Source organism: Bactrocera tryoni, chromosome 1, assembly GCF_016617805.1.
Source record: "Bactrocera tryoni isolate S06 chromosome 1, CSIRO_BtryS06_freeze2, whole genome shotgun sequence".
Classification (NCBI taxonomy): domain Eukaryota; kingdom Metazoa; phylum Arthropoda; class Insecta; order Diptera; family Tephritidae; genus Bactrocera; species Bactrocera tryoni.
This window is the reverse complement of record NC_052499.1, coordinates 52,069,491-52,213,669: the sequence shown is the minus strand read 5'-3', so window position 1 is coordinate 52,213,669 and position 144,179 is coordinate 52,069,491. Positions and strand designations below refer to the sequence as shown.

The 144,179-nt window shown below is 37.3% G+C and overlaps 9 protein-coding genes across 13 annotated transcripts; 6 read left to right on the top strand and 3 right to left on the bottom strand.

The window, feature by feature from the left end:
- The first annotated feature begins 6,252 nt into the window (after positions 1 to 6,252).
- Positions 6,253 to 7,011, top strand: LOC120772064 (jerky protein homolog-like). Its single transcript, XM_040100489.1, has 2 exons — positions 6,253 to 6,576; positions 6,619 to 7,011. The coding sequence occupies exons 1-2, from the start codon at positions 6,253 to 6,255 to the stop codon at positions 7,009 to 7,011; spliced, it is 717 nt and encodes a 238-aa protein (XP_039956423.1).
- Positions 7,012 to 78,309: 71,298 nt separating this feature from the next.
- On the top strand, positions 78,310 to 78,982 carry LOC120766636 (28S ribosomal protein S18c, mitochondrial). The gene is made up of 2 exons (XM_040092254.1): positions 78,310 to 78,430; positions 78,485 to 78,982. The coding sequence occupies exons 1-2, from the start codon at positions 78,397 to 78,399 to the stop codon at positions 78,874 to 78,876; spliced, it is 426 nt and encodes a 141-aa protein (XP_039948188.1). The 5' UTR covers positions 78,310 to 78,396; the 3' UTR covers positions 78,877 to 78,982.
- A 1,002-nt stretch (positions 78,983 to 79,984) lies between these two features.
- On the top strand, positions 79,985 to 82,215 carry LOC120779257 (RING finger protein 37). Its single transcript, XM_040111500.1, has 2 exons — positions 79,985 to 81,027; positions 81,089 to 82,215. Exons 1-2 carry the CDS (start codon positions 80,320 to 80,322, stop codon positions 81,884 to 81,886), a joined length of 1,506 nt encoding a protein of 501 aa, XP_039967434.1. The 5' UTR covers positions 79,985 to 80,319; the 3' UTR covers positions 81,887 to 82,215.
- Positions 82,216 to 82,679: 464 nt separating this feature from the next.
- LOC120779274 (methylated-DNA--protein-cysteine methyltransferase) lies at positions 82,680 to 83,460 on the bottom strand. Its single transcript, XM_040111502.1, has one exon. It carries the CDS (start codon positions 83,387 to 83,389, stop codon positions 82,817 to 82,819), a length of 573 nt encoding a protein of 190 aa, XP_039967436.1. The 5' UTR covers positions 83,390 to 83,460; the 3' UTR covers positions 82,680 to 82,816.
- A 343-nt stretch (positions 83,461 to 83,803) lies between these two features.
- On the top strand, positions 83,804 to 84,511 carry LOC120766723 (RING finger protein nenya-like). The gene is given in 1 exon segment (XM_040092370.1): positions 83,804 to 84,511. A coding segment is annotated over 1 exon segment (708 nt).
- Positions 84,512 to 85,113: 602 nt separating this feature from the next.
- Positions 85,114 to 88,408, top strand: LOC120778819 (sphingomyelin phosphodiesterase-like). Its single transcript, XM_040110828.1, has 6 exons — positions 85,114 to 85,406; positions 86,086 to 86,980; positions 87,044 to 87,581; positions 87,654 to 87,836; positions 87,911 to 88,060; positions 88,123 to 88,408. Exons 1-6 carry the CDS (start codon positions 85,298 to 85,300, stop codon positions 88,306 to 88,308), a joined length of 2,061 nt encoding a protein of 686 aa, XP_039966762.1. The 5' UTR covers positions 85,114 to 85,297; the 3' UTR covers positions 88,309 to 88,408.
- Positions 88,409 to 93,280: 4,872 nt separating this feature from the next.
- Positions 93,281 to 96,831, top strand: LOC120766696 (sphingomyelin phosphodiesterase 1). The gene is made up of 6 exons (XM_040092344.1): positions 93,281 to 93,445; positions 94,456 to 95,365; positions 95,428 to 95,965; positions 96,028 to 96,207; positions 96,272 to 96,421; positions 96,552 to 96,831. Exons 1-6 carry the CDS (start codon positions 93,334 to 93,336, stop codon positions 96,738 to 96,740), a joined length of 2,079 nt encoding a protein of 692 aa, XP_039948278.1. The 5' UTR covers positions 93,281 to 93,333; the 3' UTR covers positions 96,741 to 96,831.
- A 2,623-nt stretch (positions 96,832 to 99,454) lies between these two features.
- Positions 99,455 to 137,667, bottom strand: LOC120766647 (corticotropin-releasing factor-binding protein). Of its 5 annotated transcripts, none has more exons than XM_040092275.1 (10): positions 137,491 to 137,667; positions 137,021 to 137,258; positions 136,764 to 136,956; positions 108,164 to 108,236; positions 101,131 to 101,345; positions 100,839 to 100,945; positions 100,617 to 100,735; positions 100,336 to 100,496; positions 100,167 to 100,269; positions 99,455 to 100,080 (listed from the first exon to the last, which is right to left on the bottom strand). In XM_040092275.1, exons 3-10 carry the CDS (start codon positions 136,812 to 136,814, stop codon positions 99,941 to 99,943), a joined length of 969 nt encoding a protein of 322 aa, XP_039948209.1. In that variant the 5' UTR covers positions 136,815 to 136,956; positions 137,021 to 137,258; positions 137,491 to 137,667; the 3' UTR covers positions 99,455 to 99,940. The 5 variants fall into 5 exon arrangements, with proteins under 5 accessions (XP_039948209.1, XP_039948205.1, XP_039948207.1 ...); XM_040092271.1 differs by having other exon boundaries at positions 137,042 to 137,258; XM_040092273.1 differs by having other exon boundaries at positions 137,042 to 137,198.
- A 1,483-nt stretch (positions 137,668 to 139,150) lies between these two features.
- LOC120766905 lies at positions 139,151 to 140,422 on the bottom strand. Its single transcript, XM_040092655.1, has 5 exons — positions 140,192 to 140,422; positions 139,985 to 140,130; positions 139,745 to 139,908; positions 139,469 to 139,680; positions 139,151 to 139,333 (listed from the first exon to the last, which is right to left on the bottom strand). Exons 1-5 carry the CDS (start codon positions 140,420 to 140,422, stop codon positions 139,151 to 139,153), a joined length of 936 nt encoding a protein of 311 aa, XP_039948589.1.
- Positions 140,423 to 144,179: the final 3,757 nt, after the last annotated feature.

Below are 144,179 nucleotides of genomic sequence, written 5' to 3'. Positions count from 1 at the left end.
AGCTTTTCACGTCTCATAGCACCTTCTTTGGTAGAAATATCAATTAGTTTGCATTTATCAATTGTTACCGTAATGGTACTCGCTCTCGGCGCGACTCGTGCACCTTTCGGTTGCACAGCCATTTGTGGTTATAATTAAAATCAGATTTATAGAATTAATGCTTGCAGGAATAAGGGTAACATATGAGACCAAGAGCAAGTACCGCTCTAGTCCGTCACGAAATTTGTGGTCGGGAATATATTAATGCAAAACATGTATGTCCCAAATACTCGACGCAAGAATCCTCTGATGTAAATGGGAAGAATTTCAGTTAGAAATGAATTCAGTAACTTATGTTTGCATTTACAAATCACTGACCTGATTGACTGCGGCTTGACCACATCTGACGACTGGCCATAATGGCTTCCAACGGCAGTCGGTTATCACAAATTGCAATTAGTGGCAATACAATTTAAGAGAAAGCTGTGTATATACAAGAATAAGGGGGTTGTCAGTTGACGCTTACCGCGTTGTAACAAGTGACTCTGACCATTCCAGTTGACAACAGTAGGGTGTAATAACCAGTAGAGGGAAGAAGTGAAGTTGGCTGAGGTTGTACACATCAGAATACGAGTAGCAACCAAAAAAAGTCCAAACAGAGCGCGATACAATTTCAGTACCAAGCTGAGTACAAAAAATTCTATAACAGCATCAAAGGGGTCTTTGCCGGTCTTCAAGCCGCTCTCTTCTCTTGCTGAACATCACCAACGGATTTTGGCGGCGATAAGGAAAACAAATTTCCGATGAGAAAATGATAGAAAAGCCATTACGGCGGATTCGTTCCGTTTACAACTAAGTTTGTAACACCCAGAAGGAAACGTCGGAGTCCTTAAAAAATACATATAAGTATATAAATGAATATATACATATGTAGGGTGATCAATTTCGAGGTTCCCCTACTTAAAAAAAAAAAAAACACAGAAACTTCACATTTAATGGGGAATGTTTATTATAATTCGAAAGAACATTCTTTTGCATTAATTTTAATATTTTTGAGATACTCTCTTTCAAATATTGACCGCGGCTACGTCTCAGATGATGCATTCGTTGAGTCAATTTTCTATGACCCGTTCGAGCATGTCGACTGGTAAGTGACGAATGACACCAGTGATGTTCTGTTCTAAGGCCTGAATAAACGCGGGTTTGTCCGCAAATACTTTAGACTTTTCGTCTTGTTGGAAACAAATGTCGCCGAGATCACGAACTTTAATTGCAGGCATCAAATAGTCGGTTATCATCGCGCCATTGACGGTAACGTTCTCACCGACATCATTTTTGAAGAAATATGACCCGATGATTCCACCGGTCCACAAACCACACTAAACCGTTGTTTTTTCTGGATAAAATGGCAGCTCTTGAATGCTCTTCGTCCCAAATGCGGCAATTTTACTTCTTTACACACCCATTGAGCCTCTAATGACCCTCATCGCCAAACATTTGGTTCGAAAACGACGGATCTTCTTGAAATATTTTAAGAGCCCATAGAGCGTAGTGATGTCGCTTGGAAAGCCGAGCTACTTCAGTTATTACACAAGCTCTATTTTGTACGCTTTCAATTTAAGATCTCGACGAAAAATGCGCCAAGTCGTTCCATACGTCAGTTACAGCGAATGGCGAATTCCGAGTTACTGCGAATGGCGGGGAAGTGATTCTCCACAGTCTTCGTGTACACCCTCAGCTACGGCTACTGTATTTCCTTCACAGCATGCTGGACGTGGTCTATTCGGTCGAATATTATCCATTATTGAATTCTGGGTCTTGAGATGGGGGATGGTGTTGCGAGTAGTAAGCTTAGTAGGCCGATTATGTTGACCATAAGTTGAGCGCACAAAACACATTCTTCACAGAAAGTGAATTTTCATAATAAAGATTGATGATTTGTAAACGCTGTTCAGCCGTAAATCTTTCCATGATGAATGGCTAAACAACACTGAGAAAACAACAATTACAGCTTAACACGACTGACTCATAATCTGTCAAAAAAAGTCTGTTGAAAGAAGTACCTCTACTTGGATCACCCGTTATATAAATTATCAGAATGATGAACTGAGTCGATTGGGGCATGGTCATCTGTCTGCTTACATATTTGCGAATTAGTCGAATTATTAGAGACGAAAATCTTTTTCTTTTTCTCTCAAAGAAGCTGCTAATTTGTCGGAACCCCCGATATCGAACAACTAAATCACATAGCTGCCATGCAAACTGATATTTTAAAGTCAAGACGAGAAACCGTTATAATATTTGGTATGTATTATTAACTAAGGCAACAGTACAATCTCCGAAGAACGCTTTTTTGATCAGACTACTGTAGCATATAGCTGTCATACAAACTGGTCGATCGAAATCGAGTTAAAGACCCTTTTATACTTTATGCTATAAGAAATGCACCTTTGAAAGGTATTATAGCGTCGGTGCAGCCGAACTTAACGTTCTTTTCTTGATTTAGTGAAAGTTTGAAAGAAAACCTCATTAGTTCGTGACGTCATAAACGACACTTAGACTTACTATTTAAGTTTGACAGTTGGTTTCGTTTGTGACATATTTTGTCACTATAATGCTTGTACTATTACATAACTTTTTTTCGATGTAGAATTGAATATTAAAAATTTTCGCCACTAAAGAAATGATTTTAAAGTCCGTAAGGCTTTTAAAGTTCAACGGCCCCATTAGCCAATTCACTTTCATACGCCAAATCTAAAATTTTATGTAATAAGCAATTTTAAGCCAAATTAAACGCAATTAGAATCTATTTTACCAAAATGCAGCGCCAGTGAAACGTACATTTACGACTATTGCTGCGGTTACCCCAAAGATGTTGGCTAATGACGCGCATTGATGGCTAAGATATGCATTCCCGCAGTTGCAAGAAATTCGACTAATCGACGAGCACTTCAACTACAAGAAACTCAAAGCAGGAAAAAGTAAGAAAAAAACACATTTAATAGGTCGGAGATTGCTATAAAAGAATGTTCTGCAGGACATTAACGCCACTGAAATAGAAAAAAATCTCCGAGCAACCGCGGAGAGCGACAACAATTGTTGCTTTCATCGATTATTTAGCCAAATCCGACGGTTTAGTGGCGATTAAACGGTGCCCTGCGTGGAACAAGCAAGACATGGCCACTGGTTAGAGTAATGGGAGTTTGTAGCCAGCTGGCTTAGCGCCACGCATGCAAACACATCTCAGCTCGAGTGGTCGCCTGCCACACTGGCTTTTGGAGTTTTGCGTGCCCTGCCGTTTGGCTGTGTTCCTGCAGCCATACTGGAGAAGAGATGAAGTCAACAAGCACTTAAACGCCCACACACTTCGTGCAACGCATTCTGGCAGCGGTGGGAAAGAGTTGTGCAATTTACGGTTAATGCTAATTTCATTTTCGCCAAATTGGCTGCAGCTGAAGCCGGAACAAACGGTTTTCCTGCTGTTTTTGCCGCTTCTGCACTTTTTGTTCGACACGCGGCCCCGTTTGTGTTGCAACAATGTAGCAAAGTAATTTTTGCCGCCATTACCTCCGCTGCGCTGCAATTCCAGGTTTTTTTCCTGGCTGACTGTTGGTCTGGACTGGTGGTTTATGGCCTCCGCAACGAGTCTTGCTTGCAGACAACGGCTGCTTTGCATAGCCGTTTGAGTGAATCGGAAAGGACGCGTATTCCTGCAAAACACTTTAATAACATTTCGCCCAGCTAATAAGTGGAGTGGTAGCTGATATATATCTGCAATGATCCCTTGCACATGCAGCTCAACTCTTGGCTTAGTAAAAAATAATAATAAGCAGATAAAATGGAGCAGGAAAATGTATGAAATGCTTGGTAAATTGCCATTATCTTTGAAAATTATGCGATACAATGACAAGGAGTATACATAAAGATGTTCACGGTTATGTTCTTTCGCCGTTCAGTTGCCAGAGCAACCGAGGGGTTCAGATTTATTTTGATATTAAATCGGCCACGGAGAGAGGGAGTCAAGTATTTTACCGGACAAAATTCATTTAACATATTTTGAAGCTCTAAATATTAAGAACAATTAAATTACTTAAATTGAGAGTGCAGACAACACGGATAAGGCCCTTCAAGAACATCCCAAAAAAAGTGAATTTTGGGTGTAGTTTGTAAAAGGATACGAGTAAAATATACATAATAGACCTTCTTCCTATTTTTTACTGTCGTAGACACCGCATACGCGATTATAGCCGAGTTAACAACAGCGCGCCAGTCGTTTCTTCTTTTCGCTACGTGGCGTCAATTGGATATTCCAAGCGAAGCCAGGTCCTTCTCCACCTGTTCTTTCCAACATAGTGGAGGTTTTCCAATTCCCTTCTTCCCCCGGCGGGTACTGCGTCGAATACTTTCAGAGCTGGAGTGTTTTCGTCCATCCGGACAACATGACTTAGCCAGCGTAGCCGCTGTCTTTTAATTCGCTGCACTATGTCAATGTCGTCGTAAATCTTGTACAGCTCATCGTTCCATAGAATGCGATATTCGCCGTAGTCAATGCGCAAAGGACCATAAATCTTTCGCAGAACCTTTCTCTCGAAAACTCGTAACGTCGACTCATCGGTTGCTGTCATCGTCCAAGCCTCTGCACCATATAGCAGGACGGGAATTATGAGCGACTTATAGAGTTTGGCTTTTGTTCGTCGAGAGAGGACTTTACTTTTCAATTGCCTACTCAGTCCGAAGTAGCACCTGTTGGCAAGAGCAATCCTGCGTTGGATTTCCATTCTGACATTGTTGGTGGTGTTCCTAAATAGACGAAATTATCTACAACTTCAAAGTTATGACTGTCAACAGTGACGTGGGAGCCGAGTCGCGAGTGCGACGACTGTTTGTTTGATGACAGGAGATATTTCGTTTTGCCCTCGTTCACTGCCAGACCCATTTTCTGTGCTTCCTTGTCCAGCCTGGAGAAAGCAGAACTAATGGCGCGGGTGTTGAGGCCGATGATATCAATATCATCGGCATACGCCAGCAGCTGTACACTCTCGTAGAAGATGGTACCTTCCGTTTCATTCGGGGTGTTTTTTACGTGGCGGGTCCCAAACCCAGCGCACAGCCCTATGTAGGAGATGTTTCGCCTTCTCACTTTAGCTCGCCTTCGAACGGATGTTCTTAGGCTACTTAGAGGATACTTGGTCAAAGGCCGGAAGTTGTGAGCTGCTTGAGCCATGTACATATATACGTAAAAGAATCGTTTCTGGCCACTCCCAAGTGAATGGCGATCAGAGATCTTTCCTCACTTGCGTAAACTTCTACACATGACTCCATCCTCCCCGTGCAATACGTAATAAAATAAAAAAACATGATCTTAATCTGCATAAGGCATGATGGTGAAGTAAGTACGCTGTAATGTTCATACAGTGGACTCGCGATAATATGAACACCCTAAATTATGAACCCCCCAAAATATGAACACTTTTTGGCTACCATTGATTACTCTAAAATAAGAACTTTGGACTAAAGCTCTAAAATATGAACAATATTGTTGTCAATAACGAATTTAAAGCGCTTTGTAATTTGGGGAATTCCCTAGTTATTCGCATTCAATATGCATGTACATACATACATATGTATTTACCCATCGCTCGAAAATGCTTACATGTGCTCATTACAGGGTTTGATTTTGTCTACGTCAGTCGTCTGTAAGAATTTTTAAGTGTTTTTGGTTGGTGATTGCACGTAAGCATAAGTGCCTCTTTATTTTCTTAAGAAATAATCAAATGTAAATAATTTTGAAACATGCACACAAAAAAGCATACGTTTCTGACTTTAAGAGACAAATCCGATATTTTGGAATGCTTACGAAAAGGTGCAAGTGTTACAAATTTAGCAACTAAATATGGAGTGGCAAAGTCTACAGTATGTGGAATAAAGAAAAATAAAATTGCTATCCTTAAATGTGTTAACAATACATTTATGGGTCCTGGAAAAAGGAAAACTATGCATCCATCAGAGTATCCAAAATTAGAAAAATCGTTGTATAGATGGTTTTTGCATATGAGGGACAAAAAACTCCCGGTGAGCGGACTGATGTTAAAAGAAAAGGCGAAGGTTCTTCATTGTACAATTTAAGAAAATTGCCTTGATTTCAATGCCAGTGATGGATGGCTCCAAAATTTCAAAAATAGATATGGCGTTCGGTTGCTCCAAGTTTCTGGGGAAAAACTATCTTCGCAGCCCCAGTTGGTCAATCCATTCAAAAAAGCTCTAAAGACGAAAATGGAAGAGCTTGGTTTAAGCCGGGAGCAAGTTTACAACGCCGACGAATCCGGTTTATTTTGGAAACTTTTACTACAAAAGACGTATGTATCATCATTAGAAAAAACAGCCCCAGGAGCAAAGATGGAAAAGCAAAGAATAACATTCTTGTGCTGTTCAAATGCGGAAGGATCTCATCAACTCAAGCTCCTTGTGATAGGCAAGGCCAGAAACTCCCGTTGTTTTAAGGGGTGTGACTGCCCTGTTCATTATAGACATTCAAAGTCCGCTTGGATGACTGCCGCTATCTTCAAAGATTGGTTCCATCGTTCATTCATACCTGAGGTAAGTTTTAACTCGTATTTCAGTAGCTTACAACTTATGTAGGTAACGAAATTTTTGACAAAAAAAGGTCTACCAGTTAAGGCTGTCCTTTTAATTGATAACGCTCCATCGCATCCACCTGAAAATGAACTTAAAAGTGAAGACGGCTCTATTTTAGCAATGTTTATGCCACCCAACGTCACCCCCCTTATACAACCCATGGACCAAAATGCAATCAGGATTACAAAACTTTATTACAGAAACAGTCTTTTGGCTTCCGTTGCTGCAACAGGATGTGAATTGCTAGAGTCTATGAAGCAAATTTCACTTAAGGACGCTATTATTACCCTTGAATCTGCATGGAATAAAGTGGATGAGGCTGTGCTATCAAAATGCTGGAACAATGTTTTGAGTATGCTTGAAAATCAAGAAGATCCTGAAGATGAATTGAATTGAGATTGAATATCCTTCGAAGGAACTTGAATATGAATGTGGGGAACTTGGAGGAGAGCGCAGCCATCCTTTTACAAAACTTGAGACCTGAGGTTTGTTTTATCAGAAACGTAAACTCAAAAAAGTTGTATTTACTACATATTTATATTCACTGCAGATTGGAATCACTGCTTGCAACGTTAGAGAATGGAACGAGGATGCTATTGAATTCAATGAAAATGAAATACAAGAAATATCCGACGAAGACGACTATACTGTAGAGTCGCAAAAGACGATTACAGCAAGAGAAGCTATTGACATATTTAATAATGCTTTGGAATGGGTTCAAAGTGAAATGGTTGAACAAAAGGAATTAAATGTATTAAAGAACCTAAGGGAAAAAGCAGTTTTTAAGGTGGTTGAACAAAAGAAACAGCAAAAGAGGATTACCGATTTTTTTCCAAAATGAGCTTCAACTTCTTATAAAATTAAAATATGTATATTATGAAATTATATCTAAACTGTTTTGTTTACATGCAACATTGTTTTACTTGAGTAACGAAAAAAATTAATAAAACAAGTTTATTTTGAAGTTTAAAATAAAAAGAAATTGATTTAATACTACAATTTTTCGTTTTTGCACCTTTCGTAAATATGAACAATCTCGCAAAAATTAACAGTCCTGTTTTTAATTAGTTCATATTATCGCGAGTCCACTGTATTAAATTTTTCCAAAATGGTGGAATTTTAAAAAAATGTGAAATTTTTGTTTCGGAAAATGAACAAGAAACTAAGCAAAACAAGTAAGAAAGAGCTAAGTTCGAATGTAACCGAACATTTTATACTCTTGCAACTTGCCAGGATTAAAACAAGGGAAGAATCATACCTTCAGGTACATAATGAGGTATAGGGATTTCATTCTAAGCACAAATATGCACCGTCATAAGAAAAATGTGTTCTCTCAATTTTATTAAGTCAACTCACATATTGGCCGATATATTATATGCGGTATAAAGGTATACGGAAGTTCAAAAATCTTTATATTAGATATATGGGGCTAAGGGAAGTATTAATTCGATTCAACCCATTCCTCGCACACCGACATTTATCAGGAAAGGATTTTCTCCGTATTTCAATTGTCAACTATAAGTACTGGTGTCCAATATTCGGTACCTAGGAGATTAAACAGCTTTTGTTGGATCTAGACAATTTTTGGCAATAAGATGACATACTCTAGAGAAAATGCTTTGTCCCGTTTAATATCATATAATTGCTTCCAAATTTGTACACTCGAAAGGAAAAAGTCAGATGGAATTTAAAATTGTGTTAAATGGGAAATAGGCGTGGCTGTAATCCGATTTCGATCCGATTAAATAATCTAAAATAGCTTTTCTTCAAAGTATTCTCCATTAAAATCTGTAAACTTGTGTATGCGTTTGAACCACTTGTTGAAGTGCTTTTGCCTTCCTGCTTGAGGTGTCTCCAAAATATGATTTTTGAACGCATCAATCACTTCTTCAGGTGTCGAAAAATGTTAAAGAAGTTAGATGACTAATCAAATCGATGTTTTGTGTGCTCAAAAATGCAGTTTCTTCAGTTCATGTGTGTGAACTTGTAGTGGTGAAGAATGATACTTCTTCGGTTGTACGTTTTTATGATTTCTTGCAAGACAACTGGCAAAAAATAGTTGGGTACCACTCAGAATTTACAATTCTGCGTTGTTCTAGTAGCATGTATGCGATATGTCCCGTCAAAAAAACATACAGGGCTTGTCCGGAAAGTAATAGGACTGATTTTCTTCCGCAGCGACTGTACTTCGGAACGTGCGCACATTGACTGGATTCGGTAGAGTGCGTTCCTAGCTAACGAACAAGCGGCTGGTCAGTTGTCTCCGAGCACCTGGAGAGTCAGGACAAACATTTTCGCGCGACGTGTTTCCTTGAGTGGTGCAAGCCGAAAATGCAGCGATCGTTAGATCAGAAGTACGCGATTAAATTCTGCTTGAAACTCGGTAAATCTGCGATAGAGTCGTTTGATACGATCAAGCAGGCTTAGCAAGAAGTAGTGTGTTTCGGTAGCACCAGGCCTTTTTGTAAAGTCGGGGAGAGGTCGCTGATGAAGACCATGCTGGAAGACCTGAGACTTCGACAAACACCGACAATGTGACTCGTGTGCGCAAAGTTTTGAACTCAGACCGTCGACTAAGTATTCGTTTAATTGCCCAGATGTTAAATTTATCAAAATCTGTGGCTCATGACATTGTGACGGAGCATTTGAACATGTGCAAGGTGTGCGTGAAGATGGTCCCAAAAGTGCTCACTGACGACCAGAAATTGAGGTGAGTGGAAGTGTGCCAAGAAAATTTGAACAGATGTGATAGTGTTCCTACAGCCCAGATGTGGCCCGGACTTTTTTTGTTTCCTTGCCTGAAAATGCCAATGTGAAGCAAGCATTTTGAGATGACAGAGGAGATCCAAGCAGCATGTACCACATCTTTCAAGGCTATCTCGGAGAATGCCTTCCATGATGTCTTCAATGCATTGTAACGATTGGTTCAATAAATTTTTTTTAATCGACTCAGTCCTATTACTTTCCGGATAAACTTTGTACAACTATTGCCTTGGATCTTGAAAACGTACGGATTCGACTCATTTGGAAACACCCATATAGTCGACCGCTGTTTATTTTCGGGCTCATACACGTAAATCCACGATTCATCGCTTGTCATGATGTCATAGACGTGTTTTGAAGCATCTCTTTCCTTGTCTTACGGCAAAGTTGTGAGTTGCCAGATTGCATCCCGAAATATGAAAAAAAACGTAATAATATTTTTTTTTTGGCTTTTGGATTTGAAGTCTATGTATATATCAGAAACATCTTACTCATCCACCTTTATTTATCGGTCATCTTCGGTTACGAAATCAATACTATAAATTATATGTACATAATATTAATTATATTCCAAAGGTGTTCAGAGATTTTATTAGGTTTGTTGGTTTTGTAAATCAATATATAAGTAATTTCGAGTCCATCAGAAATACTTTCACACACCCCACAAGCACTGGTTTTTAAATATTCCAATGAAAAATACATTAAATAAAATCGAAAGCTAAAGAACATCTCGAAAAGTTCGTGCATTTCGATTCAAACGCCGCCTTCACACAAATGAAATATTCACATGTCTGCCAAAATAATTTTGCACATGCGGTCAGAAAAACGATGAATATAATAAGGTACTCGTATATCCCAAAATAGCGCAATGCTTTCAATACTTCAGATGTCAGCAAAACAAGTTTCGCAAGGAAATTAGCTGAGCAACGGCAGCATAACCCGGCGACAGGATGTAACGCAAGGATATCCTTCATCAGCATGGCGAACACAAACACACACAACACACAAACAAAGTTTGTGCACTACTGACACTACCCGAATGCAGGAGTATTGCGAATGTGGCATGCATCAATGCACAACAATGCCATTGTCATTGCGGGCGTTGCACAAACTGCAAGTGGAACAAATGAGAAGCAAATGGCATGAAGGGCGTGACAACATACCGATTTGAAAGCGTTCGCATCAAAACATTCAGTTTCATTTCGAATGTACAACATAATACATTCCCCGGACGACGCTGGAGTCGCTATCGGAGGGGGGAGGCGTTGCTGGTGCAGTTGGAGTCCGGACTAAAACCAAAGCAAAGCACTGCAAAATAGTCAAAGCCGCAGCCGCAGCCGCAGTCGCAGCCATTGTCATTCTCATTGCCATTGCCATTGCCACTGCCGCAGCCACTGCCATTGTCAATGCCAATGTCGAAGCCATTGTTCCAAGCACTCTACGTGACACTGTTTGAGCAACTTTAATTGAACAAAATATTTGCCCGGATTGCGAACTGTGAGTTGCCGGTTTGCTTAGCTGCCTGATAACTGCTGCATTTTTTAGTTGTTCCCCTGCTTGCAACGAGAGCAACGACGACAGCGGCTGACTGGTGGAGCCGTGAGTGGGGTGTTTAGATGCTAGGCACACAAATGTGTATGAATACGAAATAGTGATGCACAGAGGCAGATGTATTTGGAAAAATTTGTTGGTGGATACATGTATACGTATGTGTGTGTGCGTAGCTTGTTGAAATAGTCAGTCAGTCAGTCAGCTGGGCTGAGTGCCAACAGACAAAGTCAATGCAGACAGCTTATAAGCGCACCATTGGATGGTTGGTATACAAATAGGCGCTTGCAACCAACTCTGCCCCCAAATATGACACATGCTACAAATATATATACACATGTTCACATTGGTGCATGCAACATGGTGCCGTTGTTTGCCCACAGTCGAGCCTATGCCAACTTTAAAAGGCAATGCTTGTGTTGGCCTCCCGCCGTGGCATCTCCATTCCATACATACACTGTACATATGCAAGTGTGTGTGTGTGTTGGTAGATGGAGTTGCAAAAATTAAAAATTCACTCAGCCGCAATGAAAACTTTATGAATACCGACGCTCAGCCGGAAGCTAAAATTTCAATTAATTGCCGCTCAATGCGGTGAGCGGTTAAGGCAATGCTGGTGATGCACTTTGATAACGATGGCTTTGCAGTGTTGCATATACAAAAGCGACGCAGCTGCATAACACACACTATATGAATAAGTACATGCAAACAAATGTGTTGTTGTATATAGGGTGTGTATGAAAGAATTTACAACAACAATATAAAATGTTCAAATATTTAGACAATATGCTAGAACCAATATGATTGGGCATATTAAAGGAATGTATCCTTGTGATATATGTATATGTATGATATCCCAGCAAAAAATTGCCAAGATAGATTCTTATAAGCAAATTTTATATGAATTAGAAATTATTAATTTCGCAAATGCTAATATGTATTATCATTGAAAACGTCATAATCGCTCTGGACAAAGGATATGGTGCTTGAAAATGGAAAGAGCAAGAAAGCTGGACATCTCTCGCGAGTCCGTTCAAATGATTTTTGTGGATGTTTTTTGTATGAAACGCATTTTTGCTCGACTCGTCCCGATAAAGCGGATTTTACCACCGTCAACAGGTCTCTTTGGACATGATTGATCGTGCGAATTCTGATCCCGCGTTCATAGAGAGCATTATAACTGTCAATGAGACATGGGTTTATGAGTTTGAAATACAAAAAAGTCAACAATGATCGGAATGGAGGAGGTTTGCGTGACAATATCCATCGAAAGCGGCCGGAATTTTGGAAGAACAGGTCCTGGATTTTACACGATGATAATGCACCATCGCATCGAGCCACGATTGTGACCGAATTTAAATCTCAAAACACAATGAAGGCCATCCCAAAAAGTGCTTATGCAAAGTGTTATAACGACTGCAAAAATTGTTGGCATAAGTGTATTACATCTGGTGGGGATTACTTTGAAGGCGACAAAATAAATAATTCATTATTTTGTGTTTTATTTACAATTTGCGGGTACGTGGTCACAATGTATATATATTTTATACGATCCCGACGCTTGTTCTTGGTGTCACTGACTTCGTGCACACTTTATATATCCTGTTGCGGGTATAAAATTTTTAAAGTTCGAGCCTGCCTGTAAAAGAACGGCCAAAGTTCGAGAAAAAATGTAAAACTTTAAAATATCGATATTTAAATCTACAAATCTAAGCCACAATTCGGAATATATGAAAAGATGTTATGATGATTACATATACATAGTACATATGTTCACTGGGTTACTCTGAACACACCTTAATATGTAAGTATCACTCAATTTTGCATGCAAGCTTTTTATTTGCTTTTGCCAACCTTTTGACTTCTAATACAACACAGATTGTATCCATGCGGTTTGATTTAAGATAAGCTTCAAAAAATCAAAACTCTTCGAAGCCGCTTAAAATATCCTCGCAGCAAATCACGTAATAACTTCTTCTAGGCATCGCCGCTTGGCAGCTTAATCTCCTGCAAAGACCGCAAGACCAGATTTTTCGCTCAGTTCCTTTTGGTTCTTCAATTTAATTGCTTATAACGGTAAATATATACAACATTACATATCTATGTATGTGTATGTATGTATGTGTTTGCCGCAGCTGTTATATTTCGCATATTATGCATTTGTTGTTATTGCCCTTGCACTCAGCCGCATATCCTTTATTGTGAGGATTGCATCTTCGTTATGCAAATTGTTTGCTTGGCTAAAGGAAATTGATTGAACTTCTATTTACCATTAATATTATTGAATTCCATTTAACTACTTGTAGACAAGTAGATGTATGTAAATATGTAAGTGTGTGTATGTGCAAATAATTTGCTTTCATATGTGTGTGTTTGTGCTTACGTTTGTATTTGAGTCAGACAACATGCATTCTGCCCTTCACATTATTCGCTTTCGCTTCGCACAAAAGTAGATGTTTGTAAGCGTGTCCATGCGAGGATGTTGCATTAATGTTCGCGCCTGCAATCAGCGTCGGGCGATGTTGAGTGCACTTCACCAAGAATAATCTTCCATTGAATTGTCTACTCGTAGATCTGCGCAAAATGTATTCATTAGTTGGTTTGGTGAGAATGTTGCAAGCTTGTGCGGTTTGTTGGGGCTTAAGTTAAAGCATATCAGGCTTGATAACGTAAAAATTTAAGTATTTTATATGAGCTTATATTTTTAGGGAATTTTCTTTAAAGAGTTTTAAATAACATTTAATAAAATCAAGAAAAAATGCACTTATTTTGCTAAAAAAACACAAATTAATCTAGTAGACATGAATTAAGGTTCTGAATACATTGATAATCCAAGATCTTGGCACCACTTCGTTATCTACAGCTACCGATTACTGTTTTATTAAACCTTTTTGCGTTCCAGAACACAGTTTTACTCGCACTAACTATATTTCAGCTGAAACAATAGAAAATACAATTTAAAAGATCTGTTTCTGCATATGATCTTAGTTCCAATAACACCTTGTAACCTTTAGTTAAACATATGAGTTTATAAAATTCACAATTCACTCACGTCCGAAGCACTTGCAACTTTCATGTTGAACGAAATCTTCTGTTTATTAAAAGAAGACACGTGATTCATCGGTTAAAACAAACCACAGCTCTTATTTACAATCTCTTTGCACATCTGATAAAATTTGACGCGAATGAAATCACGGCTAATTATTAAAAATGTTGCAGAAGTGTTTTTGGAAGTCTATTTTATCACGAATACAAGTATTTGAGTGCCACAACGCATGCAATGAAGGCCGTGAAGTTATCCAAAAACTTGTCTCAAGCGAGTCGTCCATCCACCTCTTTAAAGACGATAACATTGAAAAACTTAAAGAACACTGCTTGAAAATCATCGGTTTGGCATCTATCTCTCTAACGTAGAGAATCTCAATATCTCTTATGGATCGACACAACGAATTTTGCTTAATGTTTTGGATATAAAGCGTGTCAATGCAAAACAATGTCGAGTAGAGATCGTTTGACAACATAGGTGAGGACTATCAATTCATCAAACGCATGATTACTGGTGACGAGAGGTTCACCATGCATTCCTTACACAGAGTTAAACGATCAATAAGGTATCTTACTTAGCAGTTTTAAGGCGTCTACGAGGTTTGACAATTAAGTAATGAGACTGATTTTATTGCCGCGCTTGTGGTAAACCTGTGACCTTGAAATTCTCTTCTCTTTTTTCGGCATCTCTCCCCTCTCCATTGATATACATATGTACCATGGCTCTAGCTTGTTGAGTAGACGTGTGTTTGTAGTGCTCGTCACGAAAATGGAAAAACGAAATCAAGAGCAACGCGTCGCAATAAAATTTTGCGCCAGATTGGGCGAAACAATTTCGGAAAGGTACGCTAAAATTGTAAGAGTGTATGGCGATAATGCTCTTAGTCGTACCCAAAGCTCAATGGCTGTATCCGCGCGCCCCCCGCTCGAAAAAGCTCGCGTGAGCAAGTCGAAGGTGAAAACGATGATTATTGCCTTTTTTGATAGCCGTGGAATCGTTCACAAAGAATTCGTTCCACCGGGGAAAACTGTGAATCAAGTCTACTATTGCCAAGTACTCGAAAGATTGCGAAAACGAGTCAACGCCCAGACATCGCTCGTAACTGGATCCTTCATCACGACAACGCGCCGTGCCACACCGCCCTCACCGTATCCCAGTATTTGGCCTCTAAAGGGATCGCCGTGTTGCAACAGCGCCGTATTCGCCCGACGTGACTTATTTTGTTTCCTAAAACAAAATCGGTGGTCAAAGGAACCCATTTTGAGTCGATTACGGACATCCCAGTCGAAGCGTTCCCGAAATGTTACGAAGCATGGAAAACGCGCTGGAATCGATGTATAGCTGCCCAAGGGGACTACTTTGAAGGGGATGGCAGAGTTGTAGAATAATTTTCAAATATACGGTTTTTATGGAATCAGTCTCATTACTTAATTGTCATACCTCGTATTTAAAGGAATTCGTTGCAAAAGACCAGATTTGTGGGTAGAGAGCTCATGAATTTTCACCACTGACTGACTTTGTGGTTGGTAATAAGTGAGAACCTTCTGAAAAGATTCATTAGTTCGCTTTTAACGTTTCCAGGCAGAAGTAAAATTTTTAAGGAAATTCGCACATCTCTCAACAAAACTGTACATTAAGCTAACAAAAATATATGATAATCATATGTTAATTGGATGACATTGGTTTTCAACGTGTTTTGAATTAATTTCTACATTAGTCGGAAATCTAAAAGTTATTTTCATTAAGCTATAAATAAATTTAAATACTTAAATGATATGAAATGGTCGAATGAAGAGATATAAATGCTTGTTTCCACATATAAGTTCTAACATTAGATTCATTAGTAGCAAAAAATTCATATTTTATTTTCCATAGCTACAACATGTAGATCTGCAACGTACATCTGTAGGCTTTAGTGGATGCCATCATTTTTACGTGACATTCGTCAAAATTTTATTTACGACTCGTTATCATATTTAGTTAAGCCCCCTTTTTGTGAGCTTTTATCGAGCATTGACTGCCGAGTTTAAATTAAGTCCCTTTAATATCAGTGATTCACTCAAATGACTTAATGCAAGTGCTCATATACATACATGATGATTGTAAAGATTATGGCCATATATTTTCAGTGGCGGAAAGTTAAAATGATAAGTACAATGGTAAGAGTCAGGTGTATACTAGAGTCATTGTTATCATGTCAAAAGTTTTCACAACGATATATACTATAAATAGTAGATAAATTTTAATTTAAAAATGTAAAGAAACTTGTAATTAAACTGGCTCGCAATTTGTAGCACCCATGACGAAACTTCGGAGGCCCTATAAAATACATATATACATATGTATGTATCTAAATTATCCGCATGACGCAGTGAGTCGATGTAGCGATGGGTGTCGGTGTATATAAGTACCATATATGCGATCTAGTCTCTCAATTTTTGAAAAATCGTTCTGAACACGTTCTTTTCTCCCCGAGCATTTGTCGGAACCGTCGATAACGAACCACCGTGACATGCAGCTGCTATACAAACTGAGCGATCGGAAACAATTGCTTATATATATTATAGCTTCGGTGCAACCGAAATTAACGTTTTTTCTTGTCTCTAAAATGGGTCGCTCCTGGCGTATTTATGGCACGAAAAAGCTTCTCACAGAAACCATTTATCGTTCGAAGACTTCTCACTGCTTGGCGTAAATTGATTATTATTTCATTGTTACGATATTCAGAATATGCGATACTGTCCTTGTTTATTCCACTCAAATAACTACTTTGTGTCTTTGTGTTTTTGAAGGGAGTTGTTCTTAATCACTTTCTTTATATTATAAATTTTTTTATATTAAATAAAATCTCAGCCAAAAGCCAGCGTGTTTTGGTGGAGGTATATGGGAGCATGCTTTAGTTGAGAAGACGAATAATGTCGTGGGAGGTTTAAAAAATTTGAAGATGAGAAACTGGAAACATTACTCCAGAGATATTGTTGCCAAACATAAGAAGAGCTCGCACTGTCACTGTCACATGATTTACATGATACATTCAATAGCAAGGAAATTGGCTACCATATGAATTGAAGCCAAGAGACGATGAAAGAAGAATTTTCGTGTCAAAAATGCTGCCTGAACAGCATAAAAAATTGGTTTTTGCATCGGACTGTGGCTGGTGATGAAAAATTGATCTATTGCGACAACCCTAAACGCAAAAGATTATATGTGAAACCTGGTCAACCAGCCAAATCTACAGCAAAGCCGCATATCCAAGACGCCAAGTTAAAACGTATACCCTGTGTTTGGTGTGATCAGAAGTACTGTTGTATAATGAGCATCTAAAACCGGGTAAAACCATTAATGAGGAACGCTGCCGACAACAACTCAACAAATTGAAGCGAGCTAATGACATCCATTTTTCATCATGACAGCGCTCAGTCTCATTTTGCAAGGCTAGTTAAAACTGTATTGAAAACAGTGGCTGGGAAGTTTTGCCTCATTCGTCTTATAGCCCAGATCTTTTCCCTTCTGACAATCATTTTTTCTCTTCAATGCTGTACGCTCTCACTTGTGTATGGTTCTCATCAGAATAGAGTATCGAAAATTGGGTTGATTCTTTCTTGGCCAGTTAGTTCATTTGTACGAATATAATTATAGACCTAGAAAAAAACTTTTTGGATCATATAGATATACGGATGTTTATTCAATCTATACAAGGTCGTTAGGCATTCACTCTACCTATAGTTTTCTATTCAATCCAAAGGTATAACTAATTATAAGCAAGTACGTACTTGAATCATCCGAAACAGGTCTAGTCCACAAATAAGAGATCGATTTGCTAGCTTTAAGTGTATAAATGAACTACTTTGTACATAAATTATTGAAATATGTAATTGGCGATAATTGAGCGCATATAAGAATACACATCGGTAGAAACATATAACACATATGTATGCACTTGTATATACTATATAAGTCTTGTGTGGCTTTACAGCGAATCAACTGCATGCTGACACTCTCGGTTGCCACGAATAGAATCGAAAAGTATCAAAATAAAAGTTTTGTGCGACAAATCACGTAGAAAGTTTCTGACTGATAAGCAAGGCACACATGCCCATACATACATACATCCATACACACTAACATATATGTATGTATATAGTTTTACATGCAGTGCGAAAATATAGTAGTTTTGTGGATGGCAGATGGAAGAAGCCGAACTTTGCACCTGGTTAACTGTCAACCGAACAAATCGCAAATACCAGTATCAGCTTCGAGTCTAGACTACAGTGCGATTGAAATTGCAACTACGCGCTCAGTAGCAATTGCACAGCAACAAATATGTTGAATGCGACGTTACGCCGTTATGTGTGTTCTCAAATAGATTATAGTGAATGCTGCGAAGGCAACACACTTGCGTATATCTATATATGTATGTATACATACGCGGTGGAGATAATTAATTACGAGCATAATGCGTGCGTTGTGGTCGCAGCCTGCTTGGACCACCAGAAGCAATTGCCCTAACTTTACTGACTCTCCGCGCACAAATGCAAACTTCGTGCGCCCCAATCGCATCCGTTGCATGTGCACTCATTCGTTTTTATCGACGATTGCGTATTCGTGCGCAAATTTTTGCACACATTGTAATCGAGAATTTGCAAGTGAACGCAAAACAGAAAAAAAATCGGAAAAAGTATCCGAACTCAATTCACATTCAGAGAGATAAGTAAAAAGTTGAAGCTTTTGAAATGGAACACGTCGGAATTAAAACTTTGTAATATTGGCTTCCAAAATTTTGGCACGTTTCCGCAATCACGTATAGAATTTTGGAATTTCTGTGCAAAAGTATCTTGCTAAATGGTTAATTCAGTTGTCACATTCGAACTCATTTACACCTTTTAAAAGCGAAACATAAAAATAAACACTGTGTTGAAATCATTGGATTTAATGTAAGGGGGTAATCTGGTCTAGAAGCATGAATGTCAGGTAATTTTTAAAGTGTCGTAAAAAAAAGGCAATTAATATTTTTACTATCCATTTTTTTATTAGTTATTTGTTAATTTTAGAAAAGTACAGAAAAAAATTAAAAACTAAAAAAGGTAAAAAATTTCAAAAATTATGAGCTGACGAAGTGGGGGGTCTCTAAAAATTTCCACGTGACCATAGCCATGATTTCAACCCTCCTAGTTATCTGAAACCAAAAAAAAAAGATTATTAATCTAGAATAATGTCGCAATGGCCGGAACTACGGAACTACGGAAAAGTGGTTTTTTGGATCACTTTTTCTGACTATTTCGAATTTTTTAAAAATAATAAAAATAAAAATTTGGGCATGGGGCTAGTTCCAGCCATAGACAAGCCTATAAAGAAGACTCTATAAAAATTTCAAGTAAATCAGTCTAGTACAACCTGAGAAATCGTGGATATCGTTCCGAAAAAGTTAGTTTTGAGAAAAACGCTTTTAAAGTTTAGGAGACAATTCTAGTGAACACGGACGCCACGTCACAAAATCGGCTGTATCTCCGAAAATAAGTCGAATTTTGAAAAATCCTTCCAAGGTCATATTTTTGAAAGTCTAAACTTTCAAGAAATGCTAAAAAAAAAATCGATTTTTTCAAAATCCTAGACAAGAATGCCCCCGTAAAAGAACTTTTAGATATTATACTTTTTTAAAAGAAGCTGCAGACTTGTATCGATCGACTAAAAAAATCAAATACATTTTTATACCTTGATCGGGGTATATTTAGTTCGCCATGAAATATGAATGATTAACGGAATTTTTTTCCGCTAAGAGCATCTTAATGAAATTTTATATGAAAAAAGGATTCTGCAGGTTATGAATTGTTACCAAAATGGTAATATCCCTTTCTATCAACTGTAATTTGGAAATTACTCTATAAGGAAGAATCATAGTTATTATTTCCAAGACCTCCAAAATCTATTTAAGGAATACCATTTTTTTTGGTGTTAACAATTTAATTTTAATTTTCATTTAAGAAAAACAAACATATACAGTACCATTATTCAAACGCATCATCCGAAGACGGTATATCTTGAATCCATGAATCCAGCCAATTTTTGTTATCATATTTTGATAGGAACCGTATTCCAGTGAAAGCGAATGGTCCGAACAAATGATAGTCTGAAGTGGCTGGATCTGGACTAGGAGGCAGGTGAGGGAAAACTTGACAGCCGTTATTTTCCAATTTTCCAAACAGCTTTTAGCTGATCTTGCAACAAGAGGCCGAGCGTTATTATGATGTAAAATTTTCCGGAGGTTTTTCCGATAAGTCCCCCTATGAGTCTCACCCGGTAGAAGCTCATAATACAGCACAGCCTTCTGGTCCAACGAAATATATAGTATTACCATATTGGGCTTTGTCGTTGATTTGGCGGTTGGCCAGGTTATTTTTTGTGTTTGGCGTTGTTGTAAAAATCTATTTTTCATCACCAGTTACAATTCTATGGAAAAACAAATTCGTTTTGTAGAGTTCAAGCAGCATTTCTGACATGCGAATTCTTCTTCTATCGTCTTCTAGCTTGTTACTTATCCATAAAGTCTTATGAAATGGATACATATTTAAACATTATAAATTAACGTTTGTCAATGGGAGCAAATGAAAGAAATTACTGATGGGTGCGAATATGGTAAAGAGGTTAGTTTACACCCAGTAATATTAAGCAATTTATATTGTGGGTCTAACTAAGACAATATTTTCTTCTAGAAAAACAGGCCACTTGAAATATCCATCTTTCTCTCATCACCTTGGAAAAAATGTGGTCAATGCAATGTAAGTAAAGGTTCAAGTAAACACTACTATGAGCAAAAAATAGTAAGACTTTGGTCATCACTTTAAAGTTCTTAATTTATTCATCAAATTCTATATCGTCCCTCTCAACGGTGTGATTCCATTGGCTTCAAAACATTTGTGCCAACGTTTGTTCCATTCCTCGATTTTGCGATTCACGTTTAATGTTTTCAATTGACTCAAAACGGTGTCCCCGGAGCAGTAGTGTGAGTTTGCTGAATAGCCAAAAGTCACATGGTGCTGATATTGGTTGAAAATTTGGCCGGTCAGAAATATTTTGGTGTACACCACACCTCTATAATGGAAGAAGAGTGCCAACATAAACTTGATTTTTGACCTGCTTTGACGCGGCTTTTTCGACTTCGTCCGATTGATCATCTGTTTCCGGGTCGTAGGCGTAGATCCAAGACTCATCGCCAGCAATAATTGTATTGTGATTTTGGAACCAATCGTGCTTTCACTTTTCTTAGACCCACATGATCTTTCAAAATAGTTTTCACTGATCCTTCAGATATTGCAGCGATGCCGTGTTGATCATCAGTTAATGTTGATGGCCGTCCTGGACGTGGTTCGTCGCCAACGCCTTCTCGACCCTCTTTGAATAATTTGTACCAATCAGAACCACATGCTCGCGATAAATAAATATCATCGAAGGCCTTTTTCAACAGCGTTTCGGCGCAAGAAATTTGATTCCGCAAACAAAATTTAATGAAATTTCTTTGTTGAATAATTTATTTATTTATTTATTGTTATTAATTTATGTACTTCAGAAAGACAAGCGTATACTAAACACTAATGATTATTTTGATGTAATATTTTGACACAGATGTCATACCAATCTAAAAAAAAATATTTCGACGAATGGGTTTTCGCACGAAATTTAAATTAAATAGTCTTACTACTTTCTGCTCACAGTCGTATAAGCTCTGACTCTACCATTGAAAGTTCGAACATTCGGAATGCATGAAGAGCGACAGTTAATCTCTACGCGCTCGTATTAAAAGACCCTTCACAACGCGATATCGGCTAAAATTTTATTTTATTGGTAATCCCTGACTCGTTTCTTTACGTCTATGTTCCTTGATAGAGTATAACAGCATTTACGAAAGTAAAATATAAATTTATTAGCCATATTAATATTAATGCCCAATCAAAATGCGTTCAAAAATAATGACTAAACTAACAGTTATGACCGCAAATTTGTCACACCAATTTCATGAAAATCCCATATCAATGACCAACATTGCGTCTTACAAATCCGAGATTTGTATTTCTAAGCACAGAACCAAAACTACAATAAACATACCCGCAGTAGTAACTTAATAGCCAGTAGCGAAACTATAAAATCTAGTTGAAATTGCGGCAACTGCGCATTCGCTGGTAATATCAATTTTAATAATGCGTCCACAAAATGAAATAATTTACGCATTTTATGCAGAAACGCAACGGCGAACGTGAAGCTGAAATGTGGAGCAGATAACAGGGTGCGCAGTAGCACCGCCGAGGTGAGGAGTGCACATGCCCCGTGGCGCACATATACCGGGAAGCAAATAAATGCGGGTAAGTGGAAATAAAAGTGAACGTTAGTGGCATAAAAATGCAATAGCGATGAGCGCGCGTTGTGAGCGCTCAACTTATTACTATGTGAAATGCGCTAAAATGTACTAAAATGCGTTAAAAAGCGCATAAATGTCATCAACACCAGTCGAGGAGGACGCACCGAAATGCTGAGAAATCTAGCAGTAGCTCGACTGCTTAGTATGTAAGTATGTATGAGGTAGTGGCAGGAAGTAGCAACGGGCAAGTTTTATGACAGTGTCAGTCAGTCTTGCCAGTTAGCTGTCAACGTTAGTCCCCGTGTCAACGCATCGCTGCTACCATCTCATTTTCTTCTCGATTCTTCATATACATTTTTATGAGACGCGCGCGTACAATCAACGAAATTGCATAATATTAATTTCTAATTGCATAAATTTTGCAAAATGACACAATTTAACGATTATGCTCCCGGCAAACGTCTGCCTCTCTCTCCACTCACCTACACAAACACACAAACCAACTTTTGTATATAAATAGAGCGCGCTGTAAACGTTTATTATAGTCTCGTCATTTTTGTGGTTTTTATGATTTTTTGATGCGCCCTTTGTTACTTACTAAGCGCGCCCACACCCCAACCAATGTGATGGCCTCACCCTCGACGATGCGGTGCTCTGTCAAAACAAAGCGGGAGAACACTAAAAATTAAAGCCTCAAGGTATTTTCGAATGATTCTCATTTATCCAGTGCTTACGCTTTATTTACTTATTTTTTATTTTCGCCACACGCTGAGCGCCATATAAAAACAGCATCAAATGTCAATTTAAAATGTTTTATTATTTTGACATTTACGCTTGGCAGAGGCAACGGAACTTTCTTTGTTGTTGTTGATTGGAAAAATGTTGCTGTTTATGTTCAATTTTTCCTCTTTATGTATGTATAATCGTCTTGTTATTTTTATTTTCGCATTTTCGCCTCACTTTGTGGCTAAACATTGTCAGCGCTATGTCTGCAACAACAAAGATAAAGTTTAATTATTATTTTTGTGAGCGTATCGTTGTCATTTTCCAATATAAACATTTGCATCACTTTATGACGGAGCTTTACTGTAATTGCGGAAGCGTACTAAATAAATAGCAGCGCCTAGTTATTGATACAGACGCTGAATGAGAATGAAATGGAATTTTTTGGATCCCTGATCGAATGCAGAAATTTTAAAGTCAGCATTTTTGTGTCGAAAAATATTGAACTCGCTGACATTTAAATTTGACCATCTTCAGGGGTTGTACCCACTTGTAGATTTCAAAAAAGCTAATATTTTAGACTTTCTTATACTTCTTGTTTACCGAAAGTACTTACTTTTGAGAATTTTCTCCAAATATTGGAAATTTATTCGGCAAATAACAGGTGATCTAAAGAGGTACTTTTTTCAAAAGCCTTTTTTGACAGATCACGCGTAAGTCGAGTCAAGCTGTCATGTTATTTTTGTGCAGTATTGTTTGGCATTTCATCATCGGAAGACTTACGCCTAAACAGCGTTTACAAATAATTTAAATTTATTACCAAAGCACACGTTCTGTAAAGAATGAGTTTCGAGCGCTCCGTTCAACTTATAGTCAACATAATCTGTCGATTGAGCGTGCTATCCGCAACACCATCACCCATCTCGAGAACGAAAATCTGACGTTTTCGAGCCACATTTTGTTCAGCGCTGAGGCGCGATGATAACCGAATATTTAATGATTGGAATTGAAGCTCGTGATCTCGGCGACATTTGGTTTTAACAATATGACGAAATTTCCCACAGATCGCATCAATCAATGGATTTATTGAGAGAACACTTCGGTAAGCATATAATTTCACGTTTTGTGCCTGTCGATTGGACACCAATTGAGGACAATCCCGCTTCGATACAGGCCTTGAGCAAAATATCACGCCTGTCTTTCGCCAGTTACTAGACGAAATGCTCGAACGAGTCATCCAAAATTGGACTCAACGATTGGACCATCTGATACGTAGCCGAGGTCAACATTTGAAAGAGATATTCTTCAAAAAATAAATGCCAGAGAATGTTCCTTGGAATGATAATAAACGTTCCCATTAAATTTGAAGACTCTGTGTTTCTTCTTTAAAAAAGTGGGGAACCTCGGAATGGACCACACTTTACATCGATCAATCTACTGTGATTTAATGACATTTCTAATTTTTTACGATGTTCAAAAATGACTGCATATGTAAAAGTTTTCAGCTCATCAATACTAAATAAAAAGTAAAAAATAAATAAAAAGTTTTAGTATTGAGTCGTTCACTAAGTATTTTAGTTTTTTAGTACAATTTAAACACACTGTTTGATTGTGTAAAACATTTTATGAAATAATATATTCTTCATTTTTGATCTTTGCAGGCAAAAAACTGGTCTAAGTGGTTTTTGACGTCGTGATTTGGGATGAAAGCTCTCCCATCCAAAAAATTTTGCAGAGACTGTAATATGCGACCCAAACTTTAAACGCGTTTTTCTCAAAACGCTGTTTTCAGAGTCGGCGAGAAAAGTTCTCGAAGACGGCTGGTCCGATCGACCTGAAATTTTCACACAACCTCCTTGGATTTATTTAATAAATAATGAAAGAAGGAATACGAATTTTGAAAAAAAAAACAAATTTTTAAACCACTCAGAATTTTAAATTTTTTCACCAAAAACGTTTTTTTAGGAAGCCGGTATGACAAGTTGTGAGTCCTCTAATACATTTGTACTGGTTCAAATAGGGCTAAATCTAATAATTCTAGAAATTTATTACAGAAAGATGCTACTTCTGCTACTAGGGCTTGGATTAAAAGAAACCGTATGTGAGACTGCGATTTGGTCTAATTTCAACCGAACAAAAGGATCATGTAAGAAATGGTAATTTATGTTTAACTCAAATAAAAGGCATTACAGTGAAGTCCAAACACACTACCCACAATTAAACCTGTCTCCAGCCAGCAGATCTATCCTAAATAGTGGCGAACTGGAAAAACTCGCCTTAAAATGTTTTGTGAACGTTGTCCAAAGTTTTCTAGGAAACCATAAATCGAAAAATTACAAAGACTTGTTAAATCAACGTATAATGTCAAATACTTGTACAGCTTTGGGGTGTTATACTATACTAACTTAAAACTACATAAACCGGACTCTTTTTTATATTTCTTTGTGGCAAATTTGAGTGCTGTTAGTGACGAACAAGGCGACAGGTTCCATCGGAACATTTCGTTAATGGAGGAATAAAGGGATGTATGGTCCTTTGCGCATTGGCAACGGCGAATGCTGCAGTCGATGGAACCATGAGCTGTACGAGATATACATTGAAATAGTTAGCGAATTAATAGACAGCTGCGAGGCTAGCTAGGTCATGCCGTCATGTCATGTTGAAGAAGAATATAATATGTACCTGATATGATTGAAAAGGGAGAATGAGCAGTCAAAGGATTCATTCTTTAACCGGTTCAATCCACATATTATTCGTGGAATTGTAGTTTTTGTGTGGAAGTTGACTTCAAATATGTTTGTTTCTACGAAAATGAGAACCCATCATCACCATGAGATACTTCTAAAGGATATATTGATCTCTGATTGTAACGGAGGATATATGGAATTTAAGATTGAAAATGGTTATGGTTAAATAGAAATTTAGATATTATTTTTATGTAATTATATATACTTTCTCTGACTAATTGAGCCTATACTTAGTATTTTTGATGCCTCACTGAAAGTTAGAGAATTTCTCGGGGAAAATATCATTTATAGCTATAAACATTTATGCTCTGCATTTGTTTTACTTGAGTAAGTAAAAAAATAAGCCAAAACAGCTGTCCCTCTCATAGATTTTCCCTGTTGTTTGTTGCAAAGTCATACAGCTGTCGGCCATGAATAATTAAAATTCACATCAATATTAAAATTCGATACTTTTAAGCCTCCAGCTTTTTATCAGCACTAAAACAGTTGCACCCTGCTCCCCCACTCCCCCAATACATAGACAGATCCACGACGGCACTTCGTTAGTTATGGCCGAAATGCAAGATAGAATGCTAGGACTCATTAAGATTGCGCTGCCCAAATCCAGTTTGACAAGCCAAACAGTAATTAGTGACGGCGGTGGGAGAAGAATTTAAGCGTTCGAAGAAAAAAATGTTTGTTAATTACTAATTTATATTGGAAACACAACGTCATGCCGCTAATCACTCGACCGTTCGACCGGGGGTGCAATAAGAATGTCCAAGTGGGCTTTAAATTAGCTTATCTCATTGCTGGCCGAACATATAAGAATTTAATTACGAATTCAAAGAGCAAAAAATTGTCGCGGCAACGGTATGAGTGGAGTGTAAAGCGCGCTTTAAAATAACAAAAACAAAAAAAAAAAACAGTAAATACCTGTTCTTATGCACCTTGAGCCGCTGAGCACTTATAATGTCTTTTAAGCCGAAAATTCAAAGATATGGATGGTTAAAAGAAAAACAAAAAAAAAACTTCGGCTATAAATATGCAACAGCTTTTAGTGTACAGGAAATTGAAACAAATCTAATAAATGGACCAAAAAATGGTTATAGCTCGCGGGCCCCATGAACCGCAGTGTTTTTGTTGTGTGTGTTGTTTTCTTTTTTTTTCGTTTTTGCCTTGCTTTGGCCTGCCTTTGGGCGCTTGGACTACCGACCTCTTTTGCATTTTCAAGCATTTGCCACAATTGAACTTTCACTTCACGTTCAGGACACGTAAATAATAACTGCGTTGCGCTTTGTTGGCTTTCTTCTTCAAAGCTTGTTCAATTGAGAATTTCACTTTGTCTCACACCAACCGCTTACTTAAGTATCCGTCTCCTTTACCGTTTACAAATAGTACTGCGTTGCCCAGTCACCATGTTTCGAAGGCGTAGATTATGAAATTAGCATATTTTTCCTGCCGAAATTACCTTAACCAAATTCCGCATTTAGCTTGAGAAAAAAACTTTGGAAATTCTTTTTTTTTTTACCCTCACTTGGCAACCAAAGCGAATGGCGCAGCTCAGTCTCGCACTTCGTCGTTTGCTGCGCTGCTTCACTTTGGTTAAATATATTTTTTAGAATTTTATTCAATTAAACCTGTAATTACAATGTTTTTAATTTACATTTTGTTGTTGTTGCAAGTGCTACTGATTCTACTTGGAGAATTCTCATGCCACCCTGCAGTTTCGGCCCTTTTTATGCATGATCTTACTTGAAAGCTGCTGGCTTGTGTTTGATTTGGTCCTTGTATAATATGGTTTGAGTAACGGTTTCAATGTTGTCCGTTGCGTTAAATGACTATTTGCATTAATTGTTTATTCTAACTCTTCAAATGAGAAGTCGAGAAGTACCTGGGTTCTTTTTGAAGATACTATTCGGTACTTTTATTTGATTTGAGCTTCCGATAAAAGACGAAGGAAAAAAAAGCAAATAATACAATAGGTACCCAAACAAACACAAAGCTTTAGTAAAGTCAAACTGCTTAGACCAAATTTTTAAGATTTTTCTGAAAAGCCAGCTGTGCTTATAGTGGTGGGTATAAATAAGTGTGGATTGTAGATCAATAGAACTTGAGCACTTATTAATTATTTGCATTACATATTGCATAGGTAAACTCACACCAACTTCTTCTTCTTGTTTGACCAACTAAATAAAATGTTTACTCGAAGACTACTTCCCGTGTCCACCTGAAATTCTAAATGCAGTCCCACGGTAATACGAGTACTACGTAAGTTGCCTTTATATTTCGGAATTTGACAACTCTAGTGTACCAATCTGGCAACTCACAACTTTATCGTAAAATTTGACAGTTTTGATATTATAGATACTCAGAAAATTTTGACACACGAGCTTTATATGTGTTGTTTACAGTAACTTAAAATATTCTTCTCGGCAAAAAAATGGATTAAATCGCAGATATTTTCGCGCAATTAGTTTTTTACAACTTTCGACGTGGATTATATCAGCAACAGTGCAACGATGAACTTAATTCAATTTTCGGCGATCTATCATGGACCAGTGTTTATCGATGGTATGGCGAATTCAATAGAGATCGTAGATCACTCCAAATACGAATTTCGTGAAGATCGTGCAAAATCTAATTTTCTTCCACAAACTATTGAAACTGTGCGCAAAGTGATATTGCATCATCATCATGTGACCTATCTTGAGATTGAGACAACTATGTATAAGCATTAGTGCGACCAGCAAGCATTTTTTTCCGCATGAACATTTGACTGTAAAAAAGACTCATGCCGATTGGTCGAGGGAAATATTTAAAAAAAAATACTATAGCGGTGCTTCGAATCATATAATATGAAATCCTGACAGGTGCTAAATCGTGGATTTATGCATTTGAGCCCGAAGGTAAAGAGCAGTCAATTGTGTGGGTGTTTTTAGCAAAAGTTGTAACGCGGGAGACTCTTCCAAGCAAATAGTTGTCTCTGTTTTTGGAAAAACTGTTCGCCAGTTGCCTTTGAAGAAATCAGGAAAACCAATCGCCGAAGATGGTTCACTCCTCACCAACTGAAAGAACTGCAAACATAGATTTGATGAGTCAGTTGTGACGTGACACCGAACGACTTCTTTTTATTCTTGTACGCAAAAAAAACTAGAAGTCAATATTTTTCGAGACCCGAAGAGGCAGTTCATGCGTTCAGAACGCATGTTTAGACGATACTACAATCAGAGTGGGAAAAAAGTGGTTTGACAATTGGTTCAAAGCATGCAAAAGTGTATACATAATCATGACGAATATTTCGAAAAATAATAAAGCTATTTTCGATGATTAATATGTGTCTATGTTTCCTAGTCGCAAAATATAAAAGTTAATCCTCATTAACCGCCATTTTGTATAAAAATCGTATAATTAAAAATACACTTGAATACATTTTTAATAAAGCCTGAAAGGAAGAACTTATATTCCCATGTCCTTACTCCCAGAAAGATTTGTTAAAGTTTGTACATTTTGAGGGCTCCAGACCCTTTGATAATAAGGGTGATTCTAAGTCGATTTCCAAATTAAAGATTCTTACATATGGCTATACCGACAGGAGATATTTAGGTCTTTTTTTAGACACACTACATAAGATTGGCTTGAGTCAGTCCAATAACCTTAGATTATTGGTATATAGTATATTTTCCAACAGAGGATAACCACATCGGTATCACCGTTTTATTTCCGCGGAGTTATAATTTGATTACTGTATGAATAACTTTTATAATTGAAAGAAAATTTTAGATTTGGCATTGTTATTTCGTAACCAACCTGTGTGGGGGTTGTTTATGCATAAAAACATTAGGTTCCTCTCGTAAACACGGCAGCGGAAGAGCTCGCACTGAGCCAAAGGTATCGTCAATAGACTTCGAGGAAGTCTACTACTACCATGTGTTTAGTCATCCAAAGACCCTAGTTGCTATTAAGCCCCCGTTTTATGCTTATAATTATCGTGGGATTTCAACATGGATCAAAATGTTAAAAATGGAAACTATCCATGGGTTATGGAAATCCCTTGTTCCGGCACCCTGCACAACGAATTTGGAGGTGCAAACTTAGTGTAAAATTAACACGAATTCTAAAGCAAAAATGGCCTATGCTTTAGTGGGAGATGCAGGAAATTATGAAGATACATATGCATATTCAGGGCGTATTTTGATATATTGATCAAAATTAAGAAAATTGGTGAGTTGGATCTAATGCATGCATATATTGACGGAAACCCCACAAAATAGTGACATGTGCAAAAAAATTATACAAAAATGGTTTACAAGAAATATTTTTAAAAAATCTTAAATTGATTTTAAAAATGTTCGAAAATGCTTATACACTATCTAAAAGGACAGAAAAGCCTTGAAAAATTATGTATATACTTTCCACAATACCAATATTTATTTCAAAGTTAGTACAGTCATTTAGTGGCATTAATAATCCTACCACGATTATAAAGGATGTGCTGAGAAATTAGAGGAAACTACAAAAATCATGACAATAATAAAAACAATGTCATTCAAATAAGTCTGAGCAACAAACATAAATATCAATGCGGCTAACAAAAGGACAGTGAGTGGGAATGAGACTTTGGTGCGCCAGACAAAGCATAAATGGCACTTTGTAGTTGTTGCATGAGTGGTTTTATGATTTTAGCGTCGTGGCGGCAGAGCGTCCAGGAGGCGGAGAACATTACCGAAAAAAAATAAAAGGCATTACTCCATTGTAACGCCAGGGTAGTGGGTGCTAATGGCATGCAGAATATAATGGCAACCGATAGTGGTGTGATGGCAGTGGGAAATGTGTCCACTTGACAGCGGCAAGACGTCATCGGCTGCATATATAACATACATACAATATATATTTCGACAAGTTAATGGATTTCCAGTTGTAACTAAGTAGTTATGAGCAAATTTTATGAGCGCGAATGCGAAATTAAATGTCTCTGTTAGCTCGTTTCTTTATTATTTGTAAGTGAGTTCTTTACGTTGTTGCTATTTAAATGCTTTCCGGAGGGGAAGTAATGGCAAGTGTCGTGTATGCTTGTATGATTGCCCGCGTGGCCATTTAGGTTATCTATTTTATTGCTGTGATTAGTAGTTGAATTTGTCGTTGTTAACAATAATCCTGAAATATACATATCCGGATACATATATATACATATACATACATCTATATATAGGCATACATAGAACTACATATATTGGAAGAGAAAAGTATTTGCTCAGAGTTGTTAAGCTCTAAATCAGTTAAGAAAATGGCAATTTTTTTTGTTTTGTGTTAAATGTGAAAATCCAGTGGCATTAAATAACGTTTAAGATAATTACAAATGTGTTTTGAGATTTGTAAACAAAAGTGGTTCTTCACATGCAGCTGCCGACTAAATTTCTTGATTTATTCACCTAATTGTTGCTTAAAGTTTGGCAAATCTAGCCGTAGAGCTTCGTTGGAAGTACATAGTTTTTGTAAACGATACACATGTATGTAAGTAATAGGGTGGCACTCAAAAGCCAATTGAGAAACTTTTCATTTTCCTTCCAAAAATCGGTAATACAGTAATTAACCTATGAATAACCGAGAAAAAAGCAGAAATAGGTATACTACTACGAGCAAAAAATAGTGAGACTTTGGCCATAATTTCAAAATTCTTAATATATTCATCAAAATCTATATCGTTCCCTTCAAAGCAATCCTCCTCGGCCTCAATACACTTGTGTCAACGTTTTATCTAAGCTTCGAAACTGTTGTTTATGTCAATTTCCGAAACAGCCTTCAATGCGCCTAGCGATTCACATTTAATGTCTTCAATTGACTTCAAACGGTTTACTCGGAGCAGTCGTTTGAGTTTACTGAATAGCCAGAAGTCAAACGGAACTAAATCAGGCGAATTTGGTGCCTGCGGCACAATATTGTTTGAAAGAATCAATGCAGTATGCGACAGTGCATTATCGTGGTGCAAAACTCAAGAGTTGCCGTTCGATTATTATGGCCTCTTTTTACGAATACGCTCGCAGATACGATGTACAACACTCAAATTGAGTTCCTTCCTGCAAGTTTAGCTGGTCGGAAGCAATTTGGAGTGCACCACACCTCGGTAATCGAAGAAAATTGTCAATATAGCCTTGATTTTAGACGCGTTTTTTTCGGCTTCGCGAACTACCAAAGGATCCAGCATTAATACCCCATTTGACGTATTCGCCTATAATAAACATTGAAAATTAATTTCAGTATTTAAGAACAACCCTAATTAATGAATGTGTACATCATCCCGCCAGGTCATAGCCTCAAAAAAGCCACATGGAGACACAGTTCAAGTTTAGCAGGTTAACAAGCCTGATTGGTACCTAAACTACTATACATACATATGTGTCTGGGGCACTCGTTGGCGTGCCGATATGCACGACCTGTGAACTGTGAACCTGCGACCTCATAAATCCTTAACCAGCAGCATACATGCACCGCTTACATGCACACGAATTCTCGTTCGGCAGTGACATGTCGGCGATAAGCTTCGGTGACACAAATCACATTGTTGTTGGTGTAAACGGTTTTACATAGTCATTGCCATGCTTGCAATGACAAAATCACGAGGCCACGAAAAAGTCGCAGGACATGCATGAGTCCACCGAGGTCACATGTGTGGCAAGTGTGTCGCATGAGGACAGGAAGTATTCGCTAAAAATTAAAAAAAAAAAAACGAAAACAACAAATAATGAGAAAAAACGGAAAGTCGTAAATCTCTTTTTTAACGCACAACTCTAAAATCGCATTGGAGAATTCGAAAAGTACATAAATGTGTTTGTGTGCGTGTGCGTGTGTGTGCAATCCTATGAGTATGCAAAACAGGTCCTTGCAGCGCACTATCGAGTGTCGAGACGCTGATTTCTGAAGTTCTGGTTCGTAAATCATTCGCTGACTTGCACAATGTAAATATTGACTATTTCTCACGGCCAAAGGGGGCAAGAGATCGGCAAGCACACGTGTGTGGCAGGGGTGCATTTTAACTTACACATGTGTATTGTATGCACACACATACACACCAATATTATCCATACGTACCCCTTTTGCATGATTATATGCGTCCCAGGAGAGTCTTAAAGAAACGCGCAATTCCATTAAAATAAAGTTCTTATGATGTGGGCGACGGCTTTAACTAACTGGGTTGAGTGTGTGACTACCAGGCAGTGGATCATGCGTTCGAAAGTCATTCAGCCTATACTATTACGTATCAATTATGTCATTCGGAAGCCAGTCTGAAGTCGATATCGGAGTGTATTTATTTTAAAAGCTGACGACAAAAATCCAACAGTCTTCAACTCCAAACTACTCCTCAAGTTGAGCGTCAATCTAATTAATTTTTTAAGACATCTGTTGTGAGTTATTTCTTCGTTTTGTACAAAGTATTTTAGTCCCTGAAAACAACTTGAACATAGGATGTAACGTTTAAAGTAAGAAACTCAAAGAACCCTGAGGATACCTGCAGTCAGTTTCAATTTAATTGTCGAAACTTGCTCACTCGTAGGCTGCACTGAGAAAGATTTTAAGACACGGTGGCTTTCAACAAAGCAAACATTTGCAAAAATTTTCGATGAAATGGACAAACTGTTAAGCTGATGCCACAAAGCAAACTAGATTTGAACCGTATCATACTCACGATCACACTCTCGAACGCCAGCTAACTATAACTTAAACAATGAGACAATAATGGAAGTCAAGCATGTAAAAGACCTGGGCATAATCATAGACAACAACTGACTTTCAACAAGCATATTGATAAGATTACTGACCAGGCTTGCAAAATTTGAGATTTTATAATCAGAACGAGCAAGGATTTCAAGAATCCAAATTCATTACTACGCCTTATTACATCTCTGATTCCTCCAAATATAGAATACGATACCGCAATTTGATCATCTTTCACCGACACCGCAATAAAACGTATCGAAAAATACAAATGAAACTCCGTAAGAGCTTAGACTACCGTTATGATCTAATCAACAAGGGCATTGTTCAATAAATGACTATTTCAATGTCAAAAAATTGCAAGCACGCTGTTAGGTAGCTGACTTAATATTTTTCTTTAAAGTAGTGAAGTCTGATTGAGACGTCTGATATCAACATTTGTTGCGAAGTCCTGTCATCAAGCAAATAGTCGTCGCACTCCCGACTTGGCTACCACGTCACTGTTGACATAACTCTTGCCAAGAGGTGCTACTTCCGACTGAGTAGGAAATTGAGAAGTAAACTCGTCTCTCGACGAATAAAAACCAAACGCTATAAATCACACACTATTCCCATACTGCTAAATGGTGCAGAAGCATGGTCGATGACAACATCTGATGAGTCGGTGTTACGAGGTTTCGAGAGAAAGGTTTTTGGGAAAATTTATGGTCCTCTGCGCATTGGCAATGGCGAATATCGCATTCGACGCAACGTTGAACTGTACGAGGTTTACGGCGACATTGACATAGTTCAGCGAATTAAGAGACAGCGACTACGCTGGCTAAGTGATGTCGTCCGAATGAATGAAAGCCCTACACCTCTAAAAGTATTCGGCGCGGTACTCGTCGGGGGAAGCAGAGGAAGAGGAAGACCCCTACTCCGTTGGAAAAACCAGGTGGAGAATGACCTTGCTACAATTGGAATGAGAGTGTCTAGGCCAATAAAGAAAAAGATAACCCTAAAAAGGACTCTTAATTCCTTCAGGCTTTCTTGAACCCGTAGGTGAGTGCATAAAAAGTAACGGTTACTGGTCTAATATTTGCAATCACATTTTTTAATAGGGCTTCGTCGAAGCAAGGTGATTTTAGAAACTCGTTCTTTTTGAAACTGAATAAAAAATAGGATTTAAACTAATTAAGATTTGGTAGTAAGCAATTTATAAAGTATTCTAATAACATTTCGTCGTAAATCAACTTTTTTCTGGGTAGTGGACCAAATTAATTTTTTCGAGTGATTTAGTCAAAAGTTAACAAATAAGGAATGGCTAAGTTCGAGTGTAACCGCAACTTGCAAGGGTCAAAGCCGGAAAAAACTCTTTCTAAACACAATAGTACATCGCACAGGTCTTTCACTTATTGAGTCATGTACTCACAACCTTAGCCTATACTTTAAGCAAAAAAAATTGGTCTAAAGAGTTTAGCCCCTCTTTAACTCATTTTCGATTAATTTTTCATTGATTCAAAAATAACTCTTATACATTGTGGGAGAAACCACCCGGAACAATTCCCCGATTAAATGATTAAAAAAATTGAATTTTGCTAAGTTGGTAGGGCTGTCCTCAATTACCATGCCAAATATGAGATCTGATCGATGAAGACATTCCTCGTTCTGGACAGTATGGATAAAAATATCGAACTCAAATTTTGCAAATTGATGAATGGTAGAAAAGGCTTACGGTGATTCAGTTTTATCAAAAACACAAGCCTACGAGTGGTACAAACCCTTCAAAGACGGTCGAAAGTTCGATGAAGACATTCCTCGTTCTGGACAACCTCTGCAACTGATGAAAATATTAAAAAAGTGAAGGATATGATTCTTAAAATCGTCACGCAAGTGTTAGAGTCAAAGGAAAAGAGTTCGGCATCTCTCGCGAGTCCGTTGGAATAATTTTAGAGAATATTTTGGGTATGAAACGCGTTTTCGCTCGACTCGTCCTGATTTTTCATTTTCAAAAAGAGTAACCGCAAATAGGTCTCTTTGGATATACTTGATCCTGCGAATTCTGATCCCACATTTATAGAGACCATTATAACTGCCGATGAGACATGGGCTTATGAGTTTGAAAAACAAAGAAGTCAACAATCATCGGTATGGAGGGAAAAACGTGCCGAAACCATAAACAACCACTTCAAAGCCGCTCAAAAATCAAGGTGAAGCTCATTGTTTTTTTCAATATTCGTGATTTGGTGCATCACAAATTTGTTCCGGAGGGACAAATAGTCAGTGCCGAAAACGGTAGGAATTGTAGAGGAACAATTCATGAATTATACATCATGATAATGCACCGTCGCATCGAATCACAATTGTGACCCAATTTAAAGCCAAAGGCGCACTGAATACCATCGATCAACCACAGTATTCACCAGATTTGGCTACGTGTCATTTTTTCTTGTTCCACAAACTGAAGTTGCTGCTCTGTGGGACCCGTTTGAGTCGATCGATGAGATAAAACAAAAAGGAGGCTGAAGGCCATCCCAAATGAAAAGTGTTTCGACGACTATAAAAATTGTTGGCATAAGTATACAAGGTCTGTCGCAAAAGAAACAGAACTTTTTAAATATAACTGTTTCTGGTGGCGCCACCTATTAGTGGGTATATGAAATAAAAAGTTTGATCTCTTGTTGACATTTCGTAAAAATTTTAAGACAATTGGATAACTACAATCGATGTTATCGATCAAAAAGTGACAGCAGCTTTTGTTCATCGGTCGTAAAATGCAAAGAGCAAATATTAAATTTTGTTTTAAACTTGGGAAAACGTTTACTGAAACATTTCAAATGATGAAAAAAGTTTATGGTGATCAGTGCCTATCCCGTAGTAATGTGCATGAGTGGTTTAAGCGATTCCAAGAAGGTCGTGAGGATCTCTGCGACGATCAGAAGTCGGTCGTCTTCAGACGTCAAAAATAAAGACAATGCTGATTTGTTTTTACGATTCCGAGGGTATTGCACACCGAGAGTTCGTCCCACCTGGCCAAACGATTAATGCTGTGTGTTTACCTTGGTGTTATGAAGCGTCATTTGCCACGCATTCGTCCACAATACCGTGTTCGACCACAATACCGTGAGGCAGGGTCCTGGCGCCTGTTGCACGATAATGCGCCGTGTCATCGGTCGACGCTTGTCACTGATTTTTTGACGAAAAACTCCATATTAACCATTAATCACTCACGATACTCACCTGATCTGGCACCCTGTGATTTTTACCTATATGGAAAACTTCATTTGCCCATGAAAAGACACTGGTTTCAGGACATTTCAGCTATTCAAAAGGCGACGACCGATATTCTCAAGAACATTCCGAAAAATGACCTTAAACACTCATTTGAAATGCTAATTGACCGGGCTAAACGCTGTATCGAAGCACAAGGAAACTACTTTGAATAAAAAAATATAACTTTTGAAAAATATTAATTAATTAATTATATCCGGTGGGGATTATTTACTTTGAAGGCGACAAGATAAATATGGATGATGTATTCAATATTATGCATTTTATTTACAATTCTTGGGTACTTTTTGTCAAATGTTATTTATTTTTAAAGACACACAAATTTTTTCAAAGCAAGAATTTCCGGTAAAAAAAACATTTATTGTTTTAAATACTTTATTTTTAAATACCGCTGTTTCTGCCATAAATACTAAACCTTTGGCTCATTAAGAAACTTTGAAGGATTATATAGAAAATATTAATTCATCTTTAGTACACTAGTCTACAGTCTTATATTCAAGTATTTAGAAAAAAATGTAATGAAATGAAAACCATGTATTGGGAAGTACATAAGAACGATTTATATATGTTGGTATATACAACTCACTTCAAGGATATTGATAACAAGTTTTCTTGCTCGTACTTAAAATATGTTCATTTTGTAATTTTCTTCAGGTGTACACCACACACACACATATGTATGTACTACATACATATGGACTTCTACACTTAACAAGAATTTCCACCAAGCGTCTGATGCTTACATGTCGCTCACACGCCCACATATCGATAATGAGGTTAATAATTCAAAAGGCAAACATACAAGTTAACACAATTAAAACCTCCGAACGTAAACTTAATTAAAGAAAGTTCGTTATTTGTCAACGTCGAACGATTACAACGGCACATAATTTGATTTGGTAACGCTAACACCAACCAATCCCACTGGCTGGGCGCCGAGGTAAAGGCTCTCCGCAAAATCGTCAGTTCGTCAGTTGATGACAGTACATCAAAGCTGTCGCTAGGCTATAAGAACACTTTGCGGGATAACAAACTATAATTTGAAGACTCTGTGATTGAGTGGCAACAGTTTGGAGAAACTCAAAATATGTGTATGTCGTATGTGAGTGTGTGAGTGCATGAGGTTATAATATCCCCCGGGGTTACAAAGGATAATGCAGAACGCAATGTATACACTTTAAACCAGAGATGTTTTGTGTGTGTGGGTGTGTATGTTGCATGTGTGTGTTTGTGTCGAGTGCTTGAACTGGTTAACAAGCCGCACTATTTATGCCTTTGTGCATATTTGTTTAAGACTTTGGCCAAGCGCCTTAAATCAACAACCGAGCAGCACACCAAAGAAAACATCACAAGAAACTATTTTTATGTGTTGCAATTAAATTAACATACGAAATAGTGTACAAACACATACACGCATACATGCATATATATATGTATGTGTACTTCGCCCACACAAAACTATTTTAATCCTTTGGGCGTGCGGCACCACCCCTAAAATCGAACTGAAAAGCAAACGCTTTTAACCAAAAACGTGCCAAACACTATCCAAAGTCGGCTGGTACTTGGAAGCGGCGCTAATCACATTTCCATATCCTGCCTGATGAAATGCTGATGGATTGCTGCGTAAATGTCTCAAAGCGACAACCGCTAAGCCATCACCTCGGAGGCGTTTCATAACACAAGTCGCATGTTGCATGGCGCACACCCATGCAATTATCGCCAAGTCGCTGGTCTTGATAAACTCACGCATCACATAATTTGATAATAGTTTCATTATAACTATGCGCCACACATAGGCACATACTACACATACGTATGTATGTATGCGTGTGCGAAGCCGCACAAGAGGCGGAGTATATTTGATGTTTATTGGCGCATGTTTTTGGCAGAATAAACACAATTTCGTAGTTAATTATTAGTTGCCACGGTGAGTTTAAAACAATCGCACACATACATATGTATATGAGTGTGTGGATATGTGCATACATTTGTATGTCTGCTTTTTTTCCAAACAAAGTGGCATGCCTTTGACGGAAACGGAACTGTACAATTTTCTATTGTTGGCAAATAACTGATTATACAGCAAACTTCGGTCGTAATTGCATTAGGAAGAGATATTGAAGACTACTCATTAAACCGCTTTCTTCGACTCAGTTGCTTAATTTTGCAATTTTTATACCCTTCACAAGCTATGTTAGGTTTGTCAAGAAGTTTGTAATATGCAGGCGGAACCGCCGCAGGCCCTATAAATTATACATATATGAATGATCAATGTGGCTGTCTGCCTGCCTGTCTGTATATAGGCGAATTAATCTCTCAGTTTTTGAGATATCGACATGAGATTTTACACATCTTTTCTCTTCAAGAAGCTGCTCATTTGACGAAAGCGCCGATATAGGACCACTGTAGCATATAGTTATCCTAAAAATCTAGTGTGCGTATAGAAAACCGACACCAAACGAGGTTTCAAACAAGGCGACTCCGTCTTGTGCGACTACTTCAATCTACTCCTGGAGAAAATTATTCGAGCTGCATAACTAAATAGAGAAAGTACTATCTCCTATAAGAGTGTACAGCTGCTGGCGTACGCCGATTAAATTGATATCACTGACCTCAAAAACCTCACCGTTATTTCTGCTTTCTCCAAACTGGATAAGGAACCAAAGCAAATGGGTCTAGTCTCGAGAACAAGATGAAATATCTCCCGTCATCAAACAAACAGTCGTTGCACTTGCAACTTGGCTACCACATGACTCTCGAGAATTATAACTTCGAGGTCGTAGAAAATTTCGTGTATCTTAGAACCATTATTAACAACAACAACAGCGTCAGATTCGAAATCCTACGCAGAATAACTCTTGTCAACAGGTGGTACTTCAGACTGAGTAGACGATGGATAAATAAAGTCCTCTCTCGACTAACAAATACCAAATTCTACAAGTCGCCCATAATCCCCGTCATGCTATATGGTGTAGAGACATGGACGATGACAACATCTGATGAGTCGACGTTACGAGTTTTCGAGAGAAAAGTTCTGTGGAAGATTTATAGTTCTTTGCGTATTGGCAACGGCGAATATCGCATTCGATGAAACGATGAGATGTATGAGTTATACTACGACATTGACTTAGTTCAGCGAATCAAGAGACAGCGGCTACGCTGGCTAGGTCCCGTCGTCCGAAAGGATAAAAACACTCAAGCTCTGAGAGTACTCGACGCAGTACCTGCAGGGGAATCAGAGGAAGAGGAAGACCTCCACTCCGTTGGAAAGACTAGGGGGAGAAGGACCTGGCTACACTTGGAATCTCCAATTGGCGCCAAACGGAGAAAAGAAGAACCACTGGCGCGCTGTTGTAAACTCGGCTATAACCGCGTAGGCGGTGTCTACGCTAATAAAGAAGAAGAAGAAGAGGAACGGAGGTCCTCATATACGGCCAAATGGAGATATCAAATTTCGCCAAGTCTGCAGTCATTTCATATTATCTGAGTTAGCGTCATCCTTCTTTTGATCGGCCACCGAGTGGAACGCAATCCTACCTTTTGCGAGCTAGAGTTTTTTCTTCTATTTATGCAACATGGTCAAAACATGGTTGTGCTGCACTATGTCCACATTCTCTGGAACGTTCATAAAGGTTGCTGTTTGTCATCGCCCATGCTTCCGCACTAATACAGCAGGAGGGGTATTATGAGTAACTTATAGAGTGTTAGTTTGGTTTTGCGGGCTCTACTTTTCCATTGTATGCTTCGCACCTATTGAAAAGAGTAGTTCATCGATTGATTTTAAGGCTGGGATCGTTGTTAGTATTTATGCTGGATCTTAGAGAGACAGATTCTTTCACTACCTCGATCTCTTGATCTCTTAATCGTTGATATCCTTTGTTTAACAGGAGGTACTTTGTCTTGTACTTATTAATTACCAGACCCATCATTTTCTAAGCTTGAGAATGCTGCACCAACGGCTTCGTTATTACGGCCGACTATGTCTCTATTGTTTCTCCTAAGTTTGGTTAATATAGCTTTCGACGTTTTTGAGATATATTGATTAATTCTGTTGAAGGGTGGGATCACACTATAATTTTAAAATTGGTAGCTTATCTCGTCAAAACTGATTATTTTAAAATATTTAACTCCCTATGTGTCTCTCTTAGTTTAAGGTGTTATAAACACTTCGGAGTTAGCCAGGAAATTTTTGTATTAAAAATTATCCTCTGTTCCATTAAAATGTTCACATCTCTTTGCATTATAAGCACACTCATAAGAAGATTTATTAATTTGACTCTCTCTTACTTAACCCTTGTTAAAAATTTTCCAATCTTTATATACCTTTGTACAATTGCGGTACTTTTTGGGCACATTTTATATAATAATACAATTTACCCACACTTTTTCCAGAAAAAAACCCTCTGATTACTCCCATTTCTATTGGTCCAAGCTTTGACATATTTTCCAATGTTAACATGTTGTTTACTCACATTTACAAATACCAGTGTCAAACATGGTAAAATCCATTCGCAAAACAAAATCACCAGTCGCCTGTTGTCTTCCCACATTTGTAGGCTGTATCTTTGATTTATGGCCGAAGATTGTTTGTGGGTTGGCTACTCTTCAACGATTTACGACACGCACACAAAGGCAAAGAGCAGAGGAAGGATCAAGGCAAATGCGAGAAGTTAACTTGCTTTGTGCGGAAGATTGAGGGGGTGGGCATTATATTGTGTTTACTTCGCCATATTTGCATTGGGTGACACTCACGTGTGCGCACCGAAGAGCGAGCGAATCGGACAAAGGAAAGGCAGATGTAAATGCTGTACCCTTTCGAAGCTGTCCGATTATTGTATAAATATTGTTTGCCCGTTATAGCCATATATACATACATATGTATATATTGAAGCGTTTACACTGCTCACTTTGTTGGTCTGCCTGAAGCTAGAAACGCTGAAAAGCTTATGTAGGAGAAAGCGTAATATGGGTGAGCAATTGAAAAGTCTGTCCGCAAAGACATTAGCCGTTGGCGACTTCTGTGAAGTTTTTAGTTTTATTGCCACTTGCCACAGCCACAGCGTACTCCACTGAAGGTACGCTTATTTATTGGCAACATTAGAAGAAGACAACCACGAGCTCTATCTTTCTACTGAATTGAGCGTCCACAGAACTTGAATGTATCATAGGAAGGTACTTTTACGAGTGCGGTACGATATGTACTTAACCTGCAAAACATAGTAGCCTTTTCGCTCGATATACTTAAGCTAGTTATACTCCAACTTCTTTAAGTTGTCTTAAAAATAGACTGACCCGCTTAAAATTTTGTGGAGATATGCAAAGAAATGCTGGCAGAGCAAATAACACCGTTATTCGGCATAGTAGAGTCCTGTGAACTCCTGGCTAGGTCATGTCGTCCGAATGGATGAAAACAGTCCAGCTCGGAGAGTATTCCATCTGAGGAAGCAGAGGAAGAGGAAAACCTCTACTCTGTTGGAAAGACCAGGTGGAGATGGACCTGGCTACAGCTCGGTGAGTACTCAGGGGAGAGTGTTTCGCCGGTGGAAGCAGAGGAAGTGGAAGACCTCTACTCTGTTGGAAAGAGCAGGTGGAGATGGACCTGGCTACATTTGACGCCAAACAGCGAAAAGGTAGAACGACAGCGCTGTTGTAAATTCGGCTATAACCGTAAGCGGGGTCTATGCCAGAGAGAGTCCTTTGACTGTTTTCCTCTTCCAAAAGTGATTGATGTATATTTCACCTTGGGAACTCTAGAAAGCAGTAAAGATTGATTTTCTAGTTCATAAAGCGACGGAAAATATTTCTCAAAGAATTTTTACCAAATTGCCAATTGCTGACGGTCAGGTAAAGATTGATACCTTCTGCTTACGAATATCCAACCAGTCTGGCAATGAAACCTACGAAGTCTTTCGAGATGCCTTTACCTCAGCGCTCTCCCTCAATCGGCAGTCTGCTAATACAGAGATGTTACACTTTTGCACGTTATTCTCGGTAGTAGCGGACGTACAACCATATTAAAACCCGCCAAACCAAACTTTTTCAGTTCTGACTACGAAAATGTACTGCGCGATAGTAAATTTCTCTTCAAAAGTGGCACTAACGCACGGTGGGGTTAAGTACTTACCGGACCGCCCTTGTTCATTTAAAAGACACTTCCTTCTTACTTGCAATCCACCTAAAATCTTTCATTCACTTAACTAAATGAGTTGTCGTAATTATAAGAATGTTACACTCCACTATGAGATTTATGATGACTGTTCGCTAGTTTTGAGTTTCTTGCAGTTCTAATGGCAGTTCTCACAGTTGATTTAGCTTTCATGGTTTCTTAAGTTTACTCCTTGTATTCTCTATTGCTTAATTTGTTATTAGCTTCCTTATAACTTATGTGGAGTTTTGATTAAGTATTGGTAAAGTTCGAAGTCTAAGCGAAAGTACTTCATACCCACAGCTCTTCTTGTCTTGCTGTCCACTTTCGGGTCAATCTGTGTGTCTTTGGGTTTTTTGATTAATTGTTGCACATGTGTTGTTGGTCATTTCTGGGATTAATTTAACGGTTAAACTCGTGATCACAAAGCCGTTATTTAGTCTCGAGATTTTCTACATTTTCTAAATGAATATTTGTGCTTAGTAATTATACATTTGGGTCACCATCAACCCCGCCAAGTAATTGGTAATTTCAGTGTCACTAGTAAATATTGCGCAACGTGACTGGCATTTTCATATCTTAATTTCCTTCAAAAGCATTTGCTTTTAAAGAATTTCAAAAATGTTCATTGTTTAATTTCGAAAGTGCAGCGTTTGAGACCCCTTACCCCGTAAATATCGACTATTTCTGTTATCTCCGGTTGTTTTTCGGAATTTCAACCCTTTCACAGCTCAAATGAGATAGCGGTAATTAAATGCCTGAAAAATGCGGAAACTTGGACGCAGTTGACCATTACAATTACGCTTATTTGAATATCATTCGAGTATATGTATATGTATGTCGGTTTGTGTGCACACTTCGATGTGTGAAGACCAAAGAGGGCGACAATTTTCAAAGTAATTTTCTGGACGCGTGAATTTTTAATTAGTATTCGCCAAAGGCATCGGGCCAAATTCAAGTGTCAACAAAAAAATCACCTTTTGAAGCTCAATCTGTGTGATTGGAAACATAATCTAGGTATACTATACGAGTATGTATGTATGTATAAATATGCAATTTGTTTGAAGTTTTGGAAAGTAGCTGAAGTAAGCCTAATTAATTGACACCCTTTAAGTTGAAATCGCTTCATGGTTCGATTAACTAATTTTCAGCAAATCTTAAAATTTCCATTGGAATATATTGCGACTTCGGTTTATGATACGAGTATAGGGAACCCACACAAGTTGCCAAACAGCTGAGATACTCGAAGTATGACTAATTTGTATGTTAAAGAAGGTAGAAAACAATTTCATGATTACTAATTTTTTATGGTTTTCTGATTTTAATTGAAAATGCCTTTTTGGCAAAAGGGGTAATTTTTCACAGGCCGCGTGGCAAGAATATCGAAACACAACTGTTACCAATTGTTCTATTGTATTTTATTTAAAGCATTTCATGGTGTGAAATTGTGAATATTTTTTTTTACCTCTTCACATTTGATTTATGCTGAAAGTGTGTGAATTTATGACTTTGTAACTAAAAGCTAACTAAAGTTTATCAAGGAGTTACTGTTATTGTGAATGTGTGTGTTTGTACACAGTTATGCAGATTATACGCCATATTAACCGCCTGAGAAAATGTGTTGTATCCGGATGCATTACTTAAAATAGTCTGATAGCATAGACATCACATACATAACAATAAACTGCACATTGTTAAAGTATTATGAAAGGATAACAGTATGTTGTTACCAGCTCATCCAAGACATAAAATAAATAGGTAAGAAAAAGAATAGGAAACTTATATATTATCTAGTATAATGACTAACTGGTCAATATAAAGACATAGACTCTTGTCGTTAGATCGTTATAAATTCAATCTAAATTTAAGCATTTTACCGAAAACGATATTCGAAAATTTTTATATTTTCATAAAATATTTGTATGTAAACGGTTATATCTTCAATCAAATGGGAAAAGGCGACTCTTACAGGGTGATAGCTACAACAACAGGTATACTTTAAATTTTATTGCAAGTGATTATTATCATTCGAATGAACGTTCTTTGGCATTTATGTTTTGAAGATCATCTCTTTCAAATGTTGTCCGCAATTCTTGATTACTCGTTCGAGCATTTCAACTGGTAACTGACGAATCACACGCGTGTTGTGGAAAAAGGACCGCCCCAAAACATGAAATTATCTGCTCACCAAAGTGTTATCCCAATAAATCCATTGATTGATTCAATTTGTGGGAAGTGGCCACGTCTTGTTGAAACCAAACATCGCCGAGATTACGAGCTTCAATTGGTGACATCAAATAATCGGTTATCATGTCGCCATAGCGGTCGCCAAGGACGGTTACTTTCTCACCGGCATCATTTTTGAAGAAATATGGACCGATGCTTGCACTAGCTCACAAAGCACATCAAACCATTGTTTTTTCTGGATGAAATGGTAGCTCTTGAATCTATTCAGGTTGCTCTTCGACACAAATGCGGCAATTTTGCTTGTTAACATACTCAGAAGTATAGATGGACTAATGTATAGAAGTTCACGCAAGTAAGGAAAGTTTTCTGAGCGCCATTCACTTGGGAGTGGCTAGAAATGATTATTTTACATATGGTTCAAACAGCTCAAGACTTTCGGTCTTAGACCAAGTATGCTCTGGGAAGCCAAAAAACATCCGTTTGAAGGTGAGCTAAAGTGAAAAGCAAAAAATCCCGTCCCCAGGTTTTTCCGCTGTTTTTGGGACCCGCAAAAAAACACAACCATTGCAAAAAATAAAACTGACTGGGATGAGAGACCTCCTTTTGGCGACGACCTCTGCAAACATGTCAAGGATTACGATTTAAAGGCATGCCGTTGCCTAGCTGGTTGATGTCCTCGTTAGAGTAAAAGCTGACATCACCGCCGTCCCAGAAATGCAATGGACGGGACAAGGACTGAGACGAATAGGTCCTTATGGCATTTATTACCGGTGAATGAACGTCTATCCACAATCCGCGTCAAAGCGAAGTTCCTCAATATACCGCTGATTTGCGCCCACGCCCCGACGGAAGAGAAGGACGATATGACTTGAAGCGCACAAATGAGATCTGCCACCGCAACGATGGCAAAATCACAAAATGTTGGTAAATTCAGCCTCCACGATGAAACAACCCAAAATGGGTTGAGGCTGATTCCGGGGACCGAGATATAGTTATCTGCAGTACTAAATTCCAGCATAGAAAGATTCATCAAGCTAGCTGGCTGTCTCCGGATCGAGAACCTACCAACCAGATCGATTATGTTATGATAAACACGTCTCGAGTGTTTTAAACGTGCAGAACAACAAAGCGGCGGGTGCCGATAGATTGCTGTCCAGGCTATTCAAATACAGCGGCGAAGATCTGTAAAGCAGCATGCATCAGCTTCTTTGTAGATTTTGCACGGACGAAATCCTGGCCGATGATTGGAATTTAAGTGTGCTCTGCCCAATCCACAAAAAGAGAGATCCCACAATCTGCACCAACTACCGTGGAGAAAGCCTCCTCAACATCGCGTATAAGGTTCCATCGAGCGTATTGTGTAAAAGATTAAAGCCCACCGTCAACAAACTGATTAGACCTTATCAGTCTGGCTTTAGGCCTGAAAAATCAAGAACCGACCAGATATTCACCACGCGCCAAATCTTGGAAAAGACCCATGAAAAGAGGATCGACACACACAACCACATCGTCGCCTTTAAAAGGTACTTTTGACGGCACGAAAACGAGCTGCCTTTATGCCGCTACGTCTGAATTTGGTATCTCCGCCAAATTAATACGTCACTGTTGACGGCCATAACTTCGAATAATAAAATATTTTGCGTTTTATTTACAATTTCCGGGTACTTTTTGCCATATATGTATGTATATTTTCTCAAGTCTTTCGTAAGTTTTTAAACAACTCAGAGAGTTCATTTTAAAACAAACTCTTAGAAACCAATTAACAAGTATTATGCTCGCACTGATAGAGGTGAATACAAAAATTCAACAAAGCCCTACTTTTTGGCCTTTTCGCTACACATTCGTTACTATTTTAATATTTTTTATTTATACGAAGACGATATGTGAAATATAAAATAAAAACGCGAGAAACCTTGATGATTTCCGCTATTTTCACAGTTATTTCAAAGAAATTTTGTAAACCAAAACCAAAAACAAAAACAATTCTCCAAATTTCGTTTAGATTAGCTTGTTAAAGGCCTAAAAAATTGTTTGTAACTTTAAACCCAATTATATGAAAATGGTAATAGCATCCCATCTGGAACATACAACTCAGCATGTGTGTCCCTCATGATACATGTGTACACCCGTACTTGCATACGGATTCACAGAGATGACTACGTTGTGGTTGTTTTATTTTTTTTGGTGTAAAATGAATCTGAAAATTTTGACACATGCAGTAAATATTGGAAAATTTGTCAATTTTCAATTGGGGTTAGCAAATAATGCGATTATAGAAATTTTTTTTTTTGCTAGAAAATAGAAGAAAAATGGTGTAATCAGAGGACTAACAAACGAGGTAAGCCAATGCAAGGCGAACGACGACAGGAAATAAGTAAATATCACCCTAAATCCGTGAAACTCATATGTGACACTTCGTTGGACACAAGGCAAAAAAAAAATTGATTGAATTTAAGTATTTTACAAATTTCGACAGCACTTGTTATTGTTTTTGGTTTTTTTGTGGAAATTATTTTTAGCGCTGTCATATTTGGCACATTTTTGACGGGCTGACAAACTAGCGGACGAACAATAAGTTAAAAATGTACAAGCGACCACAAAGGACAAACGGAGAAATGTTACATAAGTACACACAAATGTAAAAACATACATATATGTACTTAGATGAATGTGTGTGTTGAGCCTTTGAAGTTGCATCTGCCCACAGGCCATTTCGCCTATAATAAAATTGATTTATTGTGAGAGAATAAGTGCCAGCGTGCGGTTGTGTACTTCACACACATCACATAAAGCTCATCAAAACAAAAGTTATTTGAAAACAAAAAATAAACCAAGTAAGGCACGCTGTGCGGAGGGTGGGGCACACTTTTTGCTCATTACTACGAAATTCCGCTCATAACGCAAACGTAATTGAAATTGTCGTATGGTCACTTTAATTTTTGAATTATTATCAACACAAGTCTATGCGACCAACAGCAGCAACAACAACAACAACAGGAAGTGGCAAAAATGCGGCAGGAATGTGAGAAAAGGGATGTCCAACAGCCGCCACTCACACACATACACACTACTACGAACTTTTTTGCCACACAACGTTGCATGCGAACATGTGAATTTCGGTTTCGTGTTGAAGTGTTGCAAGGAGGTGGGTCGAAGGATGACACCCAGCAGCATGTGTTGGCGGAAGTGAATTATGTCATTCGAATATGAGGCATTGAGGTGGTGTAATGATGTCAATGGTACAAAGACGGCAAACAAACACACACACACTAACCCAGCACTACACAAATGTGTGGATATGTATGCATGTGTGTGTGCTGGCTTTCACTTTCGCCGTACAGTTACAGTTTTCACTTTAGCCACATGGTGTGTTGGCTTGCCACGCTGACTGTACTTTTGACCGCGCACACGCGCTTCGGACGGAAGCTGGCACCAGTGACGCAACGCCGCACACACGTGTCCAACAACAAAGCTCAAGCTAAAGCATTGCTTACCTATGTTTTGAAAAATCAACCCTCTGTGTCGCATCGGCAATTTGGTGAGGAGCGAGATTTTTGAATTCTGATTCTAAGCAGCGGGAAGCATTCACACTCACACACATACATGCATAGATACATATGTATGTGTGTTTGTGCGTGCAGACTTGCTTGGGTTTTCATGGACATGCTATTGGATTGTTTGAGCTTCCCTTTTGATTTGTCGTTACGTTGAGGAATTTCTGAAGTGGATTTAGTGTCAGATTATAGTTGACATTTGTAAGAGTCTGTGCAATCGAGTAAGTGCGAATATTGAGTAATGTACTATCTCACTGTATTGACAGAAGTTATCTATTGAAAATTTAGAAAAGCTTTTATTCTCGTAATTCCTATAACTATGTATGTATGTACGTAAATATTCTAAATAAGTTACAGAGTTATTTGTTAGGAAATGCTAGAAATACCAATAAGAATCATGGGAAATCCATCGGCTTTCTTACAGTCTAAGAATTTCTGGCATTGTAAAGAGAAAAAAAGCAAAAATATTCAGGATTTTAGTTGAAAAATATCACTGTTACGCCGTTTAATGAAATTCTTAATCTTTCCAAGGCACTGGCGTGCTCTTTATGAATAAATGAGGGAGAAACCAGAACTGCGCAATGGCGAATACATACATATTTCATTGGATGGTATTTCTTATTTTACGGTTCGCTATTAAAGTCTGCTGTTCCTATTACAGTGAAGCCACAAAAATTATTCGGCGACAGATTCGCATAAACCTCTTTACAAAACAAGAGATTGTGGTTACAAAAAATTACAAAAAAGGATCCCGATACATACGTGCGAGACATCCATCTATATCACGACTAGTCCATGACAATCTTCAGTTAGAGGCTTCTCGAAGTTGCACTAATCATAAAATCCTCCGCTAAAAACAAGTTAGGTTAGTTTAGGTTAAGAAGTCGATCCTAACAGGGATCTCACTTAGTCAGGTTACAACGCCAGTATATTATGACACGCACACTCCTATATACCATAAAATTGCTCATAAGAAACTCGTAAGTCGAGAAAGCGCTATGAGGTTATCACAAATTTTTTAAGGTAAAACTGCCGTTTCAACTTCAGTCTTGTAAAGGCTAGAGACTAGAAAGCGACTGGATGTTTTCTTCTCATTTTTTCCTTAGAAATTTGCCAACTTGCGTCCGACAATATTTTTAGCCCTATCACATGAATGCCTATTGCACAATGTCCAGTAAAAATTCATGTGATTGCGGTGGGATAAAGTAGTTCAGAAGATGTTCTGCGTTCTACTCTAGGCCAAAAGGATCTTGAAGTCGCGCGGTCGTCATTTGCTAAGCGCACGCGAAGTCTATTGATATAGTCCTAGAACACAATGCCACGATTCCGCTATGTCTAATAGGTCTGATGCTATTTTTTGTTGAGGACAGATACTCCTTGACTAACTTTGAGCGCACAGTTAAATAGCTCAACTCTAGATTGCTGCTTTTCAGTCGAAGTAAGTGTTCCGAAAAGAGATTGCACTTCGTAGCAGTACGTCTTCTGCTACCTTAATAGCAGCCACTTCTGCCTGAAAAACATTACAGTAACCTAAAGCTTAGCTTAACGGAAAGCTCATTACAGAAAACTCACTCTCCAACCTCCTTAGATTCGAGCCATCTGCGGCTCTTCTTCACACACCCTCATCGGCTGAGAAAAAACCACCACGAATAGCATCTGCGACGCAGTGGTCCAAGTTTTCAAAGATGCAGTTGAGGGAGAAGAGAATTTCAGCGTGTCCTTGTTTGAGCTTAGGTAAAGCAGATTCATACTTTTTATGTATGGAAATATTTCTACAAAGTCTATGTCAGAACTTAAGAAGAAGATAAATCTGGTGTGCTAGTGATCACTAGACCTCAGGAGCAAGAGTGTATCAGAAGATGGTTTGGAAACTTTAAGTCCATTCAATTTCAGTATTTACTTAAACGAAAATTATTTAAATTGTAATAGACGACGTTGAGCAAAACCAAAAGCTCCGTCAGGTTCGGAAAGACCTCTCCGAGCCGTTCGATACTAAACGAGGTTTCAGACAAGGCGACTCCCAAAAGTGCGACTCCTTCAATCTACTCCTGGAAAAATAATTCGAGCTGCAGATCTGAATATGGAAGGTACAATCTTCTACAAAACTGTACAATTGCTGGCGTAAACCGATATTGATATCATTGGCCTCAACAACCGCGCCGTTAGTTTTGCTTTCTCCAGGTTAAACAATGAAGCTTAGCAAATGGGTCTGGTACTGAACGAGAGCAAGACGAAATACCTCCTGTCATCAAACAAACAGTCGTCGTACTCGCAACTCGGCTCCTACGTCACTGTTGATAGTCATAACTTCGAAGTCGTAGATAATTTCATCTATTTTGGAACCAGCATTTACACCAACAACATAGAATAACTTACCAACAGGTGCTACTTCGAACTGAGTAGATAACTGAGAAGTAAAGACCTCTTTCGACGAAAAAAGGGCAAACTCTACAAGTCACTCATCATCATTCATCATCGTCCTGCTATATGGTACGGAGGCTTGGACGATGATAACAGCTGATGAGTCGGCGTTACAAGTATTTTAAATATAGCCTTCCAACATGAGTAATAATTTCACGATGAAAAACTAGCTTCAGATTAATAGATTCATCCCTTTTTACTACAACATAACTCATACACCACTTATTGCATAGAAAGTTAACAAAGCCTCATGAGATGAGTTAGAACCATTTAAAAACTTTTGTTGCTAGACGTCATGAAAATAATTAAAAAGATATTCCCCATTCGAAACACAACGACTTTGGGATCTAGTACTCAACTCTACACTACACTATAAAACATCAAATCCCAGCAGCCACTGAACACTTTGCGGATCCATCAACGTCATCATTATGCACATCAAACTTTGACGCTAACCTCAACCATTCATTTAGCAAGTGATTCAAACAACCATCGAACGACACCACAAAACCACCGAAAAGGATACAATAAAAACAAAAACGTCAAACTAAAGCTAGAAAAAATCAAGTGGCGCGAACAGTCGCCGTCAACATAACAATTACTCTGAAATGAAGTGAGCACTTAAAATTAATGTAAAAATTCTACGACTTTGTAACTAATTAGTGAAAACCATAAAATTCAGAACGCGCTTTCGCTTTCCGTTCGTCGTTCACCATTCACCATGGCAGAGCGAGACTTTTCCGCCGGAAAAGCAAACCAACCAAGCCAACCAAGCCACTCAACCAACTAACGAGACTGAGACGGAGGTTGAGGTTGAGGTTAAGGATAAGTTCGGAGCAACAAGTAGAGTTAGTGTTAGTTGTGGAAGGGTGCGAACCGCATTATGACAACTAACTGCTTGACTGGAAACGTCAAGTTGAGTGGCGCGCTGACGAGACGCTTGAAGTTATGTGGGCGGAGATGAAAGGCTATAAAATCAACATAGAAATTAAAAATGTTTGCGCGAATAATCATAAACTTAACAAAGATGAAGAACGTGTGGCTATTTTCACCAATTCCTTTAATTATTGTGTGTGTGTGTGTGAATGTTTTTGTTTTTTTCTTAATGAATGGCCATTTGATGGAGTTCGTGCAGCCTCATTAAAATTACAGCCGAAATTAATTCGTGGCATATTTGCACCGCTCTAAGCCTACTCTACCAGAAATTTAATTACAAACAAACAATTCTTAAATAATTTTTAATAATGCAAACAAATTCCTTTTTTCCTTGCACCTCACACCACCAAATTTCCGTGCGCGCAAAGCCGTCACGGCCTATTATTCCAAAAATTGTTTCAAAAAATCGTAAATTATCCCAAAAGATTTGTGAAATTTTAATAAAAAAAAATTATGTGTATTAAAGCAGCGTGGCGTTCGACATATGCCCGGTGACGTAAGGTGGTTGTAATTTATGCAAATTAATAGGAAAATGTATCAGCCGTCAAAAATCTGTAATAAGGGTAAAAAGTCACACGCCACCTTCGCGCTACAACAAACACACCGAGGAAGGCGAGACACGGCTATGTTGCCAGGGGTCAAATGGCCAACAGCGTGACGGTGGCAACAGTAGCCACCAGTGAACAAATAGTAGGGGAAGGGCTGCAACCTTAGCATCATACTCTATTAAAAGTGCTGCTGCCCGGCGCAGCTTCCAAAGAACGCACACCCAATTTGTAGGCGTGCCCAAAATGTAGTGCCTTTTACGATTTTTTTTTGTCGTTTTTTTTCATTATGTGTTTTTTGTTGCTTTTTATTATTTTTGGTCATGTAAATGGGTCGTAAACAATAAAGTGTAACATTTTTGGGTGGATTATTAGAAAAATATTGTTGTGTTTTGTTGTTCTATTGATAGTCCAAAAGCAGTGGTCCGGAACGGCAGGGGCTGGGGTATTTAAGGCGCAACACGTTTGTGCTCTGGGAAACAAATGGCAATTTTATTTGTTTTGCCGCATTTTTTTTGTAATTTCAAAGTGTATCCAGCTGTGCCGCCTGTCATCGAAATACGCTAAATTTTAATATAAATATCAGTGTGCCAACACCTTTAAATTAGAAGCTGTGAATTCTAAAAAGTTATTAGTAAATGTAAAACAAGCTGAATTTCATCTGCGCAAAAAATTTTAAAAGAGAGCGACAGAAAGAGTAAGAACTAAGTAAGGATTAAATTTGGAACACATCGATATTTCATTTATAAGTTCACGGAAACATAATCAAACCCAATATTGAACAAGAAAAAGCGTCCATTTCGTTTGCACCGAACCGCTAAGAACTAAAGATTCCTTAAAAGAACTTCATTTTAATCGTTCAGTTCGTGTGACAGCTATATGCCATAACGATCCTATTCAAAATAGGCTTCTTCTGCGTCGATGCAGCGCTGCCGATTTCCAAGCATTGAAGGCGTCACGGAAGGCATTCTCTGGAATAGCCTTGAGAGCCGAGGTGCATGCTGCTTGGATCCCCTCTGTCGTCTCAGAATGCTTAGTAGATATTCATAAGAAAGGCAGTGTGAGCCTGGGCCTTGTCGTGGTGCAACTTCCAATCGGCTGCGATGTCTTTTCGGACCCGATTGACCCTTCGTTTGAGTCTCTTGAGGACTTCCACGTGAAACTTGCCGTTGAAGGTTTGTCCAGGAGGGACAAATTCATGGTGGACGATGCCTTTAATGTAAAAAAAGTCAATGAGCATTGTTTTCACCTTGAATTTGCCCATTCATCAGCGACCTCTTCTCGACTCGCCTAAAGCAAGGCTGTTTGATCATATCAAACGTCTCTGTCGCAAATTTACCCAGTTTCACACAGAATTTAATCGCGTACCTCTGTTCTAATAAACGCTGCATTTTCGACTTGCACCACTCATAGAAACACGTCGCGCAAAAATGTTCGTTTTGACTCTGCAGATGCTCGGAGACAATCATTAGCTAGGAACACCCTCTACCGAATCCAGTCGGTACGCATCCGAAGTACAGTCGCGGCGGAAGAAAATCAGTCCTATTACGTTCTGGACAAATCTTGTACATCGTCTTTATGTTAGTTTTTTAATTATACTTCGAGCCTTCAGGGATTCTAACTACCATACAAGCTGATATTTACTACTTGTTTCCAACTACCAACGTTTCAAATTTTCCAGTTTGCTGCACTGTTGATGTCATTAGTAAAAACTGCGTGTTGGAAAGCGAAATGGAAAACGAACAGTTGTGTGTATTTATGGAGGGGTTAGAAGATTATGTACCATATTTAGTTCGATATTCTTCTCATATCCATATCCAAAAGATTTCGATGCAGTCTCGTGAAGTGATTTCGCGTTGCTTTCAGCATCATCCGAGTCCGAGTTTGGTTCCAAGTTCTTAAAAATTTATTTGACAACCTCAAGCTTTTAGCTGATGTTAGCAATTTAGAATAATGTGTTATTGAAGAAAACAAGCTGAATAAATAAGGCAGTACCATCATTATTAAAGAGTTCTTGATATCGGAACAGAAAGATCATAGCGACGAGCTAAGGTCAACTCGTGGAAAAGTTTTATAGGTATAAAGAGCACACGGAAATGAACTCGACATTTCCAAATGCTCCGGGTGACTCAAGATCGGATCTAGTTGCTGAGAAGAAAGCTCATAAAAGCGTTTGAGTCACAAGCAGCGTTTCCACGTGTGATGTGCAACAGTAGAGGCTCAAAATTTGCAAGACTCTTAGATTAACTATCCTCCTGAAAGGACACAAATCTCTCTCAATTGACCATGATCGTCTGATCGAGACTATTCCCAGCTATATTCGACTTAATTCTATCAATCCATTGTATTTTTCCGGTTTAATGGGTCAGTAGGGTAATCTGACCTTTTTTTACATTTTTTTTTCATAGAAATTTTTATTCTATGTACAATAGAACTTTTTTCACATATCATGAGGTATATAGTGGAGTGTATAAACACATTTTTTCGGAATTTTTTGATGACATCTGTCGGAGAAATGGCTGGGTGAATGAGATGCGTTTTTTCACTGGCGAACACGATTTGTCATGTTTGGATCATCTGAAAAACCCAATTTATTCTTAAAAATTACGTGAATGGTTATCGTCCCTACTAGAATCATGAAAAAATGTTGATAAATAAAAAAGTAGTTGACGTTTATTTTTTTTTATAATTTTTCCCCATGTTTTTTTGCAAACATTTTGTCTTAACATTGTCAATAAATTATAAAAAACTATGATTCTAGTAGGGACGATAGCCAGGCGTGAGAACATTGAAAGAAAAAATTAAGGAAATTGGTTGAGTAGTTCGACCAGAATCATGTCCGCCAGTTTAAAAACGTGCACGTTTAAAGGGCCAGCTGTGCATTTTATTATTTTTGGGCCTTTTTCGAAACCTTCCAATGGTAAAAAGAGTTTATATATTAATTCTAAGAATATATAGGAACAGAAAAAGCAAAAAAAAAAATATTTTTTTTTGAAAAAGATTACCCTACTGGCCCCTTAACTGAAAGACTTTCTGTCAAAAAAAAAAAAACAAAAAATAGCTCAGCATTAACGACTTTAACACCAATTCCTATTTTACAGTAATCAAAAGCGCCGTACTCACTATCAACTACAAAAAAAAAAACACACCTCACACCCACTTGCCATTGTGTTGGCAGCAGTGTGACCTAATCGAAATTACGTGCTCTGTTTGTTTTCGTGCGAATATCGACAGGACAACGCCAAAACGCCGAAACGCAATGCAGCATAACAAGAGAAATAATCACACAATCGCATACTTGTAATGAGGACTCGTTAACACATTTGATTGATTGAAAATGGAAGCGACGCATGAGACCCATACATAACTAGCACTGAGCTGAGGGCACAGACGCAATGCCCGAAAAGCACTTATCACTCCCCTGATTGCTGCAATGCGACAATGTACCTGCTGCATGGCATAAACAAGCTAACATCATACACACACACACACATGTTTACGTGGACACACATACTCACATGTGCGTACACACACATGGACTTGCTACTTAGTGATCCTTCGTAAACGGACAGCGAAATGTCATCGTCATCTCATTTTGCGCACCAGGCACACACATTATTGGCGAATTTCAAGCGCTTTAGCAACAACAACAACAGTTAGCGTTACATGTGAATTGAATTTAGTTTTTTCACCGTTTGTTTGCTGTTCGTTTGCTTTTTGCTGCAATGTCCGGAACATGTGTGACGATCCCTGGCGGATTTAAAAATTACAAGCTCATCTTCCGCATCCTTTGCTTTGAATCAAAAGCAACACCAAACGGTCACGAGTTAATGGCCTTACAGCATTGGAGATTTAAGAACGTAAGGCGACTTTAAAGCCTTCGTGTGCGCTGGAAGGCAAACGCCAGTGTCACCTTGGTTCGGGCACGGCGGCACCTTGGCTTTCCTTTCTCTTTTTTTAAATTTTTTTCTTTTTTAAATAGTCTAACCAATTATAATATTTAATGCAGATGTTGCAAAAATTCAACTTTCCTTTCAAGGAAATCGCCTTTGTCTTTTGGGGCAAGCTGAAAAGTTCGCGACGCATTTCGGCTGAGCTGCCAGCCTCCTTTGCTGCACAGAATTCCGTCCTCCATAACAATTGCCATTTCACCGTTGTTGTTTTTTTTTTTGGAAAATATTTTCTCAGACATTTTTCTTTAGCGGCGAAAAGCCCGCGGATCCGTCGCCGCTTGTACAAAATCGCAAGCACCATACAATTTGTATGTATGTATGTGTGCGTTGAAAGGATTGAAATCTGAAAGCAAAATATGCAGACGCGGCGCAAACTTTAACACATCGCACTGTGCTCTTAGATTCTAACTTTATTTTTATAAGTGTCCGCATCAGTTGGCTATGTGTACAAAAACAAAAAAAAAACATTGAAAAAATGCAAATTTTATTGCCACTTCGCAGTGCCATTCTAAGCACGCACACACACACATACATATATTCTTATTATATAGCTAACCAAACGTCCGTTATTTGGTCGACTTTGGTGCTCGTGCGGCTAATCCGAATTTGTGTTATAACAATAAATTTGAAAGGAATTAAAAATTAAACACAAATTAACTCGGCTTATAAGGACTGGCTCTCAAAGGTTTATTTCACTGCATACTTAAGGGCGTTTCAGCTATTTGTCGGATTGGAAACCGCTTCTTGCTTAAATTTACTTCGTTTGTTCATTCTTATAAAAAAGATAATAAATTTTACCTGTAAGTCTGGTCACATGACGATGTAGCGACGACGCTTGTGTAGATTTATACCACCGACTTCACTTTATTTTCATGATTAACTGCATGAGGTTGGCGAAGTTCATTAGTGAAATTAGAAAATATTGTGGAAATTTTTGAGAATGAGTAAAGTCTTTTATATTTTATATATACCATACAAAGTACACCATCTTTTATGTCGCTATGTACATCTTTTTAAAGTATTATAAATTTGTACAAGTGTTACAAAATTGAGTCCAAAGTCAAATGTAACAATGTATCGCTTCGACCCGAAGTAGTGATGGCTAACTCAAAGTGCATAACATGAAAATATCGCGCCCACAAGGCACATTCGGACTCCAAGATAACACTTTCACACGAATTTTTTGAGCGCGGATCTTGTATTGTCCGTTTCGCTGAAGTAAGAAGGTGGTGGTATTGACTGGCTACACTGATCTCCAGATTTGGCTCTCCCTGACATGCTTTTGCTGCAAAAATTTAAAAACAAAATGCCCAGCAATTATCGAACAATTGACGAACTGAAAGCAAATATTCGCGAAGAAGGCTTCGTTGTGCCGTCTAACATGTTCCGAACAATATGGAAAGTATACCAAACAGAATACTGAAACGGGTATAGAAATTAAATTTACTAAGAAGTTTTAAACTTCGAGAAGTAAATGTCGCAGGTCGTAGAAAATTTATATATGAAAGATCAGTGTAACGAACTGAGTCGATTCAGCCCTGTCCCAGACGGACAAGTAGTATGTACGTGACTAGTCCCACAGTTTTTGAGATATTGCTTTAAAATATTGCACATAACCTTTTCTTCCCAAGAAGCTGCTCTATGGTTGAAACTGCCGTCTATGGTCCGAACTGCCGACCACTATAAGATATAGCTGACATAGGATCTGTTCGTCCAAAAAGTATTAACGTGTTAAATAAGCTCCAGCTTGTAAAACTCCCTACCTCCCTTTAGTACACCATTCAAATTGTGTGCTTATTTCTCTGTAGTCTTTCAATGTTGAACGCCATTGCAGTAACAAAATGGCCCCGCCGTCAACTGGTTTACGCCAATTTCGGTTGACGTGGTGCAGCATTTCGGCTATAGTCCGCTAAATTTTGTCTTCGATCTTCTCGAGCATTACTGATTTATGGGCGTAAACTTTTGACTTAACACTCCTCTGGAGAAAATAATCTAATGGAATTTAAGTAGTACGACATTAGCAGCCATTTATCGAAATTACCGAGTCGACAAACTTTTTCACGCTGTGTGTTCATGTTTAGACGTGAAGCATGAGGCTGTGCACCGTCTTATGGGAAATAGAGATGATCCGCTTCGATCTCATCAAATTCCAGACAAAACAATCGGTCAACATCATGTTACAACACTTGCTGTCTCAACTCGGAAGAAATAAGGCTCGATTACGCAGCATATCTCGGGAAATGCCAGATTCTACGTCCCTACTAAACCAATTTTGCCCGTACAACCTGTTGAGGGTATAAATATGTAATGAAAAGTAGCCAAAATGATGCTTACTTGTCTAAATGGTCAGGTCCTGGGCACATCAAAATCCACGCCAAACGATCGCTTTTTCGGAATGCAATTTCGTTTTTTTATGCCGCTATGTCTGAATTTGGTATCCCCGCAAAACTAATACAGCTGTGTAAACTGACGTTTAAGCTTCTTCAAGATCGGGAAGGAGAGCCGTTCGATACCAAACGAGGTTTCAGACAAGGCGACTCCCTATAGTGAGACAACCGATGCCATCGAAATCATTGGCTCAACATCCGTGCCGTTAGTTCTGCTTTTTCCGGAATAGTGAAGGAAGAGAAGGAAATAGGTCTGGTAGTGAACGAAGGCAAGACGTAATATCTCCTGTCGTCAAACAAACAGTCGTCGCACACGTGACTTGGCTCCCACGTCACTGTTGCTAGTCATAACTCCAAAGTCGTAGGTAATTTCGCCTCTTGGAACTAGCATTAATAACAACAACTACGTCAGCCTCAAAATCCAGTGCAGAATAACACTTGCCAACAAGTACTACTTCGGACTGAAGAGGCAATTGAGAAAAAAGGACTTTTCTCGACGAACATAGACTTACTTTACAAGTCAGTTATCATCCCCGTTCTGCTATATGGTGCAGTGGCATGACCTTGACAACATCGGCGTTACGAGTTTTCGAGAGAATGGTTTTGCGGAGGATTTTTGGCGAAAACCGCAGTCGATGGAACGGTGAGCTGTACGAAATATATGGCGGCATTGACATAGTAGTTCAGTGAATCAAGAGACAGCGACTACGCTGGCTAGATCATGTCGTCCGAATGGATGAAAACAGCTCCGAGAGTATTCGACGCAGTACCTGCCAAGGAAAGCGGAGGAAGAGGAAGGCCTCCACTTCGCTGGAAAGACCAGGTGGAGAAGGACCTGGCTACACTAGGAATTTCCAATTGGTGCTAAAGAGTGAAAAGGAAGAAGTAAGCTCGGTTTTAACAGCGTAAGCGGTGTCTACGCCAATAAGGAAGAAGAAGTTGATATCTATGATATCCATCGTCAAAATCAACTGGACATTCTGTACTCCACTTTAATTTACATATAACTTTTAACAATAAGTTTTATTTTAATTCAAAACACAATATGTAGATGAGCAAAAGTGAGTCAAAAATAATTCGTTTATATAATTTTGCATGCGCATTAGTTTACATAATAGGCATAGATAGGCAAGGGAGCTAAATGAAATACCTTTACCTAACTCCTTGGAGATTATTACGCCAAAGTAAAGTAAACAATTCAAACCAACCACAAATATATGATATTCTTTATGGACAATTCAATTAACTTGGCATACATTAAGTGTTTTACACGATTCTTACTTATGATATTCATACATCCCGAACCTTTTGTATACAAAGTAACTACGCAGCTTCAGCGATATGCCTTTTGTCACGACTCCTTTTGTCTTTGCGTTGTCAGCAACGAATCAACTTTTGACAGAATGAAAATAATTCGATATGCTTTTCCAGCGTTGCTCCAGCGTTGCTCCAGCTCTCCTCATTACAAAAGTACACTTAACAAATATCCGTGCGCTCATGAATATTTTACATTTGCACGCCTGAGTGGCGAAGATTGTCATTGAAGCATCAACTTTTCGAGATTAGTCAGTCAAATGTACAAATATGCGAGCGTATACTCTTACATTTCCGGGCATACTTAGTCAGCTTACTGTCAGTTGTCTATTTGTCAGTTCCGTCATTGTATTTGTACTTATATTATAACTGTGTGACAACAGTTATTGTAAGGATTAGACGGCTTGACTAGGCAAGCGATGCTTCAGTGATGACAAACCGCTCATCTGCTATTTATTTGTAATGCCAAGCACTCATAAAGCCAAATCTTTTGTATATTTGTTATTTGTGTGGCGTTTATTTATTCTCTTCGTTGGATAGGCTGTATATATTACCACGCCTCCAAACAGTTTGGCGGTCGTTTCTCAATCGTTTTGAAAGGTTTCGGTACCCGCGAGAATGCCCGCCAATGCGTCGTAAATCTTTCACAGATGTCAGAAGTAACCATAATTTCCACAGTCTAATATTCACTCCATTTTTTGGTGGCTGAAAAATGCAAATCGAACTAAACAAGCGAGGAAAATTAAAATGTTCGCATGTGATTAAGCGTGGAAGTGGCAGCCAAGTGAAAGCGTACAACGGTTGGGAAGGGTATGGGGAAACGAAATGCGTTCACTTCACACCACCACCCTTAGCTATCCGTTGTCGCTCGTGGTGCTCCTCTTAATAACTGTATAGCTTCTCCGGTAGGTGTGTCTGCATTGGCGCTGTTGCTGGGAGACTTCGTTTCAAGTCGCGCGTGTTTTTAAATTATGACTTTTTAATAAAAAAAAACGCTCGCGCTTTCGGATTAGTCTCGGTGTGTGTTGATAATTTACATGTACTTTTAAAGCATCTTGAATTTCAAAGCAATAAAATTTTTTTCGTGTGGAAAATGGGGAAAATTAGGTGTTGGCCACTGAAATTAACGACATGTTGCCATGTTGCATGCAATTGACCTGCTGTAACTTAGCGAAGATTTGTGTATGGACCGTGCGCTCAATTGCTATTAAGTATGCTAATAGGCTATTAGGAAGCCGTTTATTAGAAAATCGAAAGGACAAAGGGAAAAAGCAGATGAAAACAAAAAGCCAAGTACATTTGCAGGTTTGTGTATGAAATTCTGTAACTTCTAAGTATAAGTATTTTAGGAAGAAAATACGCATTTCAAAACTATGAGCTTTTTGAAGGACGATAGTTTCGTGCCACCATTCCACTAACAGTTCTGAATTTGACATTCTGAAAGAAGCAAAAATATTAAGATTTCATAACGAGAAAGCAATGCAACTAAAATTTCAGTAATATCAATTGCCTCCAGCGGACTTGACTGCATGAGGTTTGCCAAAACTGAAACTATAGAAATTTTTCTGAAAGCAAACCTCGTAAAATTGTAAAATTCAACTTCACTGGATCTCTTGTATACAATGTTTCTCCACGTGCGTCTTTGTTGTAAAGAACACTGAAAACTTCGAACTTTTTGCAAATGGTCCTGAACAACCGAGGCTATAGATAATCCTCAGATCTTCAAATTCAATTCATTACTTGGGTAATGTAAACGAATATGCAAGAAGTTGAGGCTGTAGGCAGAGAATTAGAATAATGTATAGGTTCGTTCCCAGTCAAATCTATGTAACTGGAACGGAGCTGGATTTGCATGCCACTAAGTACTGTCAGCACAGCATTTTTCTTGAAATTGTTAGAAGGATGTTTCTGGCGCTCCAACAACTACAACAACAGCATTCTAGTAGTGGTAATGTGTGTCAAAAGTTTATATTGTATTTGTGTTGATATCTAGAGCATGTATTATATCACAGATAGCATGGTAAGAATGATCCTAAGTAGAACAAACATGCAACGTTTCGATAACCATTTTAAAGGGATCAGTCGATTTTTGCAAGCATCTCTTGACCTTTTTTACCGCCATAGGTAGAAGCACGTAGTAATCACTTCATACCAGATCCGTAGTATAAGGAGGATGCAACTGCTCAAATAAATTGCCGGAGCATTTGGCGAGTCACTATCAATGTACGCGGACTGACGTTGTCCTGATGGAACACAATTCTTCTCCTATTGGCCAAAGCTGGCCGCATCGGGGTTCAGTTCAGTCCAGGTCCGAATTAGGTGTTTGGGCGTAGGGACCAGGGGCGGATCCACTGGGGGGAACTGCGGAGAGTTTTCCCCACAAAAGTTAAAAGATATATGTACGTTATTTCCATAATAAGTGACACTCCGCGAAGAAAAAGACTTATACTTGCACGTACAAAATTATATGGTACGACATCACCCAACCAAAATTCTACTGTGGTTCCGTTCGTGGTAGGGACGCGGCTCCTATTCCTACCAATGAATGAATCTTACTAATCCTACCAAACACATAACAAAACCTGTTGGACGGTCAATTACTCAGCGATTGGAATCAATGAATGAATAAATGAAGTCAGTCCCATGAAGTTTTTTTTTGTTAACACGTGTGACATCCATACATCGGTTTACGTTTTTAACGGGTTTTTGTACAATTTTCAGCTCCTGGTTAATCAAAACAACGCTTACATGACGGCCAGACGTAACGATTTTCATTATTTAATCGATATTTTCGACAATTGATCTTTTAAAACGTTGGCGCATATTTGATATCAACTAAAGAAACGCAATTGACGAAACCGAAATTGTGCGTGATTGGCTGTTACAGCATCAGGTCCATAAACAGTATTCATATTCTTACCCGCCAGGTTCGTATTTTCGCCTTTATCGAGGAAAAACTCTAATAAAATAACTTTTCTCGAAATGTACTCAAATCACACTGAGTCAAACTATCACTAAACTTTCTCAAAAAGGTTATTTAGTATGATATCTTATCTTTCTAATGTCATATATGCCCTGCCAATCCGGGAGAATGGAGTGATGTGGAGCAGTTCAAACAAGTGTGGAAAGTACTCTGAGCGCCATACACGTGGGAGTGGCAAAAAACGATGATTTTACATATGGCTCAAGCAGCTGATGACTGACTCTTCACTTCTGCGGAAAATGGGTTAAAACTAGGCAAAAGTGTACCAGCAGATTATTTTAGAAGTACTCGCAAGGCAGTTCAACAATGCTATCTTCTTCAGAGAGCATTGGATTTTCTAGCAAAATACTGCACCAAGCACAAGGCAAAAACACACAGCAGTGGTTTAAAAGCAATATTTCTGGTTTCATATAGAAGTCAAAAATTCCATCTATTGGACAACAGTTTGTGGTCAAAGTTGGTGAGCATGGCCTGTCGTACACCCCATAGAAATTTGGAAAATCTCTAAAAGTTTTTGGTTCAAGCAGCATAATCATACCATATATGATACCAAAAAAGTATTCTACCTTTTAATTTATTTTTAATTACCATCCAGTTTATTATATTTAGAAGACCAGCATTTGGCCAACATTAAATAAAAATATCCTTCTTTTTTTAATTCTCATAAAAACAATTAAATTTAATTTACGTATTCAAATAATATCATACATTTGCAAAGCTGCTTTGAACTAGCTGGTTGCCTTAATAAGTCAAGCACACTTTATTTAATTATCAAAACGACTTAAAGCCTTATCATCGCTCATAAATATGTATTAATGAAATTAACGGCTTCCTGGCAACGATATTAACATTAAAATATCAAAGCCATTTAATAATTAAAATATGTTGGATTAAAAATGCACGACATGAAGGTGGAGAAAGTCAGAGCGCACACAAACCCCTTCAAGAGAAGAGTAGCAACAACAACTAAACTGTCGGTAATGGGCAACCTCATTGGCACTCTGCCGCCCAAAACAGCCAACCTCACTCCCTGAAGACAACTTAAACGCGAATTTGCCACTGTGCGTAGTGAAGTTTTCATTTCCGTCCGATGAGATATCCACACCGCGGGATATAGCCGCATGCGGATGCCAGTCACTACATGCATACATAGAAGTAGACTCAAGTGTTGTCTAACCAAAGGAACGCCTGAGTCCCCATCTCTCACACACGCACCAATCCATGGGGAGATGATTTTGAATTTTTCCAACAGGCCATTAAAATTATCGCGCACACTTTCAATGCATGTACACACACACATACGTACATACATACATATATGAAAGGCAGATGGCAATGGAGCTGTCATTTATGTATATTTCGTTGCCAAAAACATTGCGCTCCCACATTTGCATAAACCAACAGAACGCGCTTAATTTCGTAATAACCGAAATTCATGCAACAAAGCCACACTGCCAAACTTACATACATATATACAAAAATATCTACATTTGAAGCTGGGTCTGCTGTATTTTCCGCCTCACTGTACGTGTAAACGCTGCTCCATTTCAGGCCTATTTTTGTGGATCTTAATGAATTTTCGACGAAGATATTATTTATCGTTATTACGCGTTGAGAACTTAGCCGAAAGGGTTTCACCCACACAACACACACACATGCAATGTCAAATATGTTTATGTAGATATATTTTGGTGCTCTGATATGTTACAGCGTGTTGCGCCATTTTAATTTGCATATGGCTTCTACGCATGTGACATAATAATTTCAAAATTATATCCTTAATTGCGACCACACGCACACTCACATGCGCACATACGGTACACAAATTCAGCACTGGATAGACAAATGTACGCTTAAATAAAATTGCGTGGGCAACCACAAAACTGTTCCAAACGATTGTGGTCGTTTTTGTTAATAATGGAAAATGAACAAAAGGATTTAGAAGAATGCTGGATTGATACGAGAATATTGTTTTAAAAAAATGAATTTGACTGAATAAGTTCAATAAAAATCATATAAAATATGTACATATATGCCCGTAACTAGAACGAAGGCATCTATAGGACGTCTTAATATGGTCAAATCAAACTACTGGTTTCGAGATCGAACATCTCAACAAACATAAACACTTCTAAACACATATTGTTGTTGCGTAAGCTCTCCTTAATGAAACATCAAACTCATCTTAAAAATAATTAGTTACAACTTTAATTTTCTCACTGAAATTGAATTAGTTCGAAAAGCGCTAAATTTAGACGAATTTTTTGAAAAGTTGGTTCAGAAAAAGTGCAGAATTCATCGTCAACTCAGAATTTTTACTATAAAACCACTAGGGAACTTGAGAATAGACGATTAAGTAAAAATTGACTATACATACATATATTTGAAACTCGTATGAAACTACAGTTTTTGGTCGAAATGTAAAGCATTCAACATCAACATGAAATGTCTAGTTGCGTTTTGCGGTCCAAACCAATTGTAAAGTATTTTAAAAATAAATATTTCGCGTATTAATAAAGCATTGACTTTTAGGGGAAAAATACTGTAGATGCCAAGAATTGGATTGATCAACACTATTTGTACTCTGCATCAGGAAAATCAACCGTTGAAAGATGGTTTGCTAACTTTAAACAAGGCGAAAAAAGCACGGAGGACGATGAAGGCAGTGGACGTCCCAAAGCGACAATTACTGAAGAAAATATAAAAAAGGTACTCAAAATAATTGCTGATAACCGTAAAGTGAAATTATTCGAGATAGCTGAGATTATCTAGAATCAAAAGAACGTGTTGGATATATTGTGAAAGAATATTTCGGCCTCTGAAACGGAAGCTCTGTGCAAAGTGGGTGCCGTGCGAGCTTATAATCCATCAAAAACAGCAACGAATTGATAATAAAACCAAATTTTTGCGTCGACATGTCACAATGGATGAAACATGACTCCATCATTTCACTTCGGAGTCCAAACGACAGTCTGCCAAGCGGACTGCACTTGATGAACCCGTTCCAAAGCGTGGAAAGAGACAAAATTCGGCTAGCAAGGTTATGGAATCAGTATTTTGTAACGCTCATGATATAATATTCAGTGACCATCTTCAAAGAGAAAAACCATTAAGCGTCTATTACATTGTGTCATTGCAATGTTCGCGATAAACCAGCCATTTGAAGAAGAAAGAGGTGCTGTTTCATCAAGATAAAGCACCGTGTCGCAAATCAAGGAATTTGATGTCAAAATTTCAAGAACTGGGCTCGAACTGCTTCCGCATCTACGTATTTCTTATAAAAATGGTATTAAAAAAATGTGTACCGCCATAATAATAAGAAAACTATAATGAATAATGAAATAAAATTTTATCAAAAAAATTGTTTCTATGCTAGCCTATGAGCCTTTCAACCCGACTGTTAGGAATGTACAGATCGAGATCAAGCTAATTTCCCTTGCCATGGAATATTTAGTTGTGGTTGAGGTGTGAGATTATTTTGGCGTTAATTTTGTGGAGACGATCTTGGTATTTTGAAAGGATCTTTGCGAAGGAAGTAAAGTATCTGTAAACCACTCGAAACCTCTGAACAACCTCTTCTCGAGGCCTATTTAAAACTGATTGTCTTAATTCTAGCAAAATTGTAAAAAATTTCATATTATCTACATTTGCACAAATTATTTTAGTATTATGTTAATCAAATGCGTAAAGATTTTATTTTTTTAAGGAACATTACGTATGCCAAGTATAGCTCTAACTTACGAAATCTTGTCACATTTAGCAAACTCATTCCTCAATGCTAAAAAATAAACGTGTCTTATAAGTCCTACAAGAAAAGAAAGATAACATTTGATATTCTGTCACCTGAAAGGGTAAAATATTTTGGTTCATTGGTTGTTTTACCATCTACGAAGTAATCGCTAACACAATATCCTTATGTATCCCATAAAATGCTGGCTAAACCCCCAACTGCCGACCATTGCGATTTCGGGCACTTTGGAGGACCAGTACCGCCACGCAATCGTACTTTTCGTATTATTGCCGGAAATCGAGAAAAAACATTTTTAAGTCCTAAAACTCAGCCCGACCTCAGATCATGCGAAAATTATTTTTCTTTAATTATTTGTTATTTTATCTTTCGTTTCCAAAGGGTGTCATGCGACGTTTATCTTTTCTGCTTTCAAAATTATCTACTCAGGTCTATATACGGTGTATCGTTGGTGTTAGTTTTCTGGGGAGTCTATATACATATATATATATTATCACAAACATAAGTATTTGAGTGACACAAAGCATGTAGTGAAGGTCGTAAAAGCATATAAATATTACCTCATTCGAGCCATCCATCTACCTCTGTTAATGAGAATATGAACGAAAAACGACAAAGAAATAGTGTTTGAAAATCATGGTATTGGCGTCTGAAAGATATAAGTGGTTCTCAACATTTCTTATGGGTCGACTCAACGCATTTCGGTTATTATTTTGGATATGAATCGTGCCTATACTGGTATCGTATCAAACAACCAGAATCTTTTGCAAAAAAAACTTCGCAAAAGACATGGTTGACAACGAACGTAGCTGACGATCAAACACATGACGGTGTGACGGGGGTTTGTGAAAAAGATGTCGAAACTGTCCAATAATCAGGCAAATGGCGCTCCAAAAACGGGTGGAAACCAAAAAATCAAAACTCCCTGAAGACACTGAAAGCACTGAAAGCATCCTAGCCATGCGTTGCCATGCTAATATTGACTCCAAAGGTGTTTTGAAGCCGATAATAAAGATTTCTGCTAAAGTAAAAGAAATTGTTGTTTTATTTTATTTTTTGATCTAACTCGTTTTTATTTCGTGTCAGACTCTATGACGAGGAAAGAGATTTTTATTTGACGCTTAGTAAAACTGAAAACTTTTCTTAGTTTTGCCAGCCAAAGAGAGTTCAGAAATCCTTACGCTTATTAGTGTAAAAAATATGCTTAAGTGTAAGAAAGTACCAGGAAGTAGTTTTTCGGAATCTCGGCTTCAGTTTGAAAGTATTTTTGCAGTAAATTTATTACATTATAAAATTCCTTTTCTGTAAAAAATGGAAGAAAAAAATTTTGTGTTAAAGCTGCTTGAGAATCTCTCTTCGAACAATTTGAGCATTTCAACACCAGTATACAAAAATAAAAAATATTTAATGTACATATAGCATACTTGGTAGAAGACAAAATCAAACTAAAATAAATCATCAAAAGTTGATAGTGTGATTTAAAAATATAAATTTCTTACACACGATTAAATCGTTGGATGGAGGCTGCTAACAAGCGCAAATTTGAAATGTTTAGTGCGTATAAAGGCATTAATGGCTGAGCCACCCCAATAAAATCGAAAACTCATCCTTTCGATGAGCAAAAATAAAATGCAATACAATAAATGATGTGAACGAATAGAAATAAATCATATAATGCGCATTTAAAATAGTAAAGTGTGCTGACAATAGCAGGAATCAGCTAAACTGTCATATATGTACATATATATAAGGATGTGCTCGTATGTGTGGATGTTAAAGAGCGGGTAACAGTTTTGTTCTATGCAGACCTATAGGTCTACACACACTAATACATATATGTATATAAATATACATAAGTATGTACATATATATATCGCCGAGCAGTATATACTCATATACTCCTACTAATATGCATCGACTTGTGATAAATAAATATATTAACCATATTCATATACAAATACGCACACACTTGCATATCTATGTCAATAGCAATTTGTGCAAAAATTACCGTAATTTGTAAAGCTTTGCAAACAAATTCCTGGCAAACATGCGTCACCCCTTCACTTCGCCATTGTCTCAATAATAAAGTCCGTACATAAGCACCCTAATGTGTGGTAGTAATTTCAGCCCAAAAGCGCTAGCCTAAGACCAGAGAAAATATTTGCTCTAATATGCAATCAAATATTGTTATTTACACAAAAAACAAAAACAAAAAAATATGCAATATTGCGATTTTTGTCAAACAAAACGCCACGAGTGCACAAATTGCTTGTGATGATGAGCAACGGTTTCTATTTTGACATATTTTCGGGCGTGAAGAAAGGACGAAATATGGCTATCAATCGCTCAGAGCGTGAAGCGTGAAGAAATACACAAATTGTGCGAAAATATCTAAATACATTGGCAAGAGCTTCCATACAAAGTTAGAAACGCTCTTAAAATATGTACACACATACAGACATTAGTTCTTGGTACTAACATGAGACCGTTGTTTGATTTCTATATTTTGTTTTATAATAAAAATAGCCATTGTCCTGTTTGTTTTCCATTTGTACAGCTTTTGATGTGCCATTTGTTTTTTATTGCACTTTACTTGCCAGTTACAGTGTTTTGTTTTTGGTAAAAGTTGCGCAAAAGCTAAGCGCCGAAGTTGATGAACCCAATGGACGGCCAGAAGAGGTTGTTACGGACGAAAATATCACAAGAGGCAACATGAATTTCGGTTTGCTGTGAAATGCGGTTGTTCGAGAAAACCATCACTGTCAAGATATGAAATGAACGTATTGAAAATAGCTTGAAAACTCTGTTCGAAGTGGTTGGAGGGCTGCTATATATATTTCTGGCCTAATAATGAAAATAGGAATATTTATCAACGAAAATGGTTTTATTGTTTTTCAAAATATTTTCCATCAAGATTTATACACTTTTGCATGCGCTCAAACCAATTTTCGAAGCCCTTTTTCAACTCCGATTGAGACAACTCCAAAACATGGTTTTTGAATGCTTCAACAGCATCTTCTGGCGACGAAAATCGTTGACCACGCATTATTTTCTCATGTGTGGGAATAAAAAGAAGTCACTAGGTGCCAAGTCAGGGCTGTACGGCGGATGACCCATCAATTCGACGTTTTGGCCGGTCAAAAGGGCGCTGGTTTGAGCCGATGTGTGAGAGCGCGCATTGTCATGGTGCACAATGATTCGTCTTCTCTTGTTCGTTTTTCGAATTTCTCCGAAGACTTCAGGCAAACAAATGGTGGTGTACCACTCAGAATTGACCGTCCTACGTTGCTCAAGCGGAACAGTCGCCACATGACCAGTTTTGCCGAAGAAACAGGCGACCATTTGCTTCAAAGTGCTTCTTCCACGAACAACTTTCGTTGGATTTGGCTCGTCTTGGAAGACCCACACGGTCGATTGCTGTTTTGTTTCGGGCTCATACGCATAGATCTATGATTCGTCACCTGTGACGATCTTATAAACGTCTTTTGTAGCACCGCGATCGTAGTTTTTCAGCATTTCTTTACACCAATCCACACGAGCCTTTTTTTATTCGTCTTGCTCCATAGCCACACAAAGATTTTAGTTCATCGATGCGCTCTTGTCGTGATAATCCACGTCGAAAGTTGTGAAAAATGATTGCACGAAAATGTTCACGAGTTAATTCCATTTTTTGGCCGAGATGAATTTTTTAATTCCCTGTAAATAAAACAATGTATTTCAGAGTAGATTTCGTATCGTATCAATCGGTTCAGCTTGCTACAATTGAAAGGAAACGATTGTAAAAATTGATAAAATGGACTACAAATTGTTTCTATCCCCGCCATACTCTTCGGATCTGGCCTCCATTGACTTCACAGACGGTCACAGACAGCATGTAATGGTCGCCGAAACAGACTACTACAAAAATGGTATTGCAAATATGAAATTGAAGGAAAAATAGAAAATATGGAACCGATAGATTTAAGTAATCAGTATTTCACTAATATGCAACATGCGTTTGAATGATATTTGTCTCATGAAAGCACTACTTTTTAAATACAGAAAGCCTTCGAGGTCGACTTAAGATTTGTCGGATAACCTTTTATATAACTGACAGGAGCTTAAACATTCATGCGAAGAGCATAGAACTCGGCGGATCTATGTTGGTTTCAACACAAGCTAACTATTTCTGGAGAGTAACAACCTATCGAGTAGTATTTGGGTCAATCTTCAAAGAGATAATATTTCAATAACTATCAGTCTGTGCTATTAGAAATAACACAGGACCCGAACCCGTATATCTAAAGGGAGTTTACATTTTCTTTTCTTTTTTTCATAAAATGAAGTAAATGTTTTCAAAAGTGCTTTATTATCTGAATATCTCAACACAATTCTGGATTATCTAAACACAATTTTGCTAATTTGGTATCTCTGCCAGACTGGAAACAAAAGAGTTTTATTGCTCGCTAAATATGTATACGTACATATGTATATAAAGAGATATTTCACAATGAAAACAAAAAACACCACACGGAATTTTTTTTTTTTGCCAGATATTTTTCAAGACCAGAAAAGGCCCAGAACTAACAAGTTTACTTCGGAAATTTGCAATGTTTTTAAATTTTTTCTTAGGTTCAGTTAGGTTTAGGTTGGATAAACAGACCGGAATTTGTTAGACCGAGAACTTCTAAGTGTGGATTATAACGTCTGTCGTATATGGACAAGGAGCCTTAAGCCTATCACAAATTAATTGAGGCGGCTAATATCAATTCGAACCAAGGTAAGACAAGCGCGATGCTTCAACCTTAGTCTAAGAAAAAAATAAACTGTTTTGTTGTTTCCATCTCATCTTCCAATTCGACAAGTTGTGCTTACCAAAAACTCTAGCTTCACCGCGTAAGTGCCAGTAAGACAGCTATCGGTTAGAACTCCCATCATTGTGGCCTTGCTAAGGGCAAGTCGCTCAATGTACTTCTTACGTTCCACTCTGTGCCAGCAAGATTTCGCAGCCACCCATGTACCATAGATCCAACGTCAGAATGCAAGAGAACACTGGATCATTCTCATCCTGGAGGGATTTTGTTAAGGATGCCCTAGCTTGCAAGCTCAACGGCTTAGAGTTTCGAGCAATTCCGCTTACTAGGCGTCCAGACAAGTCGAATATGGAATCGAATTACTATTTAGAACGCATTCGAAATTCCAAATTGAAGATTTTCATTTTATATATTTTGATACAAAACGCAGAGGGTCTTTATGACTACATAAAGCGTCTACCAATAGCGATTAGGTGGCGGCCATGTTTGTTTACGGACAAATTTATTCAGTGTGTTCAGTAGGGTTTGCTATTTCATCATGCCACTTTGGTACAACATTTCGAAATTTTCCACGATTATTACGCAATTTCATGATCTTCAAGGGCTACTGCTCATCAAAAATGGTTTGAGTCAAATACTCGTGTGGTTCAGGAAACGCAATTGCATAGCCAAAAATTGATTGGTACGGGTTGCGATAAGGCCGCATCATCGGGACTTATGTCTTTCGAAATGAGGCAAGAATTGATGCAACCATCAAAAGCGAGCATTATAACACGATTTTTACCGACATTTAGTTCCAACAAGTTCCTAATGTTTCACGTCTAAACATGGACACATTGGAGACGCGTTAATTTTGCAAAATGGACTAGTCAAATATAAGTATATAAGTACGACGACATTGACATAATTCTACGAACTAAAATACAGCGATTACGATGGTTAGTTCATGTCGTCCGAATGAATGAAAACGCTCCAGCTCTGAGAGTATTAGACGCAGTACCCGCCAGGGAAAGCAGAGGAAGAGGAAGGCGTCCACCCCGTTGGAAAGATAAGGTACCACAACTTTCGGATAGTTCGGTTTAAATTTTCACACACTTTCTGCCATCACTATACCACTGTGCGGCGGTCACCCAGACAAATAGTTTGCTGAAGTAATACGCAAAATAGTAATAATACAAAATGAGGTGTGTAATGTGCTGAGTGAGATATAAATATTATTGTCATTTTGCATGAACATATTTGAAAAACTATTTCGTATGCATTTATATTTTTTTTTTTGTTATACGAATATTTGCATTGATGCGTCATCTCTACCATTCCGACTACGACGACAGTTTTGTTTCATCCCTTTATGCATTTTCAATTTTACACTTAACCTAAGATTTTATTAAAGAAATCGCTTTTATTTCGCATTGAATGCCGCAATATCGGCACACACAGATTGCTAATAACCCACTCAAAAGTTGGCCAACATACCTACAATGTACATACGTAGTAAATAGCACTTGAAGCCAGTTTTTATTAAATTATGTGACAATGTGCAGTCGACCAACAATAATTTTCAAAGTAGGATGAATGCACAAAATTCACAATAAACAACAATCACTGCGTAAACAAAACATAAAAATCATATTCAAAAAGGCATTGAAATAATTGAAATCGCATGTCGACATATCCCTAATATCCCAAATGGCACGTTATCCGCACCATAATGCATAACGCTTCAACTATTGATGCCGCTGTTGTTGTTGTTATTGTCATTTTGTTGTACGCTTGCATTGTAGTCGCACCCAACCCCATTCAAATGTCCATAACTATTCATTATTGGGTCATTCAATGGGTGCGGCGGCAAAACGTGCGTAAAAGGGTCACCGCCGAGCCAAGCGACGCGCTAGCAGCAACAACAAAATGCCCAAAAATGTGCAAATATGAAGGAAAATGGCACTCAACACACTCATAACTTCAGATTCTCATTTCATTTAACTTTTTCCCTGAAAATGCTTGCATTGTTCTTGTAGTCGCCAGCATCCAGCAAGCAAAGGGGTTATCAAACAAGAAAGGGATGCCATGCAGCGAAAGGGTTCGCGTTCCAAGTGTTTGCGACACACAACATTCAATTTCCAAAGCAATGATATTTGCAATAATTTAATATTGAAACTATCAAAGATTTATAGAGGTACGAGCGTTTCCGTTGTTGTTGCCACCGGCGGTCGCTGGCCGCACGACTGCAGACTGTTGAAGTGTGAACGCTGCGGATGCGCTGGACCGATGCAATATCCTTTCTGCTACACCAACTGGTTTGAAAAACACATGTACATACATATGTATGTATGTATAAATTTGTTTGGCAAGATAACGGTTTGGTAACATTTATTATTTATTTATCTATTTATTGGCACTTCGGTGTTTTCTCAATAAAATGTCACTTAAATGGATTCTGTGGACCACACGCTGATTACCCATAATATTGTTTATTATAATATCAATATTTTGCGAAAGCCGAGTATGAATATGAAATTTACCGAAATGAAGGTTTTGATTTAAATATAATATTTATAGAATAAGTAAAAGTGGAGTTTATTTTAGATAAATATTTGCTAAGCACACTATAGAGTGCAAAAATGTAAGTATTTTAATAAATATGATAATTATACCCCGATTAAAATTAATTCCTTGTCTTTCCTGAATTTCAGGAAATTCACTGAAAACGTTGCCAAAACTCTTCTCGTTCATGCGCAAAGGACTATAAATCTTCCGCAGAACCTTTCTCTCGAAAACTCGTAACGCCGACTCATCAGACGTTGTCATCGTCCATGTCCTTGTGCCATATAGCAGAACGGCGATGATGAGTGACTTATAATGTTTGGCTTTTATTTCTCAATTGAGCGTTGGATTTCGCAATCAATTTCGAAGCTGACGTTGTTGTTGGGTGTTAATGCTGGTTCCGAGATAGAAAAAATTATCTACGACTTCGAAGTTATGACTGTCAACAAAAAAGTCTTGACTGTTTTGAATCAAAAGTGGACGATTTCTTGAAAATTTGGAAACAGGTCAAACAAGGTGGTCTTTATGTCATTAAAGAAGAGATGTGCTATCTATTATTAATGATAACGGGTTAATAGTATTTGTACAAGTATTATTCAGAACGAAAATACACAAAACTGGGTTTTCTAGATTATTTAGATAAAATATGTGGAAAATCGGAGGAGTGGGCCCACTTGGGAAACCTGCCAACAAAGCGGTGTCCTATCGTCCTATAAAACTCCTTTACTCAGTAGTGAAAACACTTGAAGCCTTGCTACTTCGGACTTTCACTCAGCACCTGAGTCGAGCAAACCACAGCAGTTAGCGTCATAAACGCCCAGATAGTTCATGGTCTCAACCTTAAAGGAGGGCGATCCTCGTAGCGTTTGACTTGTCAAAAGCCTTTGACACAGTCAACCACACAACTCTAGTTGAGGATATCAAAAAAACTACGCTCCCTCTAATAATTCCAAATTGAGAAGAATATATAGTATGGGTAAAATGCAAAGAAACGTTGTTGGCAACAAAAAAGGCGATCGGCCGGCCGGTATTTAACTACGGCACACCAGTACGATCGCCTGGATGCAGTGAAACGCAGACGGAGAAGCTTCAGACATGCCAGAATACTACACTCCGGACTATAACGGGATGTCTCTTGATGTCTCCGTTCGAACATCAACACAGTGAGCCTCGTATGCTCCCAGTTAATAAGCATAATGAACTCATCTCAAAGCACTTTCTGTTGGGGTGTTTTCGTAGAAACCATTCCTGAAGTTGCCTGCTTTAAGCGTAACCGCCACCTGGAAACATCAAGAGGTCTTTCTTTATCTACTTCGAAGAAGTATGTCAATAATCAACTTCAAACACGCACTGACCGTCATTCACAGTGTAGCTATAAACACCTTCACCGATTCTCTCAGTGAATGGCGTACTTGGAGTCCAACCACCGCCCATTGTAGACGACAAACTCCAATTGACGCGAGAATCAAGAGTGACCCTTGCGCAGCTTCGTTCTGGATACTTTAGCAGGTTAAATTTCTACTTACCCAGAATCGACCCCGACATACCAAATATATGTCCAGCATGCAACGAGTCTCCGCATGACTCTAAGCACCTCCTTGCATGCTTAGTTAATCCCACACCATCTGGGGGAGTGGTGTCTGACATTTACAAGACCTACCGTTTTAAGATCTCGATGACAACTTATCTGAACCTTACCACACTAACGGGGATTAGATAACTGTCGTGAAGCCCAATACCAAAGTTTTCTCGCTAATCGTACTTATAAGTACATATTCCTGAATGCAAACAATGACCCGGATTTTTTTTGGTACAAAATACTTCAAGGATTTTCAACATAATCTTCAACTGAAAGTTCTTACCTAGCTTCAGCTTTGTTGAAAAATTTTGTAAAATGAGTAAAAATTTGCTTGCCACTTGCTTAGCTTCAGGAACTTCAACACTTTTTCGCTTCAAGGTTTTTATTCTGTAACATATTGAGATGTAAACACCGCCAAGATTAACGTTGCCAAAAACGCACAAAAAAACTCTAAAAAATATATTGGCCCAGTTGCTAAAACTGCCAATGCTAATGAAATTAACCAAAATGACAGCGAAAAGATTTATTGCATTTCAAACAATTAAAATAGTCCGCTCAGAGAACTCTGAGCTTAAGCGTCAACAATAACCGCATTCACGAAGGCAGAGAAAGGCGCAGAAAACACAATAGAATGTGACTGACAGGTCACCCCACACAAACCGCATGTCGTCATGCATTGGCAATACATATGAAGGAAGAACAACAATGTGCTAGCGTTTCCTATTGACAAGCGGAAACGGAAGACGGCGAAAAGTCACGACGCCTTATAGCTCTCTTCGCGGCATAAAACTTTATTATTATAGAAAAAGTGAAGTTTTCAGTTGGAGAAAAGGATGAAGTATATTCCCCCTGATATTGCAGTACATTTTCACTATGAGCACACTTTCAGCATACACATGGCACATGAAAGTGCAGACACAGCTACACATACATATGTATGTCTGCATGTTCACATGTGCGTTTATAACAATGCATAAATTTCATTGCAAACAAATTGCGTCACTTTCGATACACCAGAGACCAGGCTGATGAGCCCATTGATAGGCCAAAGGTTTGAGCACCCCATCGATGTTGATGTCGCGAAGGTGAGCATATGTGCATACCAACATAAATACTTATATGGCGTGTAACGTTAATAAACATAAGTTTTTATGAGCTGTATAGGGTTAACGCGAAATTTGCATATCGCGACCGCGTGCAGCAACTTAAAAGGGATAACACAAAAAACCTGCCAATTTTAAAGGAAAATGCTCAAATTGATAAAAAAAAGGCATTGTGAAAGTCAGAGGAGTGGGACTGTGTGTGTTGTTTGTTACTTTTTAGACATAGAAATTTATTGGAGATTCTATTAAATTTGATTCGAGTAGGAAACGCGGCATTGAAGGTGCGTGTGCTTATTTTACGTGTGAGGGTAGAACATATAGTTGACGGCTTAGAAGCAATTTAGTGAAAGTAGCAGTGATAAGAATACAGTAATGATAAGTTTGATGTAATTTTGTAAGAAAAAACTTCAATGAGGAATTTGAGGAATTTGAGTGGTTTTTATAGTAACTACGATGTGAATGTTCTTAACTCCATTCCCATCGTGCCTATTTTTAAAATTAATGTTTATGGAATACTAAAGTATTATTATGATCTTGTTATGGATATCCTTATGTGACGTACCTTGAAACTCATTGGTCGTTAAAAGGCTGGATTTGTTTTGATTCGTAATATAATGGATCGTTTATGTATTATCGCCGCTTAAAAGCATCTCCCACCTAAGAATATTAAACGCCGTCGAACCACTTACTTGATGTAATCAAGTAGACTGCAAACCTTGCAAGGACAGTCTACGTACTTGGTACAGACTTTGATTTATGTTGGGCCAAGGGCTGTATACCCAATAACATTTTTTCAAAATATGTGAGAAATTTTATGTTTCTGTCGCTTTCCATTTCCTCAGATATGTGGCATTTCAATTAACACTATATTTTGTTTACAAATAATCATAAGTAAACAGCTATAATAAAATAATAGTAATTAACATAATTATTTACCTTTCCGGCTTCTCTGACAGCCCGAAACTCAATATTTGTTCATTTTAGATTTCAAAGCTTACTATAGCGCGGCTTTCCCACCTTTAATATCCGTTAAATGGCGATTATATGTAGTCTACTGTTTGCAGTAACTAATGCACTTAATTTATTAATTCAATTAAAATAAAATTCCACTAGCGAATTGACGATTATAAAGAATATTTCAGCTTGTAGTCGATAATCGAACCACATGTTATATTTTTATACCGCAATTTATTGCAGGCAATGCAGTTTGCTGATTAGTTACCAGCAAAACCCTAAAATTAATCGTGCACAGCGACATCTACGTGTCAGAGTTTACAGTTTTCAAGTGGACAGAAACGAAGAACTTAATATTATTACGGAAAAAAATAAATCTTACAAGCACGACCTGGTAAGCCTAAGCAAACAGCTGATTTATTAAATATTCGGTCCACTCCACACATTTCGCGTAACACAGCTATTTAGTAATTAGGCGCTTCAGCATTACCAAAAAATGTTACAATTTGCTAGAATTGCTGTACGAAGTGGTAATTAACAACTAAACTATGTGTATTCTAAGTTTTCATTGATATTAATTGCAGTTGCTAGCAGCCACCAGGCGGTCGTAACCCCACTTTTAAACAGTGCAATAACTCGGCGAAATTTTTGTGCACCTGTGGAAAATAAGGATCAGCCCATCGATATACCCAACCCTTTCGAGAAAGAGCGCCGTGTGTGCATTCTTTGCAAACACAATATAGTACCAGAGTATAAAAATGTGAAGTTGCTATCCCAGTTCCAGTCTCCTTACACAGGTCGTATTTATGGCCGACATATAACTGGGTTGTGTAAACAAAAACAAGAACAAGTAGAGAAAGCAATTATTCGTGCACAAAATTGTGCTATGATGCCGACATACCACAAGGAAATGGACTTTATGCAAGATCCGCGTTTGTTTGATCCTGAAAAGCCAATACGCCCACATAAATACTAAATGACGCAAGACAATTCTTAGGTATTTAATGTTAGACGTTTTATTTTTCGCCAATCGAATTAGGAAATAAACATCGTGTTAATTCTAAAAAGTGCTTAACTTTGAATGTATATATGTAATCATTTTATTTAACGAAAGCGAATGTATCCTGTATTTTTTCCAGAGCTTTAGCAAAGTCTGCTTTCCATTCTTCTACAGCTCGACTAAGTTCCGCAATGCGTTGTGTGTGTTGCTTACGATGCTCAAGTTCCTCTTGCACAATTTTTATTTGCTCCAGTAATGATTCCTTTGACACTTGCAAATCTCCATCTTGTTGAGACTGCTCTATGCTTTCCTCATCTTTATCACAATATTCTGTCGGTATATTCAGTTTTACAACCAATTTTGATCCAGATGTCTGAATGTGTTTGGACCTATCTTCAATGGATGTATTAAGTTTTTTATCTTCCATTTTTAGGAAAGGATTTCGATTTTTCGTAAGCCGTTTACCGATTTTTTAAATAGAAATTGAAAAAAACTAGAATTTGTCCGTTAAATTTAGCAAATATAATTATTTGGAAAATAGTTGAGAATTGATTGAAATTAGTTACTTTAATTTCTTTAGCGTTGCGTTTATTGTCCTTTTAATCTATCAAAAGAAAGGAACGTGAATATTTAAACAAATTTTTACGATTTTTTTTTTCTGCTAATGTAGAATATCTTTTTTACGAAACCGATTAAAATTTTTTAATAAATTTTTTATTATTTACTTTTCTTTTGTCGACATGTGTGGAAAAAAATTATGGAGCCAACGGAAAATGGAAAACTCATATAATTAAAAATGAAACAGTTATATTATTAATATTATACGAATCTTTATATCTAAAAAATTTTAGTTTATAACTCGGATAAACAAATATAATAAATAGATTTCAACAATTTTAAATTAGCATATTTTGATACCTATAAATATATTTGACATAAACTAAGAATCCATGATATATGTAATTGCTTGGCAAGTATTAACATCTCGTGTAGACCTTGTATTACTGGTAAAAAATAATCATTCAGCACAACTGCTGAACTTCGGAGATAAACTAATCATCTGTCAAAAATAGCACCTGACAAGCGAAGATAACAGAATAACTAACAGATTTTAACATAAATTAAACCAACGGTACGGTGTGTGGAACAGTAAATTGTTAGCATTATTTCCTTGTTACTAAATATTTCTGTTTATTTGCGTTTATTTATTAATTTTGCGGATATTATAGTGTATTTGTGCGCACCTCTTAAGAAAACAAGCAAAAAATCAAGGGTGAGGTCGAGCAAGCATAATTCGTGACGCGAATACTAAAGTGACGGCAATAATCGACGCCATTTTTTAACATATGTATGTAAGACTAATTACCTAAAAAAGTGTTTGGTAAAGAAAAGAGCTGGTGTGAACAGAAGCAGAGCTAAATGAGCTTAATTAATTTCCTGAATTCCAAATTAAAGCCTTCCGTAGAATGCGAAGCTCTATGTGAAGATGGTTATTCTGCAAACAATTTGATTGCAGACGATGCAGAACAACTTTCACGAGGCTTCCTGGCCTATGCCGTTTCTAAACCCCCTGTGGAGATTGTATTTGACTTCCCCAAAGCTGTTGAAGTGAAGGTAATCAAGTTATGGAATAGCAATGGTGCTTTACGTTCGACAGCTTTTGAGCTACATGGCAAGTTCGAGGGTATTTGGGAACGTGTTGCCTATGCTCGTGACCTTGCTGAGGGCGTCGACTCTGTAACGTTTTGCTATCAAAGTGATTATAATTCCCGTAGTAATGCGGAAAGTGCGGCTACTCAAGCACAAAGCAAAAAAACATTTTTCTTTAAGACAGCGCATCGTTTACTGTCCAACGCTAGTAGTTTGAAAATAATAATTTGTGCTTCAAAGCGATGTCCACCAGTGCTGCGAAAAATCGAAGTATGGGGCTTGCCTTCTCGATCATTGGAGAAAGCCGATCGTGAACTTGTTAAAACAATCTGGAGTGAGATAGTCAATCCACATGGTTTTCAAACGACAGAAGAGAGAAATCGTCGCTCACCAACGCGTAGCATACCAGAATTAAATGAGTACTCAACTTTGAAAATACCAGAAGAGTTTCTCGATGAGATCACCTGGGAGCTAATGGTTGGTATAATAAGCCTTTTCCATTATTAATTAATACCATATTTTTTTGTTTTCTTTTCAGATTTTCCCTACTGTACTTCCCTCAGGTAAAATTGTGGACCAATCCACAATAGATAAGCATTCTGAAGTGGAAGCTAAATGGGGCCGTCTGCCATCGGATCCTTTTACTGGCCTTGAATTTACCTCACAACGCAAAGCAATTCTCAACCTTGCCCTTAAGGCACGCATAGAAAAGTTCCTTATGGAAAATTCCGAGCACTTTAAAACAGTGCCACGTTCTTTAGGGAGTTCCTTTGTTCGGCGCAGCAAAAATCGACATGCCTCACAGTTTGCAAGCTTTTGCCAACGTCACAGTTCTAGTATCGGTACTTACTCATCATTATCGGCGGCATTTTACAAGTCTTCTTCTCAAGCTTCCGCCACAGCTACATCATCATCAATACCGCCGCCAAAACGGCCCAGACTTAGTGATAACACCACATATCGACTGGAAACATCCCTTACTTCTACAACAACGCACACCACTTCCAGTACTCCATTATCACTTTCCTCAAAGTCAATGCCATTTTCTGTGGCCGCTTCATCAGCCTTATCGACAGCATCTTCCACTCCAATTCCGACAGGCATTAATCACGCCATTCAACAAGCATTGAAAAATGTTACACGCTATACATGTCCGCCCGCAGAAACGAAACCAGCCACATGTATAAGCTGTCAGACGGAACATTTCTCATATGAAATTGTTACATGTGGGCATCTGGTATGTCGTGCTTGCTTAGTACAGTTAACTAAGGACGAAATGTGCACATGTAAGGCGAGCTTTCGCACAGTCGATGTGGAGCGTTACCATAAATTGTAAGCGTTCACGCATTTGGCGATGTTAACATACGAACTGATTAATGAGCCTAAAAGAAGTCATTAAAGTGCTAGTTTTGTTTTATAATTTGTCTCAGTTTTGTTCGGTCACTGTTATGAATCGTTGGCAAAGTTAACTGGGCGGTTTGGTTAAACAAAAACTTGTACAATTTTTGTTAACGTCGTCCAAGTGAAGGAAATTAAATATTGTTGCAAAGTATTTCAAAATGCTCACTTAGAGCATTATTAAAAGGCTTTAATGAAACAGACTTTGTGATTCATATGATTCATACGCTTATGTTCATAAATACATTGATATTTTTTTATTATTAATTTGTAGTTTTTATTTTCCAACGATTTGTAACAGAGCTACTGAATAGTTATTTAGTCTCAGGCTAGTTTTAAATAATACTTAATCACATAAAAATAAACATGGAATTAATAAAAAACTGGTATTTCACTACTCAATGACAAACAAGTTATAGCGATACATGTAGTGTTGGTTAAATATATGAAATTGAAATTGTATTAGCTAACAACTCGAATTAGAGTGTATCTCTGTTTCATTTGTGTTTTTAAAGTTATTAGAATTACAGAAATTTTGGTTTTGAATCTAATCTATATCCACGACTTATATACATATATTTGGGCATACAATTATAATATATGATAAAACAAAAGCATATATGAACTATAACATTTGCAAAGATTACAATATATCTGCGTATACTAATCTGGGAATTACACCCTATAAAAACATGCAAAAAATATATTTACATTGAATAAAATACTTCAAATTAATAGAATATAGTTATTTTTATTACGGTCTTGAAGAAACTTCACTTCAGTTACAATAATACATTTCATGTAATTATTTAGATTTTTGATAATTTATTGGTAAAGATATCCCTTAGCAGGTACAGAATGCCTCGGTTCAGTTTCCACTTAGTGATTTTTCCTTTTCAAACTTCAGCAAACTAATTTTGCGAGTTCTCCCACCTCCATATTTTATATCACCATTCTTTGACACCACACGATGACAAGGTATTACGATAGATATTTCGTTACTGCCAACAGCTGTGCCTACTGCGCGTACTGCATTCGGTTTCCCAATTCTATCTGCGATATCACCATATGTACATGTCTGACCGGAAGGTATTTTTAACAATTCATTCCACACTGCCTCTTGAAACGGCGTACCAGACACCGCAACATTGAGAATCATATCTTCTTTATTAAATATTCTATCAGCCAGAATTCGCGCTTGATTCAAGTCTTCTAAGAGCAAAGCATTTGGCCAACGTTTCTGCAGTAACAACTCATAATTATTTGTTATATTCTCCTTGTCTTCGCTTTCAGCAAAGTGTAAATAGCAAATTGCGTTATTCGCATCTTTAAGGAAACCCAATACGATGTCGCCAAATTGACTATCAACAAGTCCGTATGAGATCCTAACAGGTTTCTTATTACCAAAGGATTTAAGAATAACTTGTTTATTTCCTAGCATTCTGATGAAATCATTAGTGAAGTAATTGAATAAGTTGTTTTGTTATGATATTTTTTTTTTATTTTGCTACTGTCGGCTTTGTGGAGTTGCCGGACATTTTAATTTGAAAGCTAAATGAAATTTTTACTGCGAAAACATATAAGCAATATTGTATTACTGATGAAATATGAACGAATTTAAATTAACACATTTTTTAAACATGGTTATCAGTTATTACAAAGGTTATGATTGGGTACAATAATTTTCACCTATTCAACAACTATTATTTAAAAATCAAAGTATGTAGGTAAACAAATTTAATTCAAACACCCTGTTGTGCTCTTAAATCAAATATTACTATGGTAGCATCAATAATTATAAGAAAAACTCATCTTGTGGCAACATTATTTTACAACGGGTATTGTTTCATTTCCTATGGCAGACGATTTATTCCAGGTAGTTTATTTCAAAGACAAACCGGGAAATACATCATAAATTGTCATCATGTTTATGTTTTTTTGCAATAAATGTTTTTTGCCAAAGAATGTGGAAAATACAAACAAATACTATTTTTCAAATTGCGGTCACGTCTTTTGTCAGTCTTGCACGCCAACGGGGCTATGTCACATATGCAAGACACCCTACGCAGCCAGGACAATTGACGCCAATATGACCAAATCTATGGCGGTATATTTTGAGTCGCCCGTAAATGCATTTCGTCGATTTCAAAAAATCGTTCAATTTCAAACCATGCAGGATGCGCTAAACGCACATTACTACGTCAATTGCTTACCACAGCAGATCCAAGCTGCGCTAAAGAAACTTAATGGTATGAAGCGTATCGATGCACATTTGAATGAGAAATTAGCACATGAAACCACACGTATTGAGAAACTGAAAGCTTATTTAGCTTATAAAAAGCGATGTTTACAAGAGCGCAACCAAAGACATCAACGTCCGGCACGCGGCCGCTCCGCAACATCGACCACATACAGCAGTGGTCGTAATTCACGCCCTAAGACACCAACCATAAGCACCCTATCGGACGTAACAATGCCCAGCGCCGATTGCACCAAAAGTACAAATTTAAGCAACCAAAGTGACTCATTCTTAGATCATGTGCGGAATGATTTTACCATATAATATTTGAAATAAAAATGCTTGAATGTTAATAAATAAAATTAAAAAAAAATGTAAACTAATTTAACTTGCTATATAAATATGTGAATTTGAGTGAAAACTTAATTTGATTTAATTATAAGTGGCTGTATGTGTGAAGGTGTATATTATAATTTGAGCGAAAACTTTAATTAACTTTATTTAATTATAAGTGGTTGTTTGTACGAAGGTATATATGTATATGTACCATTACGCTTACGGTTAAATTGGAACCCAAACTTAATTAAACTATTTTTTTTTTATTATGATTGTGTGTTGAATATATTTAGCTAATCGCTATAGTGTACGTACCAACAAAATACGGAATGAACAGTCAATAACTTTTGTTTAAGATTATTCGATTATGCAAGAATTTTGCAAACTAATTTGTAAACATAAAGTAACACGTGAACAGATCTCCAATTTGTGCGTTTGTATGTACTCAACGCCTCGGATACAGCGACTACTAATAAAAGTTAATCAATGTGTTGCGTGTATAATCTCGTGTATGACAGAGTTAACAATAAAAACGTGTTGAAATTGTTTTTTTTTTTTTTTTATTATAATATCTATAGATCCTTTATAAGCGAAAAGAGTAAAACGTTTTAGCAACTGTACTAGATTATCACAGCGATAAGAAATTTAATTATCAAGGCTATAAATTGTTTTGCTAGTTTTGGAAAATTTCGAATAAATTCGGTGATTTCAGCGATTTGTTGATTAGTTTGTGGTTGAACTTGTAACGGAGTGTTATTGTATACGGAAGTGAAAATGTGGCGATTTTTACCAGTAGCTTTCCTGGCTGTTAGTGCGGCTGTGCTTATACCCGGAGTACCACAGGATTTTGCCGCTAACGATATTGTGCTCTCTGCCATTTCGGGTAAGTGATTTTACGGCAATAAATTGAGTTATTATGAAATATATTTGTTTTTCGAATAAGAAGGTTCAAAGTTTTAATAATTAAATTTAAAAAATGAGCACTTAAATTTAATTTTTGTTTCGTTGTGAAGGTTTAAACTTTTTATAATTCAACTAGTGGATCCGGCCACGCCTTGCTGTGGTATACATTTTATAGTATTATTCATTCTAAGTTGGTTCGAACTGGATACAGTGTGCCAAATTTTACTAAAATCGGTTTAGTAGTTTAGGAGTCCATCGCGGGCAAACAAGGTGACACCTTATTTTTATATAAAAAGATTTAAATATGAGCACTTTTATTTAAACATATTTTTTTACTAAACAAGTTGGCTAAAATCGAATGGAACCGTGACTTGCAACACGTGACCGAAAACCCAAAGTACTTTCGGTCTTTAGTAACCATTCAAAAATATATACTTATGTATATACATATGTACATATGTATGTGTGAGTGTTTAACATTGCGCACGGTTTACCGATAATGACTTGACCAAAGTACCCGGCTGTTCCTAGCAATCAGAAAACTTCATACAGAAGCAGAGCAATTATAATAATAAACCAATAAAAATAGTGCTTAACTACACACACGTGTAAAACATGTTTTCAATAAGTGGGAAATTCAAATTCTATTTTATTTTTAGATGAGATTGCACAAAAATTATCGGAAGAATACATAAGCTACTACAGAACAGGTGTTGAATCCGCAGCGCTACGGCAAATCAGCGCACAACTGGCAAAGGCGCACACTAAGAAGGACCTTTTCACCAAAGAACTGGATCAATTGTCTTTAGCTGATCAATTTGTTGCTTGCACCACTTGTCGCGCAACAGCTAATGTTATCGCGCGTACGTTTCGAGAGGAAGATGGTCCGGAGGCCGATCAGAAATTGAAAGCCATTGCTTTGGACGCCTGTCTTAGGCTGGAATTGCAAACTGCAGAAGTGTGTGAAAACCTAATTGATTTTAATCTCGACAGCGTTATCTACATAGTCAAGAATACGAAGATCGATTCGCGTACATTCTGTTCGTTATTCATGCAATTCAATTTCTGTAATGTGCAAAATGTCGATTACAATTGGACGCTCACAATTGATGGCAGTGGCGCGCCTGTTACGGCACCAAAATCGGATATACCCGCCAAGAGCGGAGATGAATTGAAAGTTTTGCAATTAACAGACATTCACTATGATCCGCTGTATGTACCTGGTGCTTTGGCTGCATGTGACGAACCACAGTGCTGTCAGCGTCATGCCGATACTACAACGGGTGAAGAGGCGGCGGGTTATTGGGGCGATTATCGTGATTGCGATGCACCGTGGCATATGATTGACGACGCTTTGAATCATATCAAGAGTACACACACTCAACTCGATTACATTTATCAAACCGGCGATGTTGTGGATCATATGGTTTGGGGTACTTCTGTTGCGAAAAATAATGATAGTTTGTGGAAATTTAACAATCGCCTAGCTGAGGTTTTCCCCGGTGTACCAGTATATCCCTGTATTGGCAACCATGAACCACATCCATTAAATCTGTAAGTTGAAATGTGTATATGTATATCTATTCGATAGTCAACTAATTGTAATGTTTAAATTAGTTTCAGCCCAAATGATGTGCCGGAGAATATCAATACTCTTTGGCTCTATGAACAATTATATGAACAATGGTCGACCTGGTTGCCAGCCGATACAAAGGAAACCATTCTGAAGGGTGGTTACTATACAGTGTCACCAAAAGCCGGTTTCCGTGTGATCGCATTGAATAACAACGATTGTTACACCGCAAACTATTGGTTATATTACGACGGCACGAATAAGATTCCACAATTGCAGTGGCTTCATGATACCTTGTTGGCCGCTGAAAAGGCAGGCGAATATGTGCATATACTGGCGCACATTCCCTCCGGTGACGGTAGTTGTTGGTCGGTATGGGCGCGTGAATTTAGCAGATTGGTTGAACGCTTCAGGAACACAATTAGTGGCATCTTCAATGGACATTCGCACAACGATGAAATGCTTATGTATTACTCGGAGAAAGGTCACGCGGTTTCCATTGCTTGGAATGGTGGCGCACTAACAACATATTCGAACAAAAATCCAAATTATCGGCTGTACCATGTGGAAGAGAAGAGCATGGTAAGTAGCTATACAAAAAAGTTGTATGCAAACAAGTTAATAAAAATATAAAAATCTCTCTTTCAAATTTAGCAAGTTGTAGATCACGAAACATGGATCTTCAATTTAACAGAAGCTAACGCTATTGGTGACAGTCAAACCCCAAAATGGTTCAAAGAATACGATTTTTCGACTGAGTTTACCGCAAACTTAAGTCCAGCTGGCATCAATATTTTGCTTGATGAAATGGTTGAGAACCCGAACGTTCTTAGAAAGGTATAAAAGGCATAATTTAATGTCATTTTCATTTCCAATATTAAATATTCTCATTTCCGTTACTTCCATCCTAGTATTGGACTTATAAAATGACAACTGCTGATCCGAAAATGAAAGAGGGTTGCGATAAGTCTTGTCTGCTTAGCACGATTTGTCGCATCGCGGTACATGTGAGTACTGAAAGAGCGCGTTGTGAAGAGCTGCAAGCCAAACTGACTATTGCTGTAAGTTAATCCATTAGCACAATCAAATTGCGGTACTAAATATATTACAATACCATTTTCAGTTGGACAATGAAACCACTACTCCAAGCACCACCACTACAGCGGCTACCTCAACGCCTTCAACCGTTGCACCGACAACTGAAGAAACTACTACCGAAAGTCCTGGTGGTGGCGGTGCGGCTTCCTCAGGCAGCTCAATAGTTAGTCTTGCACTGGCAGCAATACTGGCCATCATGCAGCATGTTTGAAAACCTAGAATTTGGGCACTGAATGGATGTCTGCTAATTTATACTCGTATTACTCCTAATTTATTAACATTTTACTACTAACTATTAAGTTCGGTCGGACCGAATGTTAGAAATTAATAAAAAAAAGTATTAAATAGTTAAGCGTTGGTATTCAGTATTCGTCAGTGTCAACATTCGACAGAATTCGGTACGTCTTCATTACATAGGTAAATAAGCTCAGTACTTCTCCTGTGAAAGCTTTGGCTGAAATTTTGTTATTACTTGAAAGCTCTGCTAATTATTCTAATTTTGCTTAGCCCCTGCAATGTTTTCTCCTTTTTAAAATTACACTGTTTGAATTCAAAATCAATGAACTTTGATTTCTGAGTTCTTTTTGAGATAGAGATTGAAACTCATTAAGTATCTTTTCTATAGATCTTGTTGCGCACTTTTGGGTTTTTGAAGCGCAGCGCAGTAAGGTTAGGTTAGGTAATGAGATTGACTCTACCAAGGATATCACTTGGACAATTTAGATCCCCGCTTGGTTGTATTACCTATGACCGCCATATGACCGCCAGTAATAGATCATCAAATCTACAAAGTGCTTTGAGCCTAGGTCTAGGTTTCGTCTTGACATCTGTGCCAAATGTCACTTTAAAATAATCATTAGTGCATTAGGCGATTTTTACTAATAGTGAAATTATTCAGCAAAAAAGTTCCATTAAATTTTGTGTGCGAAAATAAATTGTTGCTACCGAAACATTCACAATGTTGGAAAAGGTCTTCAATAATAATTATTTGTCGCGAGAAAGTGTTTTTGATTGTTGCAAATTATTTAAAGTGGGTCAAGATCGCGTTGACGGCGATCCACATCCAAAACGACCATCAACTGATGATCAACACGTCAATAAACTAAAGGAATTGGTGCTTGAGTTTCGACAATTAACAGTCAGAGATCTTACTGGCATCGTTGGAATATCGGAAAAATCAATGAAAACCATTTTGAAAGATCACTTGAGCCTAAGAAAAGTAAAAGGGCAATTGGTTTCAAAATCACACAATTTTTTGGCAAATCGGCGTGGCGTTAACGACTGTGAAACAATGATTTCCGACTACCAGCATATCATGAAACGTTTTATAACTGGCGATGATTTTGGATCTATGCTTACGACCTGGAAACAGACAATCAGTTGGCCGAATATCGTGGCAAAGGTGAGCCGAAGCCGAAAAAACACGTCAAAGCAGATCAAAAAAAAAAGGTTATAATGAAAATTTCTTCGATTGTCGAGTTATGACGCACTCCGAATTAATTTCGGCCGGCCAAACTGTCTACATGTAAAGCGAGGCGTGAATTATGGGTCGACATTTCTAGGTTTTTGCACCACAATAATGCACCGTCGCACACTGCATTGATTCTTCGTCACTTTTCGTAAAATTTTCAATCAATATCGTGCGAAATCACCATATTCGCCTGATTTAGCTCCGTGTGACTTCTGGTTATTCAGCAAACTCAAACGACTGTTCCAGGGAATCCGTTTTGAGAGGATGGAAGCCATTAAAGGTGAATCGCTACGCGCATTGAAGGCTTTTCCTGAACTTGAATTTAAAAACTGTTTCGAGGATTGGGAAAAAAGTTGGCACAAGTTTTGAGGCCTTCTTAAAACTTAACTCAAAAGTGGTTAAATGAATTTATACCCACATTTTTCGAATATTTTTTTGACAAAACTCGTTTATGTATGTACTTCATATTGCGGCATTTGTCATTTATTAATATAACTCTGTACTTATTGTAATTTATATGTGCTGTTATTTGTTATAAATCAGGAATTTCCATATACATATATTCTATATTATGTATGAATTGTTGTGTGCATACAAGAACAACCAAGCATTTAAAAATAATCCGTTTACGAATCTAACTACATCATAAATTAATTCAAGTACCAATACTTCAACACATAAGCTGTACGACTAACTGTAATTAACAATAACAGAAATATTTCTATTATTCAGAAAGAAGTAATAAGAATAGTACTTCGAATCGGTAAACAGGGCCGTATAATATATCGATTGTATCTGTACTTAGAAGTATACCTTTGTATTTATTAAACTAATAATTAGCGATTCATGCAATTATCACCTAATTTCCAGATAACATTGCAGTAAAGTTCATAGAAGGGTGGAAAAATTTATCAAAGAGAGCAAAGCTGTTGGACGAGTTGTCTTCAGCTGCAAATGTTAATCACTTTTGCCACTCAGATTGAGGTATCTCCAAAACGTGCGTTGGGATCGCTTCAACCCCCTCTTCGTCGAAAAACGTCGACCTTTTAGTTCATCCTTTATGTACAGGAATAGAAAGAAGTAATTCGGTGCCAACTCAGAGCTTCCATTTACTTGGTAGTGCTTCGTCCGCGAACAGTTTTTGTTGGATTCTGCTTATCAGCAAACATCCATGAAGTCGACTGCTGTTTACTTTCGGTCTCATAAATCCACGTTTCATAGATGTGTTTCGATGCACCGCCAACGTATTTTATTTTAAGTTTTATCAACCAAACGATATGAGGCTTTTTTGAGCGATTAAAAAAGTGTGTGGGATTCAACGGGAAACAAATTTTTTACAGCCAAATGTTCACGCAAACATTTTTTTAAGCTGTAAGGTAGTACTCCTATGTGAGTAATGTAACCACCAGCTGCCAGGGTTCGTCAATGATTATCATTTTTCAAATAAATTTTTGAATTGCATGCTTGTTTTACTACTGTTCCTTAATAAAGGAGAACACCTTTGTTAAGTAATAATTTACCTCGTAGTTTTTCCTACTGTGGCACATCTCTATATCTATGATTAGTTTGGCAGTCCATATTCTTTTGAGTTCCCTTGTCCACCGATCTTGCCAGCGTTCATATGGTTGCTTCCTCGTCGGTTATCTTGTTATCATGCGTATTTTAATTCCGTCTTTATTCAAAAGACACAGCTTTCAGCACTTTCCGTCTGTGGTTCACATCTAATATATCGGACCATATTTCGCTAACCAGTTTCATTCCACATTAGATGGTTATATTGGCTGTCTTTTTAGCAACATGCTGAATTTGAGCCCAGAACGTTTATTTTCCATTCCTATACCTAGGTATTTTAGGATCTTCGTCGTTTGAATAGATTCTGAATGTATTTACATGTTTACCTTGAGCGAAGTGTGGAGATTTCTAGTAAACAGGATCAGCTGATTTTTCCGTGGCTAGGCTAAGGCCGTGTGAGTCCAACCACGTCTGTGTTCGCAGCATGACTTGTTTTAGTTAGCGTCTGGCTATGTCGGTATAACGAGCGGTTACGACGGTGGCGATGTCGTCCGTTTAACCAACGAAGTAGTAGCAGCCATCTGGCATTTCGAAGTTTAAAAATTCATAACTCTTCCCATTTATATTTCTTTCTTTTTATTATTTCTCTGTCACCTCAGTTTTGGCAGCTTTATATTCCATATGCTTTTCGATTGCATTTTTTTCACTTCATCTAGCTCCCACCATTGTGAAAGTGGTTTTCGTTCCTCTACGGTAAGGCCTAATCTAGCTGACATGTCAAAAATTTTGAAGTTCCTTAAATATGTTATCAGTGTACTTCATTCCATGAACTTAGAACTTGAAATCTTCGGCTTTGATTAATTGACCCGGTTTGAGTGTTCCGCGGCATCCTCCATGACATCGAGCTTTGCTTGTAAGTATGGGATGGGGTCGCTCGGCCTCACGTAGTAGCTAATTACCGTGGTGTTTCAATTGCTTTTCCAGACAAACCCACTTCCTGTCCCGCTGTTTTTCTTGAAACTACTCCTTTTCGTTATCTATATTACCGTTGTTGCGATGTTTCTTCTAACCATGCGCTTATCTTGAATTGCTCACTGATGATTGCACATTGGTTCCTGGAACTCGGAACCAAGAGCTATGGCAGGAAGCAGTTTTGATCTGTTTGGCTGCGCATCTGTTCTACGCTGAGGCAGCAGCTGGGTGGATTTTTGCAGTCTTTCAACTTGGGGTTTCCCACATCATTTGTATAATCCTTAGCTTTTTCGATCGGGCCCCTGGCCTTCACGGTTATTTTTTCATCTGCCTTCGAGTTCTCGGATCTCTATTATGGTTTTCTGCTTTAGCTAGCCAACAGAAGCTAAACCACGTAATTTGTGTTTAAGCTCGTTTTAGAGCTCTGATTTCGAATTTACTCCTTTCTTCCCTTTCTTCAATTCGAGTAGCAAGGACGTCTGATTTCACTTTACATATTGCCCGGAATTTTACTTTGTTTTGATCTGCCATGAGGTGTTGTCGTATGTTCTGAAGCACTTCGGAATAACTTCTATCGCTTTAATAAGTACTGCTTTGTTAACAACATTTCCGATATGACCAGAAACCCGATCAAATCTGGAGATTAAGTATGCTTGATGGTATTTCTACTGAGAGCAGACACTCCCGGGCAATAAGAGAATCTTAAAAAAAATTAACTAACATAGCTCCAAATAACTCAGAATATAGGGCATTAGACGCACTCAAAATGCCCAGCCCATTGAGAAACGATTGCTATCAAATAATCTTATCAAACGAAAAAGCTTTAAACAAAACAACTTTTAGTTAAATATAATTCGCACTAATCGCAGCTGATTAATAATAAAAAAGTTTAATCAATCGTAATTCTAAGGACAGGTGTGCATATTAAAGTGCCCAGCGGGAAATACTTCAAGTTTAAAGTTAGCTTTTGATGCACACTAAACTCGTAACTGCTTAGCTGACGAGATAATGAAATGCATTTATTTTTCTAAAATTAAATATATTTGCATCATATTCAAAGAAATGTTATAAAATTTTTAACTTAGCACTTTTTCCATTAGGGTATATTGTTTCTGTGACTAAGATACTTAAGATTAAATGTTTTTTACTGAAAATTTATATGAACTCATAAAAGTTTCGAAGCACAAAGTTTGGTTAGATTTCAATTATACTACTTTGGGATTTGTGCGTTAGTACGTTCTCTGTCGGGGTCCACACACAAGCGTCGAAACCAGCTACGGAATGCGATTTCTGTTAACATTTACAGGATTTTTGGCTCTTGGGAGTGCCTTAAATTTGACAGGTGTGCCATTAAGTTTTACCGAAGACGATGCAGTGCTTTCATTGATATCAGGTGCGTGAAAATAATAACTTAAAAAGATCAAATTTTAAGATTCTTATAAGTGACCCATCATGTATGTACTTATGTAAGGCAACCTTTTTAACTTTTTCATACGGCTCGGTAAAAAGTTTAAATAATTTGCGATACAATTTAATTTGTGGTTATTGAATAAATTGTTCCACATTACAACCGTAAATTTTGGTGCTACAAAACATATTATATGTATACATTGTGACAAAAAAGTACCAGGATATTGTAAATAAAAAGCAAACTATTTAATTATTCATCAATATGTATTTTGTCGCCTTCCAAGTAATCTCCACCAGATGTAATACACTTTTTGGGATGGCCTTCAGCTCCTCGATCAAATTTTGTTTTGTCTCTACGATCGACTGAAAACGGGTTCCACATAACGGCAATTCCAGTTTGGGGAACAAGAACAAATCACTCGAAGCCAAACCTGGTGAATACGGTGGTTGATCGATGGTATTTATTGCCCTTTTGGCTTTAAATCACAAACTGTCACAATCGTACCCTTTTTGTAAAAAAAATTTAGCTTTATAGAGCTAGAACGCGTTTCATACAATTTTCGAGTACTTCAATATCACAATGTATTATATCATCTACTCATGAAACCGTTATTCAAACTATGTGTCTCTTAAGTTACAAAACTTTCACCCCATCCCACCTGTGATGAAGTGCTCCCACAGGCCTCCCCTCTTTCCTAACAAAGGTTTTATTTAAACACACATTATCTAAATACTAAATATTCTTATCAACAGCTGAGAATTTAGTGGTCGATATTTGCTCCTGCAGTGGAATTCAATTTATTGACCCAATAAAAACTAATTAAGCAAGTGAATTTATTATTACTACCGAATCGTTTCGTTTTTTTATGGAAGCTTAAATATAGCTAGCCGCTATTAAGTTCAAGTTTTTGCGAACATGGTACTATATACATACATACATACATATACAAGTATGTTATCGATATTTTATTGTACTTTGGTTTAAATCCACAGATGAAATCGCCTTCAAATTCGCCAAAGAGCTTAAAGGTTACGTGAAAACTGGCGTCGAGTCGGAGGTGTTTCAACAGATCTCCAAGCAATTGGCCGCCAAACATTCACAGAAAGATATTTTCACACGTAATATCGCTGACTTGGGTGCCGCCGATCAATTTCTGGTTTGCACGACTTGTCGCGCCACAGTATCGGTGTTGGGCGATATGTTTCGTGATCCCGACGGTGAGTTAAATGGACCAAATGCAGATGAGGTAGCGAAGAAAGTAATGCTGGATGTTTGCAAACGCCTAAATTTACAAACTGAAGAAGTCTGTGCTGGATTATTCGACTTGAATTGGCCCACCTTGAATTATATCATACAGAATACTGTGGCTGAGACCCGCAGCTTATGTGGCATATTGCCAATCAGTTTTTGTCAAGTGAAACAGAATGAATTCAATTTCACACTAACGATCGATGGGAATTCTGCTGGCGTTGATGGTCCGAAAAGCAATATACCCGCTAAGAGTGATGCAGATTTGAAAATAGTGCAGTTGACCGATATACATTATGATCCTGAATATGAACCTGGTTCTTTAGCTGATTGTCCAGAGCCGATGTGCTGTCAACGTAGCTCAGCAGCCGCTACGATTGAAAGTAGTAAACAGGCTGGTTACTGGGGTGACTATCGTGATTGCGATACACCTCTACATCTCATCGAGAATACATTCGAACACATTCGGGAGACCCACGAGCATATAGATTATATTTATCATACCGGCGATATTGTGCCGCATATATATTGGGCCACAACGAAGGATGGAAATAAGGATGTACTAACGAAAATAAATGAATTGATTGGGGAAAAGTTCGATGGTATACCCGTATATCCGAATGTAGGCAACCACGAATCGCATCCTTCGAATGTGTAAGATAGTTTATTAAAACCACATTTGAAATCTATATTATACAGATATTATGTTTGCTTAGGTTTGGCGCCGTCGACGCTCCTGACGAATTTAATGTCAAGTGGCTTTACGAACATCTCTGGTCGATTTGGTCTCGTTGGTTGCCGACTGATGCCGAACAGACTGTGCTCAAAGGCGGTTATTATACCGCTTCGCCCAAACAAGGCTTCCGTATAATCTCAATAAACAGCAACGAATGTTATCTCTATAACTGGTGGGTCTATCTCAACGGTAGCATTGTGGTTGAGCAACTGCAATGGTTGCACGATACTTTGCTCGCTGCCGAGAAGGCTGGTGAATATGTGCACATATTGACCCATATACCATCCGGTGATGCGGACTGTTGGACCGTGTGGGCGCGTGAATTCAATCGCATTATAGAACGTTTCAACCACATAATTGGTGGTATCTTCTCTGGACACACGCATGTGGATGAGTTGAATGTGCATTATACGGAGAAGGGTCATGCTGTGGGTGTATCATGGAATGGCGGCAGTTTAACGACTTACTCTAACAAGAATCCAAACTATGTGGTATATGAGGTCGAACCAGAGAGTCTGGTATGTAGTTATATATTTTAGTGCAAAAGCATATCGTTGTATTTCGATATATCTCTTTATAGCAAGTTGTTGATTATGAAACATGGATTTTCGACTTGGAGAAAGCAAACACACAAGGATCGAGCGCCAAGCCTGAGTGGTTTAAGGAATACAGCATCACTGAATTCACAAGTGATCTTAGTCCAGCCGGCTTAGATACGCTTTTGGATCAATTAGCTGAAAACCCAGAACTCTTAGAAAAGGTAAAACTTAATAATTCTCCCAGAAATAATACGTACGTTGAAACTTCTATACATTTATTCTTAGTTTTGGCAATACAAACACACCTCGGCTAATCCACGTATAGATGATGGTTGCGATAATAAATGCTTGTCTAAAACGCTATGTCGGATGGCAGTAACTGTTTTTGATCAGAAGACGCGCTGCAATGAATTGAAAGCGAAATTGGAAAGCAATGTGAGTATTTGAGGAACCCGAAAAGAATCAAAATTTTTCCTATACTTCTTAATGTTTCTAAGTTTTCCATATATCGCCATAACTTGGAGACACACATTTTTAATTTGTACTAATATTTTATATTATAAAGCTACCTGCGGTGACCACTGAAAGCCCAACAACTACATCAAGCCCAACAACTGCATCAAGCCCTGGAACCCCAACAACACAGGCCCCAACTACCACAGAAAAACCCGAGGGCGGTACAGCGGCTTCAATTTCTGGTCTGCAACTAAGAACGATGGCAGCAATTCTGCTTGTTGCTCGATTACTTTATTAAACTCCTATACACCGGTTTTATTATAAGATTTTAAGGTTAGAATCATTGAATTTTTTGTAATAAAAACAAATGCTGAGCTGTGACGTTTTTTAAAGAAGTATTTTTTGCTTATCTTATATTTAAAATGTGTGATCGGTTAGATAGATGCCCGATGAACTTTGATATACTTTGGGAAATAATATAGCAGTCCTTACACAGTTTAATATCATGGTGGAAAATTTTCAAAACGACATTCTAATATCAAATCCTACTAAATAGAAAAAACACATTATAAATCGCAAACGATGTGGGCCAAGTTTTGAGAATCTTCCGAGAACTTCTTCTGCAGTGGCTGCAATATCATGGTCAATCTACATATATTGATACATGTTCGTTCTCAGCTACGTTTTTATGCGGCGAAATCTAGAAAAAGAACGTTTAGAGCTCGCATTCGTCACAGGAGATGTGCAGAATATGCGAAGAAAAGTATGAATTATAAGGCGTAGGCCTACATCGCAGTTCTTCAACGTTTCCAATGCAGTAGTTGGTAACTTGTTGTCTTTTGACTTTTGCTTCTGCTCTCAATGGGCATATCTGTCAGCGATCAAGATCACCTTTGGGCTTCAATCGTCGCATGACGTTGCCATAATCCAAGCAGTCGATAAGATTTTCCATTTCTATGATTTCAAAGTACATACTTGTTCTGGAAGCAGCAAACTCAGTTGTAATACATCCAATACTTCTCTAGAAAATCTCGCCTTCAAATCTTCGGCAATGGTATCCAACAGAGGACTGTACACTGAGACCCTGTAGTACTCTTTGCAAGTTCTCTCGCAGAAATTTTCGTGTTTTGTTTGTCGGCCGCAAATTCTTGGTTTTTTTCGTCAACTTTCAGTTCTGTCGCGTTTTTTTCGTGTATCAATTAATGGATCGAAAATGTTCCCCAACGTCCCTCTGTGTTATAAGCAGCGTATCTATCATATATGTCGCAGGACAAGATACTTTATGCTTGAATCGGATATTTGTGTCCTCATACTTCTAAAATTTATCCAACATGCCGAATGTAGCGCGATTTTCGTATATCTGATTACGTATATCATCCTAAATAACAAAATGTATGAACTTGATCTGTAGGACTGGCGTCTCAGTTGTGCCGATGAACATGATTTTTGGCTTATACGGCTTATACCCTTAACCAAAAATAGTTTCATTTGAAGTCCAGAAATCAGTAGTTTTTTTGCCTTCCGAGGCATTTCTGTTTTCTACTTCCTATACCGCTATGTATGATGAAGTGTACTCTGCTCAATGCACAAAATAAGAGACCACACAACCTGCGCCAACTACCGCGTGATAAGCCTCCTCAACATCGCATCTCGATAGAACCTTAAAGCGTTTTGTGTGAACAAACCGGCTGCATTTTATCAGTGTCGTTTTTGGCCCGGAATTGACCAGATATTCACCATGTTCCAAATCTTAGAAAAAAACTCGTGGAAAAAGGATCGACACCCACCATCTATTCGTCGATTTCAAAGCTACTTTTGACAGCATGAAAAGGAACTGCTTTTATGCTGCTATGTCTGAATTTGCTATCCCTGCTAAACTAATTCCAAATTGATGTTGAGCAATACCAAAAGCTCCATCAGAATCGGGAGGACTTGTACGAACCGTTCCATACCAAACAAGGTTTCAGACAAGGCAACTAATATATTGCGGCTTCTTCAATCTACTGCTGGAGAACATAATTCCAGCTGCAGAGCTGAATCGACAAGACACAAACTTTTATAAGAGTGTATAGCTGCTGGCGTACGCCGATATTGAAATCAGTGGCCTCAACAACCGTGCCGTTAGTTCTGCTTTCTCCAGAATGGATAAGGAAGCAAAGCAAATGGGTCTCGTAGTGAACGAGGGCAAGACAAAAATATCTCCTGTCACCAAACAAACAGTCGTCGTACTTGCGACTGGGTGCCCACGTCACTGTTGACAGTCATAACTTCGAAGTCATAGATAATTTCGTCTATCTTAGAACAAATATTAACACCAAAAACAACGCCAGCTTCGAAATTCAACGCAGAATACCTCTTGTCAACAGATGCTATTTCGGACTGAGTAAGCAATTGAGAGTTAAGATCCTCTTTCGAGGAAAAAAGCCAAATTCGATAAGTCACTCATCATCCTCGTTCAGAAATATGGTACAGATGCATGGACGGTAGATGGTTATTTACATCTTTGCAACGGCGAATACCGCAGGCAATGGAACGATGAGCTGTACGAGATATACATTGACATAGTTCAGTGAATCAAAAGAAGCGACGGGTTATGTCGTCTGAATGGATGAAAACACTCCAGCTCGGAGAGTATTCGACTCAGTACCTGTCGAGGGAATCATTGGAAGACCCCCACAACATTGGAAAGACCAGCCGGAGAACGACCTGGCTACATTTGGAGTCTCTTATTGGTGCCAAACAGTGTAAAAGGGAACGACTGGTCCACTGTTGTAAACTAGAATATAACCACGTTAGAGATGTCCACACCAATCAAGAATAAGAGAAAAGATACCGTTATGTGGCAGATAATGGAGAACTGGGAATCACAACTCGTTCTGCTGAGACTCTACTGCTGAAAGATGTTAAGACTGTAGAAGCTTGAAGAAAAGTCGTTAGTATTAATATGCCACACTATAGAACTCCGTAAATAAAACAACAAGAATTAAGTCTTTTATTTATATTTAATTGCATTTTTCTTCTTGCTTTACTATGAATATTTTTTTACTAACATTACATTTAAGTACGTACAAGTATATATGTAATATACAGGCGCTGAAAGTCTCCAATTTTTGGAAGCAAGCTGTTAACACGGTTACTACACACAATTTGGAAGTATACATTAACAAATTGAGGCTTTCGAAAATAGTTATGCATATGTACAATATTTTGTAAGTACAAAGTACTAAGATGTGTAAACAATTCAAATTTCGAGCAAATAACTTATCTTAACTGATTCGATAATTTATTTCATTATTGTGTTTTACTATTTGAATTTTTGGTTTTTATCTTTTCTGTAGACAGAGCTCAACAAATACCCTAATCATACAGGCAAGCTTATTATGTTTTATATATATGTATGTAGAATTGAGTGTCACATTCTATTACTTAAAAAGCTGGTCGTAATTATTTCCCGCAAATTCTTTACTTTGTATCTGAATTTCCCATTTACTTTGAGATTTATAGCGCACAGACGAGTGTGGCGATGTCGAGATCGGTTTCGTCGGCTTTGCGTAGCATTACGGCTGCATGGTTCTGATATCGGCCAGTGGAGATCAAACGCACCGTGGTTACACCGCAGAAGATTGCCTGCTCGGGACCTGACATGATGAGAGGATAAAAGCAGTTTTGAAAGTTGAGATCTATAATATGTTGCAGGTAGATTATTTTTATCATTACTAAGTACCTTGCTGATCAGAGTAGCCGCAAACATCTGAAGCCTTCTCCATTGCATACGCGTCCAGTCCGGAAGAGCCACCGACCTCCAAGCGATCCTCATACATGCCACACTGTGAAAATGCCGTCAGTTATTTCAAATATCACTTAAATATTAATATCCTGTTTGCTTTGCTTACGTCATAATTAACTTTCTCGCCACGCATATTCTTGCCGCCGATTTTCAAACTGGCCACTGACACTGCGGCCGGGAAAAGTGCTGAGAGCGTGCAATTGCGTTGCTTACCGAAATTAGCCATATTGAAGATGGCGGCCGTGTCTTGCGCCAGCACGTTGCAAGCTGCCTCGGGTGAAATGCAAACAGAAAATGACAATAATTACTTTCCATTAGAATAATAAGTAAATATATTTGTGGGCGCTTCTTACATACATAAGTGGCATGCCACACTCGCATACTTACGCTGTGTTATCTTGTGGAAGCGAACGTGTGCAATGAAGGAGCCGCGGAATGGTATGCGATACTGCAGCAGCGCTGCATTTTGACTCGAGCGGAAGAATTTCTTATTTGCAACACGTGGCCTGCAAGCGGAACAGACATATATTAACTTATTGTTATTAGTGTCGCAATTGTAGTTCGATGCTTGCCGCAATGCCTTGTGGCACGACCAGACCAGATACGTACCATTGTTTATAATTGTTGCAAAACTCGATGACACGCTCTTCTAACTCGCGATGATGATCCTTAATGCCCGGAAAATATTCACCATTCAACTCCCAGCCATCGACAAACTGTAAATGAGAAGAGGGCATAGTGAAAGTCGACATGAAAGTTGCAAATTGCATTAAGCGTTGGCGAAAATTCAATTTAGCAAAGACTTTATCCACTTCATCGATGCAACTTTTTGATATTTTCTTATCTTCACTTTCTTCTAACTTATTTGTTTTTTTTTTGTTGTTTTTGGTTTTTCACTTACAGCCATTAGACCGCCGGTCGCACAATTGACATCGTAGTGCTTCATTGTTATTTCAACAAGCGTATCGGGCTCGCCAATCACATAGAGCCCGCATACCTCCGACGTCGACTCTTCTACGGCAGCTTCCACCAAAGGTGTCTCCTTTGTGTTGGCCACCAAATGTGGTACCTTTTTAAAGACATATTCGCCGGGTTCGGATGTCACATGCATACAATCTGTGAGAAGTACGAAATGTAGGAGAAAGAAAAGTGTGAAAACAGATTTTGTATTTTGTATATTTAAATTAAGATTTTATGAATAATACGAGAGATATCCGATAACTACTTAGCCGACAAACGGAGAACTGAAAATTTTGAAAAATTTATGATATATTTCTTAACATATTCTCCGTTTAGCTTGATCCATTAATTCATTTGTGACAGCGTTGGTCGGACTTTTTTAACTCGTTTGAAAAATACGTCTTCTGTAGGTTTGCAAAGTTGGCTTTTGTGGCGGCAATAACCATTTAATTTTAATAACTGCGCGGTGTCCGCTTTTTTCAAGGTTTTGTAACAAATAAGAAGAATACAGTGGGCAGCAGTTTATAATACTATTCGAAAAATGTGAGTATTTCCACGGCACTCTTCTCAGCGGTATCATCGAATCTTCTCCCTATTTAAATAAAAGGGATTTTACTTGCTTTCTTTTGGAATGCGGTCTACCAATAGAAGATAATGGACTTAAGCTCGTTAAACCAGTTTTTACGGTCGATCGAAGGAGAAGAGTCAGCATAAGTCGATATCTAAGCGCGCTTTGATTAACTTTCTTAAAAAAAGAATCAAATCTTTAAACGGCATTGTTCTTTTTCCATTTTTATACCCTACACAGGGTATAATGAGTTTGCACGAAGTTTGTAACATGCAGAAGGAAACGTCGGAAATGAGCGTAAGGCGCTGGGTCGATTTAACCTTCTCAATCTGTCGGTATATATACAAACTAGTCATAATATTCAAGAGTTCGATCTTAAATTTTCCCATGTCCTTTTCTCCCCAAGAATTTGCTACTTATAAAGTGTTTTTCAATAAGAGCGCTAGAAACGTTCGACGCTATTATATATGGAACTCGCTGTGATGACTCATGGTATACGTGTGGATTGCTGCTCGACCAATAATGCATATTTTGCTTGTTGACGAAGCCATTCAGCCAGAAATGAGCCTCATCGCTGAAGATGATTTTTTTGAAAATCCGGATCGTTTTCACGTTGTTGCTCAGCCCAATCCACGAGCATACGACGATTCTGCTGGTCAAGCGGCTTCATTTCTTGCGTCAATTTGATCTTGGAAGGATGTAGGCCAAGATCTTTTATCAAAATTCGCCACAACGGCGTCACAGAGATGCCCAACGCTTGAGAACGACGTGTGAGAGATTGATTTGGGTGTTCCTCAATGGATGCGCTAGCGGCAGCAATATTCTTCGCACTACACGCAGTTCTTTGACTTACTGGCACGGGAACATTTTGTACTTCGGCTCTGGATTAATATTTTTCTACTAGACGCTCAATTGTTGATCTGACATCACACGCCCTTACAGTTGAGGCCACCGACTCTGAATTTCGGTTGAAAATTTTAATAAATTTAACTCATTGTTGCATGGTATATCTTTCCATGATGAAATGGCAAACCTTATTGAAAATAAATGTCAAAAGAGCGGGAAAAAATATGGTGTCATTTGCTGTCCTTATCGGTGTACTTTTGTAGCATCCCTATTGGAAAACCCGCTAGTACATGGCTAACATACAAACAGGTCGATCAAAATCAAGCTAACGATCCTTTATGCTCTATGAAATGCGGCTGTGAAGGGTGTTATAGCATTGGTGCAGGCAAAGTTAAAGTTTTTTTCTAGTTCTAAATTCCTTTATCTTGCGACAAAGGGCACTAGCGGGCCGTGAGGCTGAGTATTTATCGAAGTTCCCTTGTGTAAGCGCAAATAATAGAAATAATAAGCCTGAAATCGGCTTTCTATCGTTCTTTTAATACTAAACTGCGATTTGAATAGATATGTATGTATAATATATACTTAGTATATGTACAAGCAGAAGCGTATATAAAATATCAAGAGATATCCAAGCATATTTATGCATACAAATTTGCCCTCATAGTCCTTCAACACGTTTCTTTTGTTGTATCCCAAAATATTATTACTAATATATATGTATTTAGACCCATACGATCCCTCTTTATCTAGTTTTATTAACAAGCCTTCACACGAAACACGATTTAATTGTTGATTTATGGCTTCTAGTTTTATTGCAATTTCGGCGACAATCTTTAGCTTCCCGTTTCCATTTCTGTGGTTATTAGTGTTTGTGTACACATGTGGGCGCTTTATTAGTTCATGACCAATTAAATACAATAATTTTATGCTTATCACATATTGTGACGTCATAATATTAGTGTGAAAATGGCAAGGGATTATTAATAAAACTCGTTTACAAAAAAAAAAAAAAAAAACAACAAAACAGATTTATTATGTACTCCATTTACCTTAAAAAAAAAAGCAAGTAAAGTATGTATGAATTCGAATGCGACCGAATGCCTTTTCAGGGGCTGAAAAGACTTTGGCATAAAATTGAATTAATATTTTGTTTTGGAATGAAAAAGTTAAGCTTTTCTTCGACCGCATTTCCTTCTAGAGTGTTATAATTGGGGTACTCACAAAGTGTCATAAAGCATCGTAAAATCGTAAAATCATAAATTTTTATACTATGTAGTTTAAAAAAATTGTTGTTGGATTACATACAAAAATAAGTTTACGCAAATACAACTCTGGCCGCTATGTTTTCGGATCGTTATAACTTACGAGTATAACTTTATGAAACTATATGAAAGCCCTAGAAGTGTTACAACAAATCTGGTACGATAGTGTGAAGCTTTGATACCTTTACAATACGGGTTTTCATCTTAACCCCATAGTTTCAGTGAAATTCTTTTCCGAAGAGCCAATTTTTGAGCCTGGAGAATATGATAGGTGGTAGACTAGTTCGTATTTCATGAAAGAATTTTGTTGTTAACAAAGCACGAATTTCACTTTCATTTTTCCATTCTAAATAAAATTAGAGGTAGCTTCACTTTAAGAGCAACCTTTTGAGAACGAAATGCTATAAAACTTTCAAAATATTCTAATTAAGCTAAATACTCTAAGCCAATGATAGAAGTGTTAAGCTAGTACTCATGTGACATGTGGAAATATAGAGAGTGTAAAATTGGTTTTTGTTTTCAAGGAGTTCGGAGGTTTCCGATATTTTTGTACCGTGACCTAATTTTAGTTATTTCTTCAGATGTTTAATTGAGCCTTTACTCTTACTTTAGTTTTGAAACTTGATATCATTCGAATTATAAAGGGTAATCTATTTCGAGGTTCCCTACTTTTCAAAAGAAAAAACACAGAAACTTCAAATTTAATGGGGAATGTTTATTATCATCATTCCAAAGAACATTCTTTGGCATTTATGTTTTGAAGATTATCTCTTTTAAATGTTGGCCGTGGCTACGTCTCAGACGTTTCATTCGTTGACGTCCAGAACGTGAAATTATCTATTCACCAAAGAGTTCTCACAATAAATCCATTGATTGATGCGATGTGAGAAAAGTGGTGCCGTATAGCTGAAACCAAACATCGCTGAGATCACGAGCTTCAATTTCAGGCATCAAATAGTCGGTTATCATGGCGCGATAAAGGTCGCCATTGACGGATTCGTTCTCTCCTACAACATTTTTGAAGAAATATGAACCCACATATAGATTCTACCGGCCCACAAGCCACACCACAACGTTTTTTGTTCTTGTTGAAATAGCACCTCTTGAAAATTTTCAGGCGCATGAAACACATTATTTACAGAACGTGAATTTTCCCAATAAAGTTGAACAATTTGTAAACGTTGTTCAGGCGTAAGTCTTTCCTTGACTCACGCCTGATCTCTCAAAAAAAAAGGCTTTTGAACAAAGTACATCTACTTGGATCATCCGTTATATAGTGTAAATATAATATAAATTATAAATATCATATGCAACATATTGCAGTGGTATGAAAATGAAATTGTCAACAGCTGTTCTTTTGCCACCTCGTCTGATACCCTCGTGACCAAAAACACAATTCATAAAATCATACATTTGATCTCACGCAGTTTTCACGTGCTCTTTGCTTTGTTGCTCACTGTCGCTATGTCACTGGTTCAAATGGTCACGTTGAAGGCCACAGTGGTTAGCCGATGTATTAGGAGTGTTAGGAAGAGGGCAGATGAATCACTTTTTATTGCCAGTTCGTCGGAATTCGACTTACACATATGTACAACATTACTGTGAACGCATAGACGCTCAAACAAATATCCATGCGAATGTGGAGTAGACTAAATTATTTGGGATTCAGTTTATCATTGTGTTGATTAAAGTCTTATGTATCACTTAGCATTAGTGATTTGTAAATACGTGATGCCATAATTGACTTTGCCTGTTGGCTATTTGTTACTTCAATTGAAAATGCTCTTCGCAATCATATAATCAATGTTCGCCCTTATAGTATTTTTGTATTCGTGTGTTGCTTTTATTAATTTAGCAAATGCTTTGAAGGATTAAAAGTGCATAAATTCAATACAATGTTCACTAACTTTATTCTAATGAAATTGGTTATCTTTACCCATTGCCAAAATACCATTATACCATGCATTTATAAATAAAGGCTTGAGGTAAAATTTCTTGAATCAAAGCTTGCAAGCCCTTCAGGAAATCGTTACATTGTAGAGATTGTACGAATTTTTAGTAAGAGATAACTGATTGAAAAATTCGGAGAAAAATTCAAGATATCGAATCGAATTTCATGGGGAATCCTTGATCGTGAGTGTATTCAGTAGAAACAAACATATCGAGGTTGAAGTGGAGAGCAGATATAAGTTCTATAAATCCAATCTCCGAAAAAAGGCGGAATCATTCATTAAGCTTACTTCATAGTTAGTTTTCTAACAGCCACTTGTCACTAAGATCTCTCAAAAGATCAATAGAACACGGATTTTGTTGAAGTGGCTGGTTATTATATTAGGAAAGATAGAATAAATAAATCATTTAAGGCACCGAGATTTTATGTGTGCGAAGTTGGTTTTGCTTTGCAGCGATTAACGGTTGGATAAGTGTTGATATTGGAAATCACAAGAAGCTCAAATGTTAAAAAGCATAATCTAATCTATCTAACGTACTATATACTACTATATCATAATCTAATATCTAACATACTATGTAAGGTAAGTCATTCCTTCTTTATAATGTCACATCCACTAACTTGGTCTTTTTTCTGGGATTTTCACCGAACCACCTCTACACAACCGTCTAGCGTAGTCTAGCAAAATAACCAACTTAACCTATTTAAGAGTGGCTTCACAAAGGACTATATATAGCAGTCCACGTGCGATCTTTGATCAGCCATCTAACCGAAACTAGAAAAATAAACCACACGTTCCTGATAAATTACAGTCCATCGTCGAATAATTAGTAACTGGTCTACTAACAGAATTCCTGATTTCATGAAGTCAATGTACTAAAGATTATATCTTCGAAATTTAAGAGCGTTCATGTTGAGAATTGGAATTATTCAAAATGCTATTTCAATTATTTTTAAAATACATTCCAAGGACTTTGGAAACTCGACAACTGAGTTGCTCAAGCTTATATTGACTTGGATAATCAGCCGGAACGAAGCGGATTATCGCTGACTGAAAGACTGTGAGTATTTATTTGATACTGGGTAAAAATCCTGGACTATGTGAAAACTAAAATTAGAGAAAAAGTGTTCTTCCTTGCATGCTCGGTTCTTCTTCTACAAAAACTCGTCAGTTTTTCGAGGGTTGTTACTTGCTTATAGAATCAAAAATTGGAGAAGAAACTTAGAAAGCGTTGCCACTCCAGATCTGAGAGTATTCGACACAGTACCCACCGGGAAAGCAAAAAAAGAGGAAGACCACCACTCCGTTGGAAAGATCACGTGGATTTGGCTACGCTTGGATATTATCCAGTTGGCGCCAAACCTCGAAAAGAAAGAACGACTGGGGCGCTGTTGTAAACTCGGCCATAACCGCATAAACGGTGTCTACGCCAATAAAGAAGAAGAATAAGAATAATAAGAAGAAGAAGAGCCTTTAGGAAAGCTTAAGCGTAAAATAAACTTAGCAAATTGGATTCGTCGAGACACTTTTTAGTAATGTGAACTTTATCAAAAGTTAGAGGCATACCAAGATGAATCTACCAAATTGGAGATATCCGATAGTGCTAGCTGGTCCATATTTAGCTGGAAAATGCTGTACAATTATTAGAAACCGGATAAATTCATTCGCCAAGTTGAAACTAAAGAAGCTTACCAAACGCACGAAAATAAGCTGCCGATAATTTATGAAGATCAAGATTATACTTTCCTTTGCTCCTATTTTTAATTATTTTAAATCGTCAACTCAGCTTGAGATAGTGATTCTAGTGATCTTTTAGTGGTTTTAGAGTTCTCACAAATTGTCTCTGTTCACATATTCTTTCAACACTGAATTTGGCGCTACCTCAACATTGCAGAAAGCGTCTCTAACTAACTTTTAGAATGTATGCATATATTTTTCATACAATAGTTTTAGAATGTAATCCCTAGAGCCTACACGAAATTCTTCTCTTACACATTTATGCACACACGTATGTATAAATATATGAAGTTTGATGAATGACTACGGATGAGTTTTAGAATACAAATTTGACGAGTTATTTGTTACTGTTGTAACTTGAGGCACTTGAGACAGTTTTAATAGAGTGAATGTGAAATGAAAGGCTTTATATATCATATTTATACATAAATATAACTGTGTATGTGTGTCTCGACTTGCAAGAATTTTAAAACTTTTAATTGCTTGTTTTCACAAAACCTCAAAATCGAGGAGAAGAAAGGAAAATGTTATCGAAAAATGGCCTTAATTAAATCACTCAAAGCCGACGCATGAATACTGAAGCGAAAACAATGAATCAAATTGACTTACCTGAAATTACATGAATGTTATTGAAAGCTTCATTGGCGAAAAGGTCGAAAGACTTCTTCACCATTGGCCAAGCCTGCAAGAAAACAACAACAAAGATTAAAGTTGAAAGCATAAGCTGAAAAGTATAAGAAATGTTGCAAGATTTTGCTGCAATCTGTTTGCTTCACAAGCAATTTGATGAACTTTACAGAATAATATGTGCGAATTTAAGTGCTTTCCCATAATTTATGTAAGCAATTTGGTATATTGTCACATCTGAAGACAAAAGATGCTTTAAAAAAAGCCTTTAATATCACTCGAACTCGCTGTATTTGGCTTATGTCATATTTACAAAGTTTGTGTGCGTGCGCTGCTATGTCTGTATGTATGCATGGGTATGTCCCTGTTGTACGTTCACGTGGCTGATGTATTGCCGTTAGTTATTTGTTTTAGCGCGGCTGCCAAGGCAACTTTGGCTTTGGCAAAGCCGGAAGTCAATAAAAGAATCATAAGCTGTACATGAAATATCTGCTAACCCATACATAGTCATACCGACATTTGCGCATTCACTCACTTTTTCACTGTCTGCGGTCGCGATGCCGTGAAGTGGTGTTATTCGCCTCGTGAGTTTTGAATATTGACCTTTTAACTGTTGCGTATAAACGAGCGAACACATACATACATATATACCGCATAGTACCTAAAGGTCTCAGTATACATAAGTACAAATATATATGTACTCACCTTCTATTCGGCGAGCGTATTACTTATAAATTCATTCATGCTTTGTATATTAAAAATAAGCTCTCTATGATATTGTCAATGCTTTACACAAAATATATCTAAATAAATATTTTTGTTAATATGTCTTCTCAATGCTTTCATTGATTAAATAAGCCAATTCAAAGCGACGAAACAGCCCCTTAATGCCCATTATAAAGGAAAAGCTTTATCTAGCTCTAATCTCTTTACTGCCAATATGCTGGACCTCGTTACGAAGAGGGCAGCAATGATATATATATTATCAAAGCTAATTTAAAGTTTAAAACAATATAAGTATTTTTGGAGCGATTTTTGACGAAAGTGCGTATTTTTCGCTCAGTTGAGCGTGGGCGCAAAACATTTAGATGCGATTTAAAACTTATAGAAGATTCTGCTTTTCCAATAATACGAAAACCTACGTCATAATTAGGGAGAAGAATCATGTTGAAAATGCACCCTCATTTTAAAATTGTATTGAAGTAACTAAAAATTGATGAAAAGAGTGTCTGGTTAATCTTTCAAGAGGCAATATTATTTCATTGATTGATGAGCGAATCAAAAACATATACTATCTTTATTTATTTATAACCCAAGAAATGTGTAAATAGTAGTTAAATAAATTAACTTGATTTTTAATAGAGAATTCTCCAAATTCTGTTTTAAAGGAACAAAAAATATGAACATTTCACCATCAAAAATTAGAACAAAGTTACTTGGTTCGATAAAAGGAAAATTAATCGTTGGGCTCTCATGTACATGGACTGACAAAGAGGTTGGTGTACAGAATCTTAACATAAGTATGCCGAATAAAGAACTTTAGAAGTGCATCACTGATGGATTGGCGATGTTTTCTCGAAAATGAACGGGGTCTAATTCGGCGGGTAGATGGTTTAATGCCTGCCACAGATTGCGTTGATATTATGAAAGCCTCAAGTTTGTATATAATCGGACTCGAACGTGGACAAGGAGATATTTTTATGCAGAATAACGATCCGAAGAACATCGCGCTAAAACTATCAAATCGTATTTTATGATAGTGGGAAAATTTCTGTCAACTGGTCACAGAGTCCAAATATTTGAACCCCATTGAGCGCCTTCGTGCTATTTTAAAAAGAAAAAATTTTACCGAAAGGAAAGCTCCAAAGACTGTAAGTGAATTGTGGGAGCGGGCTTTTCTAGCATGGCAAAGTATATGTAAGTCTAAATATTATAGATAATCCACTTAAATAGTATACCAAAAAGGATGGTAGCAGCTTGGTGATGGCACAAACTATTAACGAGATAAACCAACTTTGGAGCCAATGCACAAAGGAATTTTAAAAAATATGATAGTGATGCTTCGAAACACGTCTATTAAATCCTGACAGCGTATGAGCCCGATAGTAAACAACAGCCGACTGCCAGGGTGTTTCAAAATATGCCAAATCCCACAAAACCAAAGTGCTGCGTATTAAAAAAAAGGACATGTTGCAACTATACCACAAGGACAACGCACGAAAGTGAATTCTGAATGTAAACAAGCATTTGATTGCCAGTTTTCTTTCAAGAAATCAGGAAAATCAACCTCCGAACCAAGCCCCGTAGACGGATCATACTTCACCACGACAATGCTAGCTCTCACACAATGATTGAAATAACTGAATTTTTGAGCATCCAAAACGTAGATTTGCTGAGGAGTCATCCATCGTGTAGTCCTGACTTTGCACACAATGACTTATGCGTATTCAAGTGCAGAAAAAATAAACTGAGAGATCAACGTTCTTCCACACCTAAAGAGGCAGTTGATGGATTCAAACGCATATTTTCGAAATGCCTGATTCAGAATGGCAAAAGTGTTTCGACAATTAGTTCAAACGTATGCAAAAGTGTAAAGACCTTAATGGAGAATATTTTGAAAAATAATAAAGTGATTTTCAATGATTTATATTTGTTTTTATTCTCTAATTTCGAAATATAAATGACAAAATGTGATGTCACTCACAGTCACATTGACTGGTTACATCGTGTTTCACATTTATTTCCTCTGGCTTTTTTGTGGTAATTAATTTTTGCTATATTCTAAAGATGGATAACAGGTCAATTGAAAAGTCCCCGGCCTGACACATAGATGCCGTTACTAAAACTAAGACCATATAATTTTTCGACAGCCTTAACCTTCAAAAGGCGTAAAGTGAAATTGTTCGAGATAGCAGATTATCTAAAGATATCAACTGAACGAGAAAACTCTATGCAAAGTGTGTGCCGCTTGAGCTGACTTCTGACCAAAAACAACAAAGTGTTTATGATTCGGAGCAGTGTTTGGAGGTGTTGAAACGTAATTAACCCGAGATTTTGCGTCATATGTGACCATGAATGAAATATGGCTCCACCATTTCACTCCGAAGTCAAATCGATAGTCATCTGAGTGGACTACATAAGATGAACCCGCTTCGAAAACCAGAGCAGCCAACTGGCAAGCTTATGGCGTCTGCATTTTGGGAAGCGAATGGAATAATTTTTATTGACTACCTTGAAAAGGAAAGAACCATCAACAGCGACTATTACATATATTGGACTGCTTGAAGAATGAAATCACCGATTTGAAAGAAAAAAGCGTTTGAAGAAAAAGAAAGTGCTGTTTCACCAAGACAATGCACCGTGTCACAAGTCAATGAAAGCGACGGAGAAAACTCATGAATTGGGCCTCGAATTACTTTCGACCAGTGACTATTTCCTCTTTTCAGATATCAAAAGGTTGCTCGCTGTGAAGAAATTTTCGTTGATTGAAGAGGTCGTGGCCGTAACTGAAACCGATTTTGAAGCAAAAGGCAAATCTTACTACAAAAATGATATCGAAAAGTTGTAGGGTCGCTATAAGCAATGTAACATCGCCGAAGTGAACTATGTCGTATAAAAAAACGAGTTTTGCCAAAAAAAAGTCTTTTACTATGGTTGCCCAGGAACTTTCTAATTATTCATTAATCATTTGAAACAACTTTATTTAGCCAAATCCGCCTATCTGTTCACCTGCCTGTTTGAATATATGCGAACTAGTCCTTCAGTAGTTGTCATACAAACTGAACGATTAAAATCAAGTTCTTGTATAGAAAACTTTTTGACTTCACAAGATAGTTTCACGAAATTTGTTAAGGTTACTACGGCTTCAGTGCAACCGTAGCTAACATTTTCTTAATTAAAACCCCTCGGCTAAGTGTTGCCAACTTTGAATAAACACAATTTTAATAAAAAGTGCTTCAATATCTTACGACACACTAATGCTTAACGATCAACTGTGTTGCCATAACATTTTAATTATAGATTTATTATTATTATCATTGCTTTGAAATGAGCTGCATAACAACAGTGACGGTAAAAATAGGGTAAATGCAAATGCGTGCAAAAGAAGGAACAAACAGAAACCAAAACGTAGACACTTCGCTTAGTAGTTTACATTTCTGCACTTAAAGCAATTAAAAGCAAAGTTTGCGGAAAAGGAAGGTGGCGAGAGGATAAATCTGCCAAGAAAACGTTTGTTTTGATTACGCTCAGCCGCAGCTGCAGCAGTTGCTAAGCAGTTGTAAAAAGAGTTGCCTTGTAAGTATTTGTGGAATGTAAATGCGAGTAAACTGATTATGTAATATTATTCAGACTTGCGGTCTTAATAAGTTTTTGTTTTCATAAAGCGACAGCGGAAAGTGAATGCGCTGTGAACTTTGCGCTCAAGGTGTTTAATGCAAATTGATGACAAATTATCTTGTAAACTGTAGCTATGCATTACAACACTTTATTTAACATAATGTGAAAGGTGACTAGGTGATAATGGCGAAAGTTAAAAATTCAAGAAATTATGTATCCGCGCTGGTTGTCATAAATCACGCGCGGGTAACCCAGACTTTTGGTAAAAAACAAAGTAAGAGGAATGAGAATGAGTTACAAATTACGTTAAAATAGAAATTAAAAATAGATTACATTGATTTTGCTGTAATTTAAATTTTTTTAAAGCGAACTTTTGGACCCTTCGCCGATAGTTTTAAAAGGGTTGCCAGCAATTTAGTTTTGCTGAACTCAAAAGTATGCGGTTTAATTACAAATCGATTGAAAGAGATTGTAATTGTGATCAAACGGACGGTTAATTGAGCTGTGGGCGAAAAACTTTTCCTAATAATCTAATAACCCTCAACAGTAGTACATGGCGTATACGTAACACATACTAAGATAGAAAAAGATAGACGTGATGACACAAAATTTAGGGAGATATAAATCTATAATGCCGGATTTATTGTATTTTAATTAGACCATAAAAGCAACGATTTCAATGCTTTATTTTCCTAATTAAATATATTACATATTTCGATACTTTGTTGGATATCTAATGAATTACGATAGGCACTCATATTTAATTGCGTAAAATCTATAAATTCCATTATAATTCATAAATAACAACCAAGATATCGCCTGCGGCCTTGGCAATGCAATAGTAATTCATATTAATTCAATTAAAGCTCACTCCGGCCAATAAAACCACAGGGATATAATAAATACGTCTGCATACCCTCAACTGCATACATTCCATACTTACATACATGTGTACATACAGCACATAAATTGACACAAAAATACTTTCATTGAGCTGTTGACATCGGCATGAAAAACTAAAAAAACAGCCATACAAACAATAACCGCAATCAGACATTCAATAATTCAGTGGCTGAATATTTTCCAACACTGTTATCTGAGTGCAGCGGTGACTACTACGGTCACCGGTGTTTGTTTGGCCGCATTTGGACTGTCTCATCTTATTGTCATTCAAATCTGAGTGCCTGGCTTATGGCGTGTTAAAAATAATTCGAACTTAACAATAATTGTGGAAAGAGCAGTCGGGCTTGCAGTTGACTTTTATACGAAAGGGTTGAGGTTTGCGATAATGTAAGCAAAAAATTCATTGAAATTCAATAAAAGTTCAAAGGCCAAAATAGCGTTTTTTTTACATATCAATGTACATTAAAGCACACATATATATGTATGTATTCATAAAACAGTGTATCTACAGAAAAGCAAATGCTGAAAAAACGGCGATTTTTATGGCAGATAAAAAAATCATATATTTATTACTCATTTTTATCTATCGTCCCGTAATTAATTACGCATATTAGCAATAATTAATTGTTTGAATTGCAGTTTAATGTACTGTAACTGTATATGTCAAATATATCATCAGGAAGAATAAAGAGCGCAATAAATTTTATGCAGTCAGAAAGACTTAGTATCTACATATCAGTAAAACGAAGGCGGCATATTTTCGAGAAGAAGACAAAAAAAATTAAATCGCTCTTATTTCAATCAAAAACTTGTTACCCACATAAAACCGAGACGTTTGAGCAATAACCTCATGATTATACACTCACTTTCCTACGACAGTCGGATATAAGTAAGCGGAATGAATCCGGATTTTTATCCCGCCAATGACTATCAACTCGGCACAATGCCCCGAAACTACTTTTTCTGCCACTTCAACAACAAATATCAACGCCATTAGTCAGTCAGACAACGATATAAGCTAACTGAGCGCGCAAGATTAGTGAAGTGTTGTCTAGCCTACTTTTCTCTAGCATTGAGCAATTTTATGATTACACTGGTTTGGGTGCCCGGACACAGCGTTATTGCAGGAAACTGTAAGATTGAGAAGGTTTTTAGAACATATGCTTCAGTGTCAATAAGTGCAGAATGGGAACGGGTAGCAACTCCGTTGGCTTCTTGTGGTTTACTATGAGACTGTTGGGCTGCCTTGGACCAAGTCAGTAAGCGTTGATCAACTGCCAGTCGCAAGGTCCTTCTGTTTCAGCGTAAATTGCAAGAAATCTAGGGAGTTCTCCGCTCTCAGCAAGGTCGACCTTTCAATTGTTGTACGAGTTTTTAACTGGAAAGTGTCTGAACGGAATTCATGTGGTGAGATTGAACATCTTACTCGATACCAAGAGCATCAGCTATTTGGAAGAAGATGAGATAATCTCAACACTTCAATCTCAAATGTTCCGCTTTTGTCAGATGACGGCAAAAACGCCTCATATCTCACACTTTAAGATATTCAGATGAAATAGCGAAAATCGAAATAAAACATCGAAGCAAAATTGTGAGAGGTTTTGGGCGTTTTGCCATTGGCTAATATCCAGCTGCAGGCATTTTTCGTTCGACTTAACAAAGGACTGAACTTTAGAGTCTAAGTGTGATTCCCCGAATTGCTGAAAGGTCAACCAACTAACCTAACCTAACCTCTCATTGCATTTAAATTATATTTATGTATAAGCAGCATTGGGTTTTAGTATAAATAAATCTGAGATCTATTCTGAAAATTCGCTCATTATGGCGCCATATTTTTATTAGTTTTTAATTGGTTTGTAGGAGCGCGTTCACACCGGAAGACTTTTGTTGCCAAACTAGTAATTTGGAAGGGCACGGAGTGCTCGAGTAGCATTCTTTGTACTATGTATTGGTCATAAAAGTTTGCTGCAAAGCAGTTCGTATACGTTTTCATTTTGAAATTCTTCCCTTGTGAATAAGGATACAAATTAACTAACGAAAAAAATGTGTCGTCGTAAATGAGGTGTTTAAGTATTTGAGAAAATTATATGAAAGGGACTTACCTAGCGACTCTAGTTGCCAGTGTCAATGCAATGGCTAACACCAAATATAATTTTCAGATAAAAAGCAATAAAATAGTCTTTCGGATGATCTATATGAATACGGAACAGACTTTTCATAAATTTTTACTAGCGAAGTGAATGGTCTACTTGAGTGCAATGCGTTAGGTAGAGGTCTTTGTTTTAAACTGCAGAAATTTTAACAAGAATGTGGGGTCCAACGTTTCATTTCTGATAACCGTAGTATGAAGATGTTTTATATTGAGTTTTTTCTGAAGTTAGTGTAGAAGGAAAAATTGGTACGATTTCTGGTATATAATCTCATTCTTAAAAAAAAAAAATATTTATAGCCTAGACAAATCATTCGCCAATTTCTCTCCTTAGAATTAAAATGTTGATAGAAACCTAGTTAAAGTCATAACACTGTAACTCGCCTGCAGTGAATAATCATGACAACGCTGTTTTGGTCACCACTTCACAACAATATTTGCATAACAATGTTTACTAGTACACAGTATATTAAATTTTTTACTAAGAGAAGGAAAAATACTTTGACGAAAACCACCAACCACCACAAAAAAGGGCCAGAATATTTGTGGGGAGTGGAAGTACTCGCCAGTATTGATTACATTTCTTATTTAGTGTACATTTCGGCGACACTTCATTCTGTCGCTAAATCATATTTCGTGAATGAGCGTTTTTCATTTAACCATTTCGGCGCGCTCAACAAGTGGCATAAGTGGGAGTAGTGTGGTCAGGCATTGAACGTATGTAGGTACTCACATACTTAGTGAGAGCATAAATGCGAGTTCTTGAGGCGTCGGCTACGAATGTAATGATAAATTTAAGTACAAAGGAACTCAAATTAGCGCTTTAATTAAACTATAATTACCGCTAGTTTTTTTGTTAATTTTTTTTCTGATTACTGAATTTTTTTGATAATTTCGAAGAAATTTTCCAAATACAATAGAATATTCTACAAAATAATTTATAAAATCAATTAAGAAAAAATAAAATAAAAGATAAAAATAAAATTGTTTCTTTTTTTGGAGCAACTCTTTCTTATTCTTACATTAAGCAGATGTTCTGGTTTAGAGTTCAGATTTTCAAGCGTGTTTTCTCAATTGAGAAAAACAAGCAAGATGACCCTTTTTATCATTTGTTTATCTGTATTTGAAGAGTACACACAAAAACATTTCACCATAAAATGAAAATTTATAGTTCATAACTTAATATTCATAAAGTCGGATGAAAAGAGAGAAGAAAGACTGCATTCTTGTCGTTACAATTTATATTCTTCTGGTCATTTGAAAAATAAGAAAAGTACGGCTTCTTAATTAGAGCAAATGTCATTATCACACGAACCAAAACAACTGAAAAAAATTCACTAACGTCGGCTGCCTAAAAAATTTAGATTTTTTCACTAATTTTCTAACATTCTCGATATTTTTAAAGCTGTTATAAACTATAGATTTTCAGTTTTTATTGAATCATTATTAAATCGATTTACTGGAACCTGAGATAACATAAAGACCACAACGTTACGAGAACGGTCTAGTTTTAGTGAGATATTTGTGCCTGTCTATATTATCGATCGATGGAGCCATTTGTAGAAGTTCACGAAAGTGAGGAAAGTTCTCTGAGCGCCATTCACTTGGGAGTGGCCGGTAACGATTATTTTACATAAGGCACAAGCAACTCATGACTACTGGTCTTATACCAAGCATTCTCTGGGTAGCCAAAAAACATCCGTTTGAAGGCGAGCTAAAGTGAAAAGATGAAAGACCCCTCCCACAATGCTTAAAAAATCACGTATTTGCTATATTTTATTACGACGATTTTTTCAAAATTTTCTCCACTTCATAATACATTTAAAATATATTGCCATCATTCTCCGCTATTTTTAACCACACTATAACTGAACAAATTTTCAATGTTTTCAAGTTTGTTATTTACAAATCATTGTATGACATTCGCTGACAGTTGACGTCACTGCGGAGTGTAGTGTAGCTTGTTGACAATGATGATGATTTTCCTTGCCAGATAAAGCTAATGACAATCTGATGATGGCACTACGACTGCTGCCGTTTTGATTACCGAAATCCCTACATATTTTGCATATATTTAGGCGCAATGCCATATGCAAAGTGGTAAATGTACACGCAAATGCATATTGGCGCAGATACGAAATCCGAGTGTGTGATGCAGACATACATAGCGAATATACATACGTACATACATATATACATGAGAATATATTTCTCTACAGTCAGCACAATGAACTGGAATTCTAATGCAATTTATAATCGTTCTAACACAGGAATCAACTGCACACAAATTACATCTTCACTTTAGGACATGTTTGTGTGTACATTTGTGTTGCATATGCAATTTAATTTTCTTGATTGTCTAACGGCCTACGATATTGGTAAACATGGACGCTGATGGAAGGTAATTAATCGAGCATAATATGCCAATTAAATGGCAAAACTAAATTTACTTGCCTTTGAGATTTTGGAATTATGCCAACTTAATACGAATAAGTAGATTGGGAGTTTCATATTTTAGTATTGCTCATGGTTGCATTCCTGGATTGCCTTAAAGGCAATTGAATTGTCTAAACGAGTTAAGAACAACATGGCATTTTGAACACAAGTAATCTTTTAATAGGTTTACTTGACTAGTCCAAAAGTTTTTTAATGAAACAATTTTTCTATAACAACAAAAAAAAGCAAAAAATCTAAAATCAGTGAAGGTGATTTTTTTATAGAAAATATTTTTGTAATTTTTTACAATGCACTACAACTTGGAAAGTTCAAAGCTTTAAAGGTGTATAACTTTACCTGCTTAGTTAAAGCTACTTTAACGACAAGTACTTGCTTAAGTTGCTAATAATGCGCTTAAGTACACAAACTATAGCATTATATTTAAGTAAAATACCTTCTAAGTCATAACGAAAATAGAATTTTGTTGGCCATTTTAGGAAAAGCAGAATTTCGATTTGTTTCGTTGTGCATGGGAATGTTTAATGAAAACTCGAAGAAATATCTTGCAGCTACATTAATTAAATCCAAAAGAGCTAACAGCGTAAAGTCAACAAACTAAATTCAAAATAAACTGAAAATGCACACCTGTTGGAGCTATGGAAATTTCTTTACGACTTCATACAAATGAATTATGCTAATTTTGCCTTGAGTAGAGTTAATGTTACTAAGAAAATGGAATATGATTTTAAAGCAATAAATTGTGAAGCAGTTAAGGTATACTAGAGGTTGTGTGGGTGCCTATTTTAAATTATACATTTATCTTCAGTGATAATGGGTGATTCAAGTAGTGCCTTCTTTTGACAGATCTCTGCTGTAATGTTATTTTTTATTCAGCATTGTTTGGTATCATGAAAATATTTACGCCTGAACAACGTTTACAAATCGTTCAACTTTATTACGAAAATTCACGTTCTGTAAAAAATCACCCATCATGAGACCCTGTATTTATTATTGCATAATATTCCACCAAATAGACCACGTTCAGCACGCAGTAAAGGAAATACAGCAGCCGTAACTGAGAATGTACACGAAGACCGTGAACAGTCGATTCGGCGTTGTTCGCTTCGCTCTATGAGCTCTTGAAAAGTTCCAAGAAGATCCGACGTTTTCATGCCAAATTTTGTTCACCGATGAGTAGATTGTAAGTAGTCCGTAGTCTATACGGACAATCCCGCTTCGATTCAGGCCTTGAAGCAAAACGCGTGTCATTCGCCAGTTACCAGTCGAAATCCTCGAACGAGTCATCGAAAATTGAACTAAACGAATGTACTATTTGGGACACAACCGTGGCCAATATTTGAAACAGATAATCTTCAACAAAATAAATGTCGAACATTCCATTTAAATTTGAAGTTTCTGTGTTTTTTCTTTAAAATGTAGGAAACCTCGAAATGGATCACCCTTTTTATTGTAATGTAATTGGGAATAAATTAATAATATCCTTTTGTATTTCATGGCACTTGAAAATAAGATATTTACAGGAGTTGTTGTTTAGTTTTGACCGCTTGAGGAAGCGGCTGTGTCTGCGCATTTAAAAAATATATAATGGCGGCCAAAAATTGGTTTTGAGTTCTAGTTAGCCACGTCTAAGTGATTCGAAAACGACTACGATGGAGGATAACATGACAAAAGTCCACAATCTCATATTGACAAACGCCCGTTTTTATTAAAAGAGACACACCTGAGATTATGAAAAGGTAAGCTTCTCAAGGCAATTTAACCCTGCAAGCGCTCCTAATATGGGTGGTTTTTTAATTCAGTTTCAATTTTCTACTTCAAAAAAGTAGTTGGAAACTACAAATTTAATTTGAAAATCTTCACACCATTATAACATCGAATTGAAACCGTCTTCTATTCACGGCCATTCATTGAAATAGGAGTGTTTAAAGAATCTCCATAAGACATGACGATTGTTGCCGAAACCGAATGGCATTTCGGCCGTAAGGCTACATTATGGCAGTTGGTGTAGAATAGATAGACAGGAGGCCATATCATTCATAAAATATGGAGTATCAGAGGGCGTTTTCTTACACCAGGCTTATTTGTGACCTAGTACACAGAAGAGATCAAACTACAGTAGACTTTACTGTGTAATCTTTGGCCGAAAGTTTAGGGTCAGCGTTTAATGGGTTTCAAAAATTTTGATCTCTCTGGGGAAAGGTAAAATGTGCATAAGACTCTACCATGGCAAAACGGCCACATTCAGCTAATTTCCATAATAACCAATATTTTATGCGGCTAAGAATTCTTCTTTCGGCAATTTTTTTTTTGTTATTTGAGTTGGTTATTAGTGGTCCCATTTGGCGAAGAAAACATATGTTTGAAACAATTTTTTAAAGCCCTTTATAGTGCTATTACACTAAAACTCTAAAAATTCTATAATTAGTTCATGAGCGATTACAATTCTTTCGTATTCTCTGCACAGCGGTCAGTTTGCCACGAAATTGGTAACACGCAGAAGGAAATGTTGGAGATCCTCTAAAATGTACATATACATATATAAATGACTAGCGTGATGAGGTGAGTCAATTTTGCCTTGTTCGTAAATTTTTCCGTCTGTCTGTATATACGCGAACTAGACTCTCAGTTTCAGAAATATTGAAATGAAATTTTGCACTCGTCTGTGTCTCCTCAAGAAGCTGCTCACTTGCCGTAAGTGCTGATATCGGACCACTATAGCATATAGCTGCCTTATACATTGAAGGATCGGAATTATATGCTTTTATGGAAAACTTTTTCATTTGGTGAGATATCTTCACCAAATTAACCACGGGCTATGATCAAAAAAAAATATTATGCAATCTCCGAAGAAATTTTTCTGATCCAGCCGCTATAGCATATAGCTGCCATACTGAACGATCAAAGTCAAATTCTTGGACGGCAAGTTTTTGTATATATGTATTTAGGGTATTCTAGCTTCGGGACAACCGAAGTTACGTTCTTCCTTGTTTTCTTTTTTTTGCGTAAACTATTTTTGATTAGATTTTTATAATTTAGAAATATAAAAAATTTTATTTACTCGTATAGATGTTAATTAAGGGGTTTCTCATGTAATCAATTCGAAAAATCGATTTTTTTTATTTTGACAGTAAAACCTATTGAAAACATGCTGTGAAAAATTCAGACCGAAATTCATAGTATTTGATAAGTTACAGCTCATAGTCGCCGACGTGTCGTAAGCGACTCTCTACCTCTCTTGAAACTTTAAACGCATTTTTTTCGAATCATCATTTTCTGAAACTGTCATGGTCCTAAAAAAAAAAGTATTCAACCGATTGCTTTAAAATTTACATATGTTCTTCTACTCATTTATAGTTATCGTCCCTACCAAAATTGTTTATTTTCGAAAATATTTTCATATTTTTTTTAAACTAATTTTAACGAAAAAAAACAAGATTTTCGTGACTTTTTTTGGAAGTTCGACATTTGTTTTTTGAATAAAATTGATTATATTTGGTGGGGCTGATAGCCGCAGAACTACTGAATAATAATCCATTCGATTTTTTTATTTCAGACAACATGAACAGCCGCTATCACCATGACCAGTGAACTACTTTTTTTTGTTGGGGACTACTTTGATTTAAAAAAAATTGATTAAAAATGTAAAAAACGAAAACAAAATATTTTTTTCACATTTCAAAATACAAATAAAAATATATTAAAAAAATGATTGAATTTTGCTGTCGCATAAAAAAAATTTTCCTAAAAAGTGGTAAAATGTATGCGTTCACATGAGAGTACCCCCTTAAACAAATTAAGTCTTGTTCGGTTTTTTAAAGAATAGTGTTAAAAGTCGATCCTAGAATCGATTTTACTTGGACAAATTAGAGCGCCGTTCCGTTTTTGTACTTAAAATACTAGTTAATTTGATCAAATTTATTTAAATATTTTCTTAATTATTTCAATTTCTGATGTTTGCGCAAGAAAATTAAATGTTCATTAACATTTTGCAACACGAATATTCTAATTTATTTACTACTGAAAAGCAATAACAAATATTTATAAACTCGATATTTACTTTGTCTAAGCACGAATTCAATAAACCATATTTCGCATTAATCAATTTTGTGGCACATAATTGGTCAACATTTGATCAACAATGACATGTGCATATATGTACATATGCTAAATAATCAACGAAAAAACTAATAACAGCAGCACTCTTGCAACAGGAACGAATTATGGCTTATCGCACACATACAATCACACAAATATGTATATGGATGAGTTTGATACATGAGCACCTTGCCCAACAATACCTTTCTTTGCGAATACCCACAATCAGTATCGAAATGTTGCTTTGTCTGCAACGGAGTAGATACTTTCGGCTATAATGACGTGTACCCGCAGTTAGAGATATTTATATACATAAGCGTGTGCTTGTCCGCTTGTGCTCTGTTCGCAACTTATATTATAATATATTTAATATTAAATCCTCCAATATATTTACGAGCTCCGAAGCATGCATATTTTATTTGCTTAGTGTGAGTATGAGTAAAAATGGCGATTTGGCGAGTAAGCAAACAAAAAAGTTGAAGAGAATGAGTGCGGGTGAGCGTGTGTGTACTTGACAAAGTGCAGGTAAATAATGTTGTTCAAAAGCAACTGTATGTTTTGGTGCATACTTAAGTATGTGGGCAACTGTTTGTTGACATAAGAACCTGGTCGTGTGGTTATGCGAACATGCATGCATGTGTATGTATGAGAGTGTGTGAGTAAATATGTGCACATATGATAAATTTTGAAAAATGTTTTTCGTACTCCTTTGTTATACTTCGGAGAAGTTTAAAATTAATTTCTAATGAAAATTCCAATATTCTTGTTGGTGTATTTTCGAAGACACATTTTCGCAATTTAAATTCAATAAACTTTTATAAATTTTTATATTTTGATAACAATGCATATTTAGAATTTTCGCATATATATAAATTTGTGAATCAATAAGTTGAGTTCTCATATATGAGTTAAAAATGGAGTGCATGAAGAAACACTAAAATTGCTACGTTTGCTATATTTTACCTCTGACTTAAGCTTGTGGCATTTTGAAGAAAAAATCCTTTCACACATCTCTCGGCGTATATACTTAAAATTCATTATAAACAATAAAATGATCAGAAAATGATTGTTTGGGTTGGCTTTTGCATAAAATTGTCTCTTCATAGATGGCAGAACTTTTTTTGGTACTCTATAACAGCGGCCACCAATGTTTGAAACGGGTTCGCAACGCTTCAACTCGAATAATGAAGTTCATACATAAAAAATACATTGATTCAGATCTTTAGAAACATAGCAGCTCACTCTGTTCATGCTTAAAGATATGTATCAGTCTCGGCGATTACCTCTTAATTGACGCTAAATTTCGATTCAGCGAGCCTGTCATCAAACAAACAGTGGTCGCACTCGCGGCTTGGCTCCCACGACACTGATGACAATCATAACTTCGAAATCGTAGATAATTTCGTCTATCTTGGAGCCAGCTTTAACGACAGCATTAACAACAACAATGTCAGCTTCGAAACTCAACGCAGAATAACTCTTCCTAACAGATGTTACTTTGCACTGAGTAAGCAATTGAGAACTTCTCTATTTTCACGACGAACAAAGACCAAACTCTACAAGTCGAACAAACAACATCTAATGAGTCGACGTTACGAGTTTTCTAGCGAAAGGTTTGGCAACGGCGAAAGCCGCAGCCGATAGACGATGAGCTGTACGATATATACGACGACATTGACATAGTTGAGCGAATTAAAAGGCAGCGGCCACGCTGACTAGGTCATGTCGTTCGAATGAATGAAAACAAACCAGCTCGACCACTGTACCCGGCGGGGGAAGCAAAATAAGAGGAAGACCTCCACTCCGTTGAAGAGACCGGGTAGAGAAGAACCAATTGGCGACAAACAGCGAAAAGGAAGAACGACTGTTGTAAACTCGGCAATAAACGCGTAAGCGGCATCTACGCCAATAAAGAAGAAGAACATTCTCTTGAGATCAGAGAACAGAAAAGGTCGCCGAGAGCTAGATATAGAAAAAAGGTGAATGTGAAAGCAATTGGATGGCCTATACATACAAACTTGGCACCATTGTCTCGATTGTGACACTGCGCAAAATGTCGACCACATTTTTTAATATCTTTGGAATATCGGTTACATCGCCTAATCTTATTTTATTGTCATTTTATGCATTTTGGGTCAATCAACCTTTTTTGACGTCCACTGAAATTATCGACTTCATGATTTCATAAATGATTGAAGCTGAGAAATTTTTAAAAACATTTTGTCGAGAGTAGGTTAAGTTATAGTTACCAAACGTTACGCAGGATCCCACAGGGACTGCTGTGAACACTGGTAATTTGTGATTTCTAAAGCTTTTAGATATCTATCTGCAGTTCCTTATTGATAGAATAAGTGTTTTGAGCTTAGCACCAATTGATTCGGGCGGCTAATTTTGATATCAGCCACTTCGCCGAAGTAGTGTGGAGAGGTGTTTAAACCTAAATCTTGAATAGGCAGGAGAGTTGAGAAATCAAGGGTGGAACTATCTACCACCTTCCCTTTCTGCGTATAGCTTAGAAAATTAACATCAGAGATAAGTCGTCTGAAGGGATCTAAGCACAATGGACAATGACCTGCCAAAACAGCGAGATGAACCTTACTAAGAGCAAGTAGTTGAGAAGACCCATTGTGTTCCACCTTATGCCAGTAGGATCTCGCAGTCATCGAGTTTTAGTTGTTGACCAACGCCTCCAAAAACCGGATGTTCATAGATCTAGCGCGCAAGAGGACAGCGGAGTACCGACCCGTTCACGGATGCTGTCTGGCAGCTGATCGATTTTGCGGTTTGCAGCAATTCTAGAACCTAAGCAAGTCGCATAAAAGGTGGATATAACTCCAAAATACATGGAATAAATTCTAGTAAGATCCCTTATAGAAACAGTACGAACTTCAACTTAGTTTGTGACTAAACTCATTTACTCAGTTTAATGAAAAAACAATATTCCGACCAAAAACTAAATTTCTCCCGAACTAACAACCAAGCAAATTTTGAAAGAGCTAAGTGAATGCGAGCCGATGTCAGCCAGCAGTGAATAAATGACGATTATCCCGTTAGATTCAAGTGAGTTATTGCAAGCCAGAGTGAGTTACCGTTATGTTAAATGAGCTAAGTGAGTTAAGGGAGCTACGACGGAAGTAACTGACAATAGTAGGATTTTACATATGACTTATGGGATACTTCTATATAGAATTTATTAGCTAGACATTGCTGCAGTCAAGACATTAAAAAAAATTGTCTTTATGATTTATATACGATTAATTTATTCAAAAATATTTATGTTGAGTAGATTTCCTGTAAGTAATCATCGGCGACAACAAAGACACGCGCGTTTGTATATCGTCACCAAAAATGCAAAATAACGAAGCATCACTTTTCGTAAATTTACAGGCGAAGGGAAAACGACATAATAGAAAGTACTCATTATGAAACAAAATTTGAGTTTTGGTTATAAAATGGTAATATAGTATATTGGTTATAACTGACAGCGGAAGCTGAAAATTTTATGGTACATACATATATGTAATATGCTGTAGTTAGTCGTAAGCAATAAAAAACTCAATTTCGATTTTTTTGATGTTAGGTTGTTTTGTATTTTTGGTGATGATACACTTCAAATCTTTCGATACTGTTCAGTCCTCCGATACTCTTGAACTTTATTTAAAACTAACTGGATAAAGACAAAGTACCGTGTGTAAACATTATGATTACAGCTCCAAGCGACGATGCCAATCAGTTAAGAAGACTCGTCCAATGTATACCCTCAATTTCGAAACCGTTTGGACTTTATATTGCGTTCTATATTTTACTAAGTATCTATTAAGATTCCTCATAATAAATTTAATATAATACAATGTACTTGATTGCTTCTCAAAAACGAACTTATTGCAAATCTGCTGTGAAGAGCTAAAAGTTTGGGAAAATTTATTTCTTGTCCTTAAACATAAGAGATCACAAAGCAGATATGTATATACAGTCTGTCAAGTAAGAGCGTGGTCGACTTTACCGACAGTTAATGAAAGATTTCGCTCTAATTCTTTCGCGAGCCGATAGAGGGAAGCTTTGTCCTTGATGCATTGTCAACAAAGGTTCAGTTGTCGTTGATCTTTTGAAAGAGAATCACGTTAAACGCCATGAGCGCTAAGTACGCGTGGCGCTACGAAGCTGTGTTCCTTTGCGTTCACCCGAAAGGTCCCAAAATGTCGCAATCAGCGGCTGCTAAATATATGAGAAAGTCGAAGGCATTTGTACAGAAGTGGATACAGCGATATATGGTGGCTAAAAATGTCGATGAAAAAAGAAATAGTTAATCTGTTTTCGCGGAATCCTGCTTTAACACTGCGACAAGGACAAGCAAAATTAATGGCAAAAGGTTTAAATATATTCTACGAAACTATCCGAACCCTTCTTCATACTCATGGTCTGAAATGGCGCAACACAATGAAGAAGCCTCTCTTGACTGAAAAACTTGCGACAAAGTGACTCGCTTGGGCGCATGAGAATATTGATAGAGATTTTGAAAATATAATTTTTACTAATGAATGTTCTATATGGGCACGTTCTGTTCTCATGCGAGCCTGGTCAACATCCCCCAATAGGCTTGTTCAGTGGACCGTAAAACATGGAATAAAGGTGCATCTTTGGGGCTGCTTCTCAGAGCAGGGATTTGGCACTTTGTACCTCTTTACTGACAACCTAAATGCCGAGAAAATGATAAAAATCTACAAAAAGGCTTTAGTGCCATCTGCCAAACGATGGTTCATCAGAAAAAAGGAAGATTGGATTCTGCAGGAGGACAACGATCCTAAACACCGCAGCAAGCTCTGTAATCAGTGGAAAACTCAATCTGGCATCGTTACATTGGATTGGCCGTCGCAGTCGCCCGATGCAAACTCTATTGAAAATGTGTGGGCATATATTAAACAGAAGCTTCGTGGAAGACGTACATACACTTTGAAGCAGTTGTCTTACGAAATTCGTCGGATCTGGAGATCTGCCACTAGAATACGCCGTCAAATTAGTAAAAAGCATACCTCGGAGATGCCAGGCAATTATCGATGCCGGTGGTGACTGGACATATTTTTGACCAAATTGCATCATTGTTTGTAATGTGTACAATGTATGTATATATAAATATGAAAGTTTCAGAAAACATTTTTTTAATAAATTAACACGGCCACGCTCTTACTTGACAGACTGTATATTACTACTTGCAGGTTTGTGCTCGGTTTAAGTTTGCTCCAACCGCATAAAACAATCAAAATACTTCCGCGTTAAATGTGCCCTGTTGAAGTAATTAAATTCACGCTCAAACTTCCGCCGCAAATCAAAGCGAACGGTCATTTACTTATCTGCGTTTAATTGAAATTGAACTTTACCGCAAGTACTTTTTTAAGTTGCCGGTTAAAATTAGTTGAAACCCTTTCTGATGTTGTGTTTTTATTTTGTTTTTGTTTTTGTTTTTTTGATTATAAGCCATATGGCGAGTGATCCCTTCATGCGAAGCTGCATTACCACTTCAAAGTTCATTGAAGCCAACTAAATTATATTTGCATAAAGCCTTTGCTGTTGGCGGGCCACTCGCATTACACGCTCTGTACTCGGCGCGCTACATCACTCATACGCACCGTTTTCCACCATTGAATTTGTCTGCACTTTTTTATGTACGAGTATGTTTGTGTTTGTATGCATATACAATGCAAGCACAACAATTGACGTCGGTCTCGTTGACACTTGAAATAAAAATTAAGTCTACTGTACAATGTGTTACTTAAATACACGCTGAGATATATGTAGTTACCCAGGCGTTTGTTTGATCAAAATTAAATTGGCTTTATTTGTGTTGTAGAATTGAAAAAATGGCGGACAACGATGTGTGAATAATAATAAAAACTAACGATTTAATACATTTGTATAAAAATTGAAAAATGTGTGAAGAACAAAAAAAACCCTAGTTTTTTTCTCATAATTTCAATATTATTATCTATCAACTATGTAAGTATGTATGCTATTCATCTAGCTATATTTTTATAAGTATAAGATATATTTATATGCTCCCGCCACTTTTACGATGTCAACAGTTATCTTGTTTTCAAATATTGTGCTCAAAATATGTTTTTGAAATGCTCTTTGCTGGCTACCCTCTTATTATTCTTATCAAAATTATCAACAGATGCACCGCTGTTGCGCTTTTAATGCGCTTGGACCGAAGTAATTTTAATGTGTTACGAAGGGTCAACTGTTTTCACATGCCTCAAGTACTTCAAGTACCTACACGTAAATATAAATATTTACCTACGGTCACATAGAATTATACAGCGCTTATGTGAACTCATGGAGCACACCGAAACCATGATGAAATATGTGATTAGTTGCACTTGTGACAGGAAATTAGCTACACCTGTTAGGCTACCACTGCGGTTAATAAGACATGCCATTCATTGCGTTCGATTGATTTTATGCTTACATTTACAATCTATTTATGTATATTCAAGTATATTCTATTTAAGGTCTCTAGGCGAATCGCTGTCAGCAAATCAGCCTTTGGAGCAAATACAGCGACTTTGGTGATCTGTGCATAATGGGGCTCTAAGAACCATCCTAATTTCTGCACTGGAAGGATTACGCTGCCGAACACCTATGGACATTGCAGTGGAAAGCTCTGCAGCAAACTGGGCTGTAAGATTTACGGCGTTAGATGAATTTTCCACAAGTAACATCGGCCAAAACTCAAAAATTAGAGAGTAGGGAGGTAAATAGATATCATTTCCTAGCGCGTTAGTTGGGGAAGATTAAAACCTAGTCAGACTAAAAGACAGTTGATCGTGCAGCAGCCTGCGACTCACCAGCGGAAGTTACAACATCTACATGGACGAAAGAAAAATGGCTAATGAAGTTGGAGCCGGTATATATGGCTCGGAACTGGATTTCAGACAACCCTTTCTTCCCGAATACTGCAGAAACTTCCAGGCGAAAGTCTTTATGGTCAGAAATTGCTAACAACGTAGCACCCAACATAAAGGAAATATATACGTCGATAGCCAGGCGCAAATTAAATCTCGGATCGTATTAAATCCGATAATGTTCTTAGAAACAGGAATGCAGTAGATGAAGCGGCTATTGGGTTTCAGGCCACAAAGAAAGTCCAGGAAACAAATTAGTTGCCATTCATCTGGCTACCGAACCAATACAGGAAATATGGAAGTCGATAAAAAACCATAAACACTGAAATTTCCGAAAGGGCTGACGGACAGATTAGGGTGAATATAAAGTGCCTTAAGAACATGCAGGGTCGCCAAGATCACAGTTTCTAGAACTTCGAACCTTCATTACTAAAGACCAGAAGGTCTATGTAAGGCGAAACAGCCGGTCAGTATAACCTTAACCTAACCTAAAGGCATACATAAATTCTAATATTTTTTATCTTTAAACTGGTATGTAATAGGTATTTCAAAATAGACAGCAATAAATTTGGGTAAACCTTGCCATTTTCAATTATAATATTAAAAGTTACTAGAAAATGTTTCTACCCGGAAAAATAAAATCAATATTCATCCATAATATGTCGAAAGCTTTTCAATATTATTCCAAAATAATATGTTTTAGGAAACCTGGGTCTATTCCGAAAGGCTAACAGATTCTATGATAACATTTTCTCTTATAGGTTACCGAGGACGGCTAGTAAAAAATCATTAAAACACTTCAGTTGACCCTTTTGCAAGGTACATTTCTAAAAGTTTAAAAGCTTATGTGATGTTCGAAAAAAGGTTAACTATGCCTAGCAATGATGAGGTCCGCATCGCTATAAAGCGGCTTAACAAAGCGGCAGGCGGATATGGTCTATTAGCGAAAGTGTTCAAGGCTCATATGCTAATATGGCATGACGAAAGCATGTCTCACGATTTAAATTTATTTATATTGCGTCCTGTCTTTATATAAGGAGGCCGAGGATCTGAGCAAACTACTAAGGGATCAGCCTGAGGCTCATCGCGACTTTGTCATCATCATCATTATCAGTGAAGCTTTAAGTCTGGTCAATGAAAAATCTGTTTGGCGGTTAAAAAGAAATATACGTCGGCAGTAGGATGTGATGGAGAATGCGTTAGTAGCTGGGTACTATATTTTGGAAGCAGTCAAAGACTTCGTTTATCTTCGCGCCATCATCAATAGCAATAATGGTGCCAGCATGGAGATACAGCGAAGGAAAACATTTACGAATCGCCGCTTTATGGACACATTAGGCAATTAGAATGTAGGGCCCTCTCTTGGCAAAGGTAACCGTGATTCAGTGCGCCGCAGAAGCCTGGAAATATCAAAATGTAATGATTTGGCGCCTGCAGTCTTCGGCAGAAAACTCCTTCTCTAAATGTGTTGATCATGTTGCGAGGTTGGGTGATGTAGCAGCGAAAAATGTTTTCGATGTAAGAGTCGGTGATAAAAGACCTAAAGAGCTTGAGAGGTTTAAGAGCCTATAAAAAAGAAAAAAAAAGCTTTGCCATGAAGACAACCCAAGTCAGAAACATTCAAGCATGCTTTCATCCCAGTGTTAGAAAAACAGACTGGGGGACCAACAGTTATAATCAAAACAGTAGCTTCAGTCTTTATCTAGAAGATGTGCAGACTTAATCATGTCCTCAGACCCGAGTCCATAGCGTTGAAAGTCCAACTGTTAATGGTTCGAAAAAGCTCGCCCGAATTTTTAACGAAAGTCACATAAAATTCATTAAATTGAGAGCTGGCAATACTTGATTAAAGAACCTTTTGAATGCAATAGTTCGGCTGATCGGGGATGACAGTGGACATCTTGATATGTTCCTCATGTTACCTATACATATGGGTCAGCGTCATTTTTATCAAGGATAATAGCAAACTTCTCTTCAAGAAACCTGTCGAATCTCGAATACCTGAACCAGAACTATCCTCTCGATTCATCAAGTGGGCATCCTCATATGAAGATTGCTAGAACTTTGCCAAAATCTCACTGTGAGTGACCTTCTGGAAGTTATTTCACAAATTATGGCATATGTAGGGCACGAGTTTCCTTACAAGATGACAGCCGAACAGACTGTTTTCTGAAGTTGACGTAAATGGCCACTCCTATTTCCTTAACCTTAAAAAGGGTTTACATTGCCATAACAACAGCAAGAACTATATCTTTGAGAGTTACAATATGCAATCATCTCACAAGTATTTAAGCTTTCAAGTACTTTTCGAAAAGCGGTACTATAATTATGCTTCTATTGTGTTACCGGAAATCAGTTTCCAGAAGAATACAAGAGGCCAACTATAGGCAAAAGCGAAACAGCATCAACGAAAACCTTCATTGCTTTCAATTTCTAATACAACCAATGTCTTACTAAGAAAAGGAGCTAAAACTGTGCTATATGAAGTTATCTAGTATATATGTATGTGAAACATATGTGACAAAAGCACTCGTAGCTGCTATTAATATAATGACATAAGTTGACAATTCACTTAAAAAAAGCGAAAAGTTTTGCTTCTCCTAATAAGTTCTCACCGACGAGTCGCAAATATTTCATGTGTGGTGGCTTCTACGGTCTTTAACTAAGCAGCGTTGGTTGAAATTGAATTGCTCGTATTAGCGGATGACAAGCGTTGAATCCATGAGAGCGTCAATTAATTTCCGGTGAAATTTTCTTACAAACAAATAACTACAAACTATAGCAGTTTGTGGGGAAAGTATTTTTTTATTAACGATACGAAATAATATTTGATTATTTCAGGGGGTGTGAGTATGGGTGTGCGAGAAACTGTTGTAAAGATGACAAACGATGGAGGCGCTGGATGAATGAGTTTCTGCAAAGATTGCGCAAAGCATAGATATTACCGCTAGAAAGCTTATGCATATATATGTATGTGTGTGTTTGTATGTGCGTATGTATTTTGTACATGTGTGCTTGTCAATTTAACTTTTGTTAGTGCGAGGAAAGTTATTGTAAGCAGAGTCACACTTGACTGCCGTCTTATTGTTTCAAATGAGAATCTGTGAAGAAGCACAGCCATCGAAATATAAATATGTAAGTATTTGTGTGTGTGGCACAAAGCGTTGCTGACTCAAGTTAAGCTATGTATTTGGCTGACATTTCGTCATGGTTTCTGATTTTAATTTCCTTCTTGGAGAATCCAAGTCAATAATTCAAAGTTCGTTGATGCGTGGAAGTTGAATATATAAATCGTGTAAGCTCGTGCACTCGCCAAGCTAATGTAGTTAAAATGCACTAATTTAACGGTATTTAAGTTTTACATATAAATACTTGTATACTTGCTGCGTGAGTGTAACTATATATGTATGTGTGGGTATGTAAGTCCACACTGTGGTCTGACAATTTGTCACATTTGTCGCACTTGTTGTTGTTGCGTCAAATCTTTACACCGGCATCGGAGAAAACATGAGCGGAAGCAGCTATGCATACTAACTAAAAGCGTTTGCTGACTGGCTGTCCTCAAGTGCAAGGGCCGCACTTTGGCTGCAGCAGCTTGGCGACCCAACCACTGCGGCAAAAATCGTATTTGATATGCACCGAAGGTGACATTTGATTTGTTGCATTCCTAATGACACTTGTCCGTCATCCGCTTCCGCCCGCTTTAACTCCACTTAACTCCCGCTCAACCGACGTTAGCAAATTCCATCCGTTTGAGATACCAAACTCGCAGACGCGCAGGCCTCTTGTGTGCGATTTATGTTAAATTTAGCTGCAAAGCTGCGACGAACTGTCATGAATGTTCGTGCTTTAAGAATACAATTGCGAAGACTTGTGACTAATGTGGTGCTTTCATACATACATACCAGTGTATCCGGCTGTAAGATCTAATGTAAGGAGAAATTATTGCCTTGTGACACAGAAGTGGCAGAGTTTCTGAAGAGGCCTTGCAAATAAGTGTTATCATTAAGCTGGAGATATACACATTTATTTATTTTTTTTGGCAAACAGATCTCTTTTGCAGATAAATTGCAGTGGTGGATTGTGTGTTCAATTCTGAAGTTGCTGAGTTCTCATTTTTAGATGATTGTATAGTACTATCTCTTCAGGTAATGTTAACTTTTCACAGATATTTCTTTCATGTATCATCAAGACATACCCCTCAGCTGGGAGGAGCAGCTCGGTCAAACATTTTTTAAAGTGTGAGTATCGAAAGAAAAGTATTATAATGATCGCCGAAGCTTATTTAGCCACATTCGTCATCAGCTTTTCTATTCTCGTATTACAATTTCTCGTCAGAGCATATGCTAAGAAGCTGAGAAACCGTACATACATAGATACATTGGCTGCCGAAAGGAGACTGTAGATATACTGCTTTCCATGATACAAGGGCGTTCCGGGAAACGAATTAGCTGATGAGATTGCCAAGAGTGATAATCGCATGACTACAGAATCAGCGTATGAAATACGCATGTCGTTAAAAACGATTCACAACGAAGTTTCCAGAAAGAGCTTACATACAAACGGATAAGGGTGAAATAGAATGCCTTAGAGCTGTGTATGATTGCCAAGATCATGTGCAAGAGAACGAAAAGAAAACACGCATTATTGAAAAAGGGGTAAAGTCATGAAAATCCGGTAGTGCTTGAAGTCAACTTTAGTGAATGCTCTTTAAACCATATATATGGTATACTAAATGTGTTTGAATACGATATTTAATATTGATTAATCCTATACCGATATTTAATTTTGAGCTCTCAACCCGGAGGGTCACCATATTAAACATTGGAAGAAGTAGAGCTCATGGAATCTATGGGGGTCACTTTAACATTCAAAAGCGAAAAATTGTGTGTAAGGTCAATTGATGGAAAGAGATGTTGAAATATGAATTTGCATGTCAACAATCCTGATTAAAGGCTAAAAAGAATCGGATTACATCACTGGTGATGTTTACGGATCAGTTACGACAATCCTTAACGCAAAGTCATATGTGAAATCTGGCGAAGCAACCAATGATGATCACCAAATAAAGCCGGAATATCCATGATGTTATGAAAGTTATGCTTTGTATTTGGCGGTGGGATCGGAAGGCCGTGGGTCGTATGGGCTTCTAAGACCAGAATGTAACCATTAATCAGGAACACTACGGATAAAAACTCATAAGAAATTTGAAGACAGGGATTACTGAAAAACTCCGGAATTTGCGAAGACAATTTTTCTAAGCTGACAATGCTCAGTCTCATATTGCAAGACCAGTTGAATAATGGAAAATAGAAAATTTAAAGGTTTATTTCATTCGTCTTATAGCCCAGACATGTGACTATTTATTACCATCGATGAAGAATGCCCCTATGGAGTACACGTTTCATATCATGATAGGGTATCAAAACTGACTTTATACATTCTTCAGTGAAGCCGACGCAAGTTCTTTTGTGATGGAAACTACAAATTGCCAGAAAGATGGGAAAATGCTATAGGCTCAGATGAGCAATATTTTAAATAATACTATTGTATATGTAGTTTATTCCATAAAGAATAATGTCGTTGTCTAGAAATATTGAATATACTGAAACAGCATTACATCAATAGGCCGCCAACGAAATGAAGAAAATGACCACGAACGATTTGAAAGACTACATTCGTCTCTTGTAGTCTTCTCTAAGTTTGACTTAATTTTAAATATGAAACAAGTAAGAAAGGACAAAGTTCGGGTGCAACCGAACATTGTTTTTGTTTGCAACTTGCAGGAATCAAAGCCTGAGGAAATACCTTACGATGTAAAAAAGTCAACCAGAGAGATCGGAATCTAAAAATTAACAATTTTATATATATTTGTATGTATGTGATTATACAAAATCAGCCGGATGTTTGAAAGTCTTGGTAAGGGTTATATGGGGCTAGGTCAGAGTGTTCGCCCAATTGTATCCATTTTAAGCACTATGACATACTATTATAGAGTAAAAATACATTCTGAAATTTTCATTGAGATAACTCAAATATTGGTCGATATATCCAGCAAAAAGTCATCAGGAAGTTCGAAAATCTTTTTATTAAGTATATGATGGCTCGGGGAAGTATTGATCCGACTCCACCCAATTTGGATACACAGAACTAGTACTGCAGGAAAACGATTCTGTCTGATTTTCTATTGTATATCTCAGACATTGACCGATATTTTCGAACAAAAGTCACCTAAAGGTGCAGGGGTCTACATATTCGGTACCTAAGGTCGTAAACAGGTTTTTTTGGAAGGGAACAATTTTTGGTCGTAAGGTGGCATACACTAAAGGCATTATTCGTGCAAATTTTAATCCAGTTATATTAATTTCCTCTTGATTTGTGTACTGGAAACTTGTTTTTGTCCGATTTCACTCATTTTCACAGGGTGACATAGGAATATGAAAAGAATGCCACATACAAAATCGGTCCAGCCGGGCCCAAAGATATGAGATTTCAGCAAAAGTGGGGAGCCTAAATTTTTACGTTTCTGGCGCATTTAGTTTTTGATTTATCGCGCTTTTAGTAATTTTTTAACAGTACCGTTATATGGGAAGTAAACGGGGTTTTCATCCGATTTCACCCATTTTCACACTGCTGGTAGAGGTGTTTATAAGATTTGTACTCAGCAAAGATGGTTGTTGTAGCTTAAGTGGTTTAAGGACGACAGGCATTAAACGTGTTAGGGGCGGGGCCACTTTTTCAAAATTTGTATCCACAGATGCGCTTTACTACTGCGATCCTCTGTGTCAAATTACAGTTCTATATCTCAACTTAGTGTTTAGTTATGGCACTTTATAGGTTTTCGGGTAATGGCATTTTGTGGGCGTGGCACTGGTCCGATTACGCCCATCTACGAACTCGTTATTTTTGTTGTACTTAGGAACCTGTGTACCTGCTTCATCAAGATTTTTACTCAAGTTACAGCTTGCGCGGAAGGACGGACGGTCAGACAGAGAGTCAACCGGATTTCAACTTTTCTCGTCATCCTGACCAATTATATATATATATATATAACCCTATATCTATCTCGTTTAGTTTTCCGTGATACCTACTACCATTAGGTGAGCAAAATTCTGTAGCAACTGGTTGCAAGAGTATAAAAATTGAGCATCTTTGCAATATGTACTATCAGAGATTTTGCATTAACTGTCTATTAACTGTTGGAATACCCTGTTCTGAAAGGTTTAATATTGCTTAGGATGCGATTCGAATGTGCCTAAACAGGCTTTCTGACGCGCGTTGTACGGACAGCGACTGGTATGTTTCTTAAAGCTTTTATTTTTTCAATAATCTAAAAGTGTTAGCAATACCGACTTCTAAACATAAAATCATAAATGACTATATAATTTTATTTCTATCTCTTATTCAAGTCTTCAAAATTAAAGCAAAACCAGTTGAATAAAGCATATATCTCTAGACACAATTTCGTATAAATACTCAGAACTCTCTGTAGGTAACTAAACAAATTATTCAACGCATACGAGCGACAGAAACGTGACAAATCTATGTTTCGTAGCATCTTCATGGATATTCAAATTATATTGCCAATCATTTGCAAAAGTGTAAATTGGGCATTTTGAAAAGCTGTTTCACCACAATTATTAATTAAATTGCGTGAAACCATAAATAACACACAGGAAGTTGACCAACTGATTTACTTTACTCATAAATCCACACACAACCGCACTTATTTATTACTTACCTTAGCGCTGAGCACAATCAGCGAGAGTGACAGGAAGACGGTCGCCTTCATTTTCTTGTTCACGGCGAAGCGGCGCTTTAGAATACGTAAGGACGAGCAAAGAAAAAAATTACAAGGATGCACGGCGGCAATCAGCGTTTATTGTTACGACGTGTTAAAAGCGTATAAATTGAGTTATCGAAAATCAGCAGTCCTGCCGGAGGGGAGTGGAAAATTATTATCTTTTTTACATATAAAATTCGGACATTATAACTGACCGAGCGCGGCACTTCACTTACTCGTTGCTCTTATGGGGCTTTGAGTACCCCTGCGTGGGTGACTCTGCTGCGTCCTGTGCTAAGAAGCTGGACAAGCGCTGCAGTGGCGGGCGTTAGGGAACGTGTTAGGTTTCTAAACTCTTACAACTTTTAAGTGCTCGGAAAATGATTGCAACGGCTGGTGGTAGAGTGTGGTGGAAAAGTTCAAAAATGAAAGCAATGTAATACGAGCGTGTGCCTAAGGAAGGAAATATGAAGGGAGTTAGTGTTGCGGAGGCGGGGCGTTAAAACTGCAATAACTTTATTAGTGAAAACTGACACCGAAATAAAAGCTGAGTTGGCACAAGTAGGCCAGTCGGTAAGCTGGCACACAGCCTATACCAAAATGTATGTACATATATTTTTATAAAATAAAATTAACTGAAAATCAAAAAAAAATAAAGCACTTTAAAAATTTGAAGAGAGCTCACTGTTCTGCAATGATTTACCGGCGTGCAATTTTTTTTTTCAAATTAAATTGATGTCACTTCACAATTTTCAAACGTAAGGCTTTTGAAAATTTTTTCAAACGAAAAACCGTTACAATACGCGTTTGCCGAAAAGTCACTGTTGAGTTGGCTAACTTTAGACGAGAACCGTTAACTTTGCCAACCGTCCGTACAATGAATGCGTTATCAGCGCGACATATCCTTTTATAGCGCCATCGGGAAGTATGCAAAACCGACGCCGTTGCCGAAGTTTGCGTTGTTGTCCGCTTTAACGACATAACTTTGTATGCATATGTGTGCACTTAACTGTTTTGTGGAGTTTTCACAACAGTTATTTGGCTAACGTATACAACACTTGTTGCCGTAGCGGCATTTATACAATATGTGGCACTTGTTTCGACTCTATGAGCTTGTTTGTATGGGTGTATATGGAGATTCAGATACGCAAGAATGTTTCTAAATTCATAAAAAAGGATTATTATAATGTGGCGACAGATGAAATACTAAAAAGAGTATGGCGGATAAAATACAAAAAATATTATAACTAAAAAAAATTAAAAAATATAAAAAAAAATCTAAAGTATTATAAATAATAAATAAATAAATGTTAAAAATGTTTTAATTTTAATTTTTTTGGAATTTTTGCTTACTCTTATAGTTACAAAACATATTTCTACCGGCTTTTAGCAAAAGCTCAGAAAAGCTCAAACTTTATTCTCCCCTACTGTGCTTTTCTATAAACTTCTACTCGCTGAGAATAGTTCGAGAGCTTTTAGAATTCTGGATTATAGCAGCCAACTGCACCGTTATTAGTACAGTTTATGTTATTACGCTCGAATTTTAGAGCTTTTTTAACCATACATAAATAGAGCAAGTTGTCGTGAAGATTTTCTGGTAGCCTCTTCCTATTTCAGAGACCCAGCTTTGTAGCTTAGATATTAGCCAAATTTCAATCACAGTTTCTCTAGCATTTATATTTTCGGAGAATAATTTTAACAATTACACGGTCCTAATATAGTTCCACAAACTCTACAAAACCTGGTAAGCCTTCTTTCTTAAGCTATGAGCTTTTAGATAAGTTGTATATTTATAGGAGTGGGCTAAAGTGTATACAAGTATGACTTCTGGTTCGCAACGAAGAACTCCAACAATTGCACATTTCAATGATGTTCTTAACTTAGCCGTACAACTTACCCCAGTGTCAAAACTCCATTATCATAGTCGAAATTCTTGAAACCAAAATGTAATCAAGAATGAGTTATTGTTATAACAAGTAATTGCCTATTCCAAATCTGCCAGGTCTTCTTATCGCATGCCTAAAATTTCTCAGAGTTAAAGTGACATCGGCTTGACGCGATAAAGTGAGTGATTATGCAATTATAGTATATATAATTAGTATTCTTAAAAAAATGTATACATTTTTTAGTATGAATTTTTAGATAAAACTTCGTAGTTCAGTTTCTAACAAAATTTGTTAATTTTTCTTTAATTATCTTTTTATTTCACAAAACTCAATGCACTCATATTTTTACTATAAAATTTATCAAATAAATTCATTTAAATACATTTACGAAGGTATATATTCACTTACTTAGCTTTAAAATATTATCGAAATCAAATCTAAAAAACTGCAAATCTTTAATTATTTCCTTAAGCCCAGTTCCTCGGTAACCGGTTGGGCTATAGCAAAGCTTGCCACCTGCCTTGGATGATGTGGAGCATCGCCGCGGTCGTAATAGCCGTAATGTTCACCCGGCACATGGTAGAGGCCGTAATGTATGCCGCTATTGGCGACCTGTGGCAATGAATTGGAAGGATGAGAAAGCTACCAATCAAATTCTTATTAATTGTTTTTTCTTAGCGGAATGAAAATTATAAATAATAAAGTAAAAATAAGTACATACATATGTATGCTCTAAAGAAAATTGTGAAAAATTAATTGGAAATCAAATCGTTTCACCTTTTTGAGGCCATTTATGGAAGCTAATAACAGCGCCATTTTCGCCAAAAGCAAAGCTTTACCACTCACAATGGAGAGCATCTGAAAGCCCATGGGCACAAGCACAGCGCCCAAAGCGGTGACACCGAACATCATCGTTATCATCATGTTGTAGCGTTGACGGCGATGGCGCGCGGTGCCCAATTCGTTGGCCAGCAACTTCTTATTATTCGCTATGAAGGGATACACATGAAACACATACACACTCACAAGATTTTCACTACAATTTCAACTGACCGTCCTTTTCTAAAGCGTGCATGTAAGCGTCGGTTAGCTCCCGCAAGTTCACTTGCAAAAAATGTGTGCTGAGCGTTTGTGCCAGCCGCATGGCGAGTTGATCGAACCAGGTGAGATGTTGTAGATCCTTGCGCTCATAATACACGCTGATACTCTTCGGCTCCCTAAGAGGAAAGGAAAATAAATACACACATATGTATATGGGCTTTGTACATGTGTGATATTTTAATTTTGTTTTACGTTTCGTTTGTTATATTCGACGGCGTTGTGAGCGCGCGTACCAGACGTATCCCGGGCCACAGGGCTATAACATTGGAGGACAGCATGTCATCGAATACGCGTACACTACTCGTTTTAAAGCAGTTCCATATAGAGTCGCTCGTTTGCTGCACATTTTCATTAACATTAAAATCTCTCTTTGTTTGTTTTTGTACTTCGTGTTCTCACCTGCACGCAGTCCTTGATGTGCTGCCGCAAGTGCTTCATCTCTTGCACCCACATAATGCGCTCAGTGTGTATCGCTTCATTGGAGTGTATCGCTTCATTGGATCCATCAATTTCGGCACTAAGTTTGTGATTTTTATGCAAAGTTAACTGGAAGGATCCCCCTTTTACACTTGTAAGCCATATAACCCCGAGCAGTAGTGCACACCACAACAAATTTGACTTAAAGGACATTTTTTTAATTCTTTATATAATTTTTTCTTTATTATTTCATTCACTTCCTCTTTAGTATCCTTTGTTTTAATCACAAATATATTCACACTCAGCTCTTCTGACCCGTAAGCTCGATTTTGCTATATTTTATGCACGCACTGCCACGACAACCGTCACTGAGAACTTCATTGCGCCGATGCGGCGTTATTTATATGCCATAGTGCACTACTTATGCCAGCTGAGTGACCACTTTCAGGTAGTTCATTTCATTAGCGAACACTATAATTATTCGGCTTCGCTGCATTGAACGTTGAATTGCGGTTTCGGTTCCAACGATGCATTCATACAACTACATATGTACATAAATACCTGTGTATGCAAGTAATAGGCGCAGAATTGTTACAAGTTTGGGCACCACTGCCTTGAACTTGGCTGTTATTTTGTTTTCATATACATATATTTTCATAGTTTCTGTTTACGTTGTTGACCCAATACGCCCATGACTTAGCGGAAAATTGTCATCAATGAGGTTGAAATCGAATGTAATCGATTCACGCATTAAGGAAAAAATGGGAAAAGATGGAAAAGGTTATTATAATAGTAATTATGATAGTCTTTAGACCATTTCAGCAACTGTTGAAAGGCGATTGAAGTTTATATTTATGTCTTTCGTCCTTTAGGCCTCAAGTAAAATAAATAAAATATGTTTCAAAGAAATACGAATGTCCTTATATGGGCAGACTATAGTAGTTATAGAAACATTTTTGCACAATTCTCAGCTTTTCAGTTCAACAGATTATAGACCAAAATCTACACTACCCCAAAGTAGTTTCGTGGTATGCTCCGTAGTGTTGGTTTTCTACGACCTGAGACATTGCACAAGTAAATCCTATAAAATATATACTATATACATACATACATATATGTGACCTGGTTTACGAAAAGGGAGCTAACGTGCGAAACAAATTATGACTTTTTGGATTCTATCACGCATCTCATCTCCCATCCAAATCAACTAAAAAGTGAAAAGTGATTTTTTGACACCTAAGCCCCCTTTCCGTAGACCAGGTCACATATATTAAATAATGTTGACGGTGAAAGGCAAATTTTTTCTAACGTGTTTTATAACTCAATGACAAAAATTGTCACTTATAATTAAAAAAATAAACTTCAATTTAGCGATGTCCATTTGAGTTTTGTTTTATAACGGGTGATCCAAGTAGGGGTTCTTTTATAAATAGTCTTTTTTTGACAGATCACATATTACGTCATTTTTTTCAGTATTGTTAGGCATTTGATAGTGGAAAGACTTACGCCCAAGCAACGTTTACAAGTCGTTAAATTTTAATACGAAAGTTCAAGTTCTATAAAGAATCGTCCCTCGTCTTGAGACCCAGCTTTCATTATTGGATAAAATTCGATACGGCGCCGTTCGCAGCAACTCGGACTGATGTATGGAATGCAGTTTATGTCAACATCCTAAATTGAAAGCGTACAAACTACAGTTTGTGTAAGAACTGAAGCCGCTTGACCTTACCAAGCGACGTCGTTCCGCTCAAAGAACTCTTAAAAAGTTCCAAGAAGATCCGACGTTTTCGAATCATATTTTTTTAGTGATGAGGCTCATTTCTGGCTGGATATGGGTATATGAACAAGCAAAATTGCCGCATTGGGGACGAAAAGCAACATGAAGAGATTCGAGAGCTGCCATTTCATGCAGAAAAACCAACAGTTTGGTGTGATTTCATCTGGAATTATCGGTACTTATTTCTTCAAAAATGATACCGGTGAGAATCTAATGTCTTTGGCGACCGTTACCAAGCCTTGATAACCGACTATTTGATGCCTGAAATTGAAGCTCGTGATCTCGCCGACATTTGGTTTTATCAAGACGTCCAACACATCGTATCAATCAATGCATTTATTCAGAGAACACTTCGGTGAGCAAATAATTTCACGTTCTATAGTATATAATTTTTTTAATTTTGTACTCTCATTTCAGTTTGCAGAATAAATTTGGAATAAGATATGAGAGTAATAGGACTTCACCCACGGTTTTAAGGACCTTAAGGAGTTATATGGGTTTCCTTGAGCAAAATACGGGATATTTTCAATATTTTTTGTTTAATATAAAAAATTAGGTGTTTTATTCAAACGTTTTCTTATACCAAAGATAGATACTTTACAAAGATTTTATGAAATTTGGAAAGAAAAATATTCAAAACTCGGGCATTACCACGTCATTTTCGGCAGAACCTCGGAAAACAGGTGCCTCCGCATTGACAGCTGAGCTTTTTACAGGATCACCGAAAATAGAATAGAAGTCATTTGTTTTTTATTAAAACAAAATGTGAAATTTCTATTTTTGAAATAATTTTTTTTAACCAAAAAAAATGCAAACTCTGCTGAAAATTTCTCGACGGTTTTTGTTTCTTGAATAGCTCTAATTCGTTCAAGATCTTGTAAACTTGTAAACTATAGTAAACCATATGTATATATATATGTATATACGTGACCTGGTCTACGAAAAGGGAGCTAACGTGCGAAAACTAGTTTTCTGGGAAAAGCTATTAAAAATAATCGTCAGTTTCTCGTTATCTCATTAATTGTTCTCCTTTTTTTTGACACCTAAGCCCCCTTTCCGTAGACCAGGTCACATATAGAGAACTTATATAAAATTGCCTATAAAACTAGCCTCGAGCTATAACTATTACTCGGATCAACTTGAAAATTTAGAAAAATATTTTAGAGATGGTATAGAACTAAATAAATTAAAAACAAGAAAAAACGTTAACTTCGATTGCACCGAAGCTAAATACCCTTCACAGGTGCATTTCTGTTAGTAACTATGTGTTCAGTTTGTAGGGAAGCTATATGCTATAGTAATCCGTTCTAAACAAGTTTTTTAGAGATTACATTGTTGCCTTAGAAAATAACATACATATGTCAAGTTTCGTAAATATATCTTGTCAAATGTGAAAGTTTTCCATACAAGCGTTTGATTCCGATCGTTCAGTTTGTATGGCAGCTATGTATATGTTATAGTGGCCCGATATCGGCCGTTCCGGCAAATGAGCAGCTTCTTGAAGAGAAAACGACGTTTGCAAAATTTCAAAAAGATATCTTAAAAACTGAGAGACTAGTTCGTATATATACAGACAGACGGACAGACGGACAGATAGACAGACAGACGGACAGACGGACATGGCTAAATCGACTCAGCTCTACATACTGATCATTTATATATACACTTTATTGGGTCTCCGACGATTCCTTCTGGGTGTTACAAACTTCGTGACAAACTTAATGTACCCTGTTCAGGGTATAAAAAGTACAATGTAAACTTTTTAACACCAACAACAACGTCAGCCTCGAAATCCAACAGAGACTAACTCTTGCCAACCTGGCTACACTTCGAATCTCCAATTGACGCCAAACAGAAAAGGTAGAACGACTGGCGCTCTGTTGTATACTCGGCTAAGCGGTATCTATGCAAATGAAGAAGAAGAATATAACTTTTGAAAAAGAACCTCTTTAAGTGAAAGTAACTTGTTTTCTGTTTTTAAAATGTTTTGCATTTGCTCTAATAAATTATTTTATTCTTTATTTATTTTTCCAGTTTTAATTTAATAAATTTTCTATTTCATATTATATATGTCTATATGTATATATATTTATTTGATTTATAACAATTTATTGAAGTTTTAAAGAACTTCTTAAAAGAGTGCAAAGTTCGTATAATTTTCTAATCTGTGATTTATTTCTATTTATGTTTCAT

What these genes read in the sequence shown, in the direction of transcription:
- LOC120766905 (XM_040092655.1), bottom strand. Translation starts at nt 140,422, where the DNA reads ATGTCCTTTAAGTCAAATTTGTTGTGGTGTGCACTACTGCTCGGGGTT. An exon ending in ACATCAAGGACTGCGTGCAG is followed by an intron (nt 140,131 to 140,191) that starts GTGAGAACACGA and finishes GAAAATGTGCAG; the next exon opens with CAAACGAGCGACTCTATATG. An exon ending in CCATAAATGGCCTCAAAAAG is followed by an intron (nt 139,334 to 139,468) that starts GTGAAACGATTT and finishes TTTGATTGGTAG; the next exon opens with CTTTCTCATCCTTCCAATTC.
- LOC120779274 (XM_040111502.1), bottom strand. Translation starts at nt 83,389, where the DNA reads ATGCTAGGAAATAAACAAGTTATTCTTAAATCCTTTGGTAATAAGAAA.
- LOC120766647 (XM_040092275.1), bottom strand. Translation starts at nt 136,814, where the DNA reads ATGAAGGCGACCGTCTTCCTGTCACTCTCGCTGATTGTGCTCAGCGCT. An exon ending in TGCAACAATTATAAACAATG is followed by an intron (nt 100,736 to 100,838) that starts GTACGTATCTGG and finishes TTCCGCTTGCAG; the next exon opens with GCCACGTGTTGCAAATAAGA. An exon ending in CGGCTACTCTGATCAGCAAG is followed by an intron (nt 100,081 to 100,166) that starts GTACTTAGTAAT and finishes TCATCATGTCAG; the next exon opens with GTCCCGAGCAGGCAATCTTC.
- LOC120766636 (XM_040092254.1), top strand. Translation starts at nt 78,397, where the DNA reads ATGTTACAATTTGCTAGAATTGCTGTACGAAGTG. An exon ending in TAGAATTGCTGTACGAAGTG is followed by an intron (nt 78,431 to 78,484) that starts GTAATTAACAAC and finishes TATTAATTGCAG; the next exon opens with TTGCTAGCAGCCACCAGGCG.
- LOC120778819 (XM_040110828.1), top strand. Translation starts at nt 85,298, where the DNA reads ATGTGGCGATTTTTACCAGTAGCTTTCCTGGCTGTTAGTGCGGCTGTG. An exon ending in GAACCACATCCATTAAATCT is followed by an intron (nt 86,981 to 87,043) that starts GTAAGTTGAAAT and finishes TGTTTAAATTAG; the next exon opens with TTTCAGCCCAAATGATGTGC. An exon ending in ACCCGAACGTTCTTAGAAAG is followed by an intron (nt 87,837 to 87,910) that starts GTATAAAAGGCA and finishes CTTCCATCCTAG; the next exon opens with TATTGGACTTATAAAATGAC.
- LOC120766696 (XM_040092344.1), top strand. Translation starts at nt 93,334, where the DNA reads ATGCGATTTCTGTTAACATTTACAGGATTTTTGGCTCTTGGGAGTGCC. An exon ending in GAATCGCATCCTTCGAATGT is followed by an intron (nt 95,366 to 95,427) that starts GTAAGATAGTTT and finishes ATGTTTGCTTAG; the next exon opens with GTTTGGCGCCGTCGACGCTC. An exon ending in ACCCAGAACTCTTAGAAAAG is followed by an intron (nt 96,208 to 96,271) that starts GTAAAACTTAAT and finishes ATTTATTCTTAG; the next exon opens with TTTTGGCAATACAAACACAC.
- LOC120772064 (XM_040100489.1), top strand. Translation starts at nt 6,253, where the DNA reads ATGGAAGAGCTTGGTTTAAGCCGGGAGCAAGTTTACAACGCCGACGAA. An exon ending in ATCGTTCATTCATACCTGAG is followed by an intron (nt 6,577 to 6,618) that starts GTAAGTTTTAAC and finishes CAACTTATGTAG; the next exon opens with GTAACGAAATTTTTGACAAA.
- LOC120779257 (XM_040111500.1), top strand. Translation starts at nt 80,320, where the DNA reads ATGAGCTTAATTAATTTCCTGAATTCCAAATTAAAGCCTTCCGTAGAA. An exon ending in AGATCACCTGGGAGCTAATG is followed by an intron (nt 81,028 to 81,088) that starts GTTGGTATAATA and finishes TTTTCTTTTCAG; the next exon opens with ATTTTCCCTACTGTACTTCC.